Source organism: Siphateles boraxobius, unplaced genomic scaffold (assembly GCF_051911475.1).
Source record: "Siphateles boraxobius isolate OS27281-9 unplaced genomic scaffold, OSU_SipBor_1 66, whole genome shotgun sequence".
NCBI classification, from domain to species: Eukaryota; Metazoa; Chordata; class Actinopteri; order Cypriniformes; family Leuciscidae; genus Siphateles; species Siphateles boraxobius.
The window spans coordinates 18868809-19012987 of record NW_027509193.1 but is presented as its reverse complement, the minus strand read 5'-3'; the positions used below and the strand labels follow the sequence as shown (position 1 = coordinate 19012987).

Genomic DNA, 144179 nt, shown 5'->3' with positions numbered 1-144179 from the left:
ATTTTCTACAATAAATAAGTACTTGCATCCAATGAATACTTATTAGTAATATTTAAAAAGATACTAGTCAATATTGGAATAATTACTAGTCATAAATTATTAGATTATATCAAAACAGAATAGATACTAGTATCTATTAATTTGCAGATATCTTCAACCTCATAGGGAACTAGTTAGAAAATATTAAGAGATATCATCTTTTAAACAATCATTACATAAACATGAGTATACTCTCAACCATCCAATCAGACTTCATATGTGTCAGGGTTACATCATCCAGATCACCATCTCCGCCCACTCGTTCCCTTTCACCCAACCAGACTTTTCCCCGTTCATTATCCCCTGAGTACTAATCACCGTCACCTGTGTCCCATCAACCATATGGACTATAAAACACTCACCTTCACTGCAGTCACTTGTCTGGTCTCGTCATTCCATGGCTCACAGACTTCCCGATCACTTACCTTCTACTTACCGTCGCTTCACTCATCTTGGATCAACCCATCCGTACCAGCCATCGCCACGCCACCTGCAAGAGAGGGAAAGAAAGAGAGAGACTTAAAACCACAGCTAAGCTTCATTGAACTTTCTATGTTACTTCTTCTCACCTGTTATCTCCGACCGCAATCCTTCTGCAAAATAAACACTGATAACTTACCATCTTGTCTGATTCCTCTGTGATCTGTGACAGAAGACCAGACCACAGAAAGGAGTAATTATGCAGAATCAGTCGGATTTAGAAGAGGATTCCTCAGCGGCTAATCCTCCGGTCGCCGCGGCACTCTTTCCACCACCTCCACTTCCGCAACCTCCCGCTGCTTCGTTCACTGCCTCTGCGAGTCCCATGGCCCGGCCAGCGCCCTACTCTGGTGAGGCGGAGAACTGCAGTGGGTTTCTTCTCCAGGTATCCTTGTATATCTCCATGAATGAGCATCAGTTCCGTAGTGATACCGCCCGGGTGGCTTTCATTATCTCACTGTTATCTGGTCAAGCACTTCGATGGGCACAGTCATTGTGGGATTCAGATGCCCCGGTGGTCAAATCCTTCTCAAGTTTTAAACAGCACTTTAAAGAGGTTTTTGGGCAAACAATATCAGAACTGTCCATTCACGACCAACTCTATAACCTCCGTCAAGGAAATTCTTCAGTGAGTTCGTATACGCTTCAGTTCCGCACACTAGCCGCAGCTAGCGGCTGGAATGAAACCGCCCTGATCACCGCCTTTCGTCATGGTTTGAATTCCAACGTCCGCCAGCTGTTGGTGGTGTATGAGGACAGCATGGGGTTAGAGAATCTGATCCAGCAGACAATCCGTACAGCCCAGCGTCTCACCGCTTGTGATAGGTTTGTACCCACTGTAAATTCTCCGCCTCCGGCGCCTTCAGTCACTCCTCCAGCACCAGTTCCAATGGAAGTAGACTCCACCCACCTTTCTACAGCTGAACGCCAGCGCAGATTTCAACATTCCCTCTGTCTATACTGTGCTTCCGACAAGCATCTCCTCAGTTCTTGCCCTGTACGACCTCCGCGACAGGCGGTAAGTGCCATTCAACTCTCCCCGAAGATTGAGCCTCTCACACGTACCAGAGTACATGTATTAACCTCCTGTGTTTGTCTCCCAGCGCAAGCCCTCATTGACTCCGGGTCTGCGGGGAACTTCATATCCACCCAGTTTCTCCAAAAGTTGAATATTCGGCGACACCGTCTGTGCCGAGATCTTCCCGTCCAAACCATACAAGGCAAGCCATTAGGTCGTGGTCGAATTCGCCATTATACACCCACTCTAACTCTTCGTATCGGCTGTTTACACTCTGAGGAAATTTCTCTTATGGTGCTGGAGGAGTCCACCGCGGATATCATCCTGGGACGTCCCTGGTTAGTACAACATCAGCCGGTACTCCACTGGGGAACTGGAGAGGTACTCCGTTGGGGTGAAGATTGCCATAGATCCTGCCTCAGTTCCATCCAGAAGGTTCATTCTTCGTCCCGTTCCAAGTCACCCGCGGGGGAAACTAGAGTTCCTGTCTGTTCTACTTCGGTGGAAAGCCCTGAAGTCCAAGTTCAAGGCGAAATCCCAGTGGAGTACCAGGCGTTCCAGGACGTATTCAGTAAGGAACTGGCAACCAAACTACCTCCACACCGGCCATGGGACTGCGCCATCGACTTGCTACCCGGAGCCACCCTTCGCAAAGGTCGTATATATCCTCTGTCCATCCCGGAACAGAAGGCCATGGAGGAGTATGTGAAGGAAGCTTTACATCAGCAGTTTATTCGACCATCTACCTCCCCTGCCGCTTCAAGCTTCTTCTTTGTGGCCAAAAAGGACGGAGGCTTGCGGCCCTGTATCGATTACCGTCATCTTAACTCTCAGACTGTCAAATTCAGCTATCCCCTTCCTCTGGTACCTGCCGCCCTGGAACAGCTGCGTGGTGCACGCATTTTCTCCAAACTGGACCTTAGAAGTGCGTATAATCTGATCCGAATCCGGCATGGAGATGAGTGGAAAACTGCCTTTGTGACCCCCTCGGGCCACTACGAGTATCAGGTCATGCCTTTCGGACTGTCCAACGCTCCTGCCGTCTTCCAAGGTCATATGAATGAAGTCCTTCGAGAGTTCCTCAACCGTTTTGTAATCGTCTACATTGATGATATACTCATATACTCTTCTTCTATGTCTGAGCACCATCAACATGTCATCCAGGTCCTCGAAAAGCTGAGAGCACACAGGTTATATCTGAAGCTGGAGAAGTGCGAATTTCACACCTCTACCGTTCACTTCCTGGGTTATGTCATCAACCAACAGGGCATCCAAATGGACCAGAGGAAGGTGGAAACTATCCAGAACTGGCCACAACCCTCCTCCGTAAAGGAACTGCAACGATTCCTGGGGTTCGCGAACTTCTATAGACGATTCATCCGGAACTACAGTCATATCAGTGCTCCCCTCACTTCTTCCCTCAAGGGACGGCCCAAGTCTCTGTCCCTATCTCCCTCCGCAGTACAGGCCTTCCAGCGTTTAAAGGAAACTTTCATCACTGCTCCCATCCTCATTCATCCAATCCCGGACCTTCCGTTTGTGGTAGAGGTAGATGCCTCATCTACTGGAGTAGGAGCAGTTCTCTCTCAGCGGCAGGGTGAGCCACCCAAACTCCTTCCATGCGCCTTCTTCTCCAAGAAATTAGCCCCGGCGGAGCGGAACTATGACGTCGGTAACCGAGAGCTGCTGGCCATCAAACTGGCCCTTGAGGAGTGGAGGCACTGGCTGGAGGGAGCTAACCATCAATTCACAGTAATCACCGATCATCGCAACTTGGAGTACTTAAGGGAGGCTAAAAGACTGAACCCTAGACAAGCCCGCTGGGCTCTATTCTTCACACGCTTCAACTTTGTGGTGTCATATCGTCCCGGGAGTAAGAATTGCAAGGCTGATGCACTTTCACGACTCCATCACACCTCATTTGAAGATCTTCATCCCGAACCTATCCTCCCTCCAGCCGTAATCCTCAGTCCAATCGTCTGGGAGGTTGACCAACAGATCGCCCAGGAACTGACACGTCAACCCGCTCCGCCGGTAGGTCCAGAAGGGCGTATTTTCGTACCTCCACATCTACGTACTCCCCTTCTGGACTCCGCTCACTCCCTTCCGGGCTCTGGACATCCGGGTAGCAAGCGTACCCTCTCGCTCCTCAGTCAACGGTACTGGTGGCCGTCCATCTCCAGAGATGTCTCCAGGTTCATCCGCGGTTGTTCAGTCTGTGCCATCACCAACACCCCGAGGAGAGTCCCAGAAGGCAAGCTCGTGCCGTTACCTCTTCCCAGGCGACCATGGTCACACATTGGTGTCGATTTCATGACTGATCTACCCAATTCAGAAGGCTTTACCTGCGTATTCGTTGTTGTGGACAGGTTCTCTAAAGGTTGTAAGCTGATTCCCTTACCTGGTCTTCCCACTGCGTTACAAGCAGCTGAAGCTCTATTCCACAACGTCTTTAGGAACTTCGGCCTCCCAGAGGATATCGTCTCGGATCGGGGACCTCAGTTCATCTCAAGAGTATGGCAAGCCTTCTTCAAACTCCTCGGGGTCACCATCAGCCTTTCCTCAGGCTACCATCCGCAGACTAACGGCCAGACTGAGCGGAAGATTCAGGAGATTGGACGTTACCTGCGGACGTACTGCCATCAGTACCAGGACAGCTGGAACCGTTACCTCCCATGGGCTGAGTATGCCCAAAACTCTCTGCGGCAGAACACCACCGGGCTCACCCCCTTCCAGTGTATCCTTGGTTACCAGCCTCCACTCTTTCCTTGGTCGGGTGAGCCCTCGGAGGTTCCAGCTGTCGACTTCTGGTTCCATCAGAGCGAGGGGGTATGGGACTCAGCTCATGTGCATCTACAGCAGGCAGTACGGAGACACAAGGAACAAGCGGACCGTCACCGACTCGACACCCCTCAGTATCAGCCAGGTCAAAAGGTGTGGTTGTCGACTCGAGACATCCGTCTCCGTCTACCTTGCCGTAAGCTGAGTCCTCGATTCATCGGACCATTCACCATCCAGAGGCAGTTGAACGAAGTGACCTACAGGCTCAATCTTCCCCCTCATTTCAGGATTGCTCCTTCATTCCATGTTTCCTTACTTAAACCCTTCACTGACCCTGTCACCCCTGTTCCCTCAGATAACCTTCCCACTGACGTACCTCCTCCCGTTCCCGTTGAAGAGGAGCCCATTTATCGAGTCCGCTCTATCATGGATTCTCGGCGGCGAGGTCCTCGGCTGGAGTACCTGGTGGACTGGGAGGACTACGGACCAGAGGAACGTTCCTGGGTCCTGCGAGATGACATCTTGGATCCAACGCTACTCACCCAGTTCCACAGTGATCATCCGGATCGTCCGGCTCCCAGGGGTCGTGGTCGACCTCGCCGCCGGCAGCGCCCGTCTCAGGCGTCAAGAGCCGCCTCGGGAGGGGGGGGGTACTGTCAGGGTTACATCATCCAGATCACCATCTCCGCCCACTCGTTCCCTTTCACCCAACCAGACTTTTCCCCGTTCATTATCCCCTGAGTACTAATCACCGTCACCTGTGTCCCATCAACCATATGGACTATAAAACACTCACCTTCACTGCAGTCACTTGTCTGGTCTCGTCATTCCATGGCTCACAGACTTCCCGATCACTTACCTTCTACTTACCGTCGCTTCACTCATCTTGGATCAACCCATCCGTACCAGCCATCGCCACGCCACCTGCAAGAGAGGGAAAGAAAGAGAGAGACTTAAAACCACAGCTAAGCTTCATTGAACTTTCTATGTTACTTCTTCTCACCTGTTATCTCCGACCGCAATCCTTCTGCAAAATAAACACCGATAACTTACCATCTTGTCTGATTCCTCTGTGATCCGTGACAATATGGTAATGCAGGCTAAACCAAGGCTATAGAAGATTGATTTTTCGTAAGTAACTGCCTTTGTTGGTTTAGCTAATTGGTTAGCATGAACACAAGGAAATATATATGTTTAATACGACATGTATTGTTTTGAATGTACAATAGGCTATAATAAAGACTTAACTGCCAATAATAAAATTCAAACAACAGTTAAGTAGATCCAAAAACCGGTTCATACCCACCAGCCAAACAACCATAAAACCCAGAGATTGGGATTTTTGGTGAGCATTCATAATTCAGAATATTAATCTGCGTCTGAGAATGAGAGTCATGTCAAAATAAGAGTATGCACTAGGGCTGGGTAAAAAATATAGATTTCTCGATTTTAATCGATTCTCATTTTTACGAACCGATATCGATTCTTAAATCCCAAGAATCGATTAGTCATCCTGTTTTCAGTTGATGAATGAATGGAACATTATAGCGCGCATCCCATCCAATAAACGCAATAATCTTTGTGCTTTGTTACTATTGATATGAAACAAAGTCTCAGATCTCAAATTACGTCCATTTTCTTACGAAATTCAAAAACATAAATACCGTTTTGGCGCTGTGGCGTGAGATCGCTCTGGCGCAGCTCAAGAGAAGCAGCAGCGCCGAGCACACATAATCTTCTCTTCCGCCTTAATATTACCAGTTACAGCGTGAAATAAACATGAATGAGCATCTGAAAGTGTGTTAAAAGATAGAGTATAACTTATCGAAATCCTTGTTGTCACATGGAATCGCTCAATCATTGTTTCAACCGAGGAAAGACGTCAGTGAAACAGCTTGTAAACAATGTCAAGTAACGTCACATTTACCTCAGAAAAACCATATCCAGTGACCATGAACTCTTTAGTCAGCTAGAAAAATTAACTCTAGAGAGGAGCATTTTGCTAAATATATGCACCATATTACATATGCATTTTATGATATTTTATAATTATTTTATGTTTTTCAATATTTAATGCATGTTTTAATAAATCTGGCAAGTTTTTATGACAGCCACCATTTAAATATTTATATTTCATATAACTTTATTATTAGAAAAATAAATAAAAGTGTAATTGTTTGTATACAAATCAGTAAATCTTTACCTTTAATATTAGGCTATTAGGCTAATGAAACAATTTTAATGATACAACTGACTCCCATAGTTTACAGCATTGGTTAAGAGATTTGTTTTCCTTGAGAAAATTTGCCATATATTGTACCTGATATCCAAAATAATCAATATTGAATCGAATCGAATCGTAATCGAAATCGAATCGAATTGCAAGCTTGTGAATCGAAATCGAATTGAATTGTGAAATTTGTGTCAATACCCAGCCCTAATATGCACTATATTACATATGCCTATTCATTATATATTTTTTTCACTCAAATACCATTAAAAAGTTAAGCTATTATTATATTGTTATTATAAAAACATCCTTCTGCAATTCAGTCCGTTTCCAGTGTCATCTCTCTTTGAAATGTTGTTGGTTCATTAATATTCATTATTTGCATACTGATTATTTAAATAGTACTAGTATCTATTAAGGTAAAGGATATCTTTGATCTAAAATGTTACTATTAAGTAAAAATGAGCACTAGTTCTATTTTTTCTTAAGTTAGGTATAATTAAATACTAGACACGATAAGAACTAGTATCTAATGAATAAGTACTAGACTAGTCTAAATCTAAAAAAAGGAAAAAGTTCAGGTTCAGAAATTCTAGTAGAGAGAATTTCAGATAAACAGGGTTGTCTTGCTCTAGGATTTAAGGCCAAAATATTATAAAAAGAAATCCTATTATTCTAATTTAATCTCTACATTACAATTCTTAATGTTGCAGGGAAATATGACGTTACTCTCTTCTTTCCCCAATTTTGTAATTTTAATTTATAAAATATATAAAATGTTATATATTTTAAAGATACTTATGTTAAATATTTAATAATTTTATATCTGCATACATTACCATTTAAAAGCTTTGGGTTAGTAAGTATTTCTTTTTTTTAAAGAAATGAATACTTTTACATTATATTCATCCAATAGTAATTAAGTAGCACAACTATTTTCAACATTAATAATAGTAATAAGAAATGTTTCTTGAGCAGCAAATAATCGTATCTGAATGATTTCTGAAGGATCGAGACTGAAGTAATGATGATGAAAATTCAGCTTTGATCACAGGAATAAACATAAATACATTTTATAGCCTAATACATGAAAGTTGAAAACAGTTAATTTAAATTGCAATAATATTTCACAATATGAATGTTTTACTGTGTTTTTGATCAAATAAATGCATGCTTGGTGGCCATAAGAGACTTCTTTCAAAAATATTTAAATATATTATGTACTGTACAAAAAACAGCATACTTCCTCTCACTTCACAGACTGGTATATTTAATGTGTAATTTCTGAATATATGTTCACAATCGTGCACAGTTCTTTACATTAAGTGGACACACAATACCCAATCTTCACACAATACCCAACACTCACTGGACTTGTCCTTCCACCCATAACAATCCTGCGGTCATCAGTCTTTGTTTTTTTTTGGACTGGATGTTTGTAACATTTTTATATTTCTAAATTATTTATTTATTTTAATTAAAAAAAAAAAAATATATATATATATATATATATATATATATATATATATATATATATATATATGATACATTTATTTGCAAAATATCCAAGCTACATTTGTCAAGTAAGCTTTTCAAGTCAATATTTTCCTTAAATATTGGCTTAGATTTTTTGAGTTATCACAGTTATTGTATTCTATTTAGCTTCAATTTATTTTCACATTTTATATTCAATTTATTTCACATTTCTAAAGTTTTATCTAATATTTATATTTGATTTGATTTCAGCTTTATTTCCATTTACGAAAATGATTTTTTATTAATAGTTTTAATTTAGTTAACAATAACAACAGTGGTTTTGACTTCTTTTTATTCCCATTTTATGGCAGCTCAGGAATTTTTTCATAATCTCTTCTTTCATGTTCCACAGAAAAATTAAGTCATACAGGTTTGGAATGACATGAGGGTGACAAAGTGGTGACATAATGTTGATTGTTGGGTAAACATTCCTTTTGATAGTTATACCGTGTGAGTTGTGTAAAGCTGAATAAATCAAATCCTCTGAATACTTGATTTTTCTGGTAAACAGATCAGTGGTGCTGAAAAGTGTGTGTGATGTTCCCAGATCAGCACAAAAGAAAGCTTTAGACTCTAATTATAATGAAGAATTATGTAATCACCCCAGTGTTCTGTGACATCATTAAAATCCCTCTTGGAACGGCAGAAAAACTGTGACCGAGAAGGAAAGGAACTTCAAATTAACTCAGAAGAGGTAAAAAGCTGCACTTTATTATGGGGTGAGAGAGAATTGAAGTAACAGTCAAACATCAGTGCCATTACAGTCTGTCTCTGTGTGTATGTGTTCCAGCAGTGGCATGAATAGGATTTTCTCTGACTGGCTGTGTCCCCTCCCCACACACGGTGCACCCCACACCAGAGAGACAGACCGAATTGAGTGAAAAGAGGCAGTCAAGAGACTGGGTGGACAAGCACAAACAATTCCGGGCTCACATACACACCCCCTGGCCTTTGCCCTCCCCATCGGACCCCCTCTCTCTCCCCCACCTTCTCTATAAAAACCCAAAGTTCACCCACACTCGGTCTCATTTTCCTCTGCCATGGAACCCCAGCGTGCTTTCTCATCCTACCGAAAGCGCTTCGGGACACCGGGCGGCTCCCCGTCTGTGGGGATCACCAACCGCCTCAGCACGGGCCGCCTGTCCCTCCACAGCAGCCCGCGCCACCTCACCTCCAGCCCAGCCACCATGTCCTCCTCACGCTTGTCCCTGGGCGGGGAGCGGCTGGACTCCCTGCTGAAGGCCCAGTACCCCCGGACGCGCACCAATGAGAAGCTGGAGATGATGGGGCTGAACGACCGCTTCGCCAGCTACATCGAAAAAATGCGCTTCTTGGAGCAGCAGAACCAGATGCTGGTGGCAGAACTGAACCAGCTGAGGGGGAAGGAGCCCAGTCGTCTGGGGGACATCTACCAGGAGGAGCTGAGGGAGCTTCGCAGACAGGTGGACGACCTCAACGCTGGGAAAGCCAGACTGGAGATAGAAAAGGACAACCTGGCCTCAGACCTGGCCACTCTTAAACATAGGTAAGGACAGATGTGTTATGCCCATTCAAAGGGCTCTCCCAGAGTTTGAAGCAAAATGGATTTTCAATGCAACTTTAAAAAAAAAAAAAAAAAAAAAAACCCATAAAAATAATAAATATTTTATATCTTGCACCTTGTTTGTCTAAAACAGGGGGTTTCATTCTAGGTTCAGGGGTCTGCAGAAATTACGAGAGGGGAAAAAAACAATGTATTTTAACAGTAAGAAAAAAAACACGTGAAATTAAATATTATAAATATGTATTTTTCACAATTATTTTAATATATATTGGTAATATATAAAATCACTCTAACCAGCTTGTCAAAGTAAATAGGGTGTATACTTGTGTATGATTAGATGTGTCAGGCTGGGCTGGAGGTGTCACGCATTCCAGGACATGCCAAGAAGAACGCTAAGAGCAACAGGAGAACAATGACACAAAAACAGCTCAATAGCCATGTCAAAGAAACACCATCTATTAACCTGCCCTTAAGTACAGCTGTCTTATGGGTAGATAATCTCTTAAAATTAAACAACTGCAGCGCCTTTTCCCACATCACTGCCAAAACTACAATGTTACTAGTGAATTTATAGTACCCAAACCCATTTTCAATGAGAGGCTCTCCATTCCGGCTCTCATTCAATCCCACACTGCCTCTTTTTTTTAACTAAAGCCTGATCCACTGAGTACTATGGGGGCAGTGAGGGGCACAATACCTCAGCACAGCTTCCACAAAGGCTGAACCCACCCAGTGCAGATGCCCCGTTGTTAGGTATGAGAGAGATTGATTTTTTCAATCAAATTCCAAACCCTCAACTTTAAACTCATTGGAATCAATGTTGATCTTATAAAATAGAACAGACATGAGAATGTATATGTTTTTATATAAAATTTCACTTGTAATTCTTTATTTAATTCCTTGTTAATATTTGATGGAACAGTAATAGCGTTGCAAAATAAAATTGTATTCATGGACCATGGTAACAAAAAAAAAGAAGTGAAGTTGCATTAGGTCTGAGCGATGTATCTGAATTCAAGGTGATTATTTTTGATGCACATATTTATTTGTATGCTCATACTAGACACTATTTTTTTTGGAATTGTTTGCATTGATGTATATTGGACTACTTGTGTCAGGTGTAGCTGCTTAGTTTAGAAGAATTTGAAAGGGTGTGAATGTACTCCACCCCGTGGGAAAGAGTGGCTGTTGCAGTGTGTGTGTGAGCAGTTAATGATGCATGAGTGATCCATTGAACCCTGTCCTGCCCCCCCCCCCCCCGGTCTCACCTCACCACCATAGGTCCCCTCCACTGGGAGCCTTTCATTACAGCTGTCATGACTGATTTATCACAAATAACTATTTAGGAATAAGGTTTGGGGAAATAGCATTTATGTCATCACAGATAGCAGAGCATATACTGTATTGTTTTTTTGTTTGTTTGTGTTTTTTAAAGAGAAGTTTTATAGGGAGACCAGGGATGATTGTAACATGGGTTAATTGTAACACTTCCAATTTTTCCAATCAGAAATAAGTTATAAATCACCTGATTAACTTCACACATGGGACACATGCTCGGTTTAGTCCTTATTCCACATGTGTGAACGAAGAGCCCTGTGGAAGTCACAGCAGATTTTAGAGCAGATTTTTTTTTTAAATTTGATGTAAGGAACTTTTTTAACTTCCTTTATTTTTGTTATGGTTATTTCTGCGTTGTAGTAAAGTCATCAAAGTTAAATTATGTTTATTGTGTGTCTGTGTAGATATTTTTCATGCAACTTGTTAGTGCTAATGTTTTGGCTGTTAGCTGGAAGGTGAGCTAGTTCATGGACTCTGGGTTAGTTGTAACATCAATGAAGCCTATCACAAGTAGATTTGTAGTTGTATTTATGTTTTTTTTTTTTTATTCTATATCTAGGTGAGGAGTGTGCTGGAGGGCAACTGTCCTGCAACCATTCCAGACAGTCTGTCAGTTTTCACGTGGGAACATTCAATCTTTCTGCAGGTTATCGTTATAGTAGTTGGCGACAAGTGACTGTCTTTATAAGTGAGTCATTGGCACTGTGAGATAAATATAGCTTGCTGGGAATGCTGCTTAAGTGGAGGCTTCAAAAAAGTGAATAAACATCACAATTTTTATAACTAGAACCCAACCTTTCTAAAAAATATATATATATATATATAAAGAAAAAAGAAAAAAACTTTTAAGAGGGAGAGTAAGCAATCAACAATTACCCTCGCACACCTGCAGTGCAGGTGATAATGTAGGTGCATACGGAAAAAGATCAAAAAAACGTTTAAAAAAATCCCGCACACTATCAGTACTTGCACATGTATCAAAATAGCTGTATTCACTTTTCTTTTCTTTTTTTTACACATATTAAAATAGTTGACCTTCATCAGGCATATACCTGATGGAGGAAAAATAAGAAAATACACCAATGCTTGGGTCTGGGGTTATTTTGGTCACAAATCTTGAATATGTGGTTACAGTTGTTTGTTGAACTTATAGGATAGAATCCTTTTTAGGTTGTGAGAAAGTTCACTTTAGGAATGGTAACTGTTTTTGGTTTTTTTATCCATTTTCCAGACTTCAAGATGAAACTGCCCTACGACAAGAGGCAGAAAATAACCTCAACACCTTCAGACAAGTAAGAACCACTCCATTCCCATATCATTCATGAGTTGGCATATTTCTGTCATGAATTTCACTTTTTGATTCCAGGAAGTGGATGAAGCAGCTCTGAACCGTGTACAGCTGGAGAGGAAGATTGATGCTCTGCAGGATGAGATCAATTTCCTGAAGAAGGTCCACGAGGAGGTTTGTTATCTCTCCCACTCTCTCCTCACTACCCCCATCTGTTCAGTTCTTCCATATCTCTTAGATGTTACTCCAACTGACATGTGTCTCAAATCTGTTCTTTTAATCTGGCTATTTGTAGCTATAATGGATTCTGATTACTTTGACTGAACAAACAGATTCACAATTACATCGCTTGCAAAATGACAGTTTGGATAGTAAAGATCAGACTTGATCGGACAGCGTGCTGTAAAAAAACCCATTATATTCCCTCACCTGGAAACTTCTCTAACGCGTTCTATCCTCTTTCTTCCTCTGTGTAGGAGATGAGAGAGCTGCATGAGCAGCTGATGGCCCAACAGGTTTATGTGGATCTGGATGTGTCTAAGCCAGACTTAACCACTGCCCTGAAGGAGATCAGAGCTCAGTTTGAGGCCATGGCCACCTCCAATATCCAGGAGACTGAGGAGTGGTATCGCTCAAAGGTTACATGAACACACACACACATGCATTCTCCTTAGTGGATTTTCTCTTTTAGACGAACATTTTATTTATAATATTATATAATTTATATAAGTTTATAGTTATAGACTATAGTTATAAACAAATACATTACAATTTATATTATAAAATTACCCACTGTAAAAAAATATTTTTCAAAGTTGTGAATAAAACAAAGATTACTGGAGTGTGTTTTATAAGAAAATAATATTTCAGTCTTTGTGAAATGTTTAAAGTTATTTCTTTGTAATTAATTGTGAAATTTACTAGCAATTTCTGAGTGAAAATTGTTTCTACACCATTTTTTGTTTGTTTGTTGTAGAGCCCCCGCACATGACGTATGGGGGAATATTATACAAATTAAGAATTAATTCCCTAATTTTATTATTTCATTCCATCATTTTAGTTAAATTGTGGACATGAATTAAGAATTTGTTTCCTTGTTTTACTAAATCATGGCCACATAGTAATGATTCCCTTGTTTTAGTTCAATCAAAATGAGGAAGTGAATTAGTACAACAATTTGTGGGAACAAATTACCGGTCAGAAACATTAGGGCTGCATTTATTTGGTCAAAAATACAGTAAAAACAGCAGTACTGTGAAATATTATTATAATTTAAATTAACTAGTTTCTGTTGTAATATATTATCAAATGTAACTTATACCTTTAATGATAAAGCAAAATTTTCAGCATCCTTACTCCAGTCTTGAGTGTCACATCATCCTTCAGAAATCATTCTAAAATAATTTCTTATTATTATTAATGCTTAAAATTCAGCTTTACCATCACAGGAATAACGCACATTTTAAAATATATTACAACACAAACCAGTTAATTTAAATTGTAATAATATTTTGCAGTATTGCTGTTTTTACTGTATTTTTCATCAAATAAATGCAGCCTTGGTGAGATTAATAAAATATAATTAGCCGACAATAAATAAATAAGTGAGTAAATAAATAAATAAGTAAATAAATAAGAAAAATGTATTATGTATTTTATTAGTTTGCTGATCTGACTGATGCAGCCAATCGGAACGGAGAGGCTCTGAGACAAGCTAAGCAGGAGGCCAATGAGTATCGTCGGCAGATTCAGAGCATGACCTGTGACTTGGAATCTCTTCGTGGGACTGTAAGTGTTTCATTTCACCTGCCACCAAACTTATTAAGAACTGCAAAAATTCCAGTCATGACTGTAGACCACAGTACTTGACAGCAGAGAAATCACGCATTAAAATCCTGTCAAATCCTTAAGAATGAGTTCCTGGAGCGTCAGCAGCGAGAGATGGAGGAACGTTTCGCCATAGAGACGGCTGGTTACCAGGACACCGTGTCTCGTCTGGAGGACGAGATCCATATGCTGAAGGAGGAGATGGCCAAACACTTGCAGGAGTACCAGGACCTACTCAATGTAAAACTGGCCCTGGACATTGAAATTGCCACCTACAGGAAGCTGCTCGAAGGAGAAGAAAGCAGGTGAGGAGAGGAGAGAAATGGAATGAACCACATTGATTAAATTAATTCAAATATGATTAAATTAATATTCTCCCACCTCTTCTAGAATCACTGTTCCGGTGCAGAACATATCCAATTTACAGTTTAGAGGTGAGTAATTCATCATCCAGTTGTGATTACAGCTTGATTTAAATTTCTCTATTTAATCGTGTGTGTGTGTGTGTGTGTGTGTGTGTGTGTGTTGCTAGACACCAGCATGGACAATAAGCAGACTCCTGAAGCACATGTGAAGAGGAGCATAGTTGTGCGAACTGTTGAGACTCGTGACGGAGAGGTAAACACGCTATAGGGGGCGCTGTTCATCAACCTTTAAAAATACCCATTTCAAGTTTTTGAAATCCACTTCACATGAATGCACTTCGAGATAATCTATCTCTATCTATAACTACTGTAGCTCTCTCACAGCACAATGAAATAATTGATCATTTTGTTTATTTATCGATTCTTTCATTCTATCTTTCATACATTGCATTGGAGCAGAGGTACAACAAACAAACAAAAAACGTAAATGTTGCATTATATCCATTTATGTAAAAGTTTATATATTTTTTTTGGTAACACTTTACAATAAGGTCCCGTTTGTTAATGTTAGCTCCAATGGACAGTAAACCCTTTTAAATAATATTAACAGATACAATTTTGATACAAAACAGAGACAAACAGATAGCATATACAAAATGTTGAAATGTACATTAAGTGGAATTAATAAATGCTTTTGAATTATTTTTAATAATTAATGTTAACAAATGGAATCTTGTAAAGTGTAACCATATAAAAAAATCAAATTCATTAATATTCTGTACACATCAAAGCAAAAATAAAACAAAAAACATTTATTTTGTGATATGGCATGGCAAGCCAAATCAAAGATCATCATGGGCCAACTTTACCCTGCGGGCGCTGGTTTGGGCATCTGCGCATTAGAGAATTGTTCATTTATCTGTTTAATTGTGTTTTCTGTTAGCTAAAACAAACCTGTGCAATCTCTCTTTCACAGATCATTAAAGAGTCAACTACAGAAAGGAAGGATCTGCCGTAATCGGTTTTAGACACTGCATCGGCTGCAACTGAAGAGCTCCTTCACTAATGCTAATCAAATATGTGATTTCTTGCCAACTTTCCCTGCTTATTTTCTCCTAGAATAAATAGTTCCTGGGAACTATATTCAATTGCATTAGTAACAATAAGCGATCCACAACTGTTTCTCTTCCTGGGCTTCTCTCTTTACTGTATTTGTCTCTTTTGTGGCGAAGAGTATTAGCTTGACAGTAGATTAGTTTATTGCCGATTGTGCCATAAAAAGTCATGGTTGGAAAGATGAAAGTAGAAAAAGATGTTGCTAGTGGTCAGAGCGGGTACATGGGGATTATAGTTTTTTGTCAAGCACAAACTGTAGAGATTTTGTTCTGAAATGTATTGTAGTCTTTAAGGATTATGTACTAGGTGAAGAAGTGCAGTTTTGGAACCGGTAGTTTTTGAATCGGAATGGTCAGTGTTAAAGTAAGGCAGAGGGGAACTATAACAGCAAGATCTTTGTGAGAGTTTTTAAGGGATGATGGATTTTGTCAGCTGTGCTATGCACATTTTCCTCCTTCACTGTGTATGCACAATGTTTTTGGATCTATTTGGGCCCAGGTTAAATGCTTTAAATTGCTTTTTGACTTGTTTAACCTATAGAAAACATATTAATTGTACATTTTAATCAATAAAAAACATCTTACTAAATTCATTATAAACATTTAACATTAGTGTTACCCATCATATAAACAGATAAATTAATGGAGTTTTGCGACTGATACCTTGTTATATTGTTTCAAGATACAGTCATACTTACCATTCATTCCAAAAGGAATACTCGGGATCAGGTTTCCTGTGCAGATTAAGCTCATGTTTGTTAATTAGCTGCACTGAACCAACAAAAAGCTACTTGGTTTAAAAGTGACTTCTGTGTAAGATTAATCGACAATTATGAATCTTATTTTTTGTTTTACATACACAATTTTGCTAATGCACCTTCACCGTGAGATAATACTGCCAGGTAACACTGAGCTATGTTTTCAACCGAGGAGGGCTAACTTTCTCACTACTCTTGCATACTGAATTGGATGTCACAGTATTGTGGTGACTAACATTAATAGTAATAAAAAATAATTTTTATTCGGTTGTGCGTTGTGTCTGCTTATAGAAGAGGACTTCTCAACAAAACAGTAATCATTGCAGCTGATGCATTCTGAGTGTTTAATAAAGACTCAAAAGTGAACGAAATAGGAAGTGACATGTGAACATGTCAAGGGGGATCAAGTGCGGATCCCATGCTTGGTAGGAGAGAATTACGTCTTTGTCAGTTTTTTATGTATTTATTTAACCAGATAAAACTTTCTGAGATTAAAAAAAAATCTCTTTGACAGAAGTGCCTGGCCAAGATGAGCAGCACAACATTATCAAAAAAATAAATAAATGAGTTAATAAAAGAAGAAAAGAAATCACCATGACATTAAATCATTTATCAAAACAATTAAAAACATTTACAAATTGTTTCTTCCTTTAACAGCTCACTAAGGAAAGATCTAAAATTTTTCATCGACACCATGGTCTGCTATTTCAGGTTATTTTGTAAAAATTTCCAATCACTGGGTGCGGCATACCGAAAAGCTTGTCCAAATTCAGTTTGGGCGAGTGGAACTGAGAGGGTATACAAATCCTGTGAGCGCAAAGAATGAACTCCAACAGGTTTGTTGTGGGTAAGAGAGCAAAGATGTGGAGGCAATAGACCCTAAATTGATTTGTAAATAAACAGGTACCAATGTTTACATATGCGTATTGATAATGACGACCAACCAACTCTGTTGTACAGATAACAGTGTTGAGTATTGAATTTTCAATTTAGTTTAAACCTAAGAGCACAATGATACAACGTATCCAAAGAGCTTAAAAGATAAAAAAAAATATCCCCATAATCAATGACTGGCATAAAAGTGACTGAAACTAGTCTTCTTTTTGCCTTAATTGAAAAACATGATTTATTTCTATAATAAAAGCCCAGCTTTATTTTTAATTTAGTCCTTAATTGATTAACAGTGTTGACAGCCCACAGTTAGGTTACTGTAGAAGTAGAACTATGTTTGCTTTTATTTAGGGTTTTGATGCCCTGCTTCGCTTATCAAGATAATGAATCCTTCCCAGGTAGAGGAGGTGTCATGAAATTCAAAACCAAAGAACATTCTCAACCTGAAATATTTTCACAGGTTCACAATGTGAAATTTATCACCTACAATTACAGCATGTTTTTTTTGGGACCATGTATAAAGTGACACACTCATTCTGGGTCAACAAAGGTATGATGTCAATAATATTCACTAGCAGAAATAAGAATTAACATTATAAACACAGGACTCATTTCATTACTTTACTCATAAGTTGGGGTCAAATGATTCTTAATGATGTTAAAATCAAAGCAGTGAGATTAAATTGCATAAATTAAAAGTGACAGCATTCTGAACAAAAATGTTTTTCTTTGTTGTCAAATTGCATTGGGTAGGGTAAATTATCTAATGGTAACCTACAAATATGAGAAAACATGAATAAATGAATAAAGATTATGAGCTATGCAGATAAACAGAGAATATATTTTTGCATTCTTAGTGTCACAGCAAGTTAGAGCAGTCTAATGGTTATTTATATTGAGGGTGAACATGCATCGACATGGAACTTAAAGTTCAATAAGTGAGTTATTGGTATTGGTATTGATTCAGTAGCTGCTCTGATGGATCCAGACTGATTCAAACCGGTAATGTGAGTATGTCAAACGCGGCATTAAAAGTACCAACTCAAAGAGCAATTTGTTTCTGCATGGGCAATCGGCCTGCATGGGCTGCACTATATGCGTGTTTTTGCATGCTGTGCGTGTTCTTCTTTTGGAAAGTCGTGGAAATGCTGTTTTTTCTGATATTTCACAATAGAATATCTTGCCATTGTTTAATGCTGATATTTTGGAGGTTATTCTACTTGTTACAAATTGTATTGTTAATGTATGGTAATTAATTACTAAATTTATATTTAAAAAATTAAATCGTAAAGGGAGCCTGTCATCTTTGAGTACTGTTAATACGAGCCAATGCACATTGGCGTGCGAGATTTGCATCTCACACTACGCCCCGTGGTGTGGGTATAAATACGGAAGTGGATGCACGCAACAGTTGTCTTTCGTTTCGGAGCCGATCAGTCTTCATGTCGATGTCTCTGAAGAGTGTTGTTATATTACAACAAGCGAGTGTTTCGGTACTTCTTCAGGAAGTCTCTCCCGGTGCTGGTTGTTCTACAGTGCGAGTGCAGCGGTGGCCGCAAACCCTCTGAGCTCTCAACTGCTGTTTTAAAAGCATCACAATTCTGTGTTTGTATTTGTTTTTCTGAAATTCTGGTTGAGGTGAGTGAGTGCTTCACTGGTACAAGCTGCACCATCCCTGTCAGTGTTGCCGCGATCATTCCCCTGTGTGCTCCGGCACTGGTGAGAGTTTTTCATTTCCTGAAAGAGCAACACGTTTGCCTTTTTTTTAAAGATGTCATTCCACCCGTGCGTTTCTGGATGCGGTCGTTCCCTGTTCCTCTCTGACGGTCACAATTATTGCATCACGAGTTTGGGCTCACAGCACTCTGAAGCAGCTTTTATGGACGGTTCATGTTCCCATTGCGGGAATATGACTGTCCAGATGTTGAGATCGAGACTCGCCTTCGTCCGTGAAGCTGGTACCATGCCCCAACCCCGGGTGCCATGTGGGATGGGTGATCGGAGGATAGTGATGGATGTCTTGCCCGGTAACCATTCCCTGTGGGCTCCTCACTCCTCTATCACACTGCAGCCGTAGGAATTTCCTGCTGAACGTGCAGGTCCTCTGTAATGGACCGATCAGCTGTTTCAATTGGGGTTCCCCCAGAGGATAGGATGTCGATAGAAGCATCGGAGGGTGAGCTGGCCGCTGGAGATGACGATTTGGCTGCGTTAACTCCCTCTGGGAGTGTAATGTTGCCCGAGCTGGATCCAGAATTGTCAACTATGCTGAAGGGTATCCCAGTCTGTGCGCTCATAGGTGAGCACCACACTGCATCCGACCTCGCCCTCCGGGGCACAAGTGTCCCCTGGTCCCTGGCCTGGTTTGTGGAAGCCAAAAACGCTTCCCAACCGGTCCAGATGGCCCCAAACTATACCATCAGACTCGGCTTGCGATTCCTTTTCGCTCAGCTTCCGCCCAAGCTCAGAGATATTCATCCCACTTAGAGTTGAGCAGATATGCTCCTAAAATTAATGATATTCATCACACCTAGGTGTTGAGCAAAGATGCTCCAAAAATGTGTGACTTAAATCACACCTAAGTGTTGAGCAGTGCTCCTGTCTTGTGTGCACACATTGCAGTCTACTGGTGAAGGACGCGATGCAGCCGCTCCCTCAAGCCGTTATGAAGGCCGGCTTCTATAAGTACTCTCATTGTATATCGGCTTCTCATTGTACCCTAGAGAGTTAGGTCACGACCATCTTGGTCCTGTGTTAATTGAGATGGCCCTTTTCTGAAAGCCTCCATTCAATTTGTTTTTTTTATGATTGACAATTTATTGGTTTTTCAGAACATTTAAACACACACACACAGGGTCCGAAATTAACTTTTTGGCTCACCTGCCACGGGGACTGGTAGATGAAAAAATCCACCAGCCAAGCATATTTTTTACCGGCCAAAATAATTAACAGCCTTTTTGTGTCACATATACATTAATTTCAGTACATTTAATTGAGATAAGTATTATGTTGAATGAATAAGAGTAGATAGAAGTCAAATCAGAGCAACAAATAGTAAGACATGGAAGATGTGAGCATGGAACTAGTGCTCATAACAGTACATTTGAAGGTTTTGTAAAACTATCAGATACTTTACCGAAAGTAAACATTTTTACAGATTAATACTATCAGTTAAACAGATTAAAAGTAAAAAAAAAAAAATTATATTTATATATATATATATATTTATTTTTGTTTGTTTGCTGCATGGTTAAAAAAAACAGTATATAGCCTATATTTGTTAAATCATGGGGTGCATCGACACGCGCCTAAAGACATATTTCGCTGAGCAAGCACAATGAAGCAAGCGAAAAGAAGTAGCTACTGTGTGGGACCATTTCGACAGAAAGGGCGACGAAGTTACTTGCTAAATATGCTACACGGTATTAAAATAGCAGTAGGCCTAGTCCAAGTACAATGCAATTTCACTTGCGAAGCAAACATCCACAAGCAAATGAAAGGCGCTTTCAGAAGTTGGCCACTCTAGCGAGACGTTATCTCTGTATTCCCGGGACATCTGTGCCATCGGAGACCCAGACTCACCCCACATCATGTAGACATGTTGCTTTAAGTAAAAACTAGACAAGCTGTGGATAAAGGTAGGCCTGCTATTTTTATTTGAAGAAGGTTCACACACGCTTCTTGAGGAACACACACGCACAAGGTCTCTCGCTCTCTGCAGTGCGCGCGCTACACGGTTTGGAGCACAGTATGAGCGCGCTCTTTCTCGCTCGCTCTAGATTCCTGGAGATTTGAACTAATTTGCGGGCATCATGGAGCCGCTATCAATATGCGGGAGACTCCCGGAACTTCTGCAAGACTTTGGATGTCTGGAACATTCACCCGCCAGTGTGGCGGATAGCCTTTTGAGATTTACTCGCCAAACGGAAAATCTACCCGCATTTGGCGCTTGGCGGGTGTTAATTTCGGACCCTGCACACACACATATCCATCTGAAAAATGAAGCAGTGCTCATACAAGAAAATAGAATGACAGGAAGATATAGCACATCCATAGACAAAAACTACACTCTAAATACATTTTAGAAAATAACGATTATTAAAAAAAAAAAAAAAAGGACTGTGATGCACTAAGCCCTTGAGTTACAGCCTTGCCTAAATGCAGTTACCTTAATCTATCAAAATGTATCCCTCCGTCATGTTTTCTAGTTAAATGCTATGTTTTTGAGCCGGAATGCCAATTAAACCTCCAAGGTGTACGAATGATACTTTCCCCATTTCAAGTTGTAGTCCTCCACTTTATCAAGCAACCTATCGGACAGTTGTTCAAGGGCAGCCAGCTGACCCAGTGAGACGCGCCACAAATCCAGTGCTGGTGCAGAGGGGGCTTTCCATTCTTTAACCAAAAGTTTCCGGCCTAGCATGAGGACAGTCTGGATCCAGTTAGAGCGTGGAGGGGTCAGGTCACTTAATGCAGAGGGGTCCCCCAAAATAAACAGACTAGGGGTGAACGGGATATTCTGGTTTTCTTTTTTCTCAATTGCATGTGGTTTTCAATTTTCTCTACGATTGCATGTAGGGAAGACCAAAATGCCTGAATTTTTGGGCAACTCCAGAGCATGTGTACTAGGGTACCCTTTTTGTCCCGACACCTCCAGCATTCCGAGTTATCAACCAAACCAACCTTAAGCAGCCTGGATGGTGTCCAATAGATTCTATTCAATATTTTGAATTGGATAAGTCGTGTTCGCAATTCCCTTGACATTTTTTCCCATTTCCAAGAATTCTGCCCCATTCTGCATCCGTGAATGACACCTTTAGGTCAGTTTCCCATGTCATTTTAAGGGACAATATATTAGAGTCCGATGCCATCATAGCGTAGTAGGCAGAAGCTTCATGGCCACGCCCATAAATTGTTAGAACCTTCTCCAACAAGACAGCAATCGGTGGGACTACTGAAGGAGAGCCGAAGACCCAGGAGGTGTCTTAACTGAAAATACTTCCATTGTTGATTACGTGGTAAGTCAAATTCCTGCCTAAGTGCCTCAAAGGATATTAATGTCCCATGGTACAAGTCTCCGAGCACCCTAATACTTTTTTGCAACCAAAACTTCCAAAGGAAGGGAGATCTATTTATACAGAGCTTGGGATTTTGCCAGATCCCGACAGCCTGTTGCAGATACAGATCAAATTTAAAGATCTTAGCTACTCTCTTCCAGACCCATTGAATGTGGGACATAATGGGATGTGACTGATTCTGTTGTGCTAATTTAGCTGTGATGCATGCTATGTGTGTGAGAGGGGAGGACACCACACTTTCGAGGTGGAACCACGGGGGGGCTCTCTACGGGGGTAATGACCACTGTGCCATATGCCTAATGCTAAACGCATAATGGAAAAAGAGCAAGTTGGGCACAGCTAATCCTCCTTTGTCCACTGGCCTCTGCAGTTTACGGAGGTTCATCCTGGGGCATTTGTTGTTCCATAAAAATTTATTACAAAGTTGATCAAATTGTTTGAAATAGCGCAAAGGAATTCGGACTGGGATAGCCTGTAGCAAGTAATTGAATTTCGGAGAACAAATCATTTTAAGGATGTTTTCCTTTCCCCACATAGAGAGATACAATGGAGACCACCACTCTATATCAGCCTGCAGTTTGTCCAGTAGTGGGTCAATATTTGTTTTAATCAGTTCCATCAATATGGGGGGGGGAATGTTAAACCAAGATATTTCATGCCTTTCTTAGGCCAGGCAAATGTGCCTGAATGGAAGAGGGATTTGGGACAATATAGTGTGAGAGGAAGAGCCTCAGATTTTGTCCAGTTGACTTTATAACCCGAAATGGATGAGAATTTGTCAATAATTTTAAATAGTGATGCAAGAGAATGTTCGGGATCTGTGACAAACAAAAGGATATCATCTGCGTACATCATCAATTTATGACATTTGTCACCGATTTGTATACCTGGAAATACAGGTTCTTTACGTATATCAACCGCTAGCGGTTCAAGTGCAACTGCAAAAAGTAGAGGAGAGAGAGGGTCTCCCTGCCTCGTGCCCCTTTCTAGTACAAATGGGAGGGAGATGATACCGATAGTAAGCACTGACGCTGAGGGGTGAGTATATATGAGCCTAATCCAAGCTATGAACTTTTTGCCGAAGCCGAAACATTCCAGGGTGGAGAGCAGATAATGCCACTCCACTCTGTCAAACGCCTTTTCGGCGTCCAACGAGATAGCAGCCATGGGAGAGGCGTTATCCTGATTGGCCCACATAATATCAATAAGTCTTCTGATGTTGTCAGCCGAGGACCGCGAACGTATAAAGCCAACCTGGTCAGGGTGGATCAAGGAGGTTATAACCTTATCCAGACGGTTGGCTAGAAACCTCCATTCAATTTGTTACACAGAGGCGCATTTCCAAATGCTCCGTCCCCAAGATTGGTCTGCAGCGTTCGACCTGAGAGACATGTACTTCAGATCTCTATCCTTCCGCACCACAGGCCATCCCATGTTTGTGCGTTCGAAAGGTGTGATGCATCAGTACAAAGTCCTACCCTTCAAGTGCTCATAGCCAGTTGGGTCCTCAGGTCAACTGGGAAAGAGTAAACTCGTCCATGGGCTGAGGATCTCTCTTCTAGTTTGGAGATGGATTCCGTCCACCGCATCTCTGAAAAAAAAGAGTAAGTGCTGTATAGAAGTGAGAAAGGGTCCCACTGAAACTCTTCAGAGGCTCCTCGGGCATATGGTAGACGCAGCTGCTCGGCTACCTCCATATGAAGACCGCTTCAGCACTGACTTCATGGCCGAGTCCCGAGGCAGAGCGGCATGCTCCGTGTGAAAGCACCCTGGGCCTCAGTCCGTAACAGACCTTTTGTTTCCCCGGGCCAACGGGCATTGTGGCGAACAGGACGGCCGAGGGACGTGAGAGAATGGCGCGAGGCCGGTGGTGCGATTGCTAATGAGCAGCACCTGTGAAGCACACCGGTCTCGCATCTCTCACGGAGGAGCGGAAGCATAAAGGAGGAGCGACGATGTTGATGATCGAGAGAGGAACAGGCCTGTGTTTTAGTTGTGTTTTAGTTTTTGTATTTGTATTTTATTTTAGCCAGCAGTCGTCCGCGAGGGGCTGCTGGCGGTATTTTGGTTTGTTTTATTTTAAATAAAGTATATTTTGATTGTTCGCCGGTTCCCGCCTCCTTCTTCCCTGAACATTGCTACAGGAATGTACAAAGGGTATGCAGTAACGGAGGTCTGTGCGGCCCTCCAACTGCATTGGCATCCATTGCCTCGAGTTGCTTGCAGTTCATCTCGCTTTGAGACACCGCTACTTTGTGAATTTGTACTGGTCTGAAAAGACAACACTCCGACCATTGCGCTAAGCTTCCCTCGCATGTCACTCGCCAGCCACCTCCTCCTCGGAGTCAGAAGCTTCTGAGGTCACTTCATTCCACATCACAGAAAAAACTCTGGCCACAGCTGGCCCCGGGGCCCTGCAGAAATGCGTTCCCCAGTAAGCATTCTAGCACACAACTGTGCTAAAGTCAGGGAGGAGATGGAGCAGGTCTTGCTAGTTGCCCCTTATTGGCCCAACCAGACCTCTCCTTTTGACAGCCCTTCCTTACTCCTTCCTCTGAGAACATTCTCAGGGATGGGGCATGATAGCACCCACGTTTAGACCTTGGAGAGTTCCAGGTCGGGTAATAAAAAGAACGGGATGCGGAGGTTCTGGTTTCTACCGCAAGAATTTTTATGACATAGAGACCAGAGACTGTGAGAGCACCCTCTCAAAAAGAGGCACGCTCCCCCTTATTAAGTGGAACCTATTCGTTGAATTTAGTCTTTTCTCCGTGAGGAGATCCCGAAGGTGTTCGATCACTTCAGTGCTTCTTTCCTGCTAATGGGTTGGAGTTAGGGCTGTCTCCTCCACCTCAAAATGTTATTGCCTCTGTATTGACGCACATCATGATGCAGTGGATACAAATCCGTGGGAAGCACGACTTGATCGTCAGGTTCCTGAGGGGAGCAAGGAGACTTAATCCGCCTTGCGCCCTTCTTTACCCTCTTGGGACTTATCTCTGGTGGTAATGCACTGCAGAGACCTCCCTTGAGCCCTGCAGGCAGTGAGTTAAAAATTCAGTTTTTAGAGAAACAGTTCTCCTGCTTGCTTGGTCTCTATCTAGAGGGTAGGGACTTGCACACATTTTCGGTCAATGAATCATGCCTGGAATTCGGGCCCGCTATCTCTAATGAAATCTGAGACACCGGCCTGGAAATGTGTCCAAGGTTCCTACCTCTCCTTCGGGACCAGGTGGTGAGCCTGCAAGTGCTGCCCCGGAGGAGGCAGACCCAGCCCTGCTTTTCTCTGTCTGTCTGCTCCATTGCGGTTATACATCCTCAGAATCCAAAGCCTGGACCTCAGACCAGCTTTTGTCTGTTACGGAGACCAGAAGAAGAGAAGGCTGTTTCCAAGCAGAGGTTAGCCCACTACAGTGGTTGCCTTCATTTTGGTGAGAAAGTTTTCCCAAAATGCACGTGCCCATCTGGGTGGTGAGCTCCTCCTTAGTCAGAGTATTGCTCCCTCGTAGGCATTGACACAGAGTGCCTCGCTGAACAGATGTTAAATAGAGTTGGGGGCTGGGCGACACCTATCACGTTCGCTAGAGAACTAGCCTATGTGTCGAACCGCTGCTTCCCGTGGGCTTCCTTCACATGAAACCAGTTTCACTGTAAGCCCGGTTCGAAGTGTCGGCTTGCTGTGCCATTCTCCTCCTATGGACTGGATACGTGCGCAATTCTTGCTCCAGTAGAGTTCCCCTTATTAGCCAAACCCTTTCAAATTCCTCCATATCCCTCGGCAATGGACGGGGTGGAACGTCCGAAGCCAGGCCTATCACTCGTATGCACTGGTGGAACCTGTATTAGGCTGGGTCCATATGTTGTGATCCCTTCGGCGATCCCATATATGTATTCATCCATGGTACGGCTCCCTGAGGCGAACCCGTGTCTTCCCGTCACTGTCTGGGTTGAGTCTTCCCCCTGTCATAGGCTGGAGCCACCCCAGTGACATTCCATATGTTGTACTGCCCGGTCATCCACCCAGTCCATTTGTGTATTCTCCACATGTTACCTCCCTTTGGGCTGGATGTGGCTTGCACAGCATCCTTCTTTCCATTGATAGGGGACGCTTCCCAGTGGTCCTGTGGAACAGCAGTGACTTCCCTGGCCTAAGCCCTGTCCCATCTCCACCTCAAAAGAATGCGGGGGATCCCAATCAGTCGACTACATCGAACGTGAGCGACGAAAGGGAATGTCTCGGTTCTGTGTGTAACCCTCGTTCCCTGAAGAAGGGAACGGAGACATAGTCCAGTCACCACTATTGCTGGACCACCGCTGACTCTGGGCTCCACTTGGCTCCTCAGCGAAAAACAACTGGTGTGTGCATCCACTTCCATATTTATACCCGTGCCGCGGGGAGGAGTGTGAGATGCAGATCTCGCACGCCAATGTGCATTGGCTCGTTTTAACAGTGTAAGCCTGGCTCAATCGGCCCAAAGAAGATTTTCCAATCAGTGGGTGAAGGTCTCTGCGCGTTACCGTCTTTCCACCTGGCAAAGTGATTTGATTAAATGAAATACATTTTCTCATATGTATTAATTTGTTATTTCATCTGACTCCATAAATGAAAAGGTTTTAATGATATCTGTGCATCATTAAGTGTGAGTGAATGTTTTACTGTTCTTTTTAACTCTTTATTGAAAATAATGTCAGAGTCGATTAGAATAAAATCAAATGTTTACAATTTATAATGTCAGGTAATGTATCACGCCAATTGCATAATCCGATAATAGAAACAAACATCAAATGTTTTGAAATAAAGAGAGAAGATGCAGTACCTTGAGATTATAAAATACATGATGCAAAGTGTTTTCCTTACACTTCGCACCACGGGCTAGTCTGGGTTACAGAATCGCGCCAGCCTCTCGTTGCATTTCATTATATAGACAGACCTAGGCAGAAACCTCTTTTCAAATGTAAACATGATTTCACAGTGGGAATTCTTCTGAGAGCAGGAGACCATTTGCCTGGAAGACACACTCTCCTATGTGTGCAAATTATCTCTTAACTCTTAAATACCTTATTAACTTTTGGTTTACTTCTTTTAGAATGAGACCTTTGTACCAGTTGCTCTGAGACATTTCAAAAGATATCAAACGTGTAATACTGTATGATAATTATACACATTAACCCATATAGATTTTTGGGTTAAAGCTATGGTATACGATTTCAAAGATTGTTCATTATTAATATCCTCGTTTAGATGCTGGTTATTGTTATATAGTACAATCCTAATAATATGAATAGAAAAAAGAATGAAAAAAATCCATTCACTCTATTGGCTGTACAGCCGCAGAGAAGTTGACCAATGTAAGCTGTCCGGCCGGACAGCTTACATTGGTCAACTGCTCTCATCCAGTTACCAGCTCCACTTGAAACTCCGCCTGGCGGTCGCGTCTCCACCGCACCCGCCCCCGCCCCCGCCCCCCTCCTGCGACATGAAATTGCACGCGTAAGCAGCTGACAGTCTATGGTAGCTAGCTAAGTAGCATATCAGCAATGGATAAAAAAAAAGACAGCAGCAAGCGTCCCCTGCTTGCCCCTGCAGTAAAGTTAGGACGAAAGAGAAAGTCATTAGAGGAACGAGCAGAGATTAAAAAAAAAAATGTGAAGAAAATTTTGAGTAGGATAAATATAGGGTCCACCATTGACCGTTGGAGGAAGCTTCAGGAAGATCTGGGACTGAAGGCCGACGCTGACACGGCTGACTTTTTGTTGGGCAGGTAAACATTTATTTATACTTTTATGGTGTGACGTGTTACATAAATAGCTTTTTATCAGTTTGACAACTTGTTCCTGCTGCCGGTCGGCATTGGAATGTTAGCCGTTTAGCATCGCCTATCACGGGTCAAAGTAATTATATTTCTTGAAGTCCTTGAATATATTTCAGTAGGCCTAGCGGGTTTCTGTTCGAGCCGATCGAAATTTGAACAAGATGCGCTGTGTGCTGCAATAACAATTACTGAAAACCTTAGCAATTCTAGTAGTATTATACTAAGGGTGGTGGGGAGTTTAGAACATTTCATGTGTTGCTAATCTTGCGTTGACGTGAACTCAAACGTGACATTGAATTGTTGATGAAGCAACTAAGTTCAAGTGTCTAAAGGCAATTTTACATATGATGTGTGTCCGAGGTTTTTACTACCGGTGATCACAGCTTGACTGAGTGACGTTGTTCAATTCGTTTCCCGGTGGGAGGGATCAGGTAGCACAGAGGGGAGGGGTGTGTGTGTGGAGGGGCGGGATGAGTTTTTTAAAACTTCCCTAACGTCTCAGGCTTTCTCGACTATTTTTAACATCGTATACTATAGCTTTAATTTCAGGTGATCATGATAGCACAAGAGAGAAATTCAAATGTTGATTTCCTTTGTTCTCTCAAAGAGTTGCCCTATCTTCCAGTTCTTCCAGTCTTACAACAATAGTCGAAGATGACAGGCTTCCTAAGCATGATCCCAGTCGACACATCGATTACGTCTCTGTTCCCTCCTTCAGGGAACTAGGGTAAAATACGTAACCGAGACGTTCCAAATGGACAGAAACTGGACTTGATAGTCCAGACCCCATGTGTATTTAGAAGACCTATGCTGAGAAATATGACTTTCCACAACATGTCCCTGGCCTAATCTGGGAACATAATGCCAGCTGGGTAGATTTCCTCAAAAAACACTGAGCCAACAAATGTCAAAATCAAACTCCTGAAATAAAATGTAATTTCAGATCTTCAAGCTTTGAGGTCACTTAAACCTTTCACAGCAATGCTAGACATTCACATTCATATCGAGTTGATAGAATTTGGCTTGAGTTGAGACCTATGTGAAGAAATTGGGGCATATTAGATGAGTCATTTGGAGTGTGGCAACTCTGGAACAAGGGCAACTGAGAGCCATAATTACATGATGTTCTCACTGATGTACTTTAAAGAAGTGTTAAAGGCTAACAACACCTTAGATAGAACTTAAAAGGAGTACTTAGAAAAATGTAACAGTCTGATAGCATTTGGATGGGCTACTGGTTCCAAGTTAAACACTGCACTAAGAAATAAATAATTATAGGCAGCTTATCTCTGGATCTAAGGGTAATATGGGCATGACAAACAAAGAAGAAAGTCCTGGCAGTAGGAAAATTATCAACATCCCACTAATAGCAATATCCCAGTGATTTAGAATAATCGTCAAACATCAATTCACAACATTTCACAACATGCCAGCTTGAATCTGGACACTATGGAGCAGCTAATGGGAAAAATTATATTTCAATGAGCTCTCAAAATTGCGTTCCCCTGGGAAACTTTGCTTTTGGTCGTAAAACTTTTGCATTCTCTCACATAACTATTGTGCTCCCCAAGAAACTTTGCTTTCACTTGCAAATGCACTAAAACATTTTTCCCCCTCCTCATATTGTTTCCATTAAATAAGTTTGCATGCGAACAGAGTTTCTCGAATGAAAGCAATACTTTTGTGAGAGAATGCAAAATCATTGAAATGTCATTTTTCCATCCATCGATCTCATTATTATTATTTTTTTCTACCATCACTGTGTCCTTTTAGTGCAGGGATGGGCAACTCTGGCCCTTGATGTCCACTTTCCAGCAGAGTTTATCTCTAACCATAGCATCAACCTTCACCCATTGGCTCTGCAGTGAGCAGCCTCTCTCTGAACAAGCTAATCAAGCCTGGCGTCTCAATGTCCAGACTATCCATCCTAAACAGTATGTGAGATTAAAATAAGGGTGTCCCAAAGCATAGTATGTTGTAAAGATTATGCAAGAAGTCCCCGGATGGTCTACTTTTTCCAGTGGATTTTGGAAGTGTGGATCCGTGCTCACTATAACAGCTAATATTGCCCACAACTCATTGCGCTTTGGAAGAGGAACTACAAACATGATGGCGGATATGCTGGACCGACGGTGAGAGGTTTAGAAAAAGGTTTGAGTGACTAATCAGTTTAACCTAATAAAAAAAAATTTTTTTTTGATGTTATCCGTGTTATATTTCATCTGCAATAACAATGTGGACTTTTATAAAGATCCGTCTGGCCATTAACTTTTAAATGCTTCATTATGCATTAATATCGTTCTCCGCATAAAAGACTCTTGACTGCAGATCAACATGCTTCTGCATTTCTATCCCAATACAGTAGTAAATTAAATTAAATGTGGAGGATTTTAACTGTGACAAGATGATTAACAGGCCAGTTTACTGCGACAGAAAGGCAACCGTTAAAGACGCAATTGTATGACGTGATAGTTTGTTCCAAAGCTTGTCTACTTTTTGTTACACACTCAAAAGTATCTACATTTTCTTCCCAAAAAGAGTACATAATTTTAGGAAGTAGTATAAGTAGGGGAATTGAGATGCAGTTTAGGTCTTCAGGACTTCTGAAAGCTACAGGCAGGTGAATATGATCAGGGTTAAATCTAAACTTTGCAGGAAAGTGGATTTTAAGTTGCCTAGCCCTGCTTTAGGGGCTGCGTAGGCCTGAGGCAAGATAAAAACAAATTTCCCTTGATTAATAAAGAGATGTGATTTAAGATATGCCCATTAGACACCAAGAGCACTACTGAAATCTATCAGAGTGGTTGTTCAGGCTGTAATCAAACATGTCCTCTTATTTAACCTTAGTCTGACCCTCAAGCGCCACCACCTCTTTACTCAGGCACCCGGAGAATCTGTGCTAAGTACGTCACAATCAGCTAAACCTGTCACAATGTGTCAGATCTGCATGTCTGTCGGTTTATTCACACACAGGTTAAGACTGCTTCCAGCAGTGAAAAATGTATCTCCTGTTAAAATGTGTATCACTTAAGTGAACCTAGTGTGGAAGGTGGGAGGGACAGGATATTACTGGAAATATTTGATATCAATACGTGGAACAATTAGGACATAGTTGTCTTTATGATCCAACAGATTTTGAACTTTGTTTTTCTCAGAGTCTGTCCTCGCCGATTTGTTTGTATATGGTTAGGAATAATCAGGTCTGGGATACTGGAAGTATGTGGGACAGATAAAACACTTCAGTAGTGGTGTTCTCATTTGGTGAGACACCGATGTGGGTTTTTCCATTCTGGGATATTACTGAAACCACTAGAGAGGTGACAGAGAAAGAGAGAGATCACGCAATTTGACTTGACTTTGGAGAGAGAGAGAGAGAGAGAGAGAGAGAGAGAGAGAGAGAGAGAGAGAGATATCACAATTTGACTTAGGGTCATTTACACTATACAACAGCGTTTTGAGGCCTGAAAACGTCAACTTTGGAAAACGACTTGCAACGTGCAAGATTTTCAAAACGATGACCATTAGACAAAACGACGAAAATGGTGACGCCATGCACATGTAGGCTACATTACATGTTCAGTCTGTATCCCCACCCACGGATAGTCAGAACGACAGAAGGTTATTAACAGAACAATAAAAGGCCAATTTCCCAATCCGGCTTCCGGATTGGCCCATGCTGGATAAACTTTTTTGGGTAACACTTTATATTACGACCCGCAAACAACTGCGTAAGTAAACCGAAATTACGGTGTACGTTTCTGTAATTATAGTGTAATTCCGTGTAGGTATAAGGGAACAATATGTTAAGTTTTGGGTAATAAAGGGGCAGTGTTGTGCCTGAACGCGTTCATTGAACGATAGTTCATGAACTCGTTCATATTTTGTGCGAACGTGAACTGAACGTACTGTATTACTGCCTGGTGAACGTCATTGTAAACTCGTTCATTCTGGTGTATGTGAACGGCGCGCGGCGCGCTTTCAGTTTAACTTCGTTCAATAGGGGGCCAGATTTCTAGAGCCTTCCAGGCGAAAACCCGGCTAAAACACACCGTAAACAGGCCTTAATATGTAGCAGAAAAAACACCCAATCTGGCAACACCAGCCACCAGCGTCGCATCGCCGCATGCGTGATCAAAACAAAATGCAGCAAGGAAGCGTCGTATGATCATTTAAACGAGTTTTATGGCAAGGTCGGTGAGGATGGGAAAAATCTTACATTTCTGTTCAAACTTTGCCCGCCGATAAAATAACTGCTGTCTGTAGTTCTATATGGGCTGTGGCAATAATTTTTGAAAAACAATAGCTCGCAGCAACATTATGGAAAAAAAGAACTATGAATGAACTAGTTCAGAATTTTAAAGTATGAACTGAACCCAACTAGTTCATTTTAAAATTTGTGAACTGAACTTCAAACTAGTTCATGTAGAAAGTGAACTTTCCCAACCCTGTAAAGGGGTAACTAGCAGATAGCCTATAGCCTACAACCTGCAAAGAACTTCGTAAGTAAACCGAAATTACGGTGTACGTTTCTGTAATGATAGTGTACCTCCGTGTAGGTATAAGGGAACAATATGTTAAGTTTTGGGTAATAAAGGGGTACAACCAGATATACAAGGAAATTATTTATAATGTAAATATTTTAAAACTAACAGGTACCTTCTGTTAATATATTCTAGGCAAAAATTGTACGTCTGTTGTATATAAAAGGTTTTATCACATTTCTGGCAAAATATGTTCTTGTGCAATGTAGTTACAGGGTAATTTTGACATCTGTGGGTTGTAAATTAAACGTGTACAGTGGCGGATCTAGAAAATTTTACATGGGGGGGGGGCAAAGGGGTGGCAAGGGATCTTGGCAGGGTGGCAGGGGCAGACGGTGGGAATCCCTATATGTGAATTCCCTTAACAAAACAAACACAAAAACAAAGTATTATTGTTTAATCATGCCCTTACACACTAAAAAGGTTTTTAATTCACAACAGGAATAAACCCAGTGCAGTGTTCTCACAAAAAATAAAACCGCGCATCTTTTAAAAAGTAAAATTATAACAAGAAAAATGAAAATATAAAAAAACAAAGTACAATAATTGTGTCCAAGGACTTTTAGCCTTAATGGTTAGGCTCCAGCTACTTTCTTCAACTACTCTTGCCTGCAAAAGTCAATATGTGAAAACCTCTGGTTATCCTGTATTAGGGGTGGAACGGTACACAGAAGTCACGGTTCGGTTCATACCTCGGTTCAGACATCACGGTTCGGTACGATTTCGGTACAATGGAGTGAAAAGCAAAACAAAAATGCAGAAGGCATTTTTATAAATGTCTTAAGCCTTGTATTTTTTAAATAAGTTTTATTAATAAAGGCATAGAACCAGTTTATTTGTAGTGCACTGACAATAGTTTTATATAATTTAATTAGTTTATTAATTAAATTAATAAAAAGACAAAGACCTTGCGATATGTTTGGTATGTTTGAATGAATTTAAAATGAATTTGCCATATTTCAGATCAATATATTTGTTTTTCTTAATTTTAATTAACCCTAACTTTATTCTCATCTAAATTATAAATAATTGATTTCCGTATAAAATAATACTAGGCTACCATTAAAAACCACATTTGATTTTCTTTTTTTAATCAATGTAGAATGTGTAATTTAAAAGTGCAACTGTGTGTGTGTGTGTGTCTGTGTGTGTGTGTGATTTTGGTTGGGTGATAGTTGTAGGTTACAGTTTGACAGAGTGTGACAAAAGCACAATGTTGTGTTTTATTGCGAGTGTACAGAACTATATGTAAACACTTTGCAGTTTGAATTATATGTTTACGGATTATGTTTTTGTTTCCACTGTTCGATCGCGCTCGCGCCTCTCTCTCTCTCTCTCTCTCTCTCTCTCTCTCTCTCTCTCCCACACACACACACGCACACACAGTTCGATCGCGCCCGCGCCTCTCTCTCTCTCTCTCTCTCTCTCTCTCTCTCTCTCTCTCTCTCTCTCTCTCTCTCTCTCACACACACACACGCACGCACACACAGTTCAATCGCGCCGCACCTCTCTCTCTCTCTCTCTCTCTCTCTCTCTCTCTCTCTCTCTCTCTCTCTCTCTCTCTCTCTCTCACACACACACGCACACACAGTTCGATCGCGCCCGCGCCTCTCCCTCTCTCTCTAGCGCGCGTACACACAGTTCAGCATTGCAATATTGACATCGCAGTCTGTTCAATATGCTGCGTTCAGACCAAACGCGAATTGAGCGAATTTTATCGCTATTTAGAGTTTTATTTATTTTTATACCGTGTATTCTACGTGTAAATTGGTGCACAGAACCGTGAGGCCCGTACCGATTCGGTTCAATACGAATACATGTACCGTTCCACCCCTACCTTGTATTACATTACACTGTAGGTCCATGTAGCTAATAATAGCCTATAACAAATATAAAATCAGAAAGATGTATCACATGCACACACACCAGTTATGTTTAGACTACTTAATATAATAAAACCTATTGTATTTGTTATTTCCCCAGTTGTAACCTGGTTTCATTGCTGTGATATCTGAGAGGAATTGGATTAGCTAATCAAATGATCGATCTCCTAACTGGCACTGTATTGTGTGTTGTAACGTAACGGCGACCATCAGTAAACGTTATTGATACAAACAATTTATATTTTTTAGTAAGCTGTTCTTGTCTTTACAAAAATCAAAATTAGGCTAATCAAAGGGAAGAGTGCTCTTACGAGGGAGCGATTTGACCGCTGATTTTGGCTAACGTAATAGCCCAGACAGCAACATAGTGTCGGCCCAGATTCGGCCCACATCCGGTACACATGGATTTCACACGTAACAGATGTGGGCCGGATCTGGGCCGACATTATGTTGCTGTCTGGGAGACTCGCTGTTTTCGCTGATGCTGGATCGTCCTTAGCATACACTGCATTCATTAAAAATGTAACTAAGTTAAACGTGTGTTTAACTACACCTGGGGAAACTCACTTCACCTTCAGAGGCTCTGGGGCAGCTCAGTCTCTCCAGTCGGGTTGCAGGGCCACCGCACCACAGCAGACACGCTGTGTGTGTGTGTGTGTGTGTGTGTGTGTGTGAGAGAGAGAGAGAGCCAGACTGAGCGGAACGCCGCTCTGCACGTTTGAATCAGGGACGTACTAAGTATTTGAGGGGGAGGGGGAGGAGCTTTATTAAAAATTAAATTGTTCAATTTTGGTAAATGTATCGTTTAGTTCACTGTTTTGAGAAGCTTGCGAGTTGTTTTTACAAGTACATTATTTGGATCATCAAAGTTAGGGGGGCAGATCTAGAGTGTGGGGGAACCTGCCCCCCTTGCCCCCCTTGCCCCCCTGTAGATCCGCCCCTGAACACACACACACACACACACACACACACACACACACACACACACACATATATATATATATATATATATATATATATATATATGGCTGTATGTAAGCACAGTATGATAAAAATTGAATTTATTGGCTTTTCTTATGAAACTACTTAACGTTAAGCCAAAAAAATAGTTTCTGCTATGATTTAAAAAACGTATCATGTAGTACTTATCACATTGTATTGCAATGACACTGTGTATTTACAGGGTAAGTATAACTCCTGCAGGCTGTAAATTAAAGTGGCGCTTGTTACCCCCTTGTTCTGGTAAGTTACTGGGTAAGTGCAGTAAATATACGATAAAGGATCCCATGCAATTTCTGACTTTTATTTTACAAAAAAAATTAAAAACACTTTTTCATCTTAATAAAACATTGTCTCTTCTACAGTATACTCAAACAACAAAGTAGCACATTATACCCCCCCCCCCCCCCCCCCCCGTTTTATTTGCTTCTCTTGCTTTTCTTCTTCTTTCTTTTCTTGCTCTTCTTTTAGGAATTTTTGCCTGGAATATATTAACAGAAGGTACCTGTTAGTTTTAAAATAATTACATTATAAATAATTTGCTTGTACATCTGGTTGTACCCCTTTATTACCCAAAATACACGGAAGTACACTATAATTAAAGAAACGTACACAGTAATTTCGGTTTACTTACGCAGTTGTTTGCGGGTCGTAATATAAAGTGTTACCCTTTTTTGTCGATAAAAGCGATGGGCTCGAGGCCCACAGAGAAGGAAATGAATAGTTGAAATAAAGTCGTTATTTTTGTTTTGTTTTTTGCGCACAAAAAGTATTCTTGTCATTTGATAAACTTAAGATTGAGTCACTGTAGTCACTTGGACTATTTCAATGATGTCTTTAATAACTTTTCGGGGCTGGCAAGTTTCAATCCTTGAAGAAGCCTATGGACTAGTATGGAGTGATCCAGCTCTCAGATTTCATCAAAAATATCTTAATTCGTGTTCCGAAGATGAACGAAGGTCTTACGAGGTTGGAACAACATGAGGGTGAGTAAATACTGACAGAATTTTCATTTTTGGGTGAACTATCCCTTTAAGTCTGTGTTGCTTGGAGATAATGTCAGGCCTCTCTGCTACAGTAATGCAGATGCTGTTCTGCTCTGCTTCGATAGGCTATAAGTCGCCCTGGACAGACAAAGCTCACACTTTGGCTTTGTTTGAAACTATTTTGGTGTTCAGAAAATAGACGTACGAACAAGCCATATCTTGTCTGAAAAGCAAATATTTCTCTCTCTCTCTCTCTCTCTCTCTCTCTCTCTCTCTGTATATATATATATATATATATACAAAACAAAAGTAAAATATCAATAAGTACTTGTTAACTTATTGTCCCATCCATGGAAGATATAAATCCCCACAAACCCCAACCCCAAATCAGTTATCAAGAAGAAAAAAAACACAGAAAATTTTATCACAAACATTTATGATCGTCTGCTAAATGCTAGTACGACAATAAGTACTCCTGTTGGTCTTAGTGGAAATGTTGTGCTCGTTGGTGGACTGCATCCCACTAGGACATAGCCTACATAGATAAACGCAGGCTCTCTGAGAGAGAGAGAGAAAGAGAGAGAGGAGCATGAGCGCATCTGCCTTCTGTCAAAAGTGACAGCTGTGTCCACTGCCTCCCCTGTAAAGGAAACCTACCATTATTCCACAACGAGCTTCATCAGGCTGGCTACCTCTGAGGTGTCGGGCGTCAGTTCTGCTGTCTCGCGTTGTTATATTTTTGTTTCATAATATGTTTCGTCTGGTTTCAGTGAGCACATCCATGCGTTACAACAGCACGCAGCGACATTTCATCTGACGGCGCGAGAGTTTTGAGTCCCAAAACTGCAAGACATTTGCTTTCATACAAACCGGTTTTCTTTTATTTTGCATTTAGACTCGGTGACTTTTCACTTTCGCGAGGATCCCATTAGCATTCACGTGTCCTTTTTGTTTATTGCTGGGGCTATAAAGACTTGTTTCTACAATGTTTACGAGTTTTAGATGATCGTATTTTGTCTTGCTCGGTCGTCCTTGAAAGAGAGAGAGAACCAGAATAAGAGGGATCTTGAATCTGTCCACGCGTGAAAATGCCTGTGCGCCGGGGACACGTCGCTCTTCAGAACACTTATCTGGACACCATCATCCGGAAATTTGACGGGCAAAGTGAGTTTAAAAACTTTGTATTTTCTTTCTTTGGGATAGAAGATATGTTATAGCTCAGAAATGTGTTATTGTAGTCTATTGTAGTCATAGCAATGTTGTTTTTTGTTTAGCAATTGGGGTCGTATGCGCACTCGCGAGAAACTGTCAGAGAGCGAGCGGCCATTGGAAGTGTGTAGGTCAGTCATTGGTATCAGTTTGAGATTTGATTTGCATGGCAGTTGATCATCAGGTGAGAGAGCAATTCAACAAACCCGGCTTATTTGAGCTACATTATGTAAATGCAGTGAAAAAACTAATCTAATGACTAACATGGAAAATTGCAAACAACCATCTGTTTTTCCATTCTTCTCTGTTTGTGCGCGCGTGTGTTTATGTCATGCACCTGCTTTATTCATTCAATTATGTTTCCTGATTTTGGACAAACGTGTCATTACACATAACTACGGAATGAAATTTGCATAATATCAGTTTTCATATACGTTAACAAATTCCAATGTGTAGGCTATTTGACCACATTTGTTGACCACTCTCTGTTTCAAAGTCTGAAGGAGGAAACATTTTTAACAGAACGTTTACAAGTTTTACCAAGTTTTAGTTTTATCTTTATGAAGAGCCCTTTGAAATTTGAGATCCAAATCCTAACCTTAATCTCTATCCATGGCCTAATTACCCTAAATCTAGACTTACCCCATGATAAACCCAAAGCATGGTTTATGCCTGCTCTGTAAGGCCCTTAATGAGAGTTCATCCCCAGAAGTCAAAATAAAAAAGGTCATGGTATCTTAGTAAATGTTTTTATTTATTTTTATATACAGGTGAAAGTAAAGAGTTTCATAAACCCTACAAAAAATCACAAATAAATCAAATAACATTTGCAAATAGTTTTAAAAAGTTTATTTTTTTTCTTTTTCTTTTTCACTAATGTATTTTATGTAACAAACACAACTTTGCCTGCTTGGCATTCATTGAATTGTTTCCTGTGCATTTGTAGATCCCCAAATGCATTTGTGGATTTTGAGACATTTCTAGTCAAAAGACCTGCATACAAATCCACAAATTAGTTAACTCCACCCACTGTCTACGTAAGCCAGTCAGAATCCATTGAGCTGAGTTACACTCTTGCTCCAACCAATCCTGATTTGTTTAGGGCGGTCTTGCCGTGAAATAACTTCATTCATCATTCATTGGCTCAAATCGAAAGTACAACGCCCATAAAATTGGTACAGTAAAATGTTAAAAATTTGGATTTTGTTTGACCATTAGACAATGTATCAAGCCAAGCCACAGTATTGTATTTTATATGCCGTTGAAAATGCCAGAGAAACAGCACTTTAAATCTCTGTTATGGGAACAATGCGTTATGGAAGCATCATGTTATTTAAGATAGAACAGAAAAGCATCAGTAAGTACCTGACTAATGAATGACTGGATTCAACCTCATGATGGATTTGACGGTCTATAGAGCATTAAAATAGTATTTTAAAAGTTTAAAGCATATATTATGATTCCATTTGTCTGTAGAGAAGATATACTGTAGGTGGGTTCTTTTTAAATGCAAAATGACAAAATGGTATTATTTGCTTTTGACGCGCTCTGTCGCACCACTTGCATCCGTTGTAGAGAGGATGGATGGTCCTGATGGAAATATAAAGAAGCCTTAAACTCTAATAAGTTTTTGGAAGCAAGGTGTTTTAACCACACAAACAGCACTTCAGCTCAGTTTTAATGAAACGCCCATAGAATGCAGTTCCTTTCAGGGGTGTAAAATTAAACTGTTCCCATCCAGAGTGTAAAGCCAAATGTAATTCGTTGTAGTGAAAACATGCTACGATTGGCCAGCGCAATATGGCTGTTATCTGATTGGCTTAGGTAAGCGGTGGGTGGAGTCCACTTATTTATGGATTTGTATGCACGTCTTGACACTAGAAGTGTATCAAAATCCACAAATGCGTGCAAGGATCTACAAATGCACAAGAAGCGATTCACAAATGTGTGCAGTAATTCACAAATGCACAGAAAACGTTTCACAAATACGTGCAGCCATCCACAAACACACAGGAAATGATTTACAGATGCACAGGAAACGATTCACAAATGAATGCCAGGCAGAGTTGTGTTTGTAACATAAAACACATTTGTAAATATTTTCCTCCCTTTATTAATTTGTGAATTTTATACATTTTTGTGTAACTCTTTACATTTATTTGTGGATCTTAAACTATTTATTTGGAATAATGCAACAATTATATCCCCACACAGTTAGCCAATGTGTGTATTGCTAATACTTCATCTTTTAAGTATACAAGCATGTATATGTGTGCCTGTGCATGTAGATATTGTGAATGTGAGCCTGCAGCTCCTCTTTTCTCTCTCTATCAGTAAAGACTAAGTGTCATTTTGCGGCTGCTAGGCAACCATCTCAGTGCATTGTGTTCTATTCCTGAGGTAAAAAGGCGATAATGAGTTTGATGTTGAGGGGTATTAAAGTTCCTGTCACCAAACACAATTAACATTCAGAGATGGAGAAACAACATTGAGTTTCAGAGATAAAAGCAAGTAGTGTGTGTCCTTAGAGGCACAGGTAAAATACCCTTGAATATATATATATAGAATTTGAATTTGCTAAAAGGAGCTAAGAATTATTTCCATTCAATCTTAACCGTCTTAAGATGAACTGTGTTGCTCTCCACCTGTTGAAGCTGATGTGTGATTCTGCTCTTGTGCAAAAATAGTGCCTGTCAGCAGATTTCCTGTTATCAAAGCAGCCATCGGAAATACAATGTTCTGTAGCATTAAACAGACTGAGGAAGGAGAAAGAGAAAAGAGAGAAATAAAACAGACATGACGATAATCACATCCATGACGATAATCACATCCAAATCATCCCCACAATCAAATATGCATTAGATGATTTTTTTTTTTGATAACCTGAAAAAAAAGTTATGGATTTAAAAATTAAAAGTTAAAAATAAATTATTTTTAGGTCACTAATAATTGTAAAAATTAGAAGCATTTTCAAAAATTATCTCACACTTCTAAAATTGAATCCAAACATTTGTATCCTGTATTAAGGAGGAGAGGAGCTAGTTAAGACACTGGGAAGAAAACATAACTCTCAGTAAGAAAGTCCGGTTACATAAAAGTTATCAGTTCTCATTTCTCTAGCAGTTGTTTTGCATTTGCTTTCAAACATGTAGGCTAGTTTAAATACCGTTCACAACCCTCTTGATCAAAAGTTCAGTGTGTGTTAAATGCATTTTTAAATGTCTTTTTTTTCTGATAACAGTGGAAATGTTCATGTCAATTAATTTTTCTTTCGTAACTCTTTCTTAAAGGGATAGTTCACCCAAAAATGAAAATGTTGTTCATGTTGTTCCAACCCCGTAAGACCTTCGTTCATCTTCGGAACACGAATTAAGATATTTTTGATGAAATCTGAGTGCTTGATCACTCCTCCATAGGCTTCAAAAGGATTGCAACTTGCCGGCCTTGAAAAGTTATGAAAGACATCGTTAAAATAGTCCAAGTGACTACAGTGGCTCAATCTTAAGTTTATCAAACGACGAGAATACTTTTTGTGCGCAAAAACAAACAAAAATAACGACTTTATTTCAACTATACATTTCCTTCTCTGTTGGCCTCTAGTCAGTTATCTTAGTGTAATAGCGTAGAGCTACATCACACGTAGGCTCACTATTGGCCGACGCTGGTCATGTGGGTGATGCGTGTGACGTACAACAACAGAAGCTTACGCAATTATACTAGTGAACTGACTCGAGGCCCACAGAGAAGGACATGAATAGTTGAAATAAAGTCGTTATTTTATTTTTTTTGCAAACTTAAGATTGAGCCACTGTAGTCACTTGGACTATTTTAACAATGTCTGTAATAACTTTTCGGGGCCTGCAAGTTCAATCCCTGAAGAAGCCTATGGAGGAGTATGGAGGAGTGATCCAGCTCTCAGATTTCATCAAAAATATCTTAATTCGTGTTCCGAAGATGAACGAATGTCTTACGGGGTTGGAACAACATGAGGGTGAGTAAATACTGACAGAATTTTCATTTTTGGGTGAACTAACCCTTTAACACTTATTTGACCAGATCGTAAGTTCCTGATTGCTAACGCCCAGGTGAAGAACTGTGGGATTATCTACTGCAATGAGGGCTTCTGTCAGATGTTTGGTTTCTCGCGGGCAGAGATCATGCAGCAGTCCTGCACGTGTCAGTTCCTGGTGGGGCCGGGCACTATGAAGAGCGCCCTGGCACAGCTGGCACAGGCCCTGCTCGGGTCAGAAGAGCGCAAGGTGGAGATCCTGTACTACTCTAAGGAAGGTATGCTGGCCGGGTTTAGTGAGGATTTCACTTACAATTTCCTTGTATACCAAAATATGTCTTGTGTGAGAATGAATTTTTGCATTGTGCTGATGCTCACATCATTACTATCACAACTAATGCAGATACACCAGATACTGACGGCACTGTCTGAACCAGAGATGTCACTAGGCCCTTTTGTTAAATATTGTAATTAACTCCGTAATCTGTACACAAATTCGTGCTCGCCTCAGTCCCCTTTAAAACACAAATGAAAACAGCGGCAGGCATCGGCTCCTCCCCGTCTTTTAGTCAGTGTTATTCAGTATGTTCTTCAATCGGCAGCAGGTGCAGCCCCAACGTCAGAAGCAGATAGATTGTCATGACATCTGCATCTGTGCAGTTCTTTGCCATAAATGCATATTACATAAAGTGTAATTCACGTGCTGCTATTTTTTTATAAATAGAAAGCAAACAAACAAAAAAAAAGAATGATTAAGTAGGACAGATTAAACATATTGCCAATCTAGACAATTACAGATTTGTCTATATTCTTAATGAATATTAGCTGGTTAGTTAAAATGATTTTAAATTAAATCAATATTCAGTTGTCAACTTGATACTTTATGGGTAGTGTAGAACCTATTGTATTGTTCATCCCTATCATAGAATACAAATATTAAATATAGTTTTTAGTCCAATTTAAAACAAAAAATTCAATACCACTGTTGTCAGATTTTGTTGCTGATTTTAAATACATTATTTTTTTTTATTTTTTTTAAGATTTCACCTTTCAAATATAAGGGAGCTGTACATGTACACCTTTTACCTACACTGATATTCAAAATTTTGGAGTTGGTAAGACATTTTTAAAAATAAATTAATACTTTTATTCATCAAGGATGCAATCAAATTGATGAAAAAGTGACAGTAAAGACATAGACTTACTAGAAAAGATTTCTATTTCAAACAAATGCTGTTCTTTTGAACTTTCTATTCATCAAATGATCCGGAAAAAATCTATCACAGTTTCCACAAAAAAATTTTTTAACATTGATAATAATAAAAATGTTTTTATTATCAAATCAGTATTTTAGAATGGTTATTTTAATTTGTAATAATATTTCACAACATTACTGTTTTTTTTCTGTATTTGTGATCAAATAAATGCAGCTTTGGTGAGCGTGAGGGACAGTGTAAGATAACCACCGACTAAACTGACTTGCCTCAAAGGAACTTAGGAAAAAGGTTTTTATTGGCAGCTTTTGAATCGTCACCAGCATTTCATTGTAAACACACTGAGTGACCATATCCACAAATCTTCCTGTTATACCAGTCTTCAGGTTCAGTTATGACAATTTGTATTCCCATCTGTTTCATTAAGCACACACACAAACACAGAGAGTAAAGGCCCGTTCACAACAAGAACGATAACTATGAAGAGAACTATAATGATAACTAGCGTCCACACCAGCGGATGATATTGTTCTGTTTGTTCTAAGCATGCGCTGCAGTTCTGTCGACAACCACTTTAAATGCTTGTGCTCTTCAAGCAGGATAGATTCTGATTGGCTGTCAATGTTTTTATCATTCATCAGTTTGGAAAACAAATTTGTTCTGAAAGTGATTCCTGCGATAATCAAGCATAGGATCAGTTCTGGCAGGTCAAGTCAGTTAAGCTCGAAAGCATCCCTATATAAGGCCCTATTCTGTATTATCAGCAGCTTTATTGTGTTGCTCAGGAGCTAATTACCCTCCTCCATCCCCAGCTCCTCCTCTCATCCACAGTCAGGACTTAGCCTTCGGATACAGCATTCCTCTTCGAATCAGACTGTCATTTATCTTGATTACGTTGTTACAATAATTTAATGTTATTAATAATGTTAATGGTATCTGTAATACGGTTATGTTGGTTCTGCTTGTTCTGTTTACCCTATGAGGGGATTATGGCTGTGCTCCCTGCCCTTATCTTGGAGTTCTTGCCCAGGATGGAACCATACAGCCATCCATTGTTATTGTTGTGGTGTGAATTCTTCTATTCTTTTATATTTAGAGTGATTTTTAAAACTATATATTTACTGTTATTGTTATAGTTATCGTCCTTTGGTGGACTTGCTTAATACAGAGACCAGCTGAGGGCCTGTGTGTCTAACAGAGCCACCAATCCCACAGGCTCTGTGTTTATATCTTTAGTCTCCTCAGACAGGAACAAATGAATGGAGTCATTGGCTCTCTGAATGTTGTTAAGCCAGTGTTTGTGCATGTGTGCATTCATTGTACCTCAGCTAGAGAGTAGACAGGTGTTCCTTCGGCCCGGGTAGCAGTGCACTGGTAACATTACCATGACAACAGGACTCCAGAGACTCACACCCTATCACTAAACTAATGCACTGAGCTCAGATGCACGCATAGGCTGACATGCACACGCTCACACATGCCGCCGCCCCTCTGTTCTTTTTATCCATCACATATTTTAGTGGATACAGCATCTCGATCTGTGTCACAGTTGAGCTGGAGACTGAACAGCACCTTTGTGTGTGTGTGTGTGTGTGTGTGTGTGTGTGTGTGTGAAGGCAGGGTCTATATTTAGAGTGGTTGATGGCCTGCTTTAGTCAAGAGCTGAGGGGGGTCTGGCTGACTTTAATCATGCTGTTCTTTCTCTGGTTTTTCTGTCCTCCTTGCCATCACTCCCTTCTCATTCCTGTGACTCTCTCTCTCTGCTCTGTGTTCTCATACCTTTTTTCACTCCCTTGTTTATCTCCTTTATTACTTTGCTGTTCTTCGTCATGTCTGGGTTAAAAGTACAACTCATGATGCTTTGATTTCTCTGAAAGCCTCTATGAAAGCCTCATAGCCAAAATATAAGTGACCTCTAAATGTTCTCAGTGCATCTGTGTGTTTGTCTGAGGGTTTTGGAGACCAGGGAGTTTCACCAATTAGAAATGATCCCCAGGGGTGAAATCACTTATACATGAACCGGATGTGGATGTTAAAGGACAGAACTGGTGTCATTTGAATTAACAGATTGTCTTTAATTTGAGATAAAACATCCACACAAGTTTTTCATCTACATTACTGTTTGAAAGTTTGTGGTCAGTAATATTTTTGAAAGAAGTCTCTGATGCCCACCAAGGCTGTATTTATTTGATTGTAAAATACATTTTCTATTTTAAGCAAAGTCACCTTTATTTATAAAGAACTTTATACAAAACAGATAGTTTCAAAGCAGCTTTACAGTGATAAACAGGAACATAATGATTCAATGATGTAAACAGACTTCAATTCTGCTGTAAAGCAGCTCTAAAAAGGCAATAGTAAATGGTCATTATTCAGTTGAAATCAGTTCAGTGTTGATTCAGTTTTGTTCAATAACTGTGTAAAGTTATGAAACAAGTTAAATTCAGCTATAAATCAACTGAAGAAAACATTGATGTCATCATCCAACTCAATATCAGTGCGGTCAAATCAATAATATTGCTGAATATTAAGTGGCCCCAACTAAGCAAGCCAGAGACGACAGTGGCAAGTGACCCGAACTCCATCAGGTGACAAAATGGAGAAAAAAACCTTGGGAGAAACCAGGCTCAATCGAGGGACCAGTTATCCACTGTCCAAATGAACAAGCATGTGTGATTATTGTGAATTGATATCAGTCAGGATATTTCACCCGGCTCCTTCTACTCGAAGATTGGGATACATCATGCTGGCATTCAGACAGAGGACTTGTCTGGTTCTTGTAGTCTTTGCTGATGGTCTTTCTCTAATTCTTGGTGTTGTGGTCTCTGAAGACATTCGGGTCATCTCTATGTGCAGGTCTACCATCTTGTCTGAAAACAGACCAGATCCGGCTGACTGCGGTAACTTCAGGATAAGGATGAAACCGAGAGAATAATAAGCGTAGATGGCATTATGGCAAGTACATCAGATGTTATGAGAAGTGTCCCTGATTCTGGTTGACCTAATTTATGCAGCCTAATAATCCTTTATAGCATTTGAATTATAGAAGTGTGAGCGCGTTATGTGAATGCTAGGTTTAATCTAGATTTAAACTGACAAAGTGTGTCTGCGTCCCGAACAAGGGTGGGAAGTCTGTTTCATAGTTTAGGTGAAAAACATTAAGTAGAAAAATGATCTACCGCCCACAGTTGGTTTTAATATTTGTAACAAATTAGCTCAAAGAGGGAAAAATTATGATTAATCATAACTTATAATTTTTAATATTTGAATCAGTTAATATGATTAGCTTGATGTAGCTAAATTAATATTACAATCAAGTTATCAGTTTGTCCAGCGAACAATTTTGATTATTCATTAATTCTAAGAAATTAATTTTTCATGGCCACAGAAAAATAATTCTTTCTTAGAGCATGTAACAAGAACAGAAATCATTAAATTGACTTTACGGCAAGCAGAGTATCAGAACCAGATATGTATTGTGCACAAGTTTTATTAACTAAAAATCACAAACACAACTGTTGATCTGGTTGTTGTGGTAAGACAGCAGAGAGAGTAAGAATCCAAACGCAATTTAATGACAAATATAATCCAAGGTCATATAACATACCAGGCAGAGGGTGCAGACAGGAACAAGGACTTCAAGACTAAGGCAGAGATAAACTTAAGGAACACAAGAACTGCTCGAAATGCTGACGGAGAATGTTAACCCAAAACAAACAAACTAGACATTTAAATAGACAGGGTAATGAGATGATTAACAAGACACAGTTGAAACCAGTAAACTAATAATGAGCAGTGGGTTCTGGGAAATGATGTCCGGGATTTATGGGTAAAACATACATGGGTAATATGGTAAGTGACAGAATGAAACCGGAAATGGAAACAGGAAACGGAAACAGGAAATGAAGATGTGGAAAAGATTAATTCAACTATGAAATGAACCATCATCTTATTATTTTCAAAACCTTATAGAAGGGTTAACAGCTTATTACTAAACCTCTGTTTAGTTAATTGCGCGACACTTGCATTGTCGTTGCAGTTGAAGCAGTTTCGTAAAGTTCCTGATTTGATGGTTCCTTGAGTCAATGGTGTTGAATTAAGAAGATATGATGAACTTGCAGGGTTAGTTCGTCTGCATCATGGTCGTGGAAGTTGCAGATGGCTGGATGTGTTGGGCCTGCTGGCCCGCGACCGCATGGTCGCACCACACACGCACAGCGTCCAGCAGAAGTAGGAAGAGGGGGAGGAACTTGTGTGGATGTGAGTGGGAGTCGTTAAATGAGCATTAATTGGATAGGAGACACGATATAGGTGGGGTTACATTACATACAACTAGTAGTTCTCTCATAAAGCATGCATGAAATAAATACAAATGCAAGAGACACTATACAAGACATAATAATAATCATAAACACAATGTCCTGGGATGCACGTTCATTTATAGAACAGTTTGTCTATAAATGAATGCAGTAGAGTCTGCTTGATGTGGCTTTCCTTTCCTATTAGAGCAAGGCTCTGCATTCTTTCAGGTCATAAAACCATGGCAACCAGAGGCCTGGTTCTCTTACTTTGGGGATTGTCGTATACACCTTGGCTCCTTGTTTTGTGGTTGGTGAGGGATTTTAAAGTTATTTGTTAAATATAACAAATACGTGTTACTGATTTGTCTCAGTACATATTCAAGGTATTATTATCCACTGGCAAAAGATTTGAGACCGCAATGAACGTGAATGACTATTATGTGTTAGGAGCTCGCTCAAGTACTGAGGAGCTAAATCATTCAGGGCTTTGTAAGTAATCAGCAAGATTTTAAAATGTATGCAATGCAATGTTTAATAGGGAGCCAATGCTGTGTTGACGGAACCGGGCTGATATGGTCATAGTTCCTGGTTCTGGTAAGAACTCGAGCTGCTGCGTTTTGGACCAGCTGAAATTCAGGGCAACTTTGAGGTCATAAATGCATGAATTAACTTTTCTGCATTTGACATCGAGAGCATATGTTGTAATTTAGATATATTTTTAAGATGTACGAATGTGGTTTCACAGATACTAGAAATGTAGCTTTTAAATGAAAGATTGGTATCAAAGAGCACACCCAGGTTGAGGTTCCTAACTGATAACGACAACTTGACAGAGCAGCCATCAAGTATAAGACAGTTTTCTAGGTTATTACATGCAGAGGTTTTTGGTCCAATAATTAAAGCCTCTGTTTTTTCAGAATTCAGTTGTAGGAAATGACTAGTCATCCAATTTTTTATATAAGCTATGCATTCCATTAATTTTGTGTATTTGTATGTTTCATCAGGGTACAAAGAAATATAGAGCTGAGTATCATCAGATTAACAGTGAAAACTAATGCCAAGCTTCGTAATGATATCTCCCAAGGGTATCTCCCAAAAATTGCAGTTTTCCCTGCTCGCTTCTCGGCGACTGGCGCTCAACACAAGTTTGGTATCGCTGTAAAGTGCAGCATTCCAACTTTGTGAATATTCATAGCAAATTCTCGATGGCATGAGTCTGAACAAATGAAATTGGATTTTCAAACCCATGCTGATGTAAACAAAACCAGCTTGTTGCTAACCATTACCTTCACAATTTGTTATTTATTGTTATTATTAATATTTTGTTGCATAATTTTGCTACATGGATTGCTGCATGGGTAGCCCTTAACCAGTGACTCAAACTGACAGCTAAGCTGAAAAATCAGTTAGGTAACAATGTTAAATATTCTTTATATAAATATTTTCAATAAAGTTGAACATATAGATATAGGTTTTGACTTGGTGTGTGCCAAATTTGGTGTTATTACCAGGGATTTTAAGTTATGGTTACTTTTGTTTTGGAACTTTCAGAAAATTGTAACTAGATTTTTCTCAAAATTGACTTTGTTGACTTCAAACAGGTGTAGCTCATTCATTTTGAAAATTTGCTCATTCTGACTCATTTAGCCAGCACAGGTCACATTCGTCACAAACTAGTTTTAGAGTTGTTAACTTATGCTTTCTGTATTCCCTTTTTAATTGTATTTGCTGTTTTGAATTAAAATACTCTCTGTATGTTTATTACATTGAATTCAAATGTTTAAAAAGAAATAAGGGGGGAGATGGGGGGTGTCATAAATTTGACATTTTATTTCATTTCATTTCTATTAATGCTGCCTGTGGTGGGGTAATAACAGCACTCTCTAAACTTGAAATACATTTTCACAGTTTAGGGATGAGTACATTTATAAACCATTTTAATTCATAGTCAATAAATATTGGAACATTATGACAAAGTTTTAAGACATATAGTGAAAAAATTACACAGACACTGAAAGAATGTGTTACAGCACTCCACGGTCTCCCCTATTTTTCTTTCTTAGATTCATGTTAACTCAAAGTCAGACCCCCTGAACAACAGCACCTGTGTGTGGGTGTCTTATTGTGTGTTCGTGTAAGTGTGTTTAGACTACTCACAGCCCTCACACTGGTATTTATAACAACTCTCCATGAAAACTAAACTAAATTTCTGCTGTATTTTGTACTCAAACATCTCTGCTAGCTGACATCCCTGTTAACTACATTAATTCTCTTTCTCTCCTGTCTCTCTCTCTCTGCCTTTCAGGGGCGTGTAGGCCATGTTTAGTGGATGTCGTTCCAGTAAAGAATGAGGAAGGAGTCGTAATCATGTTCATCCTAAACTTTCAGGAGCTTTTAGACCCATCTATGAAAAAAGGTGGCATCAAACAGCGGATGGCACACAGTTGGCTACAGGCAGGTGCGTGTACCCCTTTCTCTGTGTGTACTGAGATTCTGGCCCTTTCTGTAACAGCCTTATAAGGAAAACACATTGACTGCTATGCTTGGTGTGATGGTTGGTGTGTAGGTGTAGCCAGAGGCAGCATTTGATAAAGTTGGTGTCAGTGTTTATGTATATGAGAAGAGTGTGTGTATGCATGCCCCAGCATTTCTGTTCAGTATTTAACTTTTATATTAGACTCAATGAGATATTTAGTTGACATAAGTTAAATTGCTTTAAGTTAAAATAAGTAAAAAAAATTATCATTATATTTAATTATATTATATGTTGACAAATAAAATCAAATAATTGTATTATTATTTTGAATATTTGTATTATTGTTATCATTAATGAAACAAATATTTAAAATTATAGTATATAATGTATGATGTTTTTAAACATTATTATTATTATTATAATTATATTATATTTAGTTATCTAACAAATTTTACTTGTTTCATGCCTTAGTAATCTAGTATATAATAATCACAAGAAATCTCTTTAATATCTTAATATCTAGTTTCTCCTAGACAGCAATGTATTTAAATGAGAGAAAATGGGTTCTTTCCTGCTTCAGGCATTTTAAAAGAGATCTCATCACTATCACACACTGTGCCTGTCAGACGTTACTAAAAGGACCTACCAGACTTCAGAACCAGAAAGACTAGAACTCGTTTCTCACCAGTCATGTCCTCTGAGCTTTGAGCAAAAATATATTCCTCTTTGATTATTTAAACTTGTGTTTCTGTATCAGGTGAGAGACGCAAGATGAGGCTTAGAATGCCCTCTCTCCGTGTGAAACGGCAGCCGTCCCTCCCTCAGGACCACTTTGAAGGAGTGGTGGTGGACTACCTACAGGTACATCCGTGCATATACAATACATAAGTTCATATTCTCACAGACATGTGATCTACAGCTCCCCTCCGTGTGTCCTGCAGCCCTCTCATGAGGAGGTGGCCCTGAAAGACCTCCAGATGTCTCCAGACAGCTGCTTAAAATCAGAGACCCAGGCCTTGATTCAGCAGACCCCCTCCTCATGTGGCTTCTCATCCCCACTCTCACGGCCCTCGGACCGGCTAGAGCCCGGCGGACCCCCTATCAAACACAGCCACTCCAGAGAGAGCGTATGCAGCCTACGTCGGGCATCCTCACTGCATGACATCGACGGCACGAGGGACCAGTGGAGCGGTATGAGTGGTTGTGTTTGCAATCATCTAGTTCTTAGTTCTTTCAGAAACATTACTGTGTGCGAAACTTTATTTTTTCTAACTCATCAGACAGTATTTGAAGGTAGAAAGACATCAAGGCAAGAATCCACATAATATCAGGTTGATTGAACGATAATTCGATAATAATTTTGTGCTTACCAAGTAATAGTCATTATTATATATTCTCATGGATGTCTCTAAAACTCAATCACTTGTACTAAAAACGACCAAGGAGAACCCAGTTTCATTTGATAAACATTTAGTACAAACAATGCCATAATTCACAAAAAATAGAATTGTGAAAGAAAAGAATTCATCAAAAGGAACAAACGCAGAATCTGGTTTGTCCACAAGCAAAGGATCATGCTATGATAAAAACAAAAAGCACATTTTCTCTAATAGAAATCCATTATAAAGTAAGGGCTTAACATAAAATATTGTTTGATTCTTTTTTTGGCAGATGTTTATTACAAGTAAAGTCTCAGAAAAATGTCTAGGACATTAATCCACTTTTTCACAGTATTGTGAAAAAGTTTGGTTTGGTGTTGATAAGTTTTTTTATTTGAAGGAATTTCTTTTTTTCCAGCAGGAATGCATTATATTGATCAAAAGTGACATTGACGACATTTATAATGTTACAAAATATTTATATTTCAAATAAATGCTGTTCTTTTGAACATTGTAGTCATCAAAGAAAAAAACATTATCATGGCTTCCACAAAAACTATGAAACAGTACAACTGTTTCAACATTGATAATTATAAGAAATGTTTGCTGAGCAGCAAATCAGCATATTATAATGATTTCTGAATGATCATGTGACACTGAAGTCTGGAGTAATGATGTTGAAAATTCATTTTTTTTATCATAGCAATTACATCTTAAAATGGAAAACAGTTATAAATTACAAACTGTGGTAAGAAATAAAAGTCACTGATAGATATGTCAGATATGTTAGATATAAACTTGCAATTAATTGCAAGATATTAAATTAAGAGTAAAACTAAAGTTGTAATTGTGAGACGTAAAGTGAGAAAGACCTTTTTTGCTTCCTCAGTGATGGAAACCAGCTTCCATAATAAACTTTCCGATAGGGTGCAAAATATTTGGTCTTCCAAAGCCACTGTGTCAGTATGTTTACCAACGTGAAACTGTTTCCTATAACAGGCTTTTACAGTGGAGAAAATTGCAAAGTCGTAAACATTTTGTCTTTATCCTTGGACTGCAGTTTCACTGGCACGAGAAGTGCGAGAGGAGTTTGGTTCTTTCTGGTTCTTTTTTTTTTGTTTGTTCTTTCAGGCATTGACTTTACTGGGCAGTGCAACTTCCTTTTTAAATCATATGTCACATGTCTGATAATTCATGTCAGACATGAGCGGGGATCCCAGCCGGGACTGAGTGGAACAGATGCTTGTCAGTCAGCTTATTGCTGCATGCGCCTTGTTTGATCAGCTCTTCGTCTCTTAGCTGTGATTAAACTCTTCCATTAGCATTAAACAGGTTAACCATTGACAGAGTACAGGATATGCTTTTGATGGAAATTAAGCATTATATTTGAATGTATTCTTGACTACATAATAAGTCTGATCAAAACCAATTGGCTTAAAATAGAAGTAGCTTTTGATAAAAATGAGCTTGATTGGTTTTCTAATGGACTTTATGGAACAACTCCAAAAAGCAGCACAAAGCATAATGAGCATAACAAAGCGTCGCATTCGAATATGTTAAACTGTATCATTGAAGTCTCTGGAAGTCCAGAATAAGACTGGTTGGTTCCCTGCTGAGATGGGCACATGTGGCGTCCTGACAGACCTATTTCTGTAGCTGTAGTCCTAATCAATGCTTTTGTGCGACTGTGATTACCCTCAGCCACCCCTGATGCGCCTGCCGCTCTGCATGTGTGTGCGCAAGCTCTAAAGAGTTTATTCTGTCTCTGTATAGGTGTCTAAATGACTATTAGGTTTATAATAACACATGCATACATATGGTAATGCAAGTCATGTGGCATGACATTGTTTTAATCAAAAACCCTGTGATGTTTTTTATTTATTTATTGTTTTTGACTACTGTGATGAAAACTGATCAGAGGGTGTGATATTTCTTTCTCAGATCTGAAGCCCAGTAACTTAAACTCCACCTCAGACTCTGATTTGATGCGGCACCGTGCCATTGGCCGCATCCCTCAGGTGACGATATCTTTCGGCTCGGACCGCCTTAGACCACCTTCCCCCACAGAGATCGAGATCATAGCACCCAGCAAGATTAAAGACCGCACACAGAACGTCTCAGAAAAGGTCACTCAAGTCACACAGGTAATATGAAAAAGTACTTGACAGCACAGCAACGTATTTCATACACATTTTCATGCAAATGTACTGTATTGTCTGATTCAGTTATTTGTTCCTTTTGTTTCTGTTTCCTAAGTGAGGCCTATTGATTTTGCCTTTTGTGCCTTTTGCATTTATTTATGGTACTGTTGCTATACACGTTGTAATAAAAAAAAAGCCAAGTAATTGTAGATTGTAGAAACCCCAGTAACGTGAAAATTAGGGCTGTCAATCATGTTACAATTAGAATAATTTATATTCTAATAAAATTGTGTGTGCAATATACCAATAATCAAATTAATTGCAGTTATCCAATGTTATAATATAAATGATACATACACCACTGTTCTAATGTTGGCAGTCAGTAAGATTTTATACTGTTTTTGAAAGTCTCTTATGCTCTTTTGGCTGAATTAATTTGATCAACAATACAGTAAACATGCAGTATTGTGAAATTTTATTACAATTTAGAGTAAGAGTTGTCTACTTGAATATGTTTTAAATGTATTCCTGTTTTGGCAAAGCTGAATTTTCAGCATCATTACACCAGTCTTCAGTGTCACATGATCCTTCTCAAATCATTCTAATATGATGATTTGCTGCTCTAGAAGCATTACTTGAAATATTGAATACAGTTGTTTAAATATTTTTGCATAAACCTGATCATTTTTTTCAGGATTCTTTGATAAATAGAATGTTCAAAAGAATTTGTTTGAAATAGGAATATTTTGTAACAATGTAAAATTCTTTACAATCTCTTTTGGTAAATGTAATACATCCCTGAGGAATAAAATAATACATTAAAAAAATTAAACAACGTCCTGAACCCAAACATTTGAATGATAGTTAATGAGTAAATATTTGTATATATAAATGTATTACATATAAGCCTCTAGATCTCTCAATCTATTTTGCAATCAGAATTCTACTCTGTTTTTTAATTGTTTGTCTATGTAGAGTTCATTGAATTAAAATTCAAAGAATTTAATGTAACAGCAATGTAACATGTTAGTGACTAAATTGAATGAAGTAAATTTAAACTAGAAAAGGAAAGTCTGTCAAGACAAACCGATGAAAGCTTGACAAAACCTTATCTGAAGGTTTAAACAGTCTTGACATTTAATGGTTTTATGGGCCTGACAGATTTAATTTCATTAAATGTATCACATTAACTTTGTCATTCTAGTTAAAGTTCCATGAAAGTTCCATTTATACACACCAAAACTACAAAAGTTGCACTAGTTGACATCAAAAACGCTTTCATTCATTCTCGTCAGCCAATAAAAAGGTTGATGACATCATCCACATGATTTACTATTTTGTAACATCTCCACACAAGCAGTTAGTGACCTATTTACAGGGGACCACTGAGTCCTGTGCTGATGTGGGCATTGCTTATTGGGCTGTTGTGCAGGGAACGGACACACACTGACACACTTTTCCTACCCCTGTGTTTTACGTGTGATTATTGCTGTGTACTGGGTTTACTGGAATGCATGCGCGTGTGTTCAAGCTACTGTATGTTATGTTTCACATAATGACTGCAAATGACTGATTGTGCGGGCTCCTCGTGCGATGGTTTATATAAAAATTGAAATATTGTCTTCAAAGCTTAGAGATAAAGAGTGCGAAGTACTAAAAAGAGGGGTGCAGTACAGCAGAGAATGTAGAAGAATCAAAGAAAGACCGTGAAAATGACAGAGAGAAAGAGATTGTATTGGTGACGTCTCTCTCCATGGACACACGTGGGAGACTGTGTGTTGTCCTACCAGTGGAAAAATCAATCATGCTGACAAATCTACTGCCAGCTTGCACATTCCAATCATAAAGCCTGTGTGCGTGTGTGTGTGTGTGTGTGTGTCTGTATTAGTTTTTAATGCAGCATATGACACATTCCAACAGGTGAACTGAACGTTTTTTTCTTTTTTCTTCCTAACTATCTATTATCCTTCTTTAATAATAGTTATTATTATATGTTTCAGTAAGCCTCCTCATAACTATCTTGATATATTTGAGTAAGTTCACAGACTATTATTTAAAGGGATGGTTCTATTAAAAATGGACAATTCTGCCATCATTTACTCACCCTCATGTCATTCCAAACTACTTTTTTCTTCAGTTTTTAAAGAATTTTCTTGAACAAATAGTTTTGGTGACTATTGGCTTCCATTGTATGGACAAAAAAAACAGATATTTGAAAAAAGCATTTTAATTTGCGTGAGCATGACCCGTGTGTGGATGGCTGTGTGTGTGTGTGTGTGGTTGCTCTCTGCTGGTGACCTTGGCTGCTAGGGCTAATGGAAGTAGAGGGCAGTGACAGCAGGGGCCAAAGATACACTGACTGTCTGTTTCTCTACTCACACACACATCTGTCAAAAGTGTGCATGCAAACACACTCTCTTTCTCTGGCCCTCCTACCTACTCTGTTTAGCTCATTTCTATCCTCTATCTCTAAACCTAACCCTGACATGAACCTTTTTTTGCATTTTGGCTTTCTTTTAATTCATCATTTAGCATGTTCACTAAGCCATTCTGAAGATGCCACTGTAAATCACTAGTGTGAAGCTTTTCTATGATCCGTTAAGCATTAGCTTGATATTATGGTATTAAGGCATATGTGCAGTCTGTGTTTGCATTACGTCCTGAGGTAGAACAGGCAATTCCTGGCTTGATAATTGGACTTCGATTTGACACTGAGCAAGAAGGGAAATGATCATATGCATTGATCTTTGTTGCTATTGATTTGTCTATATAACATGACGTACCTAGTTATGTGACCAGCTGTACTGTTTTTAGTAGACTGGTCCGCATGTGAGGAGCATTAACATTTGAATGAAATATGATCATGAATTGTGTAGGTACGTGGGGTCCTACAATCACAGAAAAAAAAAAAACTAGAAATATTAGAGAGGTCATGCAAGTTCTGTAGTCAGTTGGAGCCATTGGGCAGATCTGACATATGGCACAGATGCGCTTTGGGCGACCCAAGTTCAAGTCCTGGCTCAAGGTCCTTTTTCGGTCCTGCTCCTCTCTCTCCTTTCCCTGTTTCCTCCTCCTATAATTTTTTTTTTTTTAGGTTTTTGAAAGAAGTCTCAAAAGTATGCTCACAATGGCTGCATTTATTTGATCAAAAATACAATCAAAAAGTAAAATATTATTTTTCTATTATTAAAATTTTTTTAAAATGTAATTTATTTCTGTGATGTCAAAGCTGAATTTTCAGCATCATTACTCCAGTCTTTAGTGTCAAATGATCCTTCAGAAATCATTGCAAAATGCTGATTTGGTGTTTAAGAAACATTTCTTATTATTATTATCAATGTTGAAAACAGTTGTGCTGCTTAATATTTTTGTGGAAACCGTGATAGTTTTTTTAGGATTCTTTGGTGAATAGAAAGTTCAAAAGAAGAGCATTTATTTGAAATAGAAAACCTTTTTACGGTCACTTTTGATCAATTTAATGCTTCCTTGCTGAAGGAAGGTGTTCATTTCCTTAAAAAAAAAAAAAAAACAACGAAGTCTTAATGACCCCAACTTGTAAATGCTAGTGTATACAAAAATCTGGAAGGACAAGAAAAATCAGGTTCCAGTTGTCCTGCTTTTACTTCAGATAAATCCAGTAAATCAAGAAGCAATGCGGCATAATTGCTCTAATAATAAGTGTAAGTGTAAATAGGCATGTGACATAAGCAGGCCACAGTCCCGATGTAGAGGGCAAATGCAGTGACATTATGCCTCCCAGAATATCAGTGCCAAGCATATAAAGTGTAGTTACAGTGACACTATTCAATACAGGAACATCATTTACACCCTCAACCAATTCACTTTCCTTCAAATTCTACATTAAAATTGAGATTTCCATTATATTACTATTACTTGTACTACACTTGGAACATGTTTTATTAATAAAACTATTAAAAGAAAGGGAAAAACTTAGGGTTTCAGAGCACAAAATAAAGGTCATGTCTGTACATAAGTGCAGTGTGTGAAATACATCTTTTGTAATCCATGTATCACATCCATATTCTGTCTACGCAGACTAATCTTTATGCAAATAGGATGGCTGTTGTCCGTTCCACACCTTTATCAGTATGTGTGTGTGTGTTTGTGAGGAAAAAGAGAGCGAGCGTGGAAGGGCGGTGTTTCCCTGTGTCAGTGCTCTGTGTGTCTGTCTCAGCACTGCTCAGAGAATGCCACCATGAGCTTGAAACAGAAACTTAAGCCTGTAAGTACCAGACTTGCCTTGACCTTTATTTATCTCCTCCTTGTATCTCCTCCTCATCCACTCTCTTTTCTTACCCTCGCTACTTTGTGTGTTTCTCTTTCACTCTGCTTGATTTTCACCTCCCACACCTGGTTAAAAAAAAAAAAAAAAAAAAAAAAAAAAAAGGTCATGCGTGGATGGATTTGACTGACAGCTGATGCCACGCACATAGATCACTGTTAATGGTGTTGTTTCAGTGTCAGACTCTGTTGACTTTTTGTGACTTGTGAGACATGCAAACTGTGACATGTTTTTGCCTGAGGACATGCCCCTTTATTTTCCCTTAATTTGTTTGCCTTTATTTCTTTGTTTTGTCTTCGTGCCGTTCACCATATGCTCATTTTATTTGTAGTAGTGGCTTGTAGTTACATCTCTATATTTTACTTTTGTTTGTTTTTCCAGTTTTTATGTTTAGGTTTTTTATTGCCATTCACGGTGTTTGTTTTGTTTTGTTGTCATTGCTTTGTTTTATCTTTATTTTTTGCTTTCTCTTGTTGCCCTTCCCCATTGTTTTAGTTTAGTCTGTTGTGGTAGAATGTGAACACATCCTTTCAGTTTGCTTTACTTTGTTTTTCCTTCCTTCTCTCCATTCATCATGTTATTGTTTTGCATGTTGAAGCGCAATGTTGCGTGTTAAATCCTTTTCTTCAGGCTGTGAGCAATTTTTGAAATTATTTGTTAATACAAATAGTGCCAAAAACACATCATGGAAATGTTACATTGACCTTAGGTACAAGATAATGCTGTTAGTGATGTTTTGCAGAGTGTATGTTTTACTTTTGAGTATCTTTGTGTGTGTGTGTGTGTGTGTGTGTGTGTGTGTGTGTGTGTGTGTGTGTGTGTGTGTGTGTGTGTGTGTGTGTGTGTGTGTGTGTGTGTATGTGTGTGTGTGTGTGTGTGTGTGTGTCACACCAAGTGTGGACAGCGTGCAGACAGTGGCAATGGATTTGCCTGGTTCCATCATTATGAAACAGAGTGTTAGATTATATCAATAAGCACAGATATCTCGCTTCAGTGAATTCGTGTATGTGCATGTGAGCACCTTCTTTCATTAGGATCTCACCAGCACATGGATTTGAATGTGCGCTCATACAGCATGTTTGTGTTTGTGTGTCCACTGACATGTGCAGACTGATAAGAGAGGATTGTGACTCCACATGATGAGTAACTGTTGATATAGTTACAAAATAGATATAAAACATGCACAGTGTATGAAATCTCAAACATATTTGCATTATATTGATCCTCAAATTGAGGATGGACATATTTGTGTTTTGATGACTAGTGTAAAAGTGACTGGGGGGGGGGATATTTGTTTCTCTAAATACCCGGCTGTGTGTAAATGTGGCCGAAATTGAGCAATTAGAGTGTGTGTTTGTGTGGGACAGATTTTGACTATTGTATGGAGACCAGATGCCCACACAATGAGCATATTTACATGCCCACCAATGATAACTCCGTTCAATGATAACAGTACCACTTGTCCTTCTGCTGCATAAGATGGGAAGGTTTTGTACATTTTATAATTTTTGGGGTCAAGAAAGTGTACAATATATGTTCTTCCTCTCATACAGTGAAACACTCACTCTGGTTTGATCTGCAGTAAAGATGCCTTCCTGTTACATATCACAAATGCAGACTTCAATATGCCAAAATAGCGTAGCTTAAGCTGTTTACATGCCGGGCGATTTCAGGGTTTACTGGGCAAAAATCTAGCTGTGCCGATCAGTTTATTCTTAAGCCATTTATAACCTTATGCAGATAATGCAAAACGGTTTAACGTTTTTACTACAACTTAAAAAGTTCATTTAAACACGCTCTTAAATCTGCACCTAGCAATGGTCTCCATGAGGAAAAGTAATGACTTAATGTATACTGTATCTTGAAAGGTTTATGTGATGTGCAGGGGTAGAATTAGAAATATTATCAGCTCAGTATAAAAATAAGTATATGGAAAGTCCCCGCCATAATCAAGAATCTTACATGCGAACTGTGTGATGACAGATACAACTTGTCAGAGACTTCCTGAATGATAAAACGATAAGAGACTTCCTGAACAACAAGGCAATGTCTATTTACAATATAAAAAAAAGTAGATGCGGTTTACACTTTGTGTAAATAGTGATATATACTGTTTGCATCACAAATACACTATTTACACTAGGTGCAAATACTAATAGATGCTATTTAGTATATTAAAGTAAAATGCTATTTGAACTACAAGTAAAATATTTTTTCTTTGGTGGGCAGAGTTAGTGAAAATCAACTTTGGCAAAGAGGTTGACTATTTGCCTTTAGTGTAAATAGACACTGCTATAACTTAATAGAGAAGAGACTCTCTGGAATACTTGATTCTGATTGGTCAGTCGTGGCATTTAGCAGTTAAATATTTCTGAATGATGACTGTTTCCAATGGAAACACTGTATTTTCAGTAATGACCATATATTATCTTTTATGTGCATCAGCTTGTTGTAAGAGACCTGAATTGCTGTAATCTGTGCATCCCCTTTTAAGAGATAGAACTTGAATCCTTAGTTTCAACAGCATAAAGGATTTGGCATTCGCCACAAGTCTGTTAACCGTTCCTTTGTCATTTTATTCAGTAGGGATTTAGATGAAAAGTTATAGATCTATACAAAATCCTCTGCTCAGTGTGTAAGGGAATCTGATTCCCTTTTATTACAACTAGTAGTAGTGGCTTTAAAAGCTGTTTAAGCTACAATTTGTCAAACCAAATAGCATAGTTGCTTGATATCGTTGTTACATTGATAAAACCATCCTAATGAGGAGCTACCCATGTTTTTGTTGTTGTTGTTTTTTAAACTTGTGTTTACTCTGGTCTTACTACAGATACTGTAAGTTAAACTATAGATACTGTCCAGGAACAGTAGGAGTTTACAGTACATGAGGGATGGTCTATACTGACTGAAAACGTCCCGGGTTACGTATGTAACCCTAGTTCCCTGAAGGAACGAGACGCTGCGTGAAACGCTGCGGGAACGCCTCTTGCGTTGTGCGTCATGAAGCACGTATGGAATCAGCCCAATGGCGAGACGGAACGTCACGAGTGACGTCATCGACCAGGAAACTATAAAGCACACCCCTAAACACAATGGCGACAGCTTCTGGAAAAAGTCTGAAGCAAGTCGATCAAGGGAATGCCGGGAGTATGGCAACGACACGCAGCGTCTCGTTCCTTCAGGGAACTAGGGTTACATACGTAACCCGGGACGTTCCCTTTCAGGAACGTCGAGCTGCGCCATAAGAGCAAGTGACCGACTGTGTGAATCAAAGATTAAATTCAGCCGAAAGCACCCGCGCCCCAGGGGTGGAGCTGAGGTCTAGGTCATTAAACCTGACGAAAGTATGCGGTGAGGACCAGCCTGCCGCATCACAAACGTCCTGGAGGGAGACTCCTGACAACAAGGCTTTGGAAGCCGCCATACTCCTGGTAGAGTGAGCTCGGACAGCCAAAGGTGAAGGCTGACCAACCGACTCATAGGCAAGTGAGATGGCCTCAACCACCCACTTGCTCATCTTCTGCTTAGACACTGGGGACCCCTTCTTAGGTGGTCCAAAACAAACGAACAGCTGTTCTGATTTTCTCCACAGGGCAGCTCTGTGGACGTAAGCATCTAAAGCCCGAACAGGGCGGAGCAGATTAAGTTTTTCCTGATCAGATGATGTAAAAGGAGGAGAACAGAAGGCCTGCAGAACTATAGGTCTGGCCACATTGGTAGGAACCTTAGGGACATAACCTGGCCTGGGGTGGAGAAAAGCCTTCACCATCCCAGATGAAAACTCCAAACACGAAGGAGCAACCGAGAGAGCCTGAATATCTCCGATTCTCTTAAGAGAAGAAATGGCAAGGAGAAAAATAGTCTTCAAAGTAATAAACTTATCAGCAACTTCTTCAATAGGCTCAAAGGGAGCTAGGGAAAGACCTTCTAGGGCGATAGCTAAGTCCCATGCTGGCACCCTCGTGCGGACTACAGGCCTCAGCCTCAAAGTACCACGAAGAAAGCGAGTTATAAATGGGTGTCTCCCCAGAGAGACTCCACTGAAAGGGACATGGCAAGCAGCAAGTGCCGCCACATACACCTTTAGTGTGGAGGGGGATAGCCCTGAGGAGAAACGCTCCTGCAGGAACTCCAGCACTGCACCCACTGGGCATTTAACTGGGTCCAACAGGTGTTCTCCACACCAAGAAGTGAAGAGCCTCCACTTCAAGGCATATAACCTTCTCGTGGAAGGAGCTCTGGAATGAAGGATGGTCTCAACAACCTCGGTTGAGAGACCAGCCCCTACGAGCTGGGCCCCCTCAGAGGCCAAGCCCATAGCTTCCACAACTCTGGGCGGGGGTGAAGTATCAACCCGCTCGCCTGAGAGAGAAGGTCCCTCCTGATCGGAATCTCCAGAGGAGAGCCGTCTAGAAGAGACACTAGGTCCGTGAACCATACTCGGGCCGGCCAAAACGGGGCTACCAATAATAGACTGACCCCGTCCCGGCGAACCCTCTCCAGAACTCCTGGGAGCAGAGCAATCGGGGGAAAGGCGTACAGGCGTGACCTCGGCCACGCCTGCACCATAGCGTCCAACCCCAGCGGGGCTGGATGACTGAGAGAAAACCCCAGTGGACAGTGTGATGTCTCCCTGCACGCAAATAGGTCTACCTCGGCACGACCATACTGCATCCAAAGGAGCTCCACCACCTCGGGGTGGAGTCTCCATTCCCCGGGCCTCGGCCCCTGCCTCGACAGGATGTCCGCTCCCTGATTTAAATACCCCGGGAGATAAATCGCCCTCAATGAGAGAAGCTTCCCCTGGGACCATAGAAGGATCCGGCGAGCCAGATTGTATAACGGGCGAGAGCGCAGACCCCCCTGATGGTTTATGTAAGAGACCACCGATGTGTTGTCGGACCGGACAAGAACATGATGACCTTTCAGGTCTGGCATGAAGTGCTTCAGAGCCTCAAACACTGCCAACATCTCTAGACAATTTATATGCCAAAATCGATGATGGTCCTGCCACAGACCCTGGGCTGGGCGACCACTCATGATCGCCCCCCAGCCTGTGAGGGAAGCATCTGTCGTTAGCGTTACACGACGACAAAGAGCTCCCAACACAGGTCCCTGGGACAGAAAACAAGGATCCCTCCACATGACCAGAGCACGGAGACAACTCTGTGTAACTTTGATCACGCGGAGGGGGTTTCCCCTCGGGGAGAACCCCTTGGTCCTGAGCCACCACTGTAATGGTCTCATGTACAGCAGGCCGCAGGGTATAACCCTGGACGCTGCTGCCATCAGACCCAGCAGTCTCTGGAACTGCTTTACAGTGAGCAACTGGCCTAGCTTTACTCTTTTTACAGCTGAGAGAATCGAAGCGATGCGGGCAGGCGACAGGCGAGCCCGCATTGCCACAGAATCCCATAGTACCCCCAGAAAAGATGTTATCTGTGATGGAGATATGTGTGCGAGGACGACATCTCGATGCCAAGCCGCTTGCTGCTGCGATTGAGCGCTAGGCCAAACGGAAGAACACGATATTGGTACGCTTCGCCCCCGAAAGCAAACCTCAGGAACTTCCTGTGTTGCGGAAGGATGGAGATGTGGAAGTATGCGTCCTTCAGATCTATTGTGACAAACCAGTCCTCTGACCTGATTTGTGACATGATTTGCTTTAGCGTAAGCATCTTGAATTTGAGCTTGGCTACAGCACGATTTAATAGGCGCAGATCTAAAATTGGACGCAACCCCCCATCCTTCTTTGGAACGATGAAATATCGGCTGTAATAACCTGACTCCTCGCTGGGAGGAGGAACCCGTTCTATAGCCTCCTTTTGAAGGAGCGTTTTCACCTCTTGTTCCATTACCAGAGCCTGCTCGGGGCCCACCACGGTGGGCAGGACCCCGTTGAATCGAGGAGGAGGAGATCTGAACTGAATGGCATAACCCCTTTCTATCGAATGCAGAACCCACTGAGATATTTTTGGAAGACTTTTCCACTCTCCCAGAAAATCTACTAAGGGTAGCAGCCTCTCGAGGCTGGCCTCTGGAATATTTTGAGCAGCAGACACAGCGCCCTGTAACGGTGCACCAGCAGGGGACAACTGGTCTGACTGCTCTAAACCCCTCCTCAGAGGGGGCGAGCGTCCCTCGGGAAAGCGCTCGCTGGGCCCGTCTGCGCTCCGACACGAAGGCGGGGTTGGCAGAAGGGACCCCTGAGGGCACCGTGAGAGAACGGGCACCGTCTGAAGCGGTGAACACCTCCCTCTCACGGTGGGGACCACCCTCAGCATCCTGACACCAGTGGCGTCAGGACTTCTTAGACGAAGCCTTCCTAGCCATAATGACTGTCCTCAGATCAGTCTTACCACTAGAAGGCTTCGCCTGAGACTGTAACGTCTGTTCCCACTGTTTAGAAGGGGGGCCACGAGACGCAACACTCTGCCTTTGTTGTGCCCTATGTGAGGAGCTAGTCGACGGCTTGGTCTGCCCTCGCCCAGCAGACCCTGGGACATGAACTTTAAGTGGGAGGAATTTTTGAAAAGCTGCAGCTTGTTTCTTTTCTTCCTGAAATTTATCTATGACCGTGTTTACCGCGTCACCGAATAAACCAGATGGAGAAAGTGGAGCATCCAAAAGAAAAGCTTTCTCTTTATCCTTCATATCAGACAGATTAAGCCACAAGTGTCTCTCTGCGGCTACCAGGGCTGCCATAGAACGGCCCATTAGTTTAGCCGATTCCCTGGTGGCACGCATAGATAAATCTGCAGCCTGACGCAGTTCTCGAACCACGTCAGTGCTGACCTCCTCACTCTCACTCATATCTTTTAAAAGATCGGCTTGGTATGCCTGCAATATTGACATCGTGTGCAGACACGCCGAAGCCTGACCAGCCGCCGAATAAGCCTTACCCACCAGAGCCGAAGTATTTCTGAGAGGCTTGGTGGGTAAAGCTGGTGCCTTAAGAGACGAGGGAGACTCAGCAGAAAGATGGCTAGCTAGAGTCTCCTCCGCCTTGGGCATCGCCCCATAACCATATAACTTAGCCCACGATATATTAGAATATGAGGAAGTCTGGGGGCTAAAAACACGATAAGAGGCGGGTCTCTTCCACGACCTCGACACCTCGTGGGGAGCGCGAACCGAACCACTCTCCTCGAAGAGTGATCGTCGGGAGCGGAGCGTTCTTAATGGAAAACGCTCGCAATGCTTAAAATCAGCCCCCTCGAGAGCTGACTGGGCATGCTGCACTCCCAAACAAACAACACACAGATCGTGTGTATCCCCACCCGTGAGAAAACGAGTACGGGGGGAACACACTTTCTGTATTGCTGCTCGCTCGTCATACTGATATATGTGAATATATTATATATAGTTTTTTAAGTGAAAAACTCCTGCCAATCACTAAGAACAGACAAAAACACAGGGACAGATTCACACACAGAGCGCTTGCTGAAGACAACAGAAGCTGTCGCCATTGTGTTCAGGGGTGTGCTTTATAGTTTCCTGGTCGGCCACGCCTGCACCATAGCGTCCAACCCCAGCGGGGCTGGATGACTGAGAGAAAACCCCAGTGGACAGTGTGATGTCTCCCTGCACGCAAATAGGTCTACCTCGGCACGACCATACTGCATCCAAAGGAGCTCCACCACCTCGGGGTGGAGTCTCCATTCCCCGGGCCTCGGCCCCTGCCTCGACAGGATGTCCGCTCCCTGATTTAAATACCCCGGGAGATAAATCGCCCTCAATGAGAGAAGCTTCCCCTGGGACCATAGAAGGATCCGGCGAGCCAGATTGTATAACGGGCGAGAGCGCAGACCCCCCTGATGGTTTATGTAAGAGACCACCGATGTGTTGTCGGACCGGACAAGAACATGATGACCTTTCAGGTCTGGCATGAAGTGCTTCAGAGCCTCAAACACTGCCAACATCTCTAGACAATTTATATGCCAAAATCGATGATGGTCCTGCCACAGACCCTGGGCTGGGCGACCACTCATGATCGCCCCCCAGCCTGTGAGGGAAGCATCTGTCGTTAGCGTTACACGACGACAAAGAGCTCCCAACACAGGTCCCTGGGACAGAAAACAAGGATCCCTCCACATGACCAGAGCACGGAGACAACTCTGTGTAACTTTGATCACGCGGAGGGGGTTTCCCCTCGGGGAGAACCCCTTGGTCCTGAGCCACCACTGTAATGGTCTCATGTACAGCAGGCCGCAGGGTATAACCCTGGACGCTGCTGCCATCAGACCCAGCAGTCTCTGGAACTGCTTTACAGTGAGCAACTGGCCTAGCTTTACTCTTTTTACAGCTGAGAGAATCGAAGCGATGCGGGCAGGCGACAGGCGAGCCCGCATTGCCACAGAATCCCATAGTACCCCCAGAAAAGATGTTATCTGTGATGGAGATATGTGTGCGAGGACGACATCTCGATGCCGAGCCGCTTGCTGCTGCGATTGAGCGCTAGGCCAAACGGAAGAACACGATATTGGTACGCTTCGCCCCCGAAAGCAAACCTCAGGAACTTCCTGTGTTGCGGAAGGATGGAGATGTGGAAGTATGCGTCCTTCAGATCTATTGTGACAAACCAGTCCTCTGACCTGATTTGTGACATGATTTGCTTTAGCGTAAGCATCTTGAATTTGAGCTTGGCTACAGCACGATTTAATAGGCGCAGATCTAAAATTGGACGCAACCCCCCATCCTTCTTTGGAACGATGAAATATCGGCTGTAATAACCTGACTCCTCGCTGGGAGGAGGAACCCGTTCTATAGCCTCCTTTTGAAGGAGCGTTTTCACCTCTTGTTCCATTACCAGAGCCTGCTCGGGGCCCACCACGGTGGGCAGGACCCCGTTGAATCGAGGAGGAGGAGATCTGAACTGAATGGCATAACCCCTTTCTATCGAATGCAGAACCCACTGAGATATTTTTGGAAGACTTTTCCACTCTCCCAGAAAATCTACTAAGGGTAGCAGCCTCTCGAGGCTGGCCTCTGGAATATTTTGAGCAGCAGACACAGCGCCCTGTAACGGTGCACCAGCAGGGGACAACTGGTCTGACTGCTCTAAACCCCTCCTCAGAGGGGGCGAGCGTCCCTCGGGAAAGCGCTCGCTGGGCCCGTCTGCGCCCCGACACGAAGGCGGGGTTGGCAGAAGGGACCCCTGAGGGCACCGTGAGAGAACGGGCACCGTCTGAAGCGGTGAACACCTCCCTCTCACGGTGGGGACCACCCTCAGCATCCTGACACCAGTGGCGTCAGGACTTCTTAGACGAAGCCTTCCTAGCCATAATGACTGTCCTCAGATCAGTCTTACCACTAGAAGGCTTCGCCTGAGACTGTAACGTCTGTTCCCACTGTTTAGAAGGGGGGCCACGAGACGCAACACTCTGCCTTTGTTGTGCCCTATGTGAGGAGCTAGTCGACGGCTTGGTCTGCCCTCGCCCAGCAGACCCTGGGACATGAACTTTAAGTGGGAGGAATTTTTGAAAAGCTGCAGCTTGTTTCTTTTCTTCCTGAAATTTATCTATGACCGTGTTTACCGCGTCACCGAATAAACCAGATGGAGAAAGTGGAGCATCCAAAAGAAAAGCTTTCTCTTTATCCTTCATATCAGACAGATTAAGCCACAAGTGTCTCTCTGCGGCTACCAGGGCTGCCATAGAACGGCCCATTAGTTTAGCCGATTCCCTGGTGGCACGCATAGATAAATCTGCAGCCTGACGCAGTTCTCGAACCACGTCAGTGCTGACCTCCTCACTCTCACTCATATCTTTTAAAAGATCGGCTTGGTATGCCTGCAATATTGACATCGTGTGCAGACACGCCGAAGCCTGACCAGCCGCCGAATAAGCCTTACCCACCAGAGCCGAAGTATTTCTGAGAGGCTTGGTGGGTAAAGCTGGTGCCTTAAGAGACGAGGGAGACTCAGCAGAAAGATGGCTAGCTAGAGTCTCCTCCGCCTTGGGCATCGCCCCATAACCATATAACTTAGCCCACGATATATTAGAATATGAGGAAGTCTGGGGGCTAAAAACACGATAAGAGGCGGGTCTCTTCCACGACCTCGACACCTCGTGGGGAGCGCGAACCGAACCACTCTCCTCGAAGAGTGATCGTCGGGAGCGGAGCGTTCTTAATGGAAAACGCTCGCAATGCTTAAAATCAGCCCCCTCGAGAGCTGACTGGGCATGCTGCACTCCCAAACAAACAACACACAGATCGTGTGTATCCCCACCCGTGAGAAAACGAGTACGGGGGGAACACACTTTCTGTATTGCTGCTCGCTCGTCATACTGATATATGTGAATATATTATATATAGTTTTTTAAGTGAAAAACTCCTGCCAATCACTAAGAACAGACAAAAACACAGGGACAGATTCACACACAGAGCGCTTGCTGAAGACAACAGAAGCTGTCGCCATTGTGTTCAGGGGTGTGCTTTATAGTTTCCTGGTCGATGACGTCACTCGTGAAGTTCCGTCTCGCCATTGGGCTGATTCCATACGTGCTTCATGACGCACAATGCAAGAGGCGTTCCCGCAGCGTTTCACGCAGCTCGACGTTCCTGAAAGGGAACATATATTAGCTTGCTATTGCTACATTTTCATTTAATATTTTTAAAAAAAATTTTTTTTGTACTTCTGGAATACATTTCTGGAAAAATAATGCAAAATATTTCATATTACTTATGTAAGATAAATGGCAGGTGCTGTCTCCACACTGAATGAAAACTAGCCCATGAAGATAAAGATAAATATTTTGACAGAACTTTGTGGACTGCTCTCTTTAAAACAAAAGACAAAAGGGGGGTGTATTAGCAATGCAACAGAACCATTTTGGGTTCCCCAAAAAAACTTTCAGTGAACAATTCTTAAAATAACCCTTCTTTTCTTAGTGTGAAGAATATTTTAATTATCTGAAGAACCTTTTCCCATTGTGAATAACCTTTTGTGCAACAGAAATGTTCCATGAATGTTAAAGGTTCTTAATGGAACCATCAATGTCAATTAAGGACCTTTATTTTTAAGATTGTGGTTTTCATTCAGTTTCATTCAGGATTTTGCGCATTTCTTTCTCCATTCACCTGCAGATGCACTGATCTTATTTAAGCTCAAAAACTCTTTCTACATTACCAAACTGATTTAGGCAGGCAAAAGCAGAAGCAATAACCACCCATGCTGTACTTTAACAACTAATCAGTTTGTGAGACTCTTTCAGCCTTTTTAGTTCTCATTTGGTTTGACCTGTTGGAAATGTTCCACACCCTCCCTCACCACACCCTTTCCTGTCGATTTTCTCCCTGTAAATTGGTACATTTAGGCAGTTTAGCCTGTTTGTTCTGCAATCCATCTTTTCGTTCCCTTGGAATAGGAAAGCTGCCATCGTCCATCTATCCAGTACTACTGTCTTTCTTTCTCTCTTTAGATCAGGTGTATTTGTACAGTATGTGTGTGGTAAAGATGACATGTCTGTTTGGAGGTAGAGACTGTGGAGTTTCTTCTCTTTCTGAAGAAACAGTTTTGCAGTGGATGTTGTGAGTCAGCTTGACACATTGGACAACATGGACAAGGAGCCACTCATTGTCGTACCGGTCAGTAGAGACTGCAGTTTATGCAGCATGCACATAAATGTTATATTCAGAAAGATTTTATGAATGGATGTGTACTTTAAAAACGTTACAGATGTACTTTCTCATTTAATGGTATGTGATATGACTAATGAACTAAAACATTTAGCACATTTATCATTTATCTGCATTAGCTTAAATAGTTAGTGGCAACGGGTAAATTACATTAAAACTCTGTTCAACAAAGCTATTGTTTGCTTGAATGAAGCCATTCATCTGCTTAAACACAGGCAATTCTGAGCCCTTAAATGCTAAAGGAAAGTAAAAGCCCTGAATTAGATTCAAACCATCTGAAAATTTGAAAATTCATTCATTACTTCCTTGACAGAGTGCATAAGACTGTGAATTTGCATTAGATTGTCATGTGTTCTGAAATTTGTGTAAAAGGAAAAGAAAGGAAAACTGCAATGCATACCAATTCCAACAAAAAAAATGCAGTACTGGGTTTGAGATTTTATTATCAATGCTTGAACATGACAACTGTTAGAGTAATTTAGAACATTTCCCCCAAAAAATCGACCAACTTTTTCCACATGACTGATGTTCTTCGATTGTAGTTTCCATGGCAGCCAGTGGTTGTCATGGTCATCTGTCCAAGCAGTAATCATGGGCTGCTAATGGTGTATTAAAGGAGTGATTTTCTGTTGGGGAAAAGCTCTGGCAGAAAATAGGTCTGTGTGAAATAGTTCAGCTGTTACATATATAGCCCAGCTGCCTACTTGTGGACATAATGTGTTGGACATAAAAAAAAAATACTTGTCGCATAATGTATTACCTTTGATTTTGTTTATTTTTTCATTTATTTGGGGGATTTTTGTCTTTATTTGATTCAATGCACAGTGAAGTTTCTTGCTTTTTCTTAAAGTTGAAAGGTTCTTTATTGGCATCTATGGTTTCGTAAAGATCCTTTAACATCCATGGAACTTTCTATTGCACAAAAGGTTCTTTATAGTGGAAAAAGAACCTAAAAGTTATTTAGATTATTAAAATGTTCTTCACACTGCAAAAATAAAAAGAAATGGTTCTTTTAAGAATTGTTTTCTGAAAAAACAAAACAAAATGGTATCTCTATGAAAACCCCCTTGTGGAACCTTTATTTTTAAGAGCCATGGTCAGCGATTGATCTTTGATCAGAGTTGAGAGAGATAATGGAAAGCTGTAGTCTGTTCTGACGTGACATGTGAATGTGAATGGATGAAATGATCCAGACCACATTGCAAAGCCTCTTAGTAACACAATACAAACCTTCGCTATTAATGTCCGAGAGAGTGTGAAATAGTTGACTGTGAATAGTGAAGGTTGGATGTCAATAACTTCAAACGTCATTGGTTTTTAAGTGTCTTTTTGACATAAGTCATGACGTCAAACCTTTGTCATGACCAGCGCAATCTTTGATTTTTAATGGGAATGAAAGCGAGGCTGTGAGGGATTGACATACATCTCTACCTTGGGTTGTACTGTTATTTAGTGTGTTTTTGGATTGTTCTGCTTGCGAAACAATGGAAAAATATCTTTCCAAAAAACTCCAGACAACATGTGCTGTGAAAAATTATAAGTGATCTAGGAGCTTTATACAGCTTGAAAACACTCTCACAGCCTTGCTTTAATACCTGCATTGGTGCTGCTCTGAATAAGGTCTATAGGTGTCATGTTGCTGTGTTTGATTTAAAATGGCTCTGTTCCTCAAACAAAGCTATTGTGTGACTTCAGAGACATATCAAATCATACATACTTACCTAGGCCATACTTTTTATTTGTGTGTGTGTGTGTGTGTGTGTGTGTGTGTGTGTGTGTGTGTGTGTGTGTGTGTGTGTGTGTGTGTGTGTGTGTGTGTGTGTGTGTGTGTGTGTAAAATATCTTTCACAAAGACATACAGCAAACAGATTTGGAAGATCATGAGAAGCATAAGGAGAATAAATAATAACAGACTCTTCAAGGTTTGGTTCTTTTTCCTGTTTACTTCTCTGTCATTTCTCCATTACATTTACACCACTCCAAGCAGTGTGGTCGATTAACATACACTCGGCTCAAAGACAGACCCCCTGTTTCACGTTTCTCCAGTCCGTACCCTTTAAAATTGGTTATTGTCTGTAGGACATGGCTGCTGCCCTTCCTTTTAATAATGGCACATGTCAAGAAGAAAAAGGAGGCTTATATCTTGAAGAACAAAGCATGAAAGATGAGCAGATGTCTGCAGATGTTTCGTGCTCTGGGTTAAAATTAGATCTGACAATACAGTTCAAAGCATTGAGTGAAATGTCTGTTTTTTAAAATGCCTTTGAACAAGATATCATCTAGTGTCCATTGTATCTCCTTTTGTGTGTTTGTGTGTGTGTGTGTGTGTGTGTGTGTGTGTGTGTGTGTGTGTGTGTGTGTGTGTGTGTGTGTGTGTGTGTGTGTGTGTGTGTGTGTGTGTGTGTGTGTGTGTGTGTGTGTGTGTGTGTGTGTGTGTGTGTGTGTGTGTGTGTGTACGCGTGCGTGTGCGTCTATTGAGGTATGTTCTGACATTTTACACTGTCACTAATAGACTTCAACTTGTAGTAGGCATGTTTGTTTGAATAATTGCATTAGCTTAATATGCATTCCTTATATGCATTACTATAATATAAGGAAATGTATGCAATTCGTATATTGCCTTGTGTCTGAGTACACAGCTAATTTTAGATAGAGTTACAGATAGTGTTATTTAAGTAGGTATTATTTATATGCTATTATATTATTTTAATAATATTTTCAATGAGCTTTTGTTTTTAGTTTTCATTTTAAATAAATGTTTGTAATTTTGTTATGCTTATATATATTTTTTTAAAGATTTATTTTTGGCATGGGAGGTGGGAGAGAGAGAGAGCCGGGACTCTGACTCTGATCGCCCAAAGCGCAACGGCACACTTGCCCACGAGGCTATTGGTGCCGACAATTTTGTTACGCTAATTAATGCTTTTGTCATTTGCATTAGTTTTTTATTGCCATATTATTTTCTGTTAGTCATTTTAGTGCTTCAACCTATTTCAGTTCGTTCTAATTTTCAATTAGTTTGAGTTTTACAACTAATATTTACTTTTTTTTTGGGTAACACTTTACAATAAGGTTTGTTAGTTAACATTAGTTAATGTATTAACTAACTTTTAGGGGTGTTGGGATGAAAAAGGGCAAAGCAGCCAAGCCACCGAGCAAAGGCGAAATCCAAGGGGCAGGCAGGAGAAAAGACAGAAGTCAGTTGACTGGGGAAATCAGAGGGGAAAAAAACAGGATTAAATAAACAGACAAGGCATATGAACTGGCCACGACTAGAACCAGATTGTTTTAGGACACTAGTGAAACGGACAGTAACCAAGACACAATGACAGAGAAGCCAATAAAAACAGAAGCATAAGTAGTGGAGAAAATCAATGCAAAATGGGGGACAAGTGTGTGTGTAAGGAGAACTGATTAGAATGAGGTGCAGCTGTGACAGCAGAGTGAGAGAAACTGACAACCACAAAAGAAAGGCTGATGATCAAACCAGTCCTGACACTAACATGAACTAACAATCAGCAATACATTTGTTACAGTATTAATGAATTTTTGTCAATGTTAGTTAATAAAAATACAGTCATTCGTTGTTTGTTCATTTTGTTTAGTGTATTAACTAATGTTAACAAATACAACTTTTGATTTTAATAATGTATTAGTAGATGTTGAAAAATTAGCCCATGATTTGGTCACCCTGAAGCCATCCTAGGTGTATATGACATTCTTCTTTCAAACGAATACAATCTGAGTTTTATTTAAAAATGTCCTGGCTCTTCCCAGCTTTATAAAGGGAGTGAATGGGTTGAGAAGATTTGAAGCTCAAAAAAGTGCATCCATCCATGATAAAAAAACAAAAACCTCCACACAGCTCCTGGGGGTAAATAAAGGCCTTCTGAAGAGAAGCCATGGGTTTTTTTTAAGAAAAATGCCCATATTTATAACTTTATAATCTAAAATAACTTGTTTCCGCCAGACGACCGTACGCATACTACGCAAGTTGAGTTGCGATTCGCGACCGGTGTTTTGTTTTGCTCTTTCCTCTGAGCTTCCGCGTTTGTCATTACGTTGTTCGTCGGGTCAGGGGTTAGTCCTCCACCGTAAATCGATTAATACGGCCCTATGTTGAAAGCTAGAGATTATAATTTATAAAGTTTTAAATATGGGTTTTTTCCTTACACAAATGCATGGCTTCTTCACTTCAGAAGGCCTTTATTAACCCCTTGGAGCCATATGGATTACTTTTATAATGGATGGATGCACTTTTTTGGCCTTCAAATTTTCTCCAGCCATTCACTCTCATTATAAAGCTTGGAGGAGACAGGACATTTTTTTAAAAAAACTGGATAAAAATTGGATTCATCTGAAAGAAGAATCTCATACACACCTAGGATGGCTTCAGTATAAGTAAACATTGGGCTAATTTTCATTTTTGGGTGAACTATCCCTTCAATAAATGTATTGTTCATTTATAGTTCATGTGAACTAAGGTAGTTAACTAATGTTAACTACTGGACCTCATTGTAAAATGTTACCTTTATTTTATTTCAGCTTTATTTCAATTAACAAAAAGTAGTTATGAATGTTGTAGTTATGAAATCTGCCAGCAAAACTGTCGGCGATGCTAACCTTGACTCTTTGCATCAATGGAATTTCAATTAAAGATACCCAATGACATCCTCTGAACATCTCTCCTTTTCTTCCCAGGTACTGTCACTCGGGGCAGATGTGCTTCCCGAGTACAAGCTTCAAGCTCCACGCATCCACAAGTGGACAATCCTCCACTACAGCCCGTTCAAAGCAGTATGGGACTGGATCATCCTACTCTTGGTGCTCTACACGGCCGTCTTCACACCCTACTCCGCTGCCTTTCTCCTCAACGAGCAGGAGGACGAGAGGAGGCGCACCTGCGGCTACACCTGCAACCCCCTCAACGTAGTGGACCTGGTGGTGGACGTCATGTTCATTATCGACATCCTCATCAATTTCAGGACCACTTATGTCAATCACAACGACGAGGTTGTCAGCAATCCCGTTAGCATCGCTCAGCATTACTTCAAGGGCTGGTTCCTCATAGACATTGTGGCTGCGGTTCCCTTCGACCTGCTCATTTTCAGATCAGGTTCAGATGAGGTGAGGATTGTGATGTGCTAACTAGGTGGTATATGAATATATGTGTATGATATGGTATATGATATTTCAGATGTACAGCTAGAGCATTCTACCTTTAGAAGAACCACTCAGACTAATCAATGAATAATCTAGAATATTGATCGCAGTGTTATAATGTTGATTGTGTTTGGTATGCTGAATGCATGTAGATTCTGCCATATTGAGGAAAGTCACCTTCACAGAATGATGAACCCACAGCCATTTTAATAATTCATATGTTCATATGTTAATAATTCATACTTATTGCTTACTTCTTTGAGTAACGGTTTCCAGAAGTATTTCATTTGAAATCTGCCATTTTTGCTCATGAAAACCAGAGTCTTATTATAGTGATTATTTTTTTTATTTAAGTATGGATTTGCATATAAACACACTGGAAGCATTTATGCATTTTTATATTTGTTTAAACTCACATTGACTACATTCTTCTTGAAAATGACGATCTTTTAAGTGCTTAGCAGCTCTCAAAGGGATATTCGTTCATTCGTTCCTCACCCCCTTAATTAAAAGACTACTTAAGCCATATGATACAGTAGATTTGTATGATGAACAGACCAAAATGTAGGTCTCAAATCCTGATATCAGCCCTAGTCAAGAGTTCATGAGAGTAGTAGTAATGTCCAATATGTGAATGAATCATTCTTTTGAGTCTTTTTTAATCAATCGTTTGATCCAGTTCATAAATCTGGCCTGAATGACTTGTTCAAATCACTGACTGCAAAACACTGCAGTTCAGTGGAAAAATGTTATTTGTGAATAGTGATTTGTTCCTCACATAAAGTTATCCAATCAATTCAGAAGAGTCTTTGATAGTCTTACGGTGCTTTTTTGAAAACTCGATGGCTCAAGTACTTTCATTACACGTACAGAAGTGGCTAGGACTTCAGAGATTCCACTTATGTATGCCATAGAAAAAAGGAGGTCATAAATACCATTCCGCCACAACCATGCAGACAAATTAAAAATAAGAGTGATTGTTATGAAATGCAAACTAATCCTCTCAAACTCCTCCTTACAGCCTCAAACCACCACTCTGATTGGCCTTCTAAAGACTGCACGGCTGCTGAGATTGGTGCGAGTAGCGAGGAAACTGGACCGTTACTCTGAGTATGGCGCAGCAGTTCTCTTCCTCCTCATGTGCACCTTCGCCCTCATCGCCCACTGGCTGGCATGCATCTGGTACGCCATTGGCAATGTGGAGCGCACCAGCTCTGCCCGTATCGGAGGCATGAAGATCGGCTGGCTGGACAACCTGGCCGACCAGATTGGCAAGCGCTACAATGACAGTGACTCCTTCTCCGGCCCCTCCATCAAGGATAAATATGTAACTGCACTGTACTTCACTTTCAGTAGTTTGACCAGTGTGGGATTCGGAAACGTCTCTCCTAACACCAACCCCGAGAAGATTTTCTCCATTTGTGTCATGCTCATTGGCTGTAAGTGGACTCATTATCTATATTAGACATGACAACTAAGTCTTCAAATCTTAAACATTATTATACACTACCATTTAAAAGTTTGTGGTCAGTAAGGTTTTTTGAAAAGAAATGCATACTTTTATTCAGCAAAGACATATTAATCTGATTTTTTAAAAATTAAAAAACATTTATAAAGTCACAAAATATTTCTATTTCAAATAAATAGTGTTCTTTTGGACTTTCTATTCATCAAAGAATCCTGAAATAAATGAATAACGGTTTCCACATAAATATTAATCAGCACAACTGTTTATAACATTGATATTTAGAAATGTTTTTACTGTATTTTGATAAAAAATAAATGCAGCCTTGGTGAGCATAAGAGACTTCTTTCAAAGATGACCCTAAACTTTAAACGGTAGTGTGTATATAATATAAATAAATTAAAAAATATATTGTTTGTACCATTCTCTTTGCTGATGATAGTCTTTTGATCTTCTTCCTTTCCAGCCCTGATGTATGCCAGTATCTTTGGCAATGTGTCTGCTATAATTCAGAGGTTGTATTCAGGCACAGCTCGCTACCACACTCAGATGCTACGGGTGAAAGAGTTCATCAGGTTCCATCAGATCCCAGGAGGCCTTCGGCAACGACTGGAAGAATATTTCCAGCACGCCTGGTCCTATACTAACGGCATCGACATGAACGCTGTGAGTTAAACCCACATACCCTGCAATTCAACCTGCAGCAGTACATAAAAATACTTATATACACTCTCCACAGTGTTGAAAGTATGGTGAGGGGGCTTCCCCCCAACTATATGTTATAAAGCTCCTCCATTGGAAAAAAAGTTTTAATTTTATTCTTTGTACTTGATATGCTACTTTTTAAACTCCTGGTAAGTTTTCTGGGGTTGAATTTAATTTATTTTTGAATTTTCTGAATAAAAATGTGAAACTTCTTCAATATTGCTTTTCTCCCAGGTGTTAAAGGGTTTTCCGGAGTGTCTGCAAGCTGACATCTGTCTGCATCTGAACCGCAGTCTGCTGCAGAACTGTAAGGCATTCCAGGGGGCAAGCAAGGGTTGTCTGCGCGCTCTGGCCATGCGTTTTAAGACCACCCATGCCCCACCTGGAGACACTCTGGTGCATAGTGGAGACGTATTGACCGCACTATATTTCATCTCCCGCGGCTCCATAGAGATCCTCAGAGAGGATGTGGTGGTGGCCATTTTAGGTTGGAATTCTGTCTAATTCTGTCTTTATCTTTTGCTTCATTCTTCATTCATTTGAACTCACTTCAGCTTGAAAAATAAAGTTTAATTGCTGCCTTAACAACTTTAGATTTATTGTTTCAGTTTTGCACGGAAAGTTGATGTAACTGGATCTTATTTGCTTATTTTTATAGATTTTGTTTTAAAGAAGTATCTTATGCTCTCCAAACTGCATTTATTTGATCATAAATACAGTAAAACACTATTGTGAAATACTATTACAATTATATTGTGTCAGCAGTGTAGGGTCCTAACATACAATAGGTTGAGGATCCAAATGCAGTATTTTATTAAAAGTGTGATCAAAGACGTAGTCCAATAAACAGGCTAAATAGGCCAATAACAGGGCACAGGAACACAGGCAAACAGGGAGAACCAAGAATCCCAGGCAGAAAGTCAAAACCATAAACATGAAAAAACGAAAAGACAGCGCGCTCGAAAAATTCTGTGGTGACAAACAAGACTTAGCCAAGAATGACTTAGGGGCTGTTTACACGACACGGCTTTTAACTAAAAATGGAAGACTTTTATGCGTTTTAGCCGTTCATTTACAGGACAACAGCGTTTTGGTGGCGTGAAAACGCAAACTTTTGAAAACGACACCCTTATCAACTCGAATCTGTGAAAACGGTGATGTCATGCACATGCGTAGTACGTGTTTAGTCTATAGGCTTTTTTTGTTGAAAATTAAAGGATACAGATATTAACAGTAAGAAATAAGGGGGGCATTCAGACATCATGATTCATCACAAGCGGTTTATAAGAATTACACAAATCAACACAGTATAACATTTTGTTATCAGGAAAAATGAAAGTTTTTTTACACCAGACTCAAGGTTGATCTATGTTTTCGAAGCATGTGTGGCATTTTCTTAAAAGGGACTTTATATCAGAGGAGAACATTCCAAAATTGGGATTGCAGTGAATGGTTCTGGCTTTGTGAAGATGAAATTTACCCGGAAGACAAAGAAATAATACAGTATTATCAAGATTACCATCCTTAGAAAGAAAATTATAATATCTTATGAAGATTATGTAATTTGTGTCTATAGGTTTGTGCGTTCGGGAGAAAAATGCGTACGTGCACGTAGTCTTTATTTACAAAGTGACATCGCCAACTACTTGTCCGGCATGCATATATACAGCATTTTCACAGATTTGTGTGGACGGGGATCGGTTTGATAAAGCTGTCATCTGTACAAAGAAAAAAAGTTTTCGGTTTTAGTAGGCTACATCATTGTTGTGTAAACGTATCCTGAATGAACCAGGGGCCTGTACCATGATGTTAGTTGAACAAACTCAGGGTTACAGGATTAGTTTAGAGTTGACAAAACCAAAACATTCCAAACAGGCTTTGTTGGTACCATGATGCTGATCATCAACTTTCTCTGTCAACTCAGGCTTTGATCCTGAGTTTAGGAGTTTAAGTGTGACATCAGTAGCAAACGGCCAATCACATGTTGAGAAAGAGTGAAACTGAGATTAATTTCTCGCGAGAGAAGCAGCGCAATTCACTTATTAAATAAAAATATTAAAATAGTAAGACTTTAAACAAATTTACACAGCAAGAAGAAAACAGCTGTCTATGAAAGAGGACAACTAAAAGAAAAAGTCTTGCTACTGTATATCAGTGCAAGTAAAAGTTGTGAAGTTATTTTATACAGCTGATAAAGGTATAGAGAGAATTGAACATTTAAGCTCACATGTAGTTATTTTATAGCTTCATCAATTGATGCTAAAGTGTATTTATATTACCTTTATATATTTATTCATTTAAACTGCGTAATAATAATTGATGAACTAAAATTGTACATCTGTGATTGATTAAGGGTATAATAATTACATAGGCCTAAATATTATCTAAATCATACAAATGTATTATTCTAAATAAGCATCACTAAAAACTAGACGATTTTGTCTTTAAAAATCATTTGCTATGTAGTGACCTTTAATTCGGAGTAGAAACAGGTGTAGTGACTTTATCGCATCAGGCATGTGTCACTTTGCTCACAGCTGATTGGTCCAAGTTCAGTTTGCAACCTCTTACCTAGAACATAACCTGCCCCAGACCAGGTTAGCTGTGGAGCATAAGTTACTATGGCGATGAACACTGCTAAAAGACAAACCACTTTCATGGTCCCTAAAACCCAGGGTTGACGCAAACTAAACTGAAACTTAGCTGGCTAGCCACCTAAACCGGCTTCATGGTATAGGCCCCAGGCTTATATAGGCAGGGACTGACAATGTAATGAGAAACAGCTGAGAACAATCAGGAATGATGAGACCAGGCAGTGATTTCTGGGAAATTTAGTCTATAAAGTGGTGCCAATGGACTAGGGAGGAGTGCCCTCTGGTGGAGATCAAGGGCACTCCACCTGGTAGATGTGACACCTACAATATTTGGCACCCAACTGTGATTGTTCTTATTTCTCTATTTCTATTCTCTTCTAATTATTCCAACGTCCTGCCTCTCGTCCTGTTTTCACTGTAGGTAAGAATGATATTTTTGGGGAGCCCATCAGTCTATACGCCAGGCCAGGGAAATCAAGTGCGGACGTGAGGGCTCTGACGTATTGTGACCTGCACAAGATCCTGAGAGACGACCTGCTGGAAGTGTTGGACATGTACCCCGATTTCTCAGACAACTTCTGGAGCAACCTGGAAATCACATTCAACCTTCGAGATGTAAGCCACTCAAACACACAATACATTGGATGATAGCAAGTCTTTATTCATGTTTCTGTACATGTTCTGTAATTATGTGAGTTACTGAAGCTTGTGTGTATCAGGCAGACAGAATCATGCATCAAACCCCAAGCGAGGACTCAGACTGTGGGTACCGTCGGCCCAGACATCGGAGGAACCCTCTACAGCGAAATCGGCCTGGTAATGGTGCCTATCTAGTCTACGAGGGCGACACAAAAAATGTTTTTGCCGCAGGACTATTATGGCAAGCCATTTTAACATTTAACAGCTAGACTGGATATGTGTTGCAGATATCTGTAATTCAGTTTTGCCTAGTCAAAAAGAACATTTCAGATATCCGCAACTACATTCTTCCTATCCATAATTGTCATTTCAGATATCCACAAAGACATTCTTCCTAGGACAAATGACGTCACTTTTGCCATTCATTTGTATGGGGTTTATCATTACAGATATCTACAATTAATTTGAAGATATCCACTATGTGAATTACGGATATCTGCAACTGAATTGTAGATATCTGTAATTCCAGTTTGAGATATCTACAATTTGATTCTGACTAGTCATAACTCCAGTTCAAGATATCTTTAATTCACCTCAATTCAAGATATCTACATGTTCCTTTTCAGATATCTTAAATTAAGTTTTGACTAGGCGAAATTATGTTGTAGATATCTGTAACTGGAATTATGACTAGTCAAAATTACATTGTAGATATCTCAAACTGGAGCTAGGGATTGTCATAATTTAGTTGTAGATATCTATTATCAATTTATAGATATCTTAAAATTAATTTTGATTAGAGACATCTGAAATTTGAGATATCTGTAACTTTCATTCTCCCTACTTAAAATGTAATTACAGATATCTTGAATTAGAGTTCTGACTAGGCGAAATGACGTTGCAGATATCTGTATGCAAATTAGGCCTGCATCCCACTTTAGGCGGGAGCAGAGCATGTTGTTTAAATCATCAAATCACATAGCACCTGTTAACTGTTAACTTTTAATTAGCACTGATAAGCACCATGTCGGAGCAGCCAGAGGGCGAATGAGTTTTTAATCATCTTTTTAATGCTGTTAGCTCATCATGGCTTTTTACTGTGGGAAAAAACCTAATCTGAACTAAGAACTGTCTTTTCTCATCTAAGGAAGTTAATGTTATTGCACTTCCATGGCAAGAATTGCATGCATGTAAGCATCTTTATTAAAGTGAATTAGTGTGAATCTCTCTCACGCATAAATCTTTCGTCAACAATAACCTACTAATTTTAAGCATGATCATAAACATAGAAATGCATGGCAAACATTGCATGTTGCCAATATTTTTGAGAGACCCCCAGGCTAATGCTAATGAATACAATTTGTGTCATGCTGGAAACATGGAAACATTTTCTGGTGTTTTTTTCGATTACAGCCAACGCCATGACAGCTTCTCTCTTCTTCTATTCATAGAAATAAGGAAATGAACCCACTTCTTTTTTGATTATGGCGGGAAGGGGAAATTACACAACGTCATGCACAATAATTTGCACTAGTTATAATGACGTTTGAGATATCTTTAACTTTCATTCTGCCTAGTCAAAACTGAATTACAGATATCTGCAATTGTCATTTAAGATGTGTGACGAGTTGAATGTCGTTTTCAATGACGTCATTGCAGATATCTGTAATTCAGTTTTGCCTAGTCAAAATTGAATTACAGATATCTCTATCTGTCGTTCCGACTAGTCACAATTACGTTACAGATATCTTGAATGACAATTCCAACTATCCAAAATGTAATTACGACTAGTCAGAAAGACGTTGTTGATATCTACAATGTTAATTCCGGATAGTCAAACTTAGCTTTTAAATGCTAAAATGGCTTGCCATAGGACTATACTATTTTGATCTTTCTCTTATCTCTTACATCATCCAGATGGGATGGACCGAGATGGAATGGACACGTACCCAGTCCAGTCCTGTTCCCCTGTGGGGAACCATCGGGGGGCAATACCGCTCTCACACTGGGATGAGTTATGCAGCAATGCCAGTGCTGCTTCCCTGTCCAGTGAGGAGGACATGAAGCCCCTTGTGTCCGACCGAGGGGAGATTTACTCAGCAGGGACAGAGATGCAGGAATACTCCCATCCTGCAGTCAGCCATCTGCCCCCGGGCAACAGCACAGCTTCTGCCACGGGAGGAACACTGGGATTGGTACATCCGTACACAGGTAGAAGGATTGGTGCTTCTTGAATTACAGCACACTGAACATAATATCAACCCCGGGTCATAAAAAATATGTGCCTGTGGTGTGGTGACATTTTTGTAAAAATGTTATTACGTTGCTTCAAAGTGAAATTTCCTGTAAGTCAGATTCACATTCGATTTTCTCCAGAACGGATAAAAATGACAGTGCCAACATTTTATTAAGCTGGTTCATGCATGTTCATGCACAGTAATTCGGAAACAAAATGTCTGGTGAGTGCCACTAAAAGGCTAAAGCTCCATTGCGAATGAAAATAATGTAAATAAGGTAGAGGCAATGAGCCTCTATTGAGCGTGTGTTGCACCGAGTTTCGAATCCAGCTTAAATCATGTAGAGCAGGTGGAATTCATCTGATCATGTGATCCTATGAAGCGAATAAAATAAAACAACTTTTACTCTTATTAGGCCACTGATATAACATTATTTTAAACAGTTTTCAAAAGTACTATTCATTTATGAAAAAAAAACTTTTTTGGGGGAATTTTTATTAAAAACTATGAGGTCAAGAAATGTTAAAAAAGGAATCATCAATATGCATGGATACGATCTAGAACATGCAAATACATTTAGAAAAAATGTCATGCTACCTTTACCATTGCCAGTGCAGTATGTACGTTTTGTACTTGGTAGAAATATGCAAATTGGTATTTAGCTACTGTTTAGTTTTTTCATCTGCAAATTTGTGACATTTTCTAATCATTTTGGTCTTCTCTATCTTTAACTTGTCCATTATTCTGTCATTCTTCATCCATACAGCAGCTTCTCTGAATGTGTCGGGGTTATACAGCTATTTGCCCCACCGCAGGGCCAGTCAGTACTCAGAGAGTCAGAGACATTCCTCTGCAGTGCAGGCCTGCTACCACCATCACAGCCCCTGTGTTGAGGACAGACCGAACCAACTGCAAGTCCGCCTGGAGCTGCTGCAGTCGCAACTCAACAGGTCCCACATCCAGAGAAAAAACAAGCTTTAAATGCAAAGTCTGGATTTGCCTTCCAACCTCTCTCTCTCGCTCACTTTCTCTCTCTCTCTCTAAAGACTGGAGACCAGGATGACAGCGGATATAAATGTGATCCTGCAGTTGCTGCAGAGGCAGATGGCACCTGTACCCCCCGCCTATAGCGCAGTTTCCCCAGAACCGCTGGCCCACCCCGCTCACCCCACCAGCCTGCACACTACAGCAATGCACACCACTATGCCCTCTTTACAGATCACTGACAGTACATCGCCTGGCAAGGTAGGTTGAGAGAGGGAGGGTGTGATGTTTACACATGGGTTTGTAAATCGCATATTACATAGATTAATCGCAGTTATCATCAATGAAACAGTATAGCACAGGAGGAAACAGTAAAAGGAGGAGAAAATAAAGCACTCATATAAAAATTGAGATGCTGTATGTAGCCCTTAACTCTCTTTTGAAAAAGTTTTTTGATGACCCCCAAATATGACAGACTTTGGTAATATAGCGACTGTAACGAGATAGACTGTTCTCTGTTGTTAGCTCTTTAATCATTGTACTGAGCATGTTGCATGACTATATTGAGCCGAACCTGTTTTCCATATTACACAGAGCCCTGACTTGGACAGCTTCAAAGAGAAGTCTCCAGACTCTTTGTCCAGTGGGATCCACCTGACAGTTGCCTCCAATGACACCATGTCCATGTCCCCAGAGACAGAGCTGGCTGTGCCCACAGGAGAACCTCATCTACAGCCCCCGGGACTGCTGTGTAGAAGCCTGCGCTTCCCATCACTCCCGGACAGGCTGCAGAATCCAAGCACACTGGAGGGATCACCAGAAATCCAGAGGCACGTGTCCGATCCAGTCTTACCTGGAAGCTAGAGACCAAAAACAGACTACTGTCTGTTTTAAGACGCACATATACCACATTTTCATGGTTTTCCTTTTTTAATCTGCTCAATATTGCACTTCTACAATAAATGCATTCATGTTAATCATTAGTTACAAGGGCGTCCAGTAGAGAAAAGTAGATTTCTCTGAATCTCTGAGGTGTTTTTGTCTCATATCCCTTCTCATTAAGAGCAGGATTTTTCCCTCTGATGCGAGAGTATTTGGTAACACCTCTCAACTTTTTTTGTTATCGAATACGAAGAGAAGCACAGTTGGCAATAAAGACAAGATCAAAGAGTCAAAGAGAAATGCTACATTATGATCACTTGACACCATCATGTAATAATTGTAAATGTTTTGTCTGGTTTGAGATTTGTCTTTACATTCTAAACTCCATCCTGTCTTCTTGTGTCAGCTGTTATTTCGAGGCAGATCCTCTGAGGCAGCAGCATCACTGAAACCAGGACAAATATGACACATATACCTGGGCTTTAAAAGTTTCACAAAAGTTGCTTGTGTGTACTGATATTGCAAATGTGCTTGATTTTCTTTTCAATGTATATATATATATATATATATATATATATATATATATATATATGAGTGTGTGTGTATATATATTACCCAAATCTACTGTATTACTACATCAAATGACTTAATGACTGGCACAAAAGTAATCTTTGTATATTTGGATTCAGTAACCAAATGGGCATGAATTCAGGGTTATGAAATGATATTTCTGTTACTTAAGTGGTTATTTTAACTGCTGACGGGTGGTGTGACTGTGTGTGGATGTGTTCAGACTTGCGGTGTGTCTCTAAGAATTTTCTCACAAATTCTTGACGTTCTGATTGGGAAGTGAAGGACTGCTTTTGTAAATCACGTTTTGAGATGAAATCAGTGTAAAGTTTATTTAACCTCTGCAATGTAAGCAGATGAATGCATATAAAATGACTAGAAACCTTTGTTGGACTGTGAAGGTTTCCAAAAGAAATATTAAATATTTGATATTTTTTAGATTAAATGTTATTTATAAAGAAGTACTAATGCTGTACTGGGTTTAAGCTATCAATATTCTTTGTCCTTATTTTCATTGGTCTGTTTTTCTTCATTTTAATTTTTACTAGAGATGCACTGATATTAAAAGTTAAGCTTATAATAATTTTCAAGTTATAATCTGTGTTTAGTACTTTATGCAATTTATTAATATTGTGAATTAGCTTCTCTTTTAAGTTTTAGTCTGTTTTAGTAATTTTAGTACTTCAGCTAGGTTTTTTTAAGTTTACGTTCTTCTAATAGTTGTTTAATTTCAGCTTTATTCTAATACCAAAAACAATTTAAAAAAAAATAATTTTAGTTTTAAAGATAACACTGGTTATAAGCGATTACATTCAACAGTGTTATTATTAGTATATTTATAAACTGAGCGTTAGATGATAGAAATTTTTATAAAGAAAATTAAATCAAAATATAAAATAGAAGAAATGAGCATGCATCATTAAATATCTAACCAAATAAAACAAATCTGTAACATCCACCAACAATCGATATATTGAGCATACCAAAATGTTAGTTGTATGGCCATTACATGATGAATTACCACGGCAAGCTTTATGAAAGAACACGAGTTTATTAATAAAAACAGCATTATGGCTGGACACAAAGAGAGCTACTTACATATAAGCACTCCATCTGAGAGTGTGAGGTGAGAATGAAGATCCCACACAGCCTTGCAAACTCACTTTTGACTTCGGTCTTGACCGAAGAGTGGCGTTACTACTACATCATATTTGCATAACAACAGAACAATGAACATACCAAATGATTTGCAATGCAAATAATTATTGAAAAGTGACATGTTTGTCCTACCTTGTACATAATATTTATATATGTATACAGTACATATTTCACTTCAAGCACAAGCATGCCGAAAGGGGACTGACTTCTTTTGAAAACTAACATGGGAAAAATATAACAGGAGCTTTCTCACAATTAGTGAGCAGTAATGCATCTTTAAATGAAATAACATTTTGCTCAAGATTTCCTCAACTCAAACACTGACGTCAACAATGCAACTAACCGCTATGTGAGTTATGAGCGTGTCTGAAGAACTATTATGAATGTTTTGCAGTGACGTCAAGCATTTTATTCCCATACTACGGTATTTAAGTTTCCAAAGCTAAAAAAAAAAAAAAATGGCACCTTCCTGAAATGAAAAGCAGGATCTGAAGTTCAGAGGGCTCTTTAAAACTGTTTCAATCTTTGAAGTAATTACATCTTAATAAAAGGGTTGTTTTGGATGTCCATGTTGGCAAATCTTTACAATCCTTTTTACCGGTCAATCTGAATAAACATGTATCTCTCCCAATACAAATGGCCAAGAATCATAGTAATTACAGTTGTGTTTAAGATCCCATAATGAGGACTCTGGGATAGCAGTTAGGAAAACAGACCAATATAATGTGCAGAAACACAGATACTCATTCACACAGTCTCATTCTTCCAGACAAAAGTTGTACACACATTGTTCAGACCGTTGTTCCCATAAGCCCGTTCATATTGTTTCCCGCTTGAAACCTCTAGACCTCAGGAACTTTAGAAAACAAGTCTCTGCTTTATTAAAGACCCTTTTCCAGCAATGCCCCCCACAGGAAGCACAGGGGCACTTTAAGCCTCGGCTCTACACCCTCAGGATCTCCAGACAGTTGTTGTAGCAAATGGCGATCCAGTCGGGCTGAGTGGAGGCCCACTGTACGTTGTTGATCTCTCCCTCGGCCGTGTAGGCCAGGATGGGGTCCTCGATGGCCCGCGGCATCTGCTGGATGTCCCAAATCAAAGCCTGGTGATCGTCCGCTACAGTGGGATTTAAAAGAAAAGGGGGGCCAGGTAAAGAAGACTTATAATGAAACAGCACTGTCACGGCTGCTACAGTCTTAAGGCCGTTCACACCAAGGACAAAAACTATAACGATTTAGTTATAAAAATCAAAAATCATTCTAAATATAAAAGAATAGAAATAGTCCACACCACAACTATATCAATAACTGTATAGAGAAACGAAATCAATGGGATCATCACTTTTGAAATCAATGGAATCATCCGATTTCAATTTAGCCAAGCTGATGAACGCCAAAAACATTGACAGCCAATCAGAATCCATCCTGCTTTAAAGAAACCAAGCATTTAAATTTGCAGCCCACGCTTAGAATAAACAATGAAATCGTCCGCTGATGTGAACACTAATATAGATATCGTTACAGCTATTGTTCTTGGTGTGAACGGACCTTTATACTGACACAACAAAAACATCTCAACAATAAGGATAACAGAACGGACACATTCCCTATCGGACCATTCATATTTTATTATTATTTGAACATTTAGTCCAAATAGTATATAATATTTACGCAAATTGTATACACATATACACACACTACCGTTCAAAAACTGGTTCATAGGATGTATACTGTTTTTGAAAGAAGTCTCTTATGTTCACCAAGGCTGCATTTATTTGATCAAAAATACAGTAAAAACAGTAATATTGTAAAATATTATTACAATTTAAAATTACAGTTTTCTATTTGTATATATTTTAAAATGTAATTTATTCCTGTGATGGTAAAGCTGAATTTTCAGCATCATTACTCCAGTCATCAGTGTCACATGATCCTACAGAAATCATTCTAATATGATGATTTGTTGCTCAAGATACATTTGCTGAATAAATGCATTTGTTTCTAATATATATATATATTCATACACACACATACTGTATTTTAGTATGTGTGTATGTGAACGGGCTGGTTTCTAACCTGCTGTACATATGTGGCAGGAGGAGTGTGGCGCCCATGCGATACCGTTCACACAGGCACGATGATTATTAAGCCGAGCCACTGGTGTGCACGGCACACGCACGTCCAGAATCACCACCTGAAATAATTCAACAGCAAAGAGTGAGGGACATGAGTACAGATGAGGACAAATGTACTAATGAAGTAAAATAGACTAAAAGAGAGACCTCCATGCCATCCATGGCCATAGTAGCCAAGTAGTTGGGGTCCTGTTTGTTCCAGCACAGGCGCAGCAGCGGGTGGTGTTGAGGGTCCTCGTAGATGATGGTACTGTGCTCCAGGTGCCGCAGATCAAACATGCGCACGGATCCGTCGGCTCCAACAGACGCAAACATATCCCGACCCCCACCCGCACGGCTGAATGCGATGTCATACACCTTAAAGACAATAAAAATGCTTGATTTATACAAAGACAGCAACAAAGTACACAAAAATAGAGAGATAGAAAATGGCCCGCCAGTTAAAAGATGAGAATCTGAAGTCCTAAGGCAAGTTTTTACTCACCTCCTTGTCGTGAGCGATTAGCTGTGTTTTGACATGGCCTGACACCAGGTTAACCCTTCCCAGAACCTGTCCTGTCTCTAAACCCCAGATCGTGCAGGTGGTATCAATACTAGAGGTGCCTGAAAAAACAGAAAACATACAGATAAATGAATATAACCTGATAATCTTTTGAGAGGCAAACATAAAAATAAAAAAGTAAACATTTTTCCTACCAAACAACAGTGTTATTTAGTATCATTTATATACTGTGTTCTATTGGCGGCACGTATTAACAATTAATATGCTAATTTTTTGAGATAGGAATTTGGGGTTTTCATGAGCTGTATGCCAAAATCATCAGCATTAAAACAATAAAAGACCTGAAATATTTCAGTTGGTGTGCAATGAATCTAAAATATATGAAAGTTTAATTTTTATCATTACATTATGGAAAATAATGAACTTTATCACAATATGCTAATTTTTTGAGAAGGACCTGTATTGCGCAGCTCTAGTGTGAAGTTTGCATGTTCTCCCCGTGGTTATGTGGACTGGACATGCCAAATTGGCTGTAGGTGTGAATGCGTGTGTGTGAGTCCCAAGCCATGTAATGGGGAGGGTTGGGGAACAACCTGGCAACCTAACATAAAGTATTATGGTAGCTATTAATAGTAATTTTATGTGCTTTTGTCATTTTTATTAACTTTTCGATTAACTTTTATTATTACTTCTATTTAGCTTATAGCTTTAATAATTGTAGTACTTCAACTAAACTTATTTTAGTCAGTTACCAAGAGAACATTTATCAATGGAAATTATTTTTAATCAATTTAATCACAGCACAGCCATACAAACAGGCTGTGACTACATGTTCTCTTACCCAGAAGATTGGGGTCCACTTCATTCCAGTCAAAAGATGTCAGAGGTGCGCAGAAATCAGAGTTCTTGTTATTATTCAAGAGACACTCCAGACGAGTCTCCGTGTCATTCACCTGACAACAAGACACAGACAGTTCACTTCATTTAAGTGTGTGTGTTTCTACAGTTCTGCTTCACAGTATTAAAGCTAGCGTCTTTGATCATTGAAAGTTAAATTAAAATAAAATTGACTTTCTTAATACACATGTCTGGTCTTATTGTGAACAATTCATCAGTGCATATTTATTTGAAATATGAGACATTTCACCAAGAAATCAATTACAGATGGATTCAATCAAGTCCTGACCAATCAAGCCCCACAACATAGAAGTAAAATGGGTTGTGAACATCATTTCATGTCACTTTAAATCATAAGACATTTCAGCATCATATAAGTCAATGTGTAATGCAATTTGCAATTTCTGTATTTGATATAGCAATTTGAATTATTTCAGAGTGAAACAATATTCTGCAAAAAACAGCTATTTGCCTATTGAACAAGTGACGTAAGTGGAAAAGGAAAGATGTATCAGAGGAACAGCATATAATTACAGTACATTTTTAAAAACTTTTTTGTTCACACTTTGTATTAGGCGTCTTTAACTACTTACATTGTTAAAAAAAAATTTTAGGTACAATGTACACAGGTTTAGTGGTATGGGTAGATTTAAGGGTCAGTTAAGTTGCAAGGCAACGGTCAACAAATTATTTACAGCTGTAATTACAATGGATGTATTTTTTTCCAAATAAAACTACAATGAGAAATGTTTGTACACAAGAAGTGTGTTGTATCAAATGCTTAATTTAAATGATAGTAGATAAAGTCACTTAATATAAAGTGGGACTTCAATGTGTTGTGCATTGATGAATGTTCACAATAAGAACAGGGACATGCATTTTCATCTGATGTTGTCTTGAAGTGCAGTCAATCATTACTAAAGTCTGATTATGTGTAACAGAAGAGTGTCTGCATGGTTCCCATAGCGTACCCTCCATATGCGCAGATAGTCTCCGCTGGTGGCCAGCAGGTCTGGATAAACGCCCTTGGTGTCGGGGATCCACATGATCTTAGTGGTGGGGTACGGATGATCGAAAGTGTTCCTGCATACAAACTCTGAGCTCTCCTCCTCAAGACCCACCAGCTGGACCTGAACATCACAAAACAAACAGCTAATGTCCACATCACATTGAATCTACTGGATTCATGATGCACGAGTTTCTGACAGCTGTCAAACCAGGACTCACAAACAAGATACAAATAACAGTTTGGTTAGTTTTTTGTTATTAGCAATCATGCAAAACACTTCTGACTTATGTTCAAGGAATACATTTGTGCTCTATGGATGTCATCCATGTCAAACACTCTGTTACTGGGCATTAATAAATCCCGTTCATCTGCACCCATACACCATGTTATTATATATTTTCAAGTACACTTCTCTATATGATAGGATGTCAGCAGCCATAAGAACAGAACAAAGTAGAGATATAACGGAGAGCGATCTGGGATTTATTGGTTCACCTTGTTGTTGTATTCCTCGACGAAGCTGCCGAGCGCCAGCCTAAAGCGCTTGTCGGGTCTGACGCTCCAGTTCATGGCATAGACGGTCCATGGCGCCTCGTATTTGTAGATCTCTTTTCGTTTACCGTGTAACGACATGTTTCAACCTCTTGATCAGGTCGGCGAAAAGCAGTATTTAGAATTAGGTCGTTACGAATAGCTAGATTTTACCAATCGCTGAAAGAGGCTTTTTCAGCGAGAAATATAGTGTCGGGCTTGTGCAGCGAGAGACAAAGAGAATGTCATAACAATCTCCCTCCGCAACGCCCGCGAAAACGAAGAGCCGCGCTCTCACTGCGACGACACAATACCCACTTAATCAAACACACAGATTACCATCCAATATTCAAGATTGTGTGTAGCTAAAGGCCCATGTTTTTGCTGTGTCCCAACGGTTTTAATTCTAACTTTAGAAAGCCCTAAATAGGCCCGACCTCTCAACGGCGCATTTGGTCTGAGGATATGCGTGTTTCAAAATAAAAGTCCCTCATAGAAAATGGGGGCTGAGCGTTGGGGTTATTTATAGACCTATGTTGCTAGTTGACAATTTTACTTTCACATCATATAGGGCAGGTTTGTCTGAATTTTCAGCGGTCCCCCTTAGCCTTGAAAAGCATCAAAGTGAGCAATAGATATCTGGCTGTGGCTCAAGAGATCAATTAAAATTAGTTCAAAAACACAAAAGAACAATATTTAAAATCATAAATATCAAAAAAAAAAAAAAAAAAAAAAATTTTTTAAATAACGGATTCCATACCAAGAAACAGTAAAAAAATGGTCAATAACAATTATGGATGCCCAATATTAAACATAAAATACAAAATAAATCTAGTTAAATATATCTAGTTTATACCATTTTCAATAATAATTAATATTATTTATTGGGATTATCTGATAATGCATATTTAGGGTAAATCATTAATCAGAGCATTAAACAGAGTATTTTTGCATTAAACAATATCAATATCAATTGCATTACAAACTCAATTATGGAACAATAATATGTATATGAAAATATACACAAATAACGTAATTAAATCTCCATTCATATCTATCATTTTAATGCTTAAACAGTTTAATGTGTATAAATAGCATATTCAGTACAATAAACAAAAGCATAATCTTCAGATATTTAAGGGGGTTGCAAGGAGAAAAAAATGAAGAACATACAAAATCTTAGAAGGAAAAATACTCATACATTAAGTTTTTTTTCTGGATGTTAAACATTTACATTCATATGTAAAACAAGATGAAGAGGGTTTATGGTTATTCCGGTTGCTTTTATATGATATTTATCCATAGTAATAATTATGTTTAACATCAATGACATCTTTTTTGAGAGACCATCTTCTACATAAACCAAAACACGAAATAAATGAATAGCTAAATTTAATAATAAATACATTTGTAAATACATTTATTTACAGGATCTTTACAGCCAGCTATAAATATCCTGTCAGAACTGCAATGTGACCGGAGAAGAAAAACAAATCATGTTTAATGGTCTTAGGCTCTTCTAAGCACAATCCACAAAAATCTACTTCAAAACGGAAATCTTTTCTTAAAGTATTTGATTCTAAATTTTTCATTATCAAACATTGTAACTTTTGATGGTGCAGACCCCCATAAACAAACGCCCCGATCTTTTCGCAAAGCATTGTGGGTAGAGTCTGTCAGATGACCCTCGCCTCTCCTGTGAGAGATACAGCTGCTGTCACACACTGTTAGCCACTGAAGGAAACAGCGATATTTACAGGTACGTCTGCCTGACTTTTTTCCGTTTATCGGTGACTTTTCGTATTAAACTTGTGAGGTGAACTGATCGACGCAGCCACAGTGGCGCAGAAGTGTGTCGTGGGCTTTCTGAGGTTGATCGTGTATTCAGCTCACAGCTAGCGAGCTAATGAGCTATCATGGACCAGGACTCATGGGGGTTGGGGTAAAGACCGGTCCGAATCATAGGTCCGAATACCTTTTTTATCATTTGACTTGTAACATTTTCCTGACACGACACGCACGTTAAATGTCAGTTTAATTCTTGTAGTTTAGCGAGGTAGTCGCGCTGGTTTAGAGGTTACGCATGGTTAAATTTGAATAACAATTCCGTCAGCTCTGAATCTAGGGTTTACTATTTTGAGTACTTATTCCAATACCAGCCTTGTAACAGGTGGAGGATGACTTGACACCCGGTTATAGCTGTTAACTCACATTACAAGCTGCATGTATCTCGTCGTCTTGGCATAAGCTATTAGCTAAATTACTATCCTGACGGGATTTACACTCAGTGGGTTGGATGCCTGTTATACTGTCAATTATTCTGAATATGGTCTCAAACCATATAATTTTTTATATGTAACATACATTTAGTTTTTCATTGGTATTTTGTATGTTATGCTTAATATACGAATATAGCCTCAGAAATGAAATATTGATTTTTGTAGGTAACTTAAGTTGTGCATAATCCTGTTAGATGGTTAATGTCCACTGTCCATAAAGTCCATAGAAAAAGAGTGAATCAGCTTAGTGTATGGCCAACCAGTCTTTGCCATGTGATTAATAAAGACTTTCAGCCAATTAGAAGCTTGTTTCATTGAACATCTGAGGCTATTAGGCTTCGACTATAAGACTCTCAAAAGACTGACTGACCTCCCCCTTCCTGCTGGGTCTTTGTTTCTCCCGTTACTGTTTCAGTATTAAAACCACTGAACCATTTTGCATATGTTAATCATCCTGGGACCCATTTGAAATTATTATTCCTTCCATTATGTGTGTTTACTGCACCATTTCTCATTCATTTATACACACTGATAATCATGCCATACACGCAGTACTGTTAGACATTAGGTAAAAGTAATCTTACCTTTATGTGTGTGAGGAGGAATTGCTTTAATTTGCTTTACAAGTTTTTGTTGTTTTTAACAAAGAAATATGGCAAGTAAACTTCTTTACAGTGTAAACAGTAGTTTTCTTGGTATTAGAAACCAATCAGTCAAGTCCTGTTTGACTTTATAGTACCATAGGCATCACTGAATGGGAAATGTTTTTGGATATACACTCCAGGGCCATCTTATCACTTATTAAATCAGTAATAGTAAATGTATGCTATTTTCATACATTTACTCTGTGTTGTTCGTTACACCATTAGCATTTCATGTTAGTCTGTACCAGCAAATAAGATTGGATATACACTGAACTTGTGAAAAAAAGAAATTACTACTTCTATCCTGCAAGTATATATTTAATAATCAAAAGTGACAGTAAAGACATTTGTTACAAAGGTTTTTATTTTAAATATGAAGAAATGTTTCTTGAGCACAACAACATATTAAGATGTTTTCGAAGAATCATGTGACACCAAAGTGTTGAAATTTTTTTTTTGCCATCAAATGAATATATTGCATTTTAAAATTGTGAAATATTATTACAATTTCAAGAACACTTTTTAGTTTTTTTGCAGGGCCCTGCACATGACATGTGGACAAAAAATATAAATTGTGGCCACAAAATAAGAATTTCATTCTCTTGTTTTAGTAAATCATGGCCACATTGTTCTAATTCGTTCCCTTGTATTGATTCAAATAAAACAAGGGAACAAATTATTACAACGTGGCCATGAATTTGTAAAATGAGGAAGCAAATTATTTTATTGTATGCTTTGTGCATAATTTACTTATAAAGATGGAGCGAGTTAGTAAAACGTGCTGACGTATTAGTAAGTTGTGGGAACAAATTCTTAATTTGGGGCCACAATATAGGTCCTGTCCCAAATGGCACCCTAAGCACTCGTGGCCTTCCTACAAGTCCACACTTTAGTGACGTAACGCCGCTTTGACTGTCGGGTAGAAGTATTTTTAATCGAATAAATGCAGCCTTGGTGAGCATACATTTTTTTCAAAAGCCCAATCTTTTGAACAGTAGCGTAACTGATCACACTTTGTGTTGTCAACTTAACAACATGAGGTCAGTTCATTTGTCATTTACTGTGCAGGTTGAGCCATGAGGCACCTGGTCTTCCTCCTCCCAGCCCTGCTGCTCCTGTTGGCCCTGCCGGACACTAGGGGGCGCTACAACGATGACTTTGATGATGGTGAGGACATCGCTGAGTTTGATGACAACGACTTTGCTGAGTTTGAGGATGTCGGTGAAGACCCAGAGGTCGATGTGGAGAAAGAGCAACCCCCACGGGCAGCCCCCTCATCCACACCCATAGAGGACGACGAAGACGAGGCCACGGTGGAGAACGAAGACGGCCAGGATGAGTTTGAAGATGGCGATGCACAGGTAAAGATGTGAAAAGCCAATCTTATCTTCTTTCTTCTGCAAGTCCAAGTGAATTAATTATTTATTCTAGTATGATCATTGTTATAGGAACAAGACATGTACAGCAAATATGACAACGAGGAATTTGAAGGCTATGAGAAAAGCAACCCTTCATTCAAAGACACTCTTATATACAGAGAGGTACAACAGAAATACAAAATGCATTTAACTTCACAGGCACTACTGGTTTCCTCAGCTGACTGTGTGTTTGTCTGTTACAGGTCCCAGCACACCTGCAGAACAGCTGGGAGAGTTACTACATGGAGATCTTGATGGTCACCGGTCTTCTTGCCTATATTATGAACTACATAATTGGCAAAAACAAGAACAGCAGGCTCGCTCAGGCCTGGTTCAATTCCCACAGAGAACTTCTCGAGAGCAACTTTGCCCTTGTGGGTAAGTGTAACTCTTGCTCCACTTTGTTTCTTCTTCTTATGGCATTTTCTCTGACTTGTGTCTTTATTTTTAGGGGATGATGGTACCAGTAAGGAGGCCACCAGTACAGGGAAGTTGAACCAGGAGAATGAGCACATCTATAACCTGTGGTGCTCAGGGCGTGTTTGCTGTGAGGGAATGCTGATTCAGCTTAAGGTAGCATGTGTGTTTGAATATAAAAGAGAGAAAAACACACTGTTTGATTTGTCTATTCACTATAGTGTCATTGTTTTGTTGTTGTTCTGCAGTTTCTGAAAAGACAAGACCTGCTGAATGTGTTGGCCAGGATGATGAGACCAGTCTGTGATCAAGTGGTAGGCGCGCACAAACTCTGATGTATTAACATAGACTGATTACAAGTGGCATCTTAAATGGATGTTCAAAATGCTGTTCCTCTTATCCTCACTCTTCATTTCACACAGCAAGTTAAAGTGACTCTGAATGATGATGACATGGACACTTTTGTGTTTGCCGTGGGGAGTCGGAAGGCCATGGCACGGCTGCAGAAAGAGATGCAGGACCTGGTTAGTCATGAAGGATTTGCATATTTTATACAGAATAGAATATTATGTACACTACTGTTCACATTTTTGGGGTCAGAAATGAATAATCAGTACTTTTCTCTGTAAGGATGCACTAAATGGATCAGAAGTGAGAAAAACTAAAAGTAAAAAACTTTTACAATGTTCCAAATAATCCAAGAAATACATTACATTTTAAAATACATTAAAATAGAAAAATTAAACTAATAAAATTATTTATTTTAAAATGGAATACTACTCTAAAATTACTTTTAAAATTAATAAAAAACATTTAAAAATGCAAATGTTTCTAACCACAAAATGTACATCCAGTCAATATTAATACTAATTAAATTTTTCTTAAACCATAAGTGCATGTATCAATTCTTGCAGAAAGTGACTGAAAGTAATGGCATGTGGTTGGTGAGTGAGCCAGTGATGTTGATTCACTAATCACACTGGTGGATTCTGTTGTGAATCCAATAACTCATGTGTGTGCGCGCGCGCGTGCGTGCGTGTGTGTGTGTGTGTGAGTGAGAGTGAGAGAGATTCATTCCATATACTATTTGTTTGTAGTTCGCAAATCGAACTATAGTAGTGCATCCAGAGAAGCAATAGAAAGATGTGTTATCACAAGTTTATTTTGTAGTTTTAGTGTTGACAGGAACTGGTCTGTGCTAACTTTATTCTTTCTTGGTTTCTTTACAGAGTGAGTTCTGTGGTGATAAACCCAAATCAGGGGCAAAATATGGCCTTCCTGAATCTCTGTCCATTTTATCAGAGATGGGAGAGGTTACGGATGGAGTGATGGACAACAAGGTGAGCTGAACATCGGAGGTTCCCAGTCATGAGACAAACTGGATTCTAAAATAAAACCACTGTTGTAATTGTTAACTAAATCTATAAAAAATAATAATTTTAAATTAAAGCTTAAAAAAAATATTTAAAAATTAGATTGAAACACTTAAATCAAACCTAGAAATGTTAATTTGCCCTTTAACTGTAAAAAGTTTAATTTGATTAAAAATTACTAAAACTTAAATGAAATGTGTTAAAGCTAAATAGAAATATATAAAAAACTAATAAAAGCCAAATCAAAAACACTACAAATTACTGACACTAAAATTTAAATGAAAACTGAGCTAATTTAAATGAAAACTGAGCTAATTTAACATGATTAAAACTATAATAGTATTTAAACATTACTAAAACACTGTGTGAAATGCATATTTATCCTTCTTCACTTCTTAATGTCATGAGTCAGTACTTTAACTTTATTTTTATTATTCTGTTTTCAGATGGTACATTACCTCACCGGTCATGCTGACAAGATTGAGTCCATCCATTTTTCGGACCAATTCTCTGGTCCAAAAGTTATGCAAGAGTAAGGCTAAGAATTTTTCTTATTCTTGTAGTAGATGTTATTACATTATTCCACTATGTTGGAGGAGCTCTTATTGGTTATTAAACGTTAATGCTAATGGTTTCTAAATTATTTTTAGGGAAGGTCAGCCCTTAAAGCTGCCCGAGACCAAGAAAACACTGCTGTTTACATTTAACGGTGAGGGAAATTCATAATCCACAAATGGATATTTTCTGTAGTTGCATGACGTTTGTCAGTCTATTAATGTGCTTTGCTGTGCTTTACAGTGCCTGGGATGGGTAACACATCTCCCAAAGATATGGACAGTCTGCTGCCTCTGATGAACTTGGTGATTTACAGCATCGACAAGGTCAAGAAGCTCCGCCTCAACAGAGAGGTGAGTGCACACGCACAATGTGCATAGCAACATGTTGAATTAGTCAGGGGTTAATGTGAAGCTTTATCTGGGTGTTTAGGGGAAGCAGAAAGCAGACAGGAACCGTGCTCGCGTGGAGGAGAACTTCCTGAAGCAAACTCACAATCAACGACAGGAGGCCGCTCAGACGCGCCGCGAAGAGAAGAAGAGAGCGGAGAAGGAGAGGATCATGAATGAGGAGGATCCTGAGAGACAGCGCCGCCTGGAGGTGAGTGTGTGTGTGTGATTTAAAAAGTGATTTTCTCTTATTGTGCCGTTATCTACATCAATACAAAATGTTCTCTTCCCTCTGTAATTCAGGAAGCCGCCCAACGTCGTGATCAGAAGAAGCTGGAGAAAAAGCAGATGAAAATGAAGCAAATCAAAGTGAAAGCCATGTGAGACACACACACATACGTGCGTTCATAGTCATTAGAGAATGAATCTTCTTCCACACCTGCTAATATACACTCTTCTACATGAATGTGCATGCCATTTGATTGGCTGCTATTGCACCCATAGAAACACTCTGTCCTATCAGGAGAAAGCAGCTGGTTGTTAAGGACTATGTCTGATCTTTAAAAGACAACTGGATTGGAGATGGTCTGTTTGAACATGTTTTAGTGTAGCAGTCATTGAAAGCATTTTTTTTTTCCAATTGCATGGCAGATTTTATTTGCAATATGATCAAGAATGTTGCTTTTTTGTTGAGATAAACCGGATCTTTTGGGCCTCACTAAACCAACATGCTACTTTAGCCAACCTTTTCCAATTCAGTTGTCTCCTGGAGTTCAGTATGAACCCTCCAAAGCTTTGTCGAGAGGACCTGTGCGTTCATTTCTACTCCCAGAGATCTAACTTCATCTTGTGAAAGTTTCAGCTATGCTTCTTTTTATAGTAAAATCAGGGAGTGTTTTTTTAAAAAGAACTGGGAGAGTAAGAAAGCTACTTTTTTGTACTACAGTGCTTCCTCACCCCTATTTCTAATGATTGCAAGCATTTTATAGATGAGTAATGGGCACATTGTCATTGTCTTTCAATCTCTTTCTTTTTTATGAGCGAACGCCTACTGTGAATTGTCAGTCAAGGCAGCACAAACTCCTTTATATGTATTTAACAGAGATGAAATTTTAATTTATCTTTAAGTTAATAGTCAATCAGAGCATCCATGAGCTTATCATGTTTATGAGTGAGCATTGACCCCTTTTTTCCTGTAACATTTGTTAATGAGACGCTAAACTAAATAAAACATTCTCTGAAAACATTTTTCTTCTCATCGTCTTGGTCCTTTTTTTGACTTTTAAATCTCATGATTCAGATCTAAAATGTATTTAAAAAAGTGTCAATAGGTAGTTGACCCTGCAGTGTAATAAGCTAAGTTTCATATTAAGCTATTTTAAACATAATGTTGCTAATTCTTTTATCAATTTAATCAATTAAAAAGATTTTTAAATTCTAGGTGTTGATTAATAAAGTCAGTGGATATGTGCTTCAGTTCTCCGGATACACGCTCTACCCCTTAATAGTTTGGGGTCATTAATACTTGTATTCAGCAAGTATGTATTAAATGATCAAAAGTGACAGTAAATATGTTTATAACGTTACAAAAGATATCTATTTTAAATATATGCTGTTCTTTTTAACTTTCTATTCATCGAAGAATCCTGAAAAATTTATCACCATTCCTACAACAATATTAAGCAGCACAACTGTTTTCAAATAATAATAAGAAATGTTTCTTTAGCAGCAAATCATCATATTAGAACGATTTCTGAAGGATCATGTGACACTGGAGACTGGAGTAAATTCAGCTTTACCATCACAGGAAAAAAAGTTAAATCTTAAAACATACTCAAGTAGAAAACCATTATTTTTAATTTTAATAATATTTCACAAAATTACCCCAAACCTTTGAATAAAAGTGTAATTCAGATATCTTCGTGTAAACCAACAAGTTCTATGTGTTTACAAGGCAATGTTACAGGTCAAGTTTATTTATTATTTTTCACATGTAAAGACGAGCAAAAATGTGGCTCCTCTGATAATTAACAAACCTTTGATGAGAAGTGTAAGTGCACAGTGTTTAAAACGTTAAAACGCTCTTCTGTTCAAGGTACATTTGATGTAAATCTACACATTTTCTTCTTTGTCTATTACTGTGGATGGAGGGATGCAAAAGTTACGACTCACAGAAAGTGGATCCAATTTTTACAGTTCTCCTTCAACTGCCAATATTGCGACATAAGGTAGTACAATGTTTAGCTATCGCATTCAGTTTTCCTGTGTTATGGAAGAAGATGAGAGGCGTCACAAACTCGGATGTCTGGACCGTTAGCATCAGAGGTAGAGCTTGACATGGCAGATGTAACCAGTCAGCCGTCTTTACTGATACGTAGATCAGCACGCAGATGTGAGGCACAAAGTAAATTGATAATATAATCAAGCTGTTCAAGATGAACCGAATAGCAGTCTGTTTGATTTTGCCAGGTCTTGCCGTCTGACTGCTCTTTCCTGATCCAGAGCGATGTAAGATGATCAGTATAACCAGACAAAGGATGAAACTCACAGGGACTGCTGCACAAAAAGAAGCCATAGTCAACGGATGGTACATTGAGATATTAAAAACGACTGTGACTATTCCTATGGTGACACTGTACATCCAAACAAATGTACAGAAAATATGTGCCTGTATTTGCTTTGTGGAAGCTTTTTGGTTCACATAGGCTACAGGATGAGCCACAGCTACATACAAGTCTATGGACATGCCAGCAAAGAACAAGGATCCTCCAATCAAACTGCTGCTGTGGAAGGCTGTAATGTATTCTTGTCCGATTCCAATCACTCCACCTAGGTTCTGGACGATGTTCAGCATAACTCTGATGTAATAGAAGACATGACAGCAGGCTAGATGAAGAAAGAGGAGTTCGTTCTGGGAAGAGGTAGAGGAGTTTCCTGGACTTGAAAATGGTGCACATTGTTTCAGAAAGAGTACTGCAACCAGATAGAGGGTTAATGGAAGATTGACAACAAGCATTAGGACATCAAGGATCGTGTTGTAAGATCCTTTGCAGAGTTGGTCGTGAGATGAAATGTTGGAGAAATTCCCATCTACACTCTGGAAAGATGAAGTGTTTGTTTTCCACGTCTCCATTCTTTGCCAGCGTGAGAGAAGGAAAGTCTGGTGCTCCTTGATGTTTGTTTGTGTGTGTGTATGTATGTGTGTGTGTGGAGGGGGGGTTTATAGTACAACATCAGCTTGTGATTGATGTTTCTGTCATCCATTTTCTGTGATATATTTGCATTAAGAAGGTCAAATGACCATTTGCAAAACCAGCTTATTTCCCACTTTTTTGCCTTGGAATATACACCTGTTTCAAGCTAGATCATGACAATGACAAACCGAAAGAGCCCCTGCACATGACATCCTTTGTTGTAGTTCAGTCGTGGCCATGTTGTGCTAATTTGTTCACTTGTTTTTATTTTTATTCAATCTGACCGTGATTTAAAGTGTAGTTCACCCAAAAATGACAATTCTGTCATCATTTACTAACCCTCATGTCTTTCCAGAAATGTCTGATTTTGGTTAATCTTCGAAACACAAACTAAGGTATTTTGAATGAAACCTGAGAGGTTTCTGTCCCTCCATTGAAAGTCCAGGTAACCAAACCATAGAAGATCCAAAAAGACGTTGTAAAACGAATCTGTATAAACTGAGTGGTTTAATTCAAGTCGAGGGGCGATTGCTTTGGATTTCATTAAGGATTCATACACACTCAGATACAAATTTTACAAAAGCTGTCACAGTGACAGCGCCCTTTAAAAAGGTTATAATATGTAACATTTAGGTGCTATGTAGACTTTTGGTACCAATATTTAAAGTACTAAAGTACACTCTTTAGGTTTCTGAGAGTGAATAGATTCAATTTATGATGGCTTTAGGACCTTTATGGATCTTGAAATTTGGATTTTCTTGGACTTTCCATTGAGGGTCAGAAACCTCACAGATTTCATTCAAAAGTATCTTAATTTGATTTGAAGATTAAAGTTGTAGGTAATAGGTTACTGGAAGGTACTGTAAGATAACATAGCTACAAGTCACCTTTGTTTGAAAGATGTTCAAAAATTAGCCAGAAAGCACATCTTTTGGTTATATTGACCTTCTTCTTCTTGTGCTGTTGGCCTTTGACCTTAGGTCAGGTCAAGAAAGGAAGTCAGGTCAATTTACATGGGGATGTAGAAGAACATAATACAGCATTGACGGACTTTCTTCTGTCTTGTTCTCATCTGCCTATCCGTTTAGCTTAGTTAAACATGAAAAATGCTGTTTCATACTTAGACCATGTAGTTGATTTCTTTCCTGTACATTGCAATGCAAATTGTAGGAAAATGACCTTGGTGCACTAAATAAGAAGGAAAATTCAGTTTATTGCTGGATTATGCTTAGATCGTATGGAAATGATGACATAAGACATGCAGCCAGTTGAAAACCCATTTCTTTACATAAAAGAGTCACAACCATATATATGTAGCCTATATGAAAAAATATGTTATCATTTTTTTATTTTTTTATTAAACAACCAGAATTGTCACAAAATGTGGCTTTTAAAAGCCAGGGTGGTTTATTTTTTCATTTCAAGCAAATACTGTGGTCACAAGAGACTGCAACATTTAGTGTTACTGATATGGACACGTCAACCTTATGTGCAAATGGCTGGTGTCAAATGACCACAAAATGGCCTTACTTCGTCAAAATTGCACGCACAGCATCAGTAACATATATCATCAAACCTGCAACACTGAGATCTACACATACATTAATTTGTGATCATAGTAGAGAGCAGTTTTAAGGATTCCAACAAAGTAATTAAAGTTGTAGGTAATGGGTTTGAAATGACATGAGGATGAGTAAATTGCAGAATTTTCATTTTGGGGTGAACTATCCCTTTAATTAAAACAAGGGAACAAATTAGTACAACAAGGGAACAAAATAAGCTGTAGGAACAAATTCTTAATTCGTGGCCACAATATAATGTTATCCCACCCCCATGTCATGTACTCTGTACAAACCTGCTGAAAAGACCAGTATGAAAACTGTTAATGTTGGTTTTGGTGTATTAGCATGGTTTTTGGTGAAGCTGGTTGACCATGTAAGCATTGCTTGTTAAACTAGCCAAAAAGCCTGCTTGGGCCACCAGAATCTCATGCTGGTGACCAGCAACTTAAAGAAAACACAACATTTTGGGGGCAGATTGATCAATTAATAATTTTACTACAATTCCCAGACAGAAAAATACACCTGCATACACCAATCTACACATACATTTGGTTACCAAATTTGTGATCACAGCAGAGAGCAGTTTTAAGGATTCCAACAAAGTTTCTAACATTAGCTGAGATTCAAAAGAATGGAAAGACTATCTACAGACTGCTAAAGTTGAAACAAACACAGGCTCAGAATAGTGTGTATGAGGCTTTTAGGATGCCAATGATATTTTAAACTGCATTTGTTATTATAAATTTTGCATTTTTTTTATTGACGTGCCCCATGCAGGGATGAGTCGTTCACAAGAAGACCTATAACATATATTTATGAAACAAATAGGGTGAATTTTTAGATTCAGTTTTCAGAATCTATTTAAACTCAAACAGACTCAGATATAAATTAAGCGGTGTAATATTTTGTGTAAGCTGTGTCTATTTTGAGAGGTCACATACAATGCTAAACATCGCTGGCTGATATTAACTGTTCAGTGATGTTATGATATTTATATTAATCGCCAATGATATTAAAGCGTCCAATAATATTCTCATAAACATAAAGAATAATAAAGGACAATAACATAAATTTGATTTTTTTATTACAGCTTTAACACTGAATTCACAATTATATCCCCATTGATTGCATCAGTATGTTTTAATCTCTCTGGTGTGTGTATGTTGTATTTATGATTGTTTTTTGTGTGCTATTATGAATCTATGTGTGTGTCTGTTTATTCTACAGTAAGTGTAGCAGAGCACAGCGCCTCCCCGAGTACATTAGTGGCTTTGCAGGAATACCGACCGCTGTGATGGAGAGAGATGTTCTCTAGGGTGAGTGTACAGCTGCCATTCTCCTCATAGTCCACCGTCACACACCCGTCCTGCAACTCCAGCAGCTCACCATCCCTCAACCACACCACCTCAGGGTCAGGGTAACCTGAAACACAAAGAGAAGAAGCTGTGACTTCACGAGAGACTGGCTCTGAAGTCTGTGGAGAAGGTCACTGACATCCATCGGTGTGTCCTAACCTGTGATGAGACAGGAGAGTTGGGCGCTGGAGCCCTGCGGGACGATCAGGTTCGACGGAGTCTTGCTGAACTCAGGTTTACACTGAAGCTTCAGCTCCAGAGATTGCATTGCTTTATCGGTCTCTATAACACATAATAGCAAGAAACTGAACTGTAAACTCATTTATCACAGCAATAAAAAAGAGCATTTAACATCTTCAGTGAGACACAGTTGGCAGAGATGTCACAAATGCTGACATTGACGTTATGGTATTTTACACTTGTTTCTGAAGCACGTTGATTTTTTGTTCATGTTTCATTTCTTTCTCACCATCTACAGGGCTCAAACTTGCAGAGGCCTCTGGTTTAGACAAGATAGCCATCCTCTTCAGAGCCAGCAAGGCTTTGCCTGTTTTCTAAAAACAGAGAAACAAAATGAAAATGAAAGAACAGAAGTCCATGACTCTTATGAGTCAGTTGTTTAAAATAAATGAATGGGTCAAAAAGACTGATGAGCACCCTGATTCATTCTAGAAAAATATTGTGACTTTTAAAGTGCTTATAACTCACTTACTTGACTGGGTGTTGCTCATATTAACATCATGCTGTTAGCTAACCAAATTTAAAAGAAGTTAACTTCGGGATAAGATTACCTTCCACTTCTGCCTAGTCAGGAATTTCTTCATCTTGTTTTTGGAAAGGGTTTTGGTGGCGCTGCTGGTGTTGTCTACACACGTATATGCCAACCAGTCATGAGCCATGGCATCTTCACATGACATCCTACGCCTGTCAGAGGGTTCAACGCACAGTTATGAATCTGTGTGGACGTATCTGTAGCCTTTGATGTGTGTAAGGGAAGTGAAGGATAATAAAGCACCTGACATCTTTGCTGAGCAGAGAGCTAATGAAATCCTTTGCCAGGTCCGTGATCTCTTCAAAGCTCTCCTCATCAAACTCCCACTTCGCTGCTGTCACGAGAGCCAGAGTCTCTGTGTCACTTTCACCCTGGAATGGAGATTCACCGCTCAACCTACAAGAGGACAAAATCAGAATCAGATTAAATGTAATGGCATGATTCACCACAAGAGGGCAACAAGCGCTTAAGTGACTGGCAGTGTTTGAGCTCACAGGATGTAGCAGATGACACCAATGCTCCACATGTCAGTGGCCGGAACGACAGGCTCAAAGTTGATGACTTCTGGAGCAACAAATTCTGGAGTGCCGTGCATCACCTTCAGAGGTGTGTTGGGATCTAATGTACATAACAAACATACAGTGTTTTTATATATATATATATATATATATATATATATATATATATATATATATATATATATATATATATATATTTGTATTTTTGTATTTTTTTATATGTATTTTTTTATTTTCAGTTTTTATCTTATGTGATTTTCCCCACTTTTTATTAGTTTTTTAAATATGAAAAATAAAAAATATTTTATTCCATTTTTACTTTTTATTTATTTCCAGTTATTATTATTTTATAATTATTATTTTGTTTCAACTTAAACTTATTTCAGTTAGTTGTCAATATAAGTTAACTTTAAGTATTTTTTCTAATATTTTATTTTATTTCAGCTTTAAATTTAATTAACAAACATGTTTTCAATATTTTAGTTAGTGTTAGATAACGATAAAAACTCTGCAAACATTTCACTCAGAGATCCCTTGTAAAAAGTTCTGTGTATCAACAACATGGTACTTCGCTATATACCATAGTACTGAAAGATTACCATAGAAATTTGTATTGTATTTAGATGGTATTACGAAGTAGTATTGGTATTGTCATCTTTAATTTCCAAATAAAACATGGTATTAAATATGTCTAAAAACGATTGTACTTTTTTTGTTAGAAATGTAAAATCAATGTCAATTAGTTTTAATTTAACTAAATGTCATCTATAGCTACTATTATTATTTATTATATATTATTTTATATTTGTACTTATATTAACAATATTTAAGTGGGATATTATTTTGACATTATATATTTTATTATATTTTTAACTATTTTATTTCACAATTTTATTACAACATATGTTGTCGTGTTGACAGTATCGTCAGTACATTCATACCCAGCTTGCTAGCGAGTCCAAAGTCAATGATTTTGATCTGAAACCCGGTTCTGTCCACACAGACGATGTTCTCAGGTTTGAGGTCCAGGTGGATGATGTTTTGCTGGTGCATATACTGAATCCCCTCCAGAATCTGACGCATGTAGCCCACACTAGACACTTCAGTGTGCTCAAAACTATCATCCACAATACGCTCAAACAGCTCCCCACCAGCAACACTGCACATACAGACACAGATTCAGCTGTTAGGTGCCAAAAATACTATAGTGATGATCAAACTATTGTCGCTATTGAAGTTAATGCATTGACCCTGTTGGCATTTCTCATTTCTGTATATTGTTCTAAAAACATTGCGCTCTTCAAAACATCAGCAAGATACTCACTATTCCATCACCATGACCATCTCAGCCTTGTTATCATATGCGGCGAGACACTGCACCAGTTTTGGATGGTGTAAGAAGTTCATTAGCTCAATTTCTTTCCTTGCGGCTTCTCTCTCCTTTGCCCGACGACCTTTGTAGAACTTTCCAGCGCATACACGTCCTGTCTCCTTATGGGTCATCCGAAACACCTGGCCAAACTTCCCTCTGGGGAAGATTCAGAATTGGAGTATGAAATCGTTGTTTCTCTATATCCTTACTTCCCATTTATCCCGTTCTTGAGAATTAGGAGAATTTGATATTTTGCCTTAAATCAGTGTTTTATGGGCCCAGTTCAGGAAAACATTTTATTTATCACCTCTATGAATTACAGGTTTTGAGGGATGATGCAATTTTCACTCAAAATTTACCAATCTTGACTCTAACTTAACCCTGCTTATTTTTCTTTTCGAGTCAGCATCTTTGTGTAAACATGATCATTTATCTAGGAATTTTTCTGGGAATCAGAGTCAAGTGTGCGGGTTGTTTTCTCTTTTTGATGCAAGTAAGCCTGTAGGAACGTGTCTGCACTCATCATTTATTTTCCTGGGAACGAGAGCTATGAGGCCTGCTGAATGTGTGCGTTTTACGAAGGATACTTACACTCCTAGTTTTTCCAGGACATTATAGTGGTCAGAAAGTTTATTCTCAGTGTTGATGGTGACATTCACATACTCCACTGGTTTCTCGTCACAGGGCTCTGCTTTGAAAGACAACAAGCTTTCATTCACCATGTGACCTCAACCCTTAGATTGCATCCCTTTCGATAATGACTTTAAATGCATTCTTCCTGTTTACAATCTGGTTACTGGACCTTGTTCCCATAAATTGTGGGAAAATATTAGCTTAAAATTACAAGCCAGTAAGGGGCTGCTTTGAAAGAGCAATTGATTCGACATAAAAGATACATTAAGACCACTAAAAGTCATCAACTTTTTTAACATTTCAGAAAAACCTAACCTGGGTTGTCCATCCTAATTGGCTGGGACTCTTCGCTCGGTTCGCTGACGCCCACAGCGTTATAGGCCCTGACCCGGAAGCAGTATTCTCCCTGAGGCTGGAGTCCTGAGGTCACCCTGAGTGAGGTGCTCTTGCACTGACCCGTGAGCTCTTTCCAGTGGTCAGTCTCACCAGGGCTTTCACGAACCTCCACCACGTATCCTGTCACAGCGCTGCCACCATCGTAAGATGGCCCAGACCAGGACAAAACAAGAGAGTGAGGGGAGAGAACGCACGCCAAGGGACAGGAGGCAGGAGGCTGTGGCAGGTCTGGATAAAACACACATTTTATTTAATTATTCTACATGTGAAGTGAGATTTTTGATAAGGTCAATGTACTTTTTATGCTTGAATATATCTGGCATATTTTAGTACAGTTACTCCATTTGACATGAACAAGATATCTTTTAATAAAAAAATTATCTAATGCTAAAAAGCAAAGTTTAGATAATATTTTAAAATTGCTTTGTTAATAAAAGTTTAATCCAATTAATAGAACATTTTTTAATAACGTAATTGTCACGATCTTCTGGGGTCTCATTTATAAAACTGTGCGTAGGATCTTTACTAAAAATGTGCGTGCGCCCAAAAGCCAAAAATGGCGTACGCAAAAAAATATTCAGACTTATAAAACTGTGTATACACCAGAACCTGCGCAGAATTCACTTTATAAATCCCAGTTAGCGGAAGATTGTGCGCACATGTGTCTCCACCCCGAAATAACCATATATGAACTTACAACGCCTAGTTTTACTATGCATATCCTCATCTGCATTTCATTTGCATATGATTATTCATCCACGTGATAACATGTTTAACTGTACAAGACATTAGGAAAATATGAAATACGGATGTGCCGTCACATTACATTAATAAAAATCATTAGGAGCCTATCCTTGCCTTGTTTTTGAATAAATAAATCAAAATAAATTACATTTCAGAGAAAGTTTTTCTCAATCTTTTCCAACTGGCCAAATAGTATTTTTAATTGATTTATATTTTTAATGGAAATAGATAGGCCTTGTTGTGCATTATTTCCACGCAAATATTTTCTCAGACAATCTGCTATTATCATGATGAGCAATTATCTCTGTAGTTAAAACATTAAAACACAGCATGCCGCAGGAAAAGTGTTCAAAAGCATTGCATCCACTACAAATATTTCTATTGATTGAATATAAAAAATTGTTGGAACTTCTCAGTAATGATTTCATGTAATTTAAGTGTTTAACTCCATTAATGAGACTGGCATATTTAATCTAAATGTTTATATCAGGAGTAAAACTTAGTTTAAATCATTATTTTATTTATTTAAACTTTTATTGTGAACATGCACTGTATTTATGATTAGGACTCATAATGAAGATTTACGGTTTTACTTAATCTGCCGTTAGATAGGCTACATATGCATTAGTTTCACTAAACGGCCCAACGTAGTCGCTGGCCCCGACATTTAAGAAGGGATGGATATTTGCTTCTTAGTGATAGCAGGCTTGGTGAGTGAAATTATATGTGTATTATCTTTCTGTAAATATGTATCATTTTCTTTAAATTTTCTGTCTAAAAGTGACCAAAAAGACATTTAACTCCAGCTCACCATCGGTGTCGCCAAACTGCTCCATCTCCAAAATGTTCGTACGCATGGGTAAGAGTTTGCGTTCAGGTGCGCATACTTATTCGTCGGAAGTGCTCTTTCAGGGCCTGTTTTGTGCGTACGCAACGGTTATATATGAGGCCCCTGGTCAGCAACCACTATGACGGAGAATTCAGTTTTTTATATTCTTTAATTAATGACACTCAGGAGAATACAGGAATAATAAACACTTAAAGAACATGCAACGTTAACGCAAGACAAAACACTGGAGAGTAGTTTTGTCAAAAGTACCGACTTTTAACGACATTTTAAAAATGTGCCGCTTTGAGCACTGTTGAGCAGAATCGTAAACACCTCTGATTGCCCATTGTGCTCACGCGCTCATCAAAAGTCTGTGATTGGCTACAATGACCAGCACTTCAAAAACATGTTGTAAATATACATCAATGATGCTGTTCACTGAGTGCTTGCGCAGATACAAAAGGGAGCGTTTGAATGCAGGCATCTATCAGCGGTGTTTACGATTCCACTCAACAACGCTCAAAGCGGCACATTTTTTAAATATCAGTAACCTTGTCACCCAGGTCGGTAATTTTGACAACACTACAGTACTGGTGAGACTTATGAGCACAGGGAGAAATGAGGTTCAGTTTAACTAAATGAACAACAGGTGAACTTAATCAGTAATTTAGGGAACAAACTGGCACACAATAGGAAATTAGGGCTGTGTCCGAAATGTCCCCCTATACCTTTAAATAGAACACTATTTGAGGGGACATCCATTTGTAGTGTTGTCCGAAACAATAGTGGACATTATCAAGTGCACTCATTCAATCCCACAATGCACTGCAATAACGAGTGTACAACCGATGTAAGCTCAATGGCTAGAGAATACCCATAGTGCACTTTGTGAGTCGCATGTCGAATAAATTCCTACATCTGACCAGAAGATGGTGTCCACAGCTGAATCATCCATCCATTCATTTTACAAACCGCTGGACCACTGTGGCTACAGTTTAATATCATACATGTATAAATTCCTTTTTAATTGATTATTAAATTGTTTAATTAAGGTTTATACATGCTAGTTTCCATGGCAGAGTTCAAGATAAATCTTCTCATTACTACTGGAGCTTCCAGTTTGCTAAGTTTCAAATGATTATTAAACAGCAAGCACAAACTATGCAAAACTATCCAAATTCTCTCACTCCTTTTCATTCACTCCTTCAAGTGAACTTATATTATATAAGTAATGTAGGGAATAGTGAAAGTGGTATAGGGGTGATTTCGAACAGCATATATCACCTTACAATGACAGGGAACACAGGCAAACGGAAACAGGAAAAACAGAACCAAAACATACTAAAAGAACCAAAATAGACTAAAAACTGAGCATCACAACCTAAATAACTACTCAATGTGGGGGTTGTCATTCTGACCTTACCAATGACATTCAGGGTCACTGTGTGTTGGGCTGAACTTTTGCGATCTCGCACAAATATCGTGTAACGTCCAGAGTCCTCAGGAAGAGCTTCAGAGATCACCAGAGAACTGCTTTCATCACAGGACTCTATATGAAACCTGGAGCTTTCCACCACCTTCAGTAAGACAGATAATTATACACCCAAACAGGAGGACCTGCAGTATGAAACGTGTCTGGATCGTGTTGTGTTAGTGTGAGTGTTTGCTTATTTACCTCTTTTTTGTTACAGACCCAGCAAGATGCAACAGGACAGCTGCCTTTGAAGACACACGTCAAACGGGCCGTCTCTCCAACATGCACCTCCTGCCGATCGAATGAATCTACAAACTGCACAGGTGCTGTAAACACCAGCCCATAAGAAAGAGAATCAAAAATATCTCAATGTTTTTTCCTAGGGAGAGCAAAGGTTGACTTTTGCTTAAGTCTTTTACTTCTCGGTTTTTTATATAAAGTTCAAATCCATTGTAATATGCTTACAATTGTCTCATTTGTGTATATTATATTATATTATTTAGAATAATGAATAAACATATGCTTACAATTGTCTCATTTATGTATATTATATTATATTATTTATAATAATGAATAAAAATACTCAAATAAGACAATTGTAAACGCAGCTTCATTTGAAAAATATCTATATACAACTGCAATTATTTGTAATATAATTATACATATAATTTATTAATTTACAAACAAGTGTACATTCACACCATTGTGGCAGAAGTGGCTTTTACACCAAACATTATTCTAACAGAAAACCAGATGACACTTTTTTCACACAATTCAGATATTAAGATTTTATATTATAATTTATTTTTTTTTTTTACAGGTGTTTAACTCTGCCACCATACTGCAATTATTCAAATCAACACACTCAAATGAACTTGACTGGCTTGATAAAAGCCTGATCTAACCGCATGGTACCACAGATAGCAGTGTGTTTTACATGAGAGACCAAAAGACCTAAAGAAAGCACTCATTATTCAGAGCTTCAGTGCCCAGCCCAGTTACAAACAGAAGTACCAAAGAAAATACTGATAACATGTTGAAGTGATGCTTATAAACTGACAAATTCCTATTTTTATATCTCAGTCTAAGTATTTTGGGATCCCATATCTGTCTGTAAGTTATAAATACACAATCTAAGACAAAAGTTGTCTTAAACAAATGTTTAATGGTAGGTTTTATCGAATAATATTGCTATGGACAACAAGGATTACTGTATTTAAAAAGAATAACGTCATTCTTAAGGTGAATATTAGTAGCCAGGACACAAAAGACTGTATTCAGCTTCCTGTTATTCTGTTTACAACACTAACAGCCCCTGGAAGAGCTGGTCGATCTGGAAGTTAAGATCTGCAGAGTGAAACACAGCCGCTCAGTGCAAATTACTCCTTTTTTGAAGCAGGTCACAGTGGTTACACTTTAACTCGCAATTCCAGACAAAAAAAAGCTTTAAAAGACATTTGGTGTTATTTGAATATTAAGAAAAGCAAAGCAGGTGTGCGTGTGGGAGGCTATAAATCAGATTGCCTTTAAGAAATGAGGAAGGAATGAAAAGATCTTCACTGAAATCCAGAAAATTGTAACAAAAGTCTGGGATTCAACTGTTAAGTTATGGTATGAAGAAAAAAGTATAAGAACAAGTAAATCTTGCACCAAGAAGCAAAAAAGATGCAATAGTAGAACTGAAAGTGGAAGACGGATATGTTGATGGTCTTACCTGTACCTGAGCTGCTTCTTCTTTTGACAAGCACCTCTGTAACATAACACAGAGACAACACACAAACATGTAAAGAATCAGGTGTATGTGCTGGTACATTTGTGTTAAAGAGCATAGATAGCATAAGCTTTGCCTATCATATAAGGGAGGAGTCAAGTGATCAGGTATGCGTGTCTAAGAAAAATATTCAGTAGATTAAAGAGGAAATGCTTTAGATGACAATACCATAAGTATGCTAACCAGTCAGGAAAAAAGTTAAAGCTAATTCAACATTAACAAAAGTTGTATTTGTTAACATTAGGTTATGCACTGTGAACTAACATGAACAATGAATAGTTAGATTTAACATTAACAGAGATTAATAAATGCTGTATTAGTGTTGTTCATTGTTGGTTCATGTTAGCTAATGCATTAAATTATGTTAACAAATGAGATTTTATTGTGAAGTGTTACCTTTATTACCTTGTATCTATATATATATATATATATATATATATATATATATATATATATATATATATATATATTATATATATATATATATATATATATATATATATATATATATATTTATATATATATTTATTTATTTAAGAAATATTATATCACCTATATATGTTATGAGTAAAAATTAAATATATTGAGCATATAATATATGAGCTGTGTATAATAATTACATGGAATAATTGGATTTCAAATGTGATAAATTAAAGTGCGTTTAAAAATCGCTTTAGATGTAGTTTAGGAAGTGGCACCACCCTAATCACAATGACATGGAAGCTTCGGATGAACCAAAAATGTTCTGTGTATTAAATTACATTTCCTACACTTTAATCTTTGAGGTTAATTCATGGGTAGGGCCATTGTTCTTGACATACCTCTTTTCAGTGCTGGAGAGCTTGTTATAGGACTTCCTGTCTGGGGTGACTGTGGGCCTTTAAAAACAGTGATGTCATCCGGGACGTTCTGAGTAGAGTTTAAGACCCCGTTTATCATATCAGGAGTGTGAGGGTGAGAAGAATTGGGAGGTGAGTGAGATGTTTGGGTCATCTCTTTATGGATCCCAGCAATAGTTTCATAGTCTACAGTTGATTTGTTAGAATGAGGAGCAAAAGAGGAATAAATACAATAAGAGTAAGAAAGAAAGAAATACATTAGAGAAGGTAATTAACATTGATAATCAATCTTCTGTATATGATGTAAACAGAAACACCTGCACACTTCACACTTTTACCTCTTACAGTACTAATGTAGTAATGTTAACTGCCCCCAATCCAATCCAGCTCAGCAAACCCATAGTTTTAAATAGACATTCAATGCTCTTGTAGATCTATACACTACACAGTATACACTTTAGACTAGAGTTGTATTTGAGTACATACTTACCTCTCACACACACTGCTGCACTGCTGGATGTTTTTCCTGCTGTGTTTTCGGCCACACAAGTGTAAGCCCCAGCATCCTCAGGGAGACATTCCTTAACTACCAAACTCACCTCTCTTCCCACAAATGAGGATTTACCAAACAGCACACACTCACCTAAAATGGTTATGGTACAAATGGACAGAAAAAAGAGAAGGGTGACTATGTGGCATTAAGAAACGATAGACATTTAAGTCATCAAAGTTGAAAAGATTATATTTTTCTGTATGCATTTATGTATCTATACCTATGCATGTAATTTATATGACTTTCTTGATATTTCTTTTTTTAATTTACTGAACAATTTAAATTCACAAAGTCAAGTAAGGAAGAGGAACTTGCATATGAAAACATAATTATCTTCAGTCTATAGTGTACATATTCTTACCCAGACTACAGTAGCAAAATCACTATTAAGAATAAAAAAACTGGACTCACCATTATGAAGCCAGGAAACATTGATTGGCTGGCTCCCTGTGATAGTCCCTTTCAGTTTGATGTCATTTCCTTCATCCACTATACAGTCCTCGAGGGGTTCAGTGAAAAGAGGTGGATCCAAGCCCCTTGTATGGCTGTGTTTACCACTCTCTAGCTTGACAGAGCAAAGAAGAATGAGATTAGTTACAGATATTTATTATACAACAATAAAGTATGGTTCTCAAACTTGCTCCAGCAGCACTGAGACTTTTCACTGTTTGTATCACACTGTATGAGTTTGCGTCTTCCAGTCAGTCTGTGTATTAGTGGTGGGGATTTATCAGCGAGATTTTTTGTTGGTCACATCCTTACACCAGTAGGGGGCAAGTGACTGTCTTCATGAGTGAGTCATTATATCATTAATTTAACTGATTCATTCAAACACACTGATTCATTCAGGTACTTAAAGGGATACATCACCCAAAAATTAAAATTCTGTCATCATTCACTCACCCTCAGGGTTGTTCCAAACCTGTATACATTCTTTGTTCTGTTGAACACAAATGAAGATATTTTGAAGAATGTGGGAAACTGAACCATTCTGGGATGCCGTAGATTTTTCCCTTAACCTAACTACGTCCTATAACTTACCTCAAGTTCTTTTATAGCCTGTCTGGAATGGTCCCTCTGTCTGCTTTCTGGCAGAATGAAGACAACGTGGTTCCCCGTCCCCGTCCACACGACAGAGAGAGATTCCGAGGACTCCTGGCTGGCTCGCCAAATTGTCGTAGATTTTTTCCTAAATCTAATTACGTATAATATTTATTCTCTAGCGCAGGTGTGCCCAACCTTTCTCCTGCCGATCGACTGTCCTGCACAGTTCATCTCCAACCCTAATCAAACACACCTGAAGCAACCAATTAAGGTCTTCAGGATCTGAAGCAACCAATTAAAGCCTTCAGGATCACTTGAAAATTAAAGGCAGGTGTGTTTAATTAAGGTTGGAGATAAACTGTGCAGGACAGTCCATCGGCAGGAGCAGGGTTGGGCACCCCTGCTCTAGCGCATTTACAATCGATGTCGGCCAAGTCTAACCCTATACCCTAGCGCGTCTACTCATCGACGGCGGCTGAGTCTAATCCTGTGCTCCAGCGCATCTACACATCGACGTCGGCTGAGCCTAATAATCCTGACTTGCTGTGCTGCTATAATAACCGACAGACTTCAGACAATGCCTTCGAACATGCTTTAATCAAGGCCAGAGGATCTCAGACAAGTTCCATTGAGAATCCCACCAGTAAACACGAATACAACAGTTTTTATAGAATAGGGGTATGGCAAAATTACATGATACATTACATAATTTCCCCACAATTTGATTGGTTCTTCATAGACAAGCCCTCTTGTTACTAGGTAACCAAAAGGTTTCAAGGTTAGACATTTGTCTAGTTTAATTTCCCATATTTGTTATTCATACACGCACACAGCCAAAGTCACAAGTTTTCACTAGTTTCGAACAGTACATTTGGTTCAAATATTAGAATGTTAGGATGCTTAAAAGGGGAAGTCAGCTAAGAGTTAGTCATACTATTAGACCCAAAGTGGAAATCAGGTAAAACTTTATCATAAGGTTAGAAAATCTTAAGGTCAGATTTTTGGAGTCAGAAACAGGATTAGTTCCAAAAGACAGTTTAGTATCTTATCTATTACAAATCCATCACAGGGGCACCATTGACTTCGATAGTATTTTTTTCCTACTATGGAAGACAATGGTGCCCCAAAAAACAACCTGGTTAAAAACTTTCTTCAAAATATCTTCCTTTTTGTTCAGCAGAACAAATAAATGTTTACAGGTTTGGAACAACCTGAGGGTGAGTAAATGATGACAGAATTTTCATTTTTGAGTAAACTATCCCTTTAATAGGTGTGAAGTGGCTCTACACTGATCGATTGGTGTATGACTTCAAAGTACAGCGAGAGCAATTACAAAGCAGACGGCTCCAAATGTTTTCGAACTGCTCTCGGGGTACTTTGATGTCACTGATCTGTCTGCATAGCTCTGCTTGAAGTTGATCACACCTTATTTTATGAGTAAATCATTAAATCATTCACTCAACTGATTCATTCAAAAGCACTAATTCATTTAGGAATGCCACTGCTCTTTGTTGTTTAGAGACTCTGGCTTCATAAGGAAATAATTTGGTTGGTGGAGCAAAAAATAGACAAAGTAGCCAATATTGTGTTAAAAATGTAAGTTTCTCAATATAACTTGTTTAAGGTATTGCATAAAAACAATATCACACTCACAATCATGCTGTTTGTCTGAATATATCAGCACTCTTGAGTGTGATATTGCTTAAAAATATGCTTGCACTTCTCTGCTCTTTTCCATTCTAGCTGCACATTGTTGTCAGCATGTTTTGTGCATTACTAATCTGTTGAAATAGGAAAAAAATATAGGTATTTATTTAGTAATAATTCATTTAATTTGAAGCAGTAATATGCTCATGTTAGTTCATGAAATTTAATGCCTTATAAAGCTTATGTTATCTCATGCAAGTTAATTTTTTGATCTTGTTTTAATGTTTAGATATTTTTACTGCAAAACAAGATCAAAATACTGATTAAGAACATTGGGGTGTTTAACAATAAGTTCACACAGGAAGAAACCAGGCTCGTATAAATGAAGAGATGTGTTTCAGTAAAGAGCTGCTGTATCTCTTAACATCCTTGCCATCACACCCTCTGTCTAGAAACAGTGCTTATTTTACATGCCACATAAGAATGGCAAAAAGCAACAGAAACTGTAATAAAAAATTACCAACAAAAGAACAACATAACTAACAAAATTAGTTGTAACTCAAAAAAACGGACCGAAATCAGTCCAAAGGCTTGAGCTAAAATGTGATCTCATCTGACATTCCACCAACAAACCTGTTTCTGTTTAAGATACCATCACTTACCTTTTGTATATGGCATTGGGTGGAACCTTGTATAATACAATTAACCTATCAAAAGTATGTGTTTGAACATAGTAACTTTGAAATGTGAATAGCCTCTTTTGTATTTTTGTCTTTTTAATGTCATTTAGTCAAGAGACACATAACATGTAATTTCGATTAAAAGAACTAGTCATTCTAGTCCTCCTGTCTTAACAGTGGACCAAACACTTTTGTTCTCACTGACCAGGTATAGATCAAATGGTCTTTTGATCTGGCCTAAAGTAATCCTTGTTTGTTCATGCAAACAAGCATTTTTACTGGTTGTTATGGGAACACACTGTTGAAAAAAATAAATGGTGACTCCAATTCCAAGAACAAACTGAGATGTTTTAGTTTCATTCTTTGAACAGTGACTGTCATGTATCAGGTGATAAGATCTAAGAAATGAAAGGAAGGAACTAGTGTTGTAATCATGTTAAAATGCAGTTCAGAAGAGAGCAGCATACCATCAAACATTCAGTACATGTCCCACACAAGCCAGCGCATGACACACAAAACAAAAGTCTGGTGTTCAAATTAGCATGGAAGGAATTTCCTGCCAATAGTGACCTCTTGCCTGGTCAGTAATTTGCATCCTGAGGCAGATAAGATTTGGTGGGGTTCAAAAGTCTGAGACCATTTTAAACCTGGAAATACACGGTTTAGAACGGTTTATGAATGTTTATTTTAAAACAGAAGTAAAGTTAGGGTGTACAATTAAGAAGAAATAAAAAAGAGATTAAAATGTAATTCATGTTGAACACACCTGAACATAATGAAGTTGTACTTCTGATGAAACTAGACACTGACACTGTTTTTCATGTTTAATAAGGCTTAATGCTTGATTTTAAGCAATCTATTGTATAAAGTGCTATATAAATAAACGTGACTTGACTTTATTAGAGTGCCGAATTGCAGAGCTCATGCAAACACATCCACGTTGCTATGATCAGATGCTTTATTTAAAAAATGCTTGTTATTTTATCAATTTTGTTGTCAATTTTGTTTTCGTTTATTTTGTTATTGAGAGGAAAGCGCGCAGCACATATTTACAAATTCATCTAAATGCCGTTCTCAGCAGCGTGGGTGTCGTCAGATGATCACTAACAAGAATAATTGTGGTTAATTAATTCCCAGTTTCTTTTAATAAAAATAATTACAGCAGAAAATACCATGGCTTATATGAGGGGTCTTCAAATATTATTTTGCACAAATCAAAAAGATTGAGAACCACAGGTTTAGATCAAGTAGAAATAGATCCATTAGGTCCCAATAATTTAAACGTTACACTTAAAATGTTTTGCTGGTAGTTTGTAAGTAAACATTTAATTATGAAAAAAAGTCAAAATTGTGCAAAACATTTCCACTAGTGGTCTCAAAGTTTTGGACCCCACTATATCAGAATATCACAAACACTAGATTGTATAGTAACTGGCGGAGTAGAGTACTCTAATAAGTAGATATCTTTATCAGAAGTCAGCATGGTAGTGGAAAAAATCAATCCTTTCAGGCAGGTAGTGTGATGTCCTATCTGTCACATAAGAATGTACAAGATTTCCCCGTCTAAATCTGGGTGAAAGCAGCTGTGCAGTGAACTCCTCATCACCTGAGATTACAATTCAAATGGAGTGAAAGTGAAAACAAAGTGCCTGTCATTTTCAGATTACTATTAAATTAAATGCTGATTATTAACCATGACTCTATAGAGGGATTGTCTTAAGAGCAATACTTCCTGCAAAGATCACGCATCTAACCACATGTTAAAGATCATGTTAACCTTAACATGTTTTTAATTGCAAACATCTAACCAACATGCCCAAACCCATATACAGAAACACAAATAGGCTCTCTGGAGTATGCAAATACACACTCACACACACTTGTGTGCAAATGCAAGATTCAAGAAGTTTGCAGACTTGCCTGTGCTGAATGTCTCTTCAGGCTTCTTCACGGCTGTGTTGATTGTAGTTATGTGTGTGGGTCGGGACCCTTGTTCACTGGCCGCCTTTGACTGGGAGCCTGACAGCTGTATCCTGAAAGTGGACACATAACTTGTCTTCCCATCAGTGATACTCATTTCTCCTCTCAGTATAAAACCGTTTCATAAAATCCAAGTCATTTCCCAGCTTTCTTATCAGGCGGCTCGTATTTTCCTGTCTGTTACACACACATGTCCTCTGACCTGTGTTGTTCTGTGCGTTCTTTCTTTAGTTTCTGACTCCTCCCCACCACTGAAGCCTCATTCATTTGTTCTGCAGGAGATTGTCCTCTTGCTGGGTTAGACTCAGCACCTCCCCACAGACCTCACCCACAACTATCACACCATTTCACCATATATCTTTAACACAGAGTATTTTCACACACTGTGGCTATGGTAAGAGATAGAGAGAGAGAGAAACATAGAGTGGGTGATAAGAGAGAACATGTTAGTTGTATGTTATATTCATTAATACTTTGGAAAAGTAGACCATATTGTGTCATGTCAGTGATGTTTATTTAAATCTATTTGTGTGAAAAGGGAGACAAAGATAGACAAATAACAGATTAAAAGCTGAATCAAAGGTCAGGCATTCCCCATTCCTTTCCCTTCTGTAATTACTGCCATGTTATCAGTTGAACTCTGGTTGTGTGTTTGTTTCCATCGAAAAGAAAACTGTGCATGATTGTTTCGAATCTGTGTCATTTAGTCTGCAAATTCAAGAACATTTCAAGAAGTCTCTTATGCTCACCAAGACTGCATTTATTTGTTCAAAATAGTAAAAACAACAACAACAAAAAAACACTAATATTAATAGTAATATTGTGAAATGTTGTTACAATTTAAAAGAACTGTTTTCTATTTCAATATATTTTAAAATGTAATTTATTCATGTGTTGCAAAGCTGCATTTTCAGCATCAGTACTCCGGTCTTCAGTCACATGATCCTTCAGAAATCGTTCTGAATTTTTTTTTTGATGAATAGAAAGTTTTAGAACAGCATAAATGTCACTTTTGATTAATTGAATGCATCATTGCTGAATGAAGAATGAATTTACTGAGTAACGTGTCAGTTTTTATGTAAACAGCATATGTACTGTATGTAAACCAAGCTATTTTAAGGAGTGTAATGAACAATAATCTACGTGAAAACCAGATAGGTCAAGTGAGCAAAACTCCCGCTCTCATCTTTGTGTGTGTGCAGTGGTGTGTGATGAGGAGCTGTTTGCTTTGGATGTGCCAGTCCACAGAGAAACCCAAACATCCACTAAAGACCTTGAACATGTGAACAGACTCATTTGGAATCAATAATGCAGAAAAACAATGTTACTCTATGTGTATTTGAAACTAAAATAAAGAACTTTAAATTGCTGTAATATGACTGAAATATGTGCTTGTCAGGAGCTAGAGGAAGTCCCACAGCTTTGTTTTGTGGTAGAGAGTAAATCCGTTAACTTTAAGGGGGTAGTGTACAATCAGCCCATCAAAGGTCTGTTAATGTTGTTATGGTTGGAATGCAAACAGGAAGATCCTGGACAATAATCCATGAATAACTGGAAACAAAAAACAAAGCAGCTGACAAATAAATATTTGACTCATAAGTCGCACAAGGATTTCCTTTACATTTAAAAAAAATAATTTTATATATATATATATATACAGTGTATATATATGGTAAAGTGATAGCAGTAATTTTTTCAAATGTTACACTTTCTGATTCAGAAGTAAATGAATATGTGCAATAAATAATCATAATTATTATATTATAATAATACAAATAATAATCTCAGCATTAAAAAAGAAAGAATGGAAACAATGTAAAACTTGTAGACACATAAAGTTGGACCAAAATTAATTAACTAATGAAAGAGTGCTTTGTGAAATGAACATCAAATATGCATTATGTATAAAAACAGTGGGCTTCAATTGTTGCAGTAATCAACTGATACATTGTATAATCCTGTTAATGTCACGTATCTATTCCTGAATTTTAAAGAGGTTGAGAATCTTGTGCGCTCTAGTGGAAAGAATGAAGAATGACACATGAAAACATGTGTACTAATACTTCAAAGACCGGTATACTTTTCAGTCTGGGGAATATGTGCTGGGATTACCTAAATTAACACACAAATAACTCTGATGTGGTTCTTCGTGTACAAGTAGGACCCTCTGACATACACCTGCTATGTTCACCCATATTGTTATAGGCGTCATAGTTTTTATTGACATTTCAGATGTAGGAAATGGGCTGAAAACCACTTATGCTTGGAGAGGTGGTAGCTGATGTAAATAAATAAAGATGTTTGAAACAAATTTGTCAGAATCTGTTCATGACCAGAATCTGATTAAAAACCTAAAACACTTCTGATTATTAATGATTTTGAAGGCCATTTATATGGTAACGTGCCTGCAGCCATTTTATTGAAGCACATCTGAGTAGTAAATGATTCACTGCGGTTTATTTCATTTGTTTCCTCAAACTTGTCCTCAGAATCTGGATAAAATACTTAGTATTGTAATTCTCTACAGCTGTCATAATGTGCTAAAAAATGCTCGGATTGAAGTTACTTGTATTCTCTCAAACACTTCAGTGACATATTCCCCACTAACAAGAAATGTTGTATATTTGTGCAGCTTCCTGTGGTATATGGAATTCAGTACACAAAGATTTCCTGTTTGATCATTTTGATGTTGCTTTGATTTTCTATGAATGGGTGGTTAAGAAATTAAATACTTCTAGGAAGTTGATAGACCTGCAGTATGAACTCCATTTAAAACAATATTTAAAACTGTTATACTGAATATATTTCTGTCATGACAACTCTCGGAGAGATTGGCATGGTAATTGATATGGCCTTGTTAATGTATTTGGTCTTGGTGGAATAGATCTGCCACGCTACTGATGCTGCAGAGCAAGTACCGAGACTTACTACTGCCAAAACATTCACAGACATGCTGCTGCTGCACACATACCTGAAATAACCCCCGTAGCAGATCTATACAGGTGGAGCTGAGGAAGGTGGAGGGTTTCTGAAAGCGCAATGCAGACTGCTAACAGCAACTCTATTGGTATTAGTTTGAATGTTGAGCAACAGCTCATTGGCCGCTGATCCAACAGCAACCAATCAGCTGGGCTACATGACGATGCGATCGCTACCAAATGCGTTGAGGACCTATCAGCCTGTGCTATCTAGTTTCATGCCAGAACTTGGAATATTCTCTCAAAAAACATCATTATCCCCCATAATAACTACAAATATATAAACAGCTTTGGAATAAAATTAAGAGACCACTGTACATTTTTCTCAAATCAGCATCTCTGCATGTATGGCAGTTATTCCATTCCAGTGTCTGTTGAATTCCAACACAGGCACTTAGGCTGATTAGATCACCTGAACCAAATCTTATTTAATGAGGAAAAGTATAAAAACCACTGCTGTGGTCATCACTATCCTCCTGCAATAGGACCATGCCAAAAGAGCTTTGAGTGAGGAAAAGAAGGGTTCAATTCTGGCTTTACTGGCAGAGGGATACAGTGAGCGTTGTGTTGCTTCCATCCTTAAAATTTCAAAGAACGGCTGTTAATAAGAACAAGGTCAAGCAGCAGACATTGGGGACAACAAAGCTATAGACCGGCAGAGGGCGAAAACGACTCTCCATTGACCGGGATGACCGCCAACTCATTCGAATGTCCCTCAATAACCGTAGGATGACATCAAGTGACCTACAAAAAGAATGGCAAACAGCAGCTGGGGTGAAGTGCATGGCGAGGATGGTTCGAAACAGGCTCCTAGGGGCAGGGCTGAAGTCGTGCAAAGCTAGAAAAAAGCCCTTCATCAATGAGAAGCAAAGAAGAGCCAGGCAGAGGTTTGCAAAAGACCAAAAGGATTGGACTGTAGAGAACTGGAGTAAGGTCTTCTCTGATGAGTCAAATTTTCAGCTTTGACCAACACCTGGTCGTCAAATGGTTAGACGGAGACCTGGAGAGGCCTACAAGCCCCAGTATCTTGCACGCACTGTTAAATTTGGTGGAGGATCAGTGATGATCTGGGGGTGCTTCAGCAAGGCTGGAATCGGGCAGATTTGTCTTTGTGAAGGACACATGAATCAAGCCACATACAAGGTTGTCCTGGAAGAAAACTTGCTTCCTTCTGCTCTGACAATGTTCCCCAACTCTGAGGATTATATTTTCCAGCAGGACAATGCTCCATGCCACACAGCCAGGTCAATGAAGGTGTGGATGGAGGACCACCAGATCAAGACCCTGTCATGGCCAGCCCAATCTCCAGACATGAAACCCATTGAAAACCATTGGAATGATCAAGAGGAAGATGGATGGTCACAAGCCATAAAACAAAGCCGAGCTTCTTGAATTTTTGCACCAGGAGTGGCATAAAGTCACCCAACATCAATGTGAAAGACTGGTGGAGAGCATGCCAAGACATATGGAAGCTGTGATTCGCGTGTGAAAGCATTATTCGAGGTCTGACAACACTGCATCTTTTTTGTTATTTTGACCAATTGTCGTTTTCTGCAAATAAATGCTCTAAATCAGTGGTTCTCAACTCCAGTCCTCGGGACCCGCTGCTCTGCACATTTTGTATGTCTCTCTTATCTGACACACTCAGTTCAGTTCAAGGAGTCTCTCCTAACGAGCTGGTGATCTGAATCAGGTGTGTTAAATAAGGAGACATAAAAAATGTGCAGAGTAGTGGGTCCCGAGGACTGGAGTTGAGAACCACTGCTCTAAATGACAATATTTGTATTTGGAATTTGGGAGAAATGTTGTCAGATTTCCATTACACGGGAGTAGATGTTAAAACTTCATGCTGATTTGTTCTCTCCTTCGCCAAGATAAGCACCAACTAAGACGTAGCTTTACAGTAACCTATGTTTCTCCATCCATTTACGCTTCTTTCCATATGGTGATGTGAATCTCCTTCTGTCTGGTGTTAATAGCTGCAGTGTATTTTGCGCGTCAGCACACACAACGGCTGCAACCATAGTGCGGTCCCCCCAGAACAACCCTCTGGATTGAGTAGGGGACATCTCTAGGGTCTTCAAGTGGGCATCGTCAGTCCTCAGTGTTTTGTCGACTAGCCCACGACACCTCAAGAGGGCTCGACAGTGACTCTGGCGTCCCAGAGTCACCCCCTCCGTCCCCCACTCAACTCAGCCCAGCTTACTGACCTTTACCTCCCTCGTGCTGCTGAGGTTGCTCCTTCCTCGTAGTTCACATGTGACCTATAACCACAATCTCTCACAATCTCTCCGCAACCCGACCATACACGCAAACCCGTTTGACTAAGGCTGTCGAGCCCCACTGCGGACGTTAAAGCAGGTCAGTGGCAACGGTTCTGTATGGCATACTACCGCAAAACACAATATCTCTCCAAACACAAATCCTCATTCACGCAAGATACACAGGAACATAATATTACTTTGCAAACTACACAAATAAACCAACAGACTCTTCGAGTTTTCAAGAATTCTCCGAAACCGTAGCGTGGCGGCCTGTACACAGCCAGCCAGACTCTTTCCGTCTCAACCACAGCCAGTTGCTGCTCCTCTCCTTTTTTTTTTAGACAGTATTCATGGGAGATAATGATATTTTTTCAGAGATAATACAGAATTTTTGTTATTTTAACCATTAATTTTTCCACACTGCAGCACAATTTAAAATCAACATTTTAAAAAAAATAAGTAAATACATAATATGAAGAATAAAATGTAAACTTCTTGGGACATAATGGTTTGTAGTGTTATTTTAAGTATTATTTATATATTACAATAATTTTATTAATATTAAAATGTTTTATATAAATTATTACATTTTTTTGTAATTATGTGCTTTTGTAATTTTTATTAGTTTTTTAAAAAAATATTCCTTTCTAGGTTTTTTTTTTATACCCAGTTATTCATTTTAGTGTTTAAACTGATTTCACTTATTTGTCAGGGCAATTTTTTTTAAATTTTAATCTTATATTTATAATTTCTTTTTTTTCAGTGTTATTTAAGAAAGACAAAAATATTTTAATCGTTTTAACTGTAGTTTAGTTAAGGATAACCCTTTAAGTTTGGTACCTCTATTGATTAAATTAGACTTCAGGGAGATACAGGTAATGACAATAACCAGCAGATGGCAGTACATCGTTGTTAATTCTACTGTAAGTACAATAAGACTGAACTGCATATCATTTTACATGTTTGCTGCATTTTTTTTTTACAAATGTCTTGAGGTGGGTGCATAGATATTTTTGCTGTGCTCACTTCCTGTTCCTTTATTCTTTATCTTTCTCCTTCTATTTGTAACTTTTCATCTTGTCTTTTAGTTCACGCTTTTCCTATAAAACTAAAGTATGAGCTCAGTCTGACTAAACTAGTTACACACTGTAATGCTGTGTGTGTGAGATAACCCTCACCTCCAATCTGGGGCCTCTCTCTGGGCAGGTCCCAGATGGAAGTGATTACTCTGGGAGGGAGAAATTACAGAGCAAATGTACAGCCCATCAACTTTACACACACACACGCAGACAGGCAGACGACAAAGGCAAAAACTGCAAAACTCCCCCTCACTCTCTTTCTCTGTCGAACACACACACGGCTCTCTTGCTGCCATCATTTTGCCTCCAGCGGTACATTTCCGCTCGGCTCTCTGTCAGGACGACGTGACTGTACGCTAGCCACCTTGTCTCTCCCACTCTGCTCTCAGCGAGCATGTGTGGGTGGGAGTGGGATTGTAAATTCCTAAGGATGAGCCATGTTAAAGGCCTGACGCAACGTGACTCGCCTGTCAGGAGCCAGAGCCGTAACTTATTACCTGTAAAGAGAGAGAGAGAGAGACAGAGAGTATTCACATTAGCTCCACCCTGACTCTGACCGCCTCCAGGACATCTCACGTAGGTCTTTAGAGCACATATCCACAATGCACTGCATTCACATCAAGCAGAAGCTTTTCCAAAAGATACTACATTATGCCAAACTACCATCCAGCTTTCACAGCTAACTATCACTGTTTTGTGCGAGACCGATATCGTAACTTAAACAAGGAGGAGGACAAATGAAACAACAAACATTTCTGGTTGCACCATGCAAACTGCATTTGTGTGTGCAAGCTTAGTATGGTAACTTTAAAGCTATTTTAACACAAACACAAAATAAGATCATTTGAAGAATGTTTTTTTCCCATGCAATAAATGTCAATGGGGACAAAACCAAACTGACTTTCATTATATGAACCAAAAACAATGAGATTTTATGATATAACTATGCTATATTTTTGCATTATAGCCTACTTTTTACTTTATGCAATTTACTGATTTCCATTACACGAGAGTAGATGTTAAAATTTCATGCTGATTTGTACTCGGCTTTCGCCAAGATAAGCACCAACTAAGACGTAGCTTTACAGTAACCTATGCTTCACCATCCATTTACGCTTCTTTCCATCTGGTGACGTGAATCTCCTTCTGTCTGGTGTTAATAGCTGTAGTGTATTTGCGCATCAGCACACACAACGGCTGCAACCACAGTGCGGCCCCCCCATAACAACCCTCTGGATTGAGCGGAGTAGGGAACATCTCTAGGGTCTTCAAGTGGGCACCTTCTGTTCTCAGTGTTTCGTCGACTAGCCCACGACACCTCAAGAGGGCTCGACAGTGACTCTGGCGTCCCAGAGTCACCCCCCTCCGTCCCCCACTCAACTCAGCCCAGCTTACTAGGGTGACCAGATTTCTCGGAGTGGAATACGGGACAGATACAGAACGCATGCGTATAGAGGGAATGCACGTGACGTCACCGTTGGCCAGAGTGACTGCAGTTACGCCCACAAGTGGCAAAAAGACTGAGCGGCAGCATTGGTTTTCAGTGTGAATGCTGCGGAAAAACACACAAAACGCGTCTAAAACGGGAAAGAGCTTTGAGACTGACTGTACAACTAGATTTGACAAGAAATATGAGGAATATTTTTACAGACTACCTAAAGCTACAGAACAGAGAAGCAAATAGATCGCTACAATTCATAGAAACAACTGGACTCCAGGCAGCGAAAGGTGGATTTGCAGTTATCCTTTTTGTGTCAATATGCTGAATTTAGTGGTAAAATCATTCTCTATATATTGTATTGTTATATATTGCAGTGACAACTCATCAATCAAATATTTACCACTGTATATTCTGTATAATTTGACATTTTTAAATAAACACTGACAAAAAACTATACAAGTTTTAAGTCTCTAGACGATATGATGATATATATAACATTGATAAGTGATCACCTGGATTTAGACCTGCCTATTTTGTATTTATATAAAGCATTCACAGGCAAATTTGCTGTATGTATTTCCCTGGTGTCGAAATCAGGCACATATAAATGTCAGGAAACACGATTCCTGGCTGCATGTTAATATCCATGGATCACTGGATCTTTAGTAAGTTGTAAGGAACACTATATTGAGTCCAATCTTTAGTTTAAACTGATAATCGTTTGTTTTACTTGCGTTTTCGCAGTTTCTCCTATTAAATCCAGTCACGCAGCTGCTCTTCTGCCACTCAGTCCGGCTGAGGGGGCGTGTTCCGGCGGGAAAGTGACGTTAATGCATTCCCTCTATTAATGCGTCTTACATGCGCTTCATTAGGCACACTAGCACACACACACAAGGTCTGTCCCTCTCTGTCATGCGCGCGCTACACGGTTTGAACGTAACATATATATTCACTTAGCCTTTCGGAAACTAAACCTATTATATATAAAAATATATATATATATATATATTAACGATGAAATAAGGGACAAAACATGATTTTTTCAGAATAAGTCGGGACACTAAAATTAGAGTGGAAATACGGGGCTGTCCCGGGAAAAACGGGACGTCTGGTCACCCAACAGCTTACTGACCTCTACTTCCCTCTTGCTGCTGAGACCTAACCACAATCTCACAATCTCTCCGCAACCCAACCATACGCGCCAACCCGTTTGACTAAGGCTGTCGAGCCCCACTGGTGCATTAATATGCAGTTTCAGTGGCAACTGTTCCGTATGGCATACCACCTACCGCAAAACACAATATCTGCCCAACCACCCGTCATTCACGCAATATACACAGGAACGTAATAACTGTAAATACTATACAACCTCTACAAATAAACCAACAGTCAGTGTTGGGAGTAACGCGTTACAAAAGTAATGTATTACAGTAACATATTACGTTTTGCTGTAACGCAGTAGTGTAAGGCATTACTAATCAATTTTCAGTAATATTTTACTCGGTACATGTTCGGTAAGGTTTGCGTTACAACAGACTTTTAGTTTTAATTGTAAAACAAACAAACAAACAAAAAAAATAGCAAGACCGCCAGACATTACGAATGAAAGATGCAAGTAGGCTAAATTAACTGTTCGTGGTCAGTCAATATCCGCGTGTGAGGTCCAAGTCTGTAATTAAAGACTAAATGGCAGCGTCTGATATATTTGTATAGCGATTTATTTTGTACAGGAGTGCCATGAGGTATGATTTCGGCCTCTGTGCTCGCGCTGGCCAGTGGAAAAGCGGCTAATGGTGAAGATGGCATGAAGAAGACTACATTCGCGAGATGGACGTATGCGCATTAGGCTATTCGTTCTGTTTTCTTTCTAAACAGTTAGGCTATGTTTATGTGGTATTTTTCATGTTTTCATCACGCAATCATGTTTTTGATGTGGTGACGCGTTCATGTAAGGGCGGCGGCGCTGCTGATAAAGCACCTAAAAGCTGTCACAAAGAACCGGCAAAAGCAATGATTATGCATATGTCAAATATAGCAAGGAGACATGTTGATTGTTAATTAATAGAGTCAAGATGAAGTTGACGATGCTGACTCGCGATCTTCGCAGTAGTGAATGCACCAGAGAGAAATGCACATTTCATTTAATAAGCAGAGAGCAGTCTGTTTTCTTTCGTTTTGAATTGTTCTGTTTACAAGTAGACATTTCAATATAGATATATTTTTCAGGTCCGTACAATTAAAACAAAACGAAATTCACTTTAAAGAAAGGCTTCGTGTCTTCTGTGTGTCTGTGAAAGTTTTAAAGCAGTCTTTTAGTGCCGCTTCAGAGCGGTCGCGTCCGTAACGGAGAACTGTCACATCTGTAACATTATTTTTTCCTCATAAATGCGAACACGAAAAATAAAATAAAATGAATATTTTATGTTCTGTGGAGATCCAACCCTTCTTCATTAGATTTGCGCAGTGTAATTCACAGAATTACAACAACAAAAAATTGTTGCCTCCTAAAAGTTAAAGATTTTTTTTTGTCACACATGACTGTCGATTTCCCTAATATTAAATATAAAACGCATGTGTAGACTGATATTTTTCTAATGTCTGGACTCCTTTCTGGGAGGAGACTATGGATAAACAGACGTTTCAATATTTTGGTATTAATGCATTTTCTGAGAATTTATATAATTATATAAATTAACTGCAAGTCTGCAAATGTAATGTCCATAACGCTGGAATTCCCAAATTTTAAATAATTTATCCTCAACTAGTTTTGTGGTGTAGGTCTACATATTTTATAATGTTAAGTTAACTTCAAATAATATTAATAGTAATTTAAAGATGTGGTAGCATTGGATCTGGACGGTATGGATAACGCTGGGAGTTGGAAGGGGTGTGTCGCGATTCTGCAGGTTCGTGGATCTGAGTCTCGCGATTTCGGTTTCATATCACATATCGTTACAGCCCTAGTCATTTTAGAATGTTAAGTTCTACTTCTGTATAGTTATTTTGGTGAAAGTAACTCAAAAGTAATACAGGAGTAATGTAACGCATTACAATTCTGAGACAGTAATATTGTAAGGTAATGAATTACTTTTAAATAACAGTAACAAGTAATATATAATGTATTACAGTTTGGAAGTAACTTGCACAACACTGCCAACAGTGCTGCTGAGACCTAACCACAATCTCACAATCTCTCCACAACCCAACCATACGCGCCAACCCGTTTGACTAAGGCTGTCGAGCCCCACTGGTGCGTTAATATGCAGTTTCAGTGGCAACGGTTCCATATGGCATACCACCTACCGCAAAACACAATATCTGCCCAACCACCCGTCATTCATGCAATATACACAGGAACGTAATGACTGTAAATATTATACAACCTATACAAATAAACCGACAGACTCTTCAAGTTTTCAAGAATTCTACGAAACCGTAGCATGGCGGCCTGTACTCAGCCAGCTAGAATCTTTCCGTCTCAACCACAGCCAGTTGCTGCTCCTTTCTGCTGCTTCAGATAAGTTCTTTACTGTGCGACGCAACTCTTGACCACTGAATCCGACGTCTCTGAGGAACCGGGTTGTAGAGTGTGCCACAAAACCTCGACAACCCACTTCCACTGGATAAACCTGGACTCTCCATCCTCACTGTTCTGCTTCAGTGGCCAGATGAGCATACCCCAATTTCTTCCTCTCATATGCCTCACCTTCCGCATCCTCCCATGGCACTGTTAACTCTATCAGTTGAACAATGCGTGCTGATCCAGACCACAAAACAATATCTGGTCGGAGGTTAGTGGTGGCAATCTCAGGTGGAAAAATAAGCCGTTGATCAAGATCAGCCAGCATCTTCCAGTCCCTAGCAGCTTCCAGTTGTCCTGGGCGAGAATTGGTGTTAGCACCTTTTCTTGGTGGTTGCTCGCCTGGGCGGAGGAATATTCTCTACATATACTCATGTAGGCTACTGTGGCGAGCAGGACGAGGCTGAGGGACGTGAGAGAACGGCTCGAGGCCGGTGGCATGAGTGATAATGAATGAATGACGGTCTCTATCACGGAGGAGCGGAAGCATAAAGGGAGAGCGACAACTGTGAAGATAGAGAGAGGAACAGGCCTAATTTTATGTTGTGTTTTATTTCTGTTTTGGGTAGCCAGCAGTCGTCCGTGAGGAACGGCGGCGGTTCCTTTTGTTTTTATTTGTTTTATTTTGAAAATTAAGAATGTTCATCGGTTCCCGCCTCCTTCTTCCCATAACAACTGAACCTCGTTACATTTAGGCTACATACATGTTGGTGCATTGTAGTTATATTTAAAGTACTTGCATTTAATTAACATATTTACACTGTCAACTTTGTCTTTACCCCTAACCGTAACCCAAAGCCTTACCCCAAAACTCTTATCCATAAACCTAATCCTAACCTCAAACCCATTAACAGTAAATGTGGACATTTTCCAGAACAAAATGTATTTAGAAAGTAAATCCATTGTAGGTGTTTAATGTTAATACATACATGTAGTAGTTAAGGACACCTAATATAAAGTGTGACCAAAATATCTTGTTTTGTGTTTTGCAGAAGAATACTGATTTTGATGATGCAGAAAATCATACAGATTTTGAATGACACAAGGGTGTGTAAACGATGAAAGGATTTTCATTTTTGGCTAAACTAGCCTATATTTTATATTCTCCTAAATTTACAAATTTTTGTCTTTCATCTGATTTATATTGATGCAGTGCAAAACTCATGATATAAAATGAAAGTTCTGAAAGTATTTTGACAAAGAAGATCATTATCTAAATTACATAGATGTTCAATGATTTCCTTGGATTCTGAAGTTGACATTGGATGGAATAATAAATATAACAATGTAGTTTTTGTAACCGATTGTTGTTTCTGCATAGTTGGCCGTAATCGACTGTAATCTCCCAATCTCTGTTGCGGTCCATCTCAATCTTTTGCCAGTGCTGATCTTCAGCATACAGACATGCAAGCTCACACAGAAGGCCATTATTATCCTCTCTGGGTGTCCTGCTCTGTAAATAGCCATCACACACAGGCACACAGTCATAACACAGCTGTCGTCACTTTTCTGAACAACAGCTGGTAGCAGAAGTTGTTGTTGCCACACACACACACACACAAACACACACACACACACACACACACACACACACACACACACACACACACACACACACACACACACACACACACACACACACACACACACACACACACACACACACACACACACACACACACACACACACACACACACACACACACACACACACACACACACACACTCTCTCTCTCTTCAAGACTTCCCTTTGGCAAATCCACCCACAGACTCAGACTTACTTTAAGACAAAGATAAATATGCATGCATCCATGCAAGCTAGCACACATGCACTAGACACACAGCTATAATTTCTATAATTTGTGAAATGAGAACTTCATGAAAACTTTCTACTTCAGCATTTAATGGCTCATTGAAATTAGTATAAGTATATTTGAATTTTGAATATTTATAAAATAAATTAATTTATCAAAATTAATTTATGAAACTAATTAAGGCTGTATTTTTTAAAATGTATTTTAAAATGTAATCTATTGCTGTAATGTCAAAGCTGAATTTTCAGCATCATTACTCCCGTCTTCAGTGTCACATGATCCTTCAGAAATCAATCTGATATGATGATTTGCTGCTCAAGAAACATTTCTTATTATTATAAATGTTGAAGATATTATAATTTTTTGTGGAAACTATAATAGGCTACTTTTTTAAGGATTCTTTGCTGAATAGAAAGTAAAAAAAACAGCATTTATTTGAAATGGAAATCTTTTGTAACATATGTCTTGACTGTCACTTTTGATCAATTTGATGTGTTCTTGATGAGTAAAAGTTAAACATAACTTTTAAATATGTATTTATAATGCTCTATTTATAATTGTCTTCTGTTCTTTCTTATTCTTTTTTTCCCCTAGATGTCCTCCCAAAAAGAGGTCATCTGGTCACACTTAAATATTGATCAATGATGTCAGTCTCTCTGTGTCACATGCAGACACCTCAACAATCTCAGTTCTACACAGCACGTAATTCTTGCAGAAGAAGGTGTAAGCAGGAACACAAACTTCTTCCTGTTTGTATATAAAGAGATAAATAGAAAGATGGAGGGATACTGATAGTAGCTTGGTCAGATGGTCAAGAGCTGGGACCCAATACACGATGGCGGAATGTTTCAATCTTGTGCTTCACGAGATCTTGCAATAAATTTTGAGAACGTGATATTGTAATTAAATTGATTCAACGTATGTGTTTGAGTTGAGGCAGCAAATACTCTTAAGTCAACTTACAAACTAGTTAAGACAGTGAAAACCTAACATGTTAAGTTGAATGAATAAATTCAGGAACTGCAAGTTGTCAACTTAAAAAATTACATTGAAACAACTAAACTGCAAAATCCTTTTTACAGTGTATGCCTTCAGACACATGTGAGGGAATGTATGAAACAACTACTATTTTTAAAGAAAAAGACTCTTGAACAGACATAGTTTTTGCCACAATATCTTGTAAAATCTCAGCTCCCTTATGTCCACATGAATTTGCACAAGCACGTGTGGTCTGGTAAACCTTACATTATGGGGGACCAAATGTCCCCACACAGATAGTAATACTATTTCTTTTTTTAACTTGTGGGGTAATTTTTTGTTCCCCATGAGGAAAACAGCTTATAAATCATACTAAATATACAGTGTACAGTTTGGACAGTATGAAAACCATTACATCTATGCAAAGTCCCCATAAAACATTGTGTGTGTGTGTGTGTGTGTGTGTGTGTGTGTGTGTGTGTGTGTGTGTGTGTGTGTGTGTGTGTGTGTGTGTGTGTGTGTGTGTGTGTGCGTGCTTGCGTGCATGCGTGCGTGCGTGCGTGCGTGTGTGTGTGTGTGTGTGTGAGTGAGTGTGAGTGAGTGCTCTAATCAGAATGTGATCTGATGGTTAAACATTCCTCTGCCCATATTTAGCTAGTCCTTTCATGTTCTAGGGGAAGAGATAAAGGCCATTTAATTCAATGAGCATAAAAATGAGTGAAAACACACACACACACACACACACACACACACACACACACACACACACACACACACACACACACACACACACACACACACACACACACACACACATCGGAAGATCTAAACCCAACATTTTTTTTTCCCATTAAGCTGATAAATTTTGGTTTTGTCTAGTTTCTCCTTTGCTATGTCTGCTTTCTCTAGCACAGCTTTATTGTGCATCATAGCATAACCTGTTTAAAAACATCTGCTTTCTCAAACCTGTTAGAGTGAAATAAACAAGAAATTCTGAGAAAATGCTTTGATCTGCATGTGTCTCTAATATAAGATGTGAATGAAGACAGTGGAAATCTGGGAAGAATGAAGATATTAACACTAAGCTAAAGCTTTACTTTACTTTGGCAAACCATTAACATTTATAACGCATGATAAGAGCATGGAGCCAATCTGCTCACTATTTCTAAGCAAATAGATTTGAAGTATCATTTTGAAGATTTAAAGAAACTTTGGTAGCACTTTATAATATGGTTTTATTTGTTAACATTAGTTAACTACATTAGGTTATATAAACTGACAATGAAAAATACTTCTAAAGCATTTATTAATATTAATTTCAACATTTATTAATACATTATTAAAATATGCAAAAGTTGTATCTGTTATTGTAATTTCATTGACCTGAGCTGACATGGACAATTAATAGTTATATTTCTTTTAAGTAACATTAACAAAGATTAATAAATACTGTAACAAATGTTTTTCTCATTGTTAGTTCATGCATGAACTGTAACTGTAACCTTAAGTAACCCTACCATGAAGACAAAGGAATCAACCATCCAACACGATTTCAAATGAATACAAATCAAATTATGAATCAATTATGAAATATATAAAATGCATTAATTAAATATGTACATTAATTAATTTAGCAGATACTTCTATACAAACCGATCTAGAATATTATAATTTATATGTATAATAGATTATATGATATATAATTTAAAATACCTAATGCAATGTAAGAATGACTTAACACCTTAAACCCGAAGCGGCCCGAAACCAGACCGACGGGGGGCGCTGTAAACTTATCATCATGTTATCATCACTTTACTTCATTTACACTTGCTTGACCAACACAAAATAGCTGTCATTTTAAAGATTAGAAGCTTGGCTTTACAGTGAATATAAGGAATATGACCAACTTTTAAAAGGTACTTTTAAAATTTTCTTTGGAGGTGTTCCATTATTGGAGGTGCTCCATTTTCATAGCATGATCGCCATCGCTTCAGCCACTGCCATTGAAATAAATGGACACAGTGACCCCCTTGATTTCAACGGAGAAAAGCACTCACTTCCTGATGGCTGAGCGACTGCGCAGGCTCAAACTAAGCTTGACGACGTAGATGTGACGCGAGAAACCGGTCTGACAGTTGTAAATCTTCTAGTAGCTGTGCCAAGACAAATCTATTATTTCCAATTCCTCAAGAACGTTGTTGAAATATTTTGTCCCGTTGCTTTTATGGACTCTCTATCTATGGGCTTCTCCCTTGACTTTATGCCTCCATGTCCCCCCAGTTGCCTCATAGACAGTAAAAGATTGCCTGCGAGCTTCTCCTCCTGTCTATACGGTAATTTCTCTACTGTGCGACAGAGAGTCGCGTGGTTATGACGCAATAGATAGCCTATTTTTACAAAAATGGCTTCTACGGGGCCATAACGTAAGATACAAAGTAATGGAGCCTTTTATCCATTATCGTGTTTCTTTAGAAATAATAATGGACAAATGAAGTCTTTGGACGCCTCAGATGTAAAGTTATTTGCTGTCAAAGTGATGCCAAAATGAATGGGAGTGAATGGAATGCTAACGTCCTGAGAAGGGAACGAGACGATGCGTCGATGACGCTTTGGGAACACCTTTGCGTGACTGAGTCTGAAGCACTACTGTCAACTAATCCAATGGAATGAATGAAGCGTAATGGCGGGTGACGTCATCACCAGGAAGATATAATGTGCATTGCACATCCGGTGCAATGCTCGCGTTAGCTTATAGAGCCGAAGCAAAGTCGATCGCAGGGATGCAGGAAGTATGGCAGGGAGACGCATCGTCTTGTTCCCTTCTCAGGGAACTAGGGTTACAGTCGTAACCTGAGACGTTCCCTTTCGAGGGAACTCACGATGCGTCACTTTGGGAACGATAATACCCAATACGCCATAATTACAAAATGCCAGATGATAAAACTGTCGGCAAATTAAGTAAAAAGCACCTGGGATCCTGGGGCAGCTTCCAGGTCCAGGTTATAAAACCTCACAAATGTTAGCGTCGAGGACCAACCCGCCGCATCACAAACCTCCTGAAGGGAAACTCCTGATAAGAGGGCTTTAGAGGCCGCCATACTTCGGGTAGAGTGAGCTCTGACCACCAAAGGGCATGGCTGGCCAGAGGAATCATATGCAAGAGAAATAGCTTCGACTATCCACTTACTGATTGTCTGTTTAGAAACAGGAAGACCTTTCTTAGGTGAACCAAAACAGACAAACAACTGATCAGATCTCCTCCACGGGGCAGCCCTGTGGATATAAGTGTCCAGTGTGCTCGCACTGGACACAAGAGATTCAGTTCTTCCTGGTCCGAAGATGTAAACGGAGGAGGACAGAATGCCTGCAGTACAATAGGCCTTGGAATATTGGTTGGCACCTTAGGGACGTAACCCTGCTTAGGGTATAAGTACGCCTTAACCATACCCGGTGCAAATTCCAAACAGGTGGGAGACACAGAAAGAGCCTGAAGGTCTCCGACTCTTTTTAGGGACGAAATGGCTAACAGAAAGATTGTCTTGAACGTCAGAAAATTTGCTAAAAAAGAACTCTAGGGGCTTAAAGGGAGCCCCAGACAAGCCTTCCAAAACTATCGCCAGATCCCATCCTGGCACCCTAGTTCGAACTGCAGGCCTCTGCCTCAAGGTGCCACGAAGGAAACGAATAATCAGGGGGTCTCGACCCAAAGATGTAATACCCACAGGGGCGTGGAAAGCCGCAATGGCCGAAACCTTTAAGGTAGAAGGACATAAACCTGACGTGAAACGAGACTGGAGAAACTCAAGTACTGTGTTGACTGAACAGTTAACTGGATCTCGCTGCTGTTGGTGACACCAAGACAAGAAAACTTTACACTTAAGTATATATAATTTCCTCGTGGCTGGAGCTCTGGAGCTAAGAATGGTCTCAATGACCTCAGTCGAGAGACCACTCTCTAAAAGTTGGGCCCCCTAAGAGGCCAAACCCATAGGTTCCAAATCTCCGGTCGGGGGTGAAATATTGTGCCCCCTGCCTGAGACAGAAAGTCTCTCCTGACAGGTATCTCGAAAGGAGGGCCGTCGAGGAGATGAATTATGTCCGCAAACCAAATTCGACTCGACCAGCGTGGAGCTACTAATAATAGACTTACTCTGTTCTGGCGGACTCTCTCCAGAACTCCTGGGAGCAGAGCAAGAGGGGGAAATGCGTACAGACATAGCCTCGGCCACGTCTGTACCATAGCGTCCAACCTCAAGGGGGCTGGATGCGTGAGGGAGAACCAAAGTGGACAGTGCGTCGTATGCTGAGAGACAAACAGATCCACTTCTGCTTGGCCGTAAAATTCCCAAATGATCTCCACCACCTCGGGGTGGAGTCTGTGTGTTGTCTGATGTGTTGTCTGTACGGACAACACATGATGGCCCCTCAGATCTGGGAGGAAATGTCTCAACGCATTGAAGACGGCCATCATCTCCAGGCAATTTATGTGCCAAGAGAGATGATGGTTCCTCCACAGACCCTGAGCTGAGCGGCCTTCCATTACCGCTCCCCAGCCGGTGAGAGAAGCGTCTGTCGAGATAGCAACTCGATGGCAAAGAGCTCCCAACACCGGACCCTGGGACAGGAACCAATGTTTCCTCCATATAATCAAGGCGCACCACCGCGTGATCTTGATCATAAGAAGGGGGTTTCCCCTCAGGGAGAACCCTCTGGTCCTGAGCCAACATAGCAAAGGCCTCATGTACAGCAGGCCAAAGGGGATCACATTGGACGCCGCTGCCATGAGGCCTAACAGTCTCTCGAACTGTTTAGCAGTGCGTGACTGGCCTAGCTTCAACTCTTTTGTGGCTGTGATGATAGCAGCTACACGAACGGGCGATAGTGTGGCCCGCATCGTGACTGAATCCCATACCACACCAAGGAAAGTGGTTCTCTGTAGTGGAGAAAGCACACTCTTCTTGGCATTGAGTCTCAACCCCAATTTCTTCATATGAGTGTGAACGGCATCTCGATGCCGAACCGCTGAATGCTCTGATTCCGCCAGAATCAGCCAGTCGTCGATGTAGTTCAGAATGCGTATGCCCTGTGTGGCGAACAGGACGGCCGAGGGACGTGAGAGAACGGCGCGAGGCCGGTGGTGCGATTTATTTATTTAAAATAAAACAAACAAACTAAAATACCGCCAGCAGCCCCTCGCGGACGACTGCTGGCTTACCCAAAATAAAACATAACGGCCAGCAGCCCCTCGCGGACGACTGCTGGCTAAAATAAAACACAAATACAAAAACCAGAACAACTAAAATCAGGCCTGTTCCTCTCTCCATCATTAATGTCGTCGCTCCCCCTTTATGCTTCCGCTCCTCCGTGAGAGATGCGAGACCGGTGTGCTATACAGGTGTTGCTCATTAGCAATCGCACCACCGGCCTCGCGCCGTTCTCTCACGTCCCTCGGCCGTCCTGTTCGCCACATTGCTCATTAGCAATCGCACCACCGGCCTCGCGCCGTTCTCTCACGTCCCTCGGCCGTCCTGTTCGCCACACCCTGCAGCCTGAGCGGGGCCAGAGCTACATCTACGCACTTCGTGAACGTGCGGGGTGACAGAGCTAGACCGAATGGAAGCACCCGATATTGGTATTCTTTGCCCCTGAAAGAAAACCTCAGGAACTTCCTGTGTTGAGGGAGGATGGAGACATGGAAGTAAGCGTCCTTCAAATCTATCGTGACAAACCAGTCCTCGGATCTGATTTGAGTCACTATCTGTTTGAGTGTGAGCATCTTGAATTTCAATTTCATGACTGCACGATTCAGCAAACGGAGATCTAAAATTGGACGCAACCCCCCATCCTTTGTTGGAACAATGAAGTATCGGCTGTAAAACCCCGATTCTCTGTCGGGGGAGTACACCTGTTCTATAGCTCCCTTTGCTAAGAGAGACTCTACTTCTTGCTCCATTACCAGAGCCTGCTCGGGATGTACTACCGTGAGTAACACCCCGTTGTAACGAGGCAGAGGAGAACCGAATTGGATTCTGTAACCTTTCTCTATTATCTACAGGACCCAAGGAGATATTTTCTCCAGATTCTTCCACTCTGTTAGAAAATCTACTAAGGGTCTCTCGAGACTGGCCTCTGGTGTTAAAGGAACAGCCACTTCGGCGACCTGAAGCATATTGGCAGGAAACAACCGACTGTTTTTGAACTCCCCTCAGAGGACTCACGTCCGACGCAATGTCGAGTCGACACTGCGCTGAACTTTCGCTGGATACCACTGCGCCCCGAAGCTCCAAGGGTGACGGGGTTGGCAGACCGGTCCCATGAGGACCCCGAAGTGGAGCGGGCACCGTATTCTGAGGTGAACACCGCTCCACCCCGGTTGGGGCTGTCCTCGATGGTCTGACGTACATAGCGTCAGGACTTTTTCTGAGCCGAAGCCTTCTTAGCCATAAGTACGGTCCTTAGATCTGGCTTAGACTTAGCCGACTTCTGCTGAGAGTGTTGGCTCGGTCCCCAAGATTTATCGGGGGAGCATGAGACGCAACACTTATTTTTTGTTGCACACGGTGCGAGGAGCTTGGCTGGGGATGCTCACGCCCAGCATGCTCACGCCCAGCATCCCCAGGGGGATGGACTCGGCGAGGAAGGAATTTTTTAAAAGCCTCAGATTGTTTTTTATTGTCTTGCAATCTTTCAACAACCCGAATTCACAGTCACCGAAAAGACCAGAGGGAGACATAGGGGCATCTAAAAGAAAAGCCCGATCTTTATCTTTAATATCTGCAAGATTTAACCAAAGATGTCTCTCAGTAGCTACAAGGGCTGCCATAGACCACCCAATAGCACGGGCGGTCTCCTTCGTAGCTCTGAGAGAAAGATCTGTAGCCCGACAAAGTTCTAGAATTACGTCGGTACTAACTCCCTCACTCCTATCGATATCCCCCAGCAGATCTGCCTGATAGGCTTGGAGCACTGCCATCGTGTGCAGACAGGCTCCAGCTTGACCTGCTGCCGTATAAGCCTTACCAACTAAATTAGATGTGGTTTTTAGTGGTTTAAATCGGCAACACGGGATCCTTCAGGGACGATGCTGACCCAGGAGACAGATAGCTCGCGAGCGTCTATTCCGCTGGGGGCATCGACCCATAACCAAAATCTTTCAGCCCCCTTATATTTGAATATGTGTGAACATGGGGACTAAAAAGAAGTGACGAATATGGTTTATTCCATGATCTACATAGCTCACTATGTAGATCAGGAAAGAATGGAAGGGCCCATGATTGAGATGAAACAATAGAAGTGTAACGTCTAATTTGCTTTTAGGACGAGAATCTCTTTTTTCTGCTGGCCAGTCAATACTTAATTTATCTACAGCACGAGTTATCACCTCAATAAGCTCCTCATATGCTGGGGAGAGGGATGGCGAATCCTTATTGTTTCTTTGTTAGTGTTTGTGTCACTCTCATCGATACTCAGTAACTCTACCTCCTCAGAGCTAGAGCACCGAAGCATCGGGCTCTCTTCCCGGGCGGAAGAAGCCGCAGTGCGGGCCTCCGACACCGGCAAGAGAGCAATGGATCCCTCGGGTAAAGGAGGAGATAAGGCAGAGCCCGTCTCCAACCCTGCCAAAGATCCATTTGCGAACTCCAAGTGAGCCTTCTCCGAGCTGCCTCGGCAGCCGCGGGTCCAGAACCCCGAGGTTCGTGAGCCTGTCAATAATCCTTAAATGTGGACAGACGGGAGCGGAGCATGCGGAGCGGGAGACGCTCACAATGCTGACAGTCAGCCCCCCCTGACTTCGCATGCTCCACTCCCAAACAAACTACACAAAGCTCATGTGTATCTCCACCCGTGATATAACGAGGGCAAGGAGAAGCACAGGCTTTAAATAGTTCTTTCGCCATAATAACAATATAAATGAGAGACAGAACAACAATAAATATAACAGACAGTTTTGACACAGAGCGCTTTGCTGAGGCATAAAAGCTAACGCGAGCATTGCACCGGATGTGCTTTTATAGGGTCATCGACGCATCGCGAGTTCCCTTGAAAGGGAACAGCAGGTGATGGTCTGCTACAATGGCGGCTCCCAGGGAGGCTTCAGTTTCCAGCTGTTATAGTGTTGGAGTCCCTTCATTTATTCTCATCAGTTATGACTCGTTTGTTTTCTGTGTATATGCCTGGCACCAGCGACGCTGCTGCCATTTCATGTGAAGTTGTCATGATCTGTATGGTTGCTTATTCCCATTCCGCTATGTGCTAAAGGACATTTATTTGTCTTTACTATCTTAGGTGCTCTAGTGGATGTGAAATGGTCCACGGGCTAATTTAGTTAATTTTACTGGCACAATGTAATCAGGCTTCAGTATTTGTGGAAGGCGGGGTATAACCCCATAGCGTAGCTACACAATGTCTCGTTTGCTCCTCTCAGAGAACCAAGGTTATGAGAGTAACCAGAGATGTTTTGCAATATAACAGCCTCCAAGCATGATCAAAATATATTTTTTTCAAATTCTGGCAAATTTTAAAGGTTTCTACCAAATGAGACCATGAAGTTAACTACCTTGTTTTTTGTAGAGTTGTAAGCCCTTACTTTTAAATGTCTCTTAGACATGAAATCATTAAGAATGTTTTCAGTGTGTAAAGGGTTAAACTCGTTTGTGATGTTTAAACTGATTAGTGCAGTTTGTTTTTAGCATTTACTGTGCGAATTTTGCATATAAGTGTTTGGTATAATTGGCTGCGGTTTTCATTATTGGCCTGCAGGTTAAAGGCCAAATGTTCTTTTCAACAGTCGTCTGTTCTCTCAATGATTTTGCTTCTTGTTTATCTTGGACAAAATATATAAGGCGGGAAATAGAGGCCATTACAGTATTGCTGAATTTTCCACATTATCACAAAAAACATCATGGAAAGCGCACTTTACCCTCCGCTCCAGAATCCATATCCAACTTTTTATTACTCCATTGTTTTGTTGTTAAATTTATGCTTTCCACCACCTCCTTCTTTGGTAGGAAATGCAAACAGGGATTGTCATCACCTTGAATCATGCTCAAAAATTAAGCCCCTAGGCAAGTCAACCATCTTACACACACACACACACGCATGATATAAGCTGTCCCTGAGCCAGCCGAATTAATAGAGTGCAGTCGGTGCTCTATACTTGGCCACTGGCTTACTGCATTCCCTACTTTCATCTGTGCAAGAGAGAGGGAATTTGGGAGTTTAGGCCTATTGTAATTTGAAGGGAGCTTTGAAAGCCATATAATAATTAACACATGTAGATTCATTATTTTCTATGTCCAGGTCAACATACCATTTAGACCTGTGTCATATGTCAAGACACCCTTATATCACCTGTAACATGTCATGAACGAATAAGGGAGAGAAGGCAAAAGCAGGGTTATCCACGTTTATTATATAAATAAACAAACAGAGAGGGTCAGGTCCACACAAAATACGACACACAAGGGGGGACAAGTGACGGAGGGACCTCGATGGAAATCATGCAGGCTGAAGGTGGTTGATGTATGAATTGGTGAGTTCAGATCCAGAACGGGAACTGAGATCACGAGCGAAAGCCAGACAGAAACAGGAACAAACACCGGGAACACCACAACGATCTGACAAAGACAAGACAAAACTGTGAGCATTTATAGGCACCGCTGATCAGATGCAGGTGGCGCCATAGATGTGATGCAGGCACCACTGATCAGTGATCACAGTGAATTCAAGAACCGTGACATAACAAATCTGATACATCTGCTTTATCTAACCTACATCTTTCTGGTCTCCCCTAAGGGATCAAAGGATCTGCCACAAGCAGAATGAAAGTGAAGGTATCTGCCACAAGCAGAATGAAAGTGATGACAGACTTTGTATATCTTTAGAGAGACATGTAGCCTAGGCTATAGGCTACCTTCTGCACAGATCTGAAAGCACTGTTGAGCTGTCAACGGTAACGACTATTTAATCTAGCGGACACATTTAGTAGCTACTGCGCCCAAACAAAATCTTACCGAAAGCACTGTTTTGTTTTTTAGATATCATATTTGGAACACAACTCTAGATTTATGGCTTTGATTTTCTCACCATTTTTGAGTATAAACATGTATTGGAAAAGATGTATTTATAAAAATGTAAAATAGCATTTGTCATAACAATAAACTTAAATAAACTTTTATAACTTTTAAGTTCACTTTTTTATATATATATACCTTTTCACTTAAAAGCCAATTGTCTTCTTTAAAAAGAAACCAAACCAAGTCTGTGCTCCAAAGCATTCAAGATTTAGGAAATTTCATTTTCAGGTCTATGCTCAGAAAGTGAATAAATGGATTATCGCTGTATGAATATAATTTATAATATGTGTATTTAATAATACCTTAAAATCCAATATCACACAAAGCAATATGCTGTGCTAAAATAACAACAACTAAAAATGGTAATATCTACATGAACTGGTTTTATTAGTATTTCCATCACTGAATTGACTGAATTAAGTTTTTATTTATTAACATTTGTTAACTACATTAGTTGACATGATCATGAACTAACAGAGAAAGAAAAATACTTTTAAAGCATTTATTAATCTTAGTTAATGTTAATTTCAAAATTTACTAATACATTATTAAAATAAAAAGTTGTATCTGTTAATATTATGTAATGGACCTGCCAACATGAACCAAGGAACAGTTGTATTTTTACTAAATAACTTAACAAAGATTTTGTAACAAATGTTTTGCTCATTGTTGGTTAATGCATTAACTAATGGGACCAAGTAGCTACCATTAATTAATACCAACAAAATTTGTTATGGGTTGAAGGTAAAATGGCTCTAGGTAACAATTGCAGGTTACCATTTACAGTGTAACAGGCTAAGAAAAATAAACTTAATGTAAGATATATTCTCTCAATATGAAAAGTCAACTTTCTTTTATAGGTAAATTTGTTGTTTTTAGA

The 144179-nt window shown here is 39.6% G+C and overlaps 5 protein-coding genes and 1 long non-coding RNA gene across 19 annotated transcripts; 4 read left to right on the top strand and 2 right to left on the bottom strand.

Annotated features, from left to right (window-relative positions):
* The first annotated feature begins 8595 nt into the window (after nt 1-8595).
* On the top strand, nt 8596-16581 carry gfap (glial fibrillary acidic protein). Its single transcript, XM_077212730.1, has 10 exons — nt 8596-8778; nt 8875-9609; nt 12197-12257; nt 12332-12427; nt 12730-12891; nt 13916-14041; nt 14165-14385; nt 14471-14514; nt 14613-14698; nt 15422-16581. Exons 2-10 carry the CDS (start codon nt 9125-9127, stop codon nt 15461-15463), a joined length of 1323 nt encoding a protein of 440 aa, XP_077068845.1. The 5' UTR covers nt 8596-8778; nt 8875-9124; the 3' UTR covers nt 15464-16581.
* Nucleotides 16582-37106: 20525 nt separating this feature from the next.
* Nucleotides 37107-84913, top strand: kcnh6a (potassium voltage-gated channel, subfamily H (eag-related), member 6a). Of its 4 annotated transcripts, none has more exons than XM_077212724.1 (17): nt 37114-37673; nt 37784-37849; nt 41775-42005; nt 49548-49700; nt 50476-50579; nt 50660-50909; nt 53039-53241; nt 73883-74308; nt 75366-75783; nt 76276-76475; nt 76749-77001; nt 79530-79723; nt 79828-79924; nt 81665-81958; nt 82754-82934; nt 83031-83229; nt 83563-84913. In XM_077212724.1, the coding sequence occupies exons 1-17, from the start codon at nt 37598-37600 to the stop codon at nt 83830-83832; spliced, it is 3615 nt and encodes a 1204-aa protein (XP_077068839.1). In that variant the 5' UTR covers nt 37114-37597; the 3' UTR covers nt 83833-84913. The 4 variants fall into 4 exon arrangements, with proteins under 4 accessions (XP_077068841.1, XP_077068839.1, XP_077068838.1 ...); XM_077212723.1 differs by having other exon boundaries at nt 37116-37673; nt 82751-82934; XM_077212725.1 differs by lacking the exon at nt 37784-37849 and having other exon boundaries at nt 37117-37673; nt 82751-82934.
* Nucleotides 84914-85451: 538 nt separating this feature from the next.
* Nucleotides 85452-91146, bottom strand: dcaf7 (ddb1 and cul4 associated factor 7). 2 transcript variants are annotated; one of them, XM_077212732.1, is made up of 7 exons: nt 90616-91146; nt 90083-90241; nt 89056-89167; nt 88197-88315; nt 87860-88069; nt 87654-87771; nt 85452-86694 (listed from the first exon to the last, which is right to left on the bottom strand). In XM_077212732.1, exons 1-7 carry the CDS (start codon nt 90751-90753, stop codon nt 86522-86524), a joined length of 1029 nt encoding a protein of 342 aa, XP_077068847.1. In that variant the 5' UTR covers nt 90754-91146; the 3' UTR covers nt 85452-86521. The 2 variants fall into 2 exon arrangements, with proteins under 2 accessions (XP_077068847.1, XP_077068846.1); XM_077212731.1 differs by having other exon boundaries at nt 85452-86698; nt 87655-87771; nt 90616-91143.
* A 1147-nt stretch (nt 91147-92293) lies between these two features.
* On the top strand, nt 92294-98972 carry ccdc47 (coiled-coil domain containing 47). The gene is made up of 13 exons (XM_077212722.1): nt 92294-92410; nt 94643-94935; nt 95023-95115; nt 95196-95370; nt 95444-95565; nt 95658-95723; nt 95832-95933; nt 96639-96749; nt 97229-97314; nt 97433-97491; nt 97581-97690; nt 97770-97937; nt 98030-98972. Exons 2-13 carry the CDS (start codon nt 94651-94653, stop codon nt 98108-98110), a joined length of 1458 nt encoding a protein of 485 aa, XP_077068837.1. The 5' UTR covers nt 92294-92410; nt 94643-94650; the 3' UTR covers nt 98111-98972.
* A 588-nt stretch (nt 98973-99560) lies between these two features.
* Nucleotides 99561-119365, bottom strand: mylk5 (myosin, light chain kinase 5). 10 transcript variants are annotated; one of them, XM_077212718.1, is made up of 18 exons: nt 119030-119365; nt 114150-114299; nt 113676-113828; nt 113168-113371; nt 112290-112325; nt 110777-110901; nt 110525-110678; nt 107448-107756; nt 107091-107187; nt 106452-106655; nt 106069-106286; nt 105104-105227; nt 104853-105005; nt 104629-104761; nt 104307-104391; nt 103997-104119; nt 103770-103904; nt 99561-100584 (listed from the first exon to the last, which is right to left on the bottom strand). In XM_077212718.1, exons 1-18 carry the CDS (start codon nt 119184-119186, stop codon nt 100574-100576), a joined length of 2571 nt encoding a protein of 856 aa, XP_077068833.1. In that variant the 5' UTR covers nt 119187-119365; the 3' UTR covers nt 99561-100573. The 10 variants fall into 10 exon arrangements, with proteins under 10 accessions (XP_077068833.1, XP_077068828.1, XP_077068830.1 ...); XM_077212713.1 differs by having other exon boundaries at nt 99561-100282; XM_077212715.1 differs by having other exon boundaries at nt 99561-100279.
* LOC143721860 (uncharacterized) lies at nt 107626-130943 on the top strand. The gene is made up of 3 exons (XR_013196789.1): nt 107626-107754; nt 110793-110898; nt 130811-130943. It is a non-coding gene; the product is annotated as an uncharacterized LOC143721860 (long non-coding RNA).
* The last annotated feature ends 13236 nt before the right edge of the window (nt 130944-144179 follow it).

Coding starts and splice junctions, on each gene's coding strand:
- gfap (XM_077212730.1), top strand. CDS start 9,125: ATGGAACCCCAGCGTGCTTTCTCATCCTACCGAAAGCGCTTCGGGACA. Junction 14,515..14,612: donor ATCCAATTTACAGTTTAGAG/GTGAGTAATTCA, acceptor GTGTGTTGCTAG/ACACCAGCATGGACAATAAG. Junction 14,699..15,421: donor TTGAGACTCGTGACGGAGAG/GTAAACACGCTA, acceptor TCTCTTTCACAG/ATCATTAAAGAGTCAACTAC.
- kcnh6a (XM_077212723.1), top strand. CDS start 37,598: ATGCCTGTGCGCCGGGGACACGTCGCTCTTCAGAACACTTATCTGGAC. Junction 53,242..73,882: donor AGGTCACTCAAGTCACACAG/GTAATATGAAAA, acceptor TTTTCTTCCCAG/GTACTGTCACTCGGGGCAGA. Junction 74,309..75,365: donor TCAGATCAGGTTCAGATGAG/GTGAGGATTGTG, acceptor TCCTCCTTACAG/CCTCAAACCACCACTCTGAT.
- dcaf7 (XM_077212731.1), bottom strand. CDS start 90,753: ATGTCGTTACACGGTAAACGAAAAGAGATCTACAAATACGAGGCGCCA. Junction 88,316..89,055: donor AGTGGACCCCAATCTTCTGG/GTAAGAGAACAT, acceptor CTGTTTTTTCAG/GCACCTCTAGTATTGATACC. Junction 87,772..87,859: donor TGGCCATGGATGGCATGGAG/GTCTCTCTTTTA, acceptor GAATTATTTCAG/GTGGTGATTCTGGACGTGCG.
- ccdc47 (XM_077212722.1), top strand. CDS start 94,651: ATGAGGCACCTGGTCTTCCTCCTCCCAGCCCTGCTGCTCCTGTTGGCC. Junction 95,566..95,657: donor GAATGCTGATTCAGCTTAAG/GTAGCATGTGTG, acceptor GTTGTTCTGCAG/TTTCTGAAAAGACAAGACCT. Junction 95,724..95,831: donor GACCAGTCTGTGATCAAGTG/GTAGGCGCGCAC, acceptor CATTTCACACAG/CAAGTTAAAGTGACTCTGAA.
- mylk5 (XM_077212712.1), bottom strand. CDS start 119,186: ATGAGTATCACTGATGGGAAGACAAGTTATGTGTCCACTTTCAGGATA. Junction 114,300..119,029: donor TGAAGAGACATTCAGCACAG/GCAAGTCTGCAA, acceptor CTGTCAAGCTAG/AGAGTGGTAAACACAGCCAT. Junction 104,120..104,306: donor AAGTTTGAGCCCTGTAGATG/GTGAGAAAGAAA, acceptor TATGTGTTATAG/AGACCGATAAAGCAATGCAA.